The sequence below is a fragment of the Mastigoproctus giganteus genome, chromosome 12, assembly GCF_048544385.1.
Source record: "Mastigoproctus giganteus isolate SK-2022 chromosome 12, ASM4854438v1, whole genome shotgun sequence".
In the NCBI taxonomy this organism is placed as follows: domain Eukaryota; kingdom Metazoa; phylum Arthropoda; class Arachnida; order Uropygi; family Thelyphonidae; genus Mastigoproctus; species Mastigoproctus giganteus.
The window spans coordinates 43,371,552-43,512,410 of NC_143586.1; the positions used below are offsets into that span (position 1 = coordinate 43,371,552).

The 140,859-nt window shown below is 36.9% G+C and overlaps 1 protein-coding gene across 1 annotated transcript; it reads right to left on the reverse strand.

Annotated features, from left to right (window-relative positions):
- Positions 1 to 6,217: 6,217 nt before the first annotated feature.
- On the reverse strand, positions 6,218 to 120,488 carry LOC150076975 (dynein regulatory complex protein 1). The gene is made up of 20 exons (XM_090385746.1): positions 120,329 to 120,488; positions 103,164 to 103,290; positions 100,580 to 100,667; positions 93,202 to 93,314; positions 85,529 to 85,580; positions 78,465 to 78,521; positions 71,766 to 71,840; positions 70,878 to 71,015; positions 68,999 to 69,085; positions 62,481 to 62,603; positions 56,433 to 56,707; positions 44,403 to 44,549; positions 34,567 to 34,670; positions 30,204 to 30,340; positions 24,879 to 24,968; positions 22,378 to 22,529; positions 17,669 to 17,689; positions 17,529 to 17,546; positions 13,095 to 13,235; positions 6,218 to 6,335 (listed from the first exon to the last, which is right to left on the reverse strand). The coding sequence occupies exons 1-20, from the start codon at positions 120,486 to 120,488 to the stop codon at positions 6,218 to 6,220; spliced, it is 2,223 nt and encodes a 740-aa protein (XP_090241872.1).
- Between the last annotated feature and the right edge of the window lie 20,371 nt (positions 120,489 to 140,859).

The following is a 140,859-nucleotide window of genomic DNA, read 5'->3' on the forward strand; positions in this document are numbered from 1 at the left end:
GCAAGGATGCTGAAATAACGGTATTTGGAAACACTGCAGCTGCTCCAACGTTTGAATTAGATTTAGAGCCGTCTGTATAAATTGGAGAGAAGTCAAAGTATCTTTGAATGTGAGCTTCGTGAAGTTGTTTGATATTTGATGTTTGTAAAATGTTCTTACCCCATTGAGAGAGGTAGGTGTCACAGGTCGGTATAGGTGGTGGAAACCATGGTGGTTGAGGACAAGTTGTTGTCTGTTGTACGGAAAGGATGGAAACATTCCAAATTTGCATCAGTTCAAGAAGGCGAAGACCAGCTGGCTTTACTACGCTTGGTTTATTTCTGAAAAGGTTTTCTAATGGTGGATTGAACAGGTATGACTGAGTCGGATGCATGGCACAGCTTTGTATCTTGACAGCATAGTTCAATAACAGTGTTTTCCTACGTAAAGTTAGTGGCGGTTCATGGGCATCAATGTAGAGACTATGTGCTGGTGATGTTCTGAAAGCACCGAGTGAAAGTCTCAAGGCACTGTGTTGAATTGGATCAAGCCAACGCAATGCACTCAATCTGGCTGAATCATAGATGGGAGCTCCATAATCAAGACGGGATCTTATTAATGCCCGGTATAGCCGAAGCAGAGATGTACGATCTGCGCCCCATGTTTGGGAGGATAAAGCTCTGAGTATATTTAACTTTTTTAGACAGGAAGTACGTACATTTTTAATGTGGTCTATAAAATTTAACTTATTATCAAATGTTAATCCTAGAAATCTGATGCTATTAGTGACCGGGATGGAGACATTATAAATTTGAAGTTCAGGATTCAGATGAAGTTTGCGCTGTCTACAAAAATGGATGGCAACTGTTTTCTGCTGCGAGAGTCGATATCCATTGAGGCTGGCCCACTGTTGGATTTTATTAAGTGATATCTGGAGCTGCCGTTCAATAGACCTCATATTTTGGGAATGGCAGGAGATGGAAAGATCATCTGCATAAAGGTAGGTCTCAACTGTATTTGGAAGCTGATTGGTGATGGAATCTATTCTAAGAGCAAACAAAGTGGCACTCAGTACTGATCCCTGTGGTACTCCTTCTTCCTGTATAAACATTTTGGAGAGGGCATCTTGGTACTGAACTTGAAACGATCTAGTACGTAGGAAGTTCTGAACAAAAATAGGAAGGTTGCCTCGCAGACCAAGAGAGTAAAGATCACTAAGTATGCCATGCCGCCAGGTAGTGTCAAAAGCCTTCTCGATATCTATTGAAACCATTACAAGATGTTCCCGTTTAACAAAGGCATTTCGAATGGCAAATTCAGCCTTGACCATAAGATCTAAGCATGACCTATTTTTACGAAAGCCATATTGGCTATGGCTCATTAGATGTTGTGACTCAATGATCCATACGAGTCTTCTGTGGACAATTTTTTCAAGGATTTTGCTCAGGCAGCTTGATAGAGAGATCGGTCTATAGCTATAGGGGTTAGTTGGATCTTTCCCAGGTTTTAGGAATGCCAAAACAGTAGAGTGGTGCCAAGAAGTTGGAAAAACGTTTTCTAAAAATATACGATTGTAAAAAACCAGAAGCAGGCTTAAAGCTTTGTCATCGAGATGTTGAAGCATGACATAATAAATCCCATCTGGCCCGGCTGCCCCATTGTGGGCTGTTCTAATGGCATGCAGAAGTTCAAAGTATTGCAGAGGTTTGTTATATGGAAGAGTACATGCGGTTTGAAATTTTATGGCATGCTTTTCTCTAGTGTTTTTAATTCGTTGGAATGATGTAGGATATGCTGATGCCGCTGATATTTCAGCAAAAGTATCGCCCAAAGCATTAGCAATGTCTAAGGAACTGGATAGATCTTGCCCTTTCCAGGAGAGGATTGGAGAAGGTATAGTAGGAAACTTACCAGATAACTGTCTAATTTTTTTCCATATAGTTTTCGGATCAGTGTTTCTGTTAAAGGTCGATGCAAAACGGGTCCAGGATTCTTTCTTAGCTTGCTTTTGTACAAATCGTGCTTTTGCTCTTAGCTTCTTATAATTAATGAGATTGGTTGGTTGGACATCGCCGAAATAAATTCCAGGCTTTGATTTTTGCTTTCTTTGCTTTTGTGCACTCATCATTCCACCAATAATTATAATGCTTGCGATCAGGGGGGTTTGATAATGGTATTGTGTCCTTGGCCACTTTTAGGAGATGTGATGTGATGTAGTCTGTTACATTATCGATATTTTGGAGCTGGATTTTTTCCTCGTCAAGAGAGATTGATGATCGAAATTTTGCCCAGTTTGCCCGAACAAATTTCCATTTCCTGCGGAGCTTGTTTGATGGAGTCTGTGACATTAAAACATTGCATATGATTGGAAGATGGTCACTGCCCATTGGATCATTTAAAACATACCACTCTATGGTTGGAAAGAGTATTGGAGAACAAATTGAGAGATCTATTGCTGAGGTGTGTCCAGTTGGGAGTTGTATGTGAGTGTGCGTACCAGTATTGAGTAAGGTGAGGTTTTGTGACTCTAGAAAGCTTTCAACGAGTCGACCACGTGTGTCTAGTTTAGGATCGCCCCATAAGGGGTGGTGCCCATTAAAATCCCCTAATATACAGAGAGGTGGAGGTATCTGTATGAATAGATCTTCAAGATCTTTTAAACAATAAGTATGGTTTGGTGGTAGGTATATTGAAACAACTGTTATTGAAATATTCAGAGTTATATGAACAGCAACAGCTTCTATTTCTGTTTGAAGTGGAATATGTTTAGTTGGGATCTTTGAGTTTATCAGGATTGCTACACCACCATGGGCAGCATTTGCTGTGTTACAATCTCTTCGATAAAGACAATAGTTTTTTATTGAAGGAGAAATTTGCGAGGTTAGGTAAGTTTCCTGAAGACAAAGGGCAACTGGAGAATATCATCTGTGTTGCAACGAAAGCCTCTGCAGTTCCATTGTAAAATACAAGGCATTATTTGTGTTTTATTGAAGGAGCTGTATCTGACTGTTTTTTGAAGGTTACTGGCTTATGACGCTCTAATTTAGTTTTATCTTTTTTGGAGAAAACTGGTCGACCTGTGTCCATTTCTTCTTCTTCATGGATTTCTAGAGGGGGATCATCCTGTATGGATGTGCCATCTGTGTCCATGGTTGTGTCCTGAAAATTTTTTACTACATTTGCGTTTGAACTATGAGATATGGTATCTATGACTGGAGTAGGTGATGCCGCTGGTATTGTCAGAGGAGTATTATTGGCTTGGTCAGAGAACTTGGATTGTTGCTTAGAAAGAACATTTCTAGCCCAATCAGAAATTGATTTGTTAGTGGGAACTGTTACATCAGTTTGAGTGGAGACTGTCTGATATTTTTTCACAGCATTGGCATAGGTCATATTTTTGGTTATAGTTGGAGCAACTAATTTTCTCGCTTCTGGGTAACTTACTTTGTTCTCAACCTTGTATTTTACTATTTTTTTCTCGGTTTTCCACTTTTCGCATGTCTTGGAATATGCAGGATGGTCACCTTTGCAATTTGGGCAGTTCATTTTTGTAGCTGTACAGTTACTTTGTATGTGATCTGCAGATCCACAATTAGGGCAGACAGGAACTCCTCTGCATACAGTTTGTGAGTGGCCATACTTTTGACATTTGTAACACCTTAAAGGGTTTGGAATGTAAGGCCGGATTCGGCAAAGTAAATAACCTGCTTTTACAGAGGAGGGTAAGTTGGGTGTATTGAAGGTGAGAATAATGTTTCTTGTAGGTGTAAGTACATTATCTTTTTTGATCATTATTCGTCTTGCTTCAATTACGTGTTGTCCCTGCAGCTCTTGGGTTATTTCTTCCTCAGTAACGTTTAATAAGTCCCAACTGGATATCACACCCTTAGATGAATTTAAGGTTGTGTGCGGGGATATTTTAACTGGAATTCCAGCAAAACTTGTAAGCTGTAACAGCTTCTCAGAATGTCTGTGGTTGGTGGTTTCTACTAGTAAGTCTCCTGATTGCAGTCTCTTCACCATCTTGGGAGATCCTGCAATACCCTCCAGATGTTTTTGTATGACAAACGGAGACAATTTATTAATGGGCCGACTAGTAAGAGAGTGGATGATTAAGAACGATGGGCAAGGTTGCTCCATCCGATCAGTCTTTTGTCTCTTTGGATTTTCGTTCTCAATATCCTAATGGTCAGTGTTTGCCATGTTTGCTCCTTTTAGCCCTTGGCAAGTGGTCTTACTTGCCAAGATTTCCGGCCCCGCCACGGGGAGGCAGGAGCAGTGCCACTAGGAGGCCAAGCGGTTAAAGTGTTAGTTAGTTAGTGGAAATAGAGATATATGGAAAAATAAAGAAAGGTGAGTTTCCTTTCTCTGTTCTAACTTGTGGCTTTTAAGTGTAGAACAATATAGAAATAAAGCTGCTAATAGAAACGTACAAAATTAGAAAAAACTTTAATCGCTTTTGATGAGCACTCTATATATCGCAGAGGAATCGCTTGACCTCGAATTCGCTTGGCACCCGGGGCCCCAACAGCAAAGGAATGTATTCTTGTATAGAAACATGGGTATTTGTTAGTGCAGTCAGGGCCATACAAAAGGAGAGAGTGCACTGGGTATGTTGTACCACCCAAGCACAGCCACAGAAAGGGTTCCCTAAATCACAGAGTTTAACAGAGGAAGCAGGGGGGTTGCTCTAAATCCAACCATGTCATGAGATGAGAACAGATGACATGGTCCTGAGCAAAACTGGTCAAACTTGAAAGTGGAATGCAGTATACTATCTCATCCGTGAAAGAATGGGCAGACTTTCTGATGGAAAGTCACTGATATAGAAGAGAAAAAGGGTACGTGAAAGAACAGAACCCTGAGACATTCCAACACTACTACTCCAGAATTTCAAAGACAGAGAGCCACCTACACAGTGAGAAAAGGAAATTTGCCACTCACTGTTAAAAAAGACAGGTCATAGGATGGAAAATTGATTAGAAGGAACTGATTCCCAAGGAAAAAGAAACAGTACAAAGAGGAGATGAAAGCCAGTTACCATCAATCTCACCAAAAGATAACTGCTATTTGGCTTAAGCTGCTTGCTAAAACTGACAGTGAAGGTTGTGCCTCTGTAGTCACAGAAACATGTGTATCAACTGAGATTATAGGAAATTGTCTTTACAAAAGTTGATTTTATGCCTGCTAGCCAATGATTTGCATTCCATTTGATGTACACAACCATAGGACATGAAGAAACTCAACTCAAGAATACAGTGATTCAGATCAATGAAATTAGAAATTTTGAGAGAGGTAAATTCTAAATTATTTGTGAATTGCAGTGCTTCCAAAAACTAAGTGCCATGCTACTAAATTACTAATTTTTACTTCAGAAAAATTATCAATAATGTGATATCAAACATAAAATTATATCAAATTAATACTCATCGGCATCACAAAATTCCTCTTCCAAATTATTAAAGTTGACTATCATGGAGCATTTTTTCCAGGATTACAGAGAGAAACTAATAACTGTAATAGGCTCCCTAGAATCACTGCAATGTAACTGTGTAACATGTCTGCAATGCATATGTTCATGAAAAAAATAAAATAAAATCCATCCTGGATGAAACTCAACACACCTGCCTGAGGCTGGTTAAACTCAGCTGCAAGCAAAAATGCTATCAAAGTAATAACAGAACAAAGTGCATACTATATATTAAGTACTAATAAATTAAAGACAGGCCTCCGTAGTTGAGTGGTCAGGAGCAAGGGGTACAAAAGCACATTCTCTTTGAGTAGACTGGAGTTCAAGTCTCTGACTGCTAAATATAGTCAATCTGCCAATCCACACTGCACCAGTGTGTCAGATTATGGTCTTTCCCTCAACATGACTTGTTGAGGAGGCCGCTCTGTCCTGCAGTGGATTGACAAGGGCTGCAGATTTATTATTATTATATTTAATTAAATAAAGACATACAAAAAGAGTAATAGGTATAACGAAGTACATTATTCAATTTAATGGATACCTGTGTAAAATATAAAAAAATAGTAGCTTTTTATACAGAACCATTATTGCCTTATACAAATTATTAGAGGTCAACCTGAAAAAAAAAATTAAATAATAAAAATAGAGGACAAAAATATATAAATAAATAAATAAATTTATTATCACTGTATCCTCTAAATAAATTTCTACCAATAAATATAATAAAACATATTAACCAAAAAAAACTGAACTGGATATAACAAAAAATTAAAGAATTGTTCCAAGAGGGAGAACAGTGTCGGTCAGAATAGTAGCCAGCTCTTCGTTTTGTCTCTTTACATTTGCTATCTTTGATGCATAATGATACCTCTTTTTCAAGACATTGCTGAAAAAAAAAAAAACATGCAATAAGGAAAAGGTATCAGAAATAAGTATGATCACTAACTTTATACAGAATACATCTTAAACCATAAACTCAAACTGTAAGCCAATATTACTTCATAATTGCTACTCATGGGCAACAAAAATAACATCTGCATAACAACTATAAATAAGTTTGTTTGTCTGTCTGTGTTAATATACTTTGGATAAATTCATAATGATCCAACTGACTTCTGAATTTCCTCAAGCTCATCTACCCATGAACACAAGTTATTCCAGTAATTAATAACTTGTTTACTAATATGTCTAACGAAAGATTATGAAAGTAAAGGATACCTATTGTTTATACCAGGTACCACTTTCATTTCCATTCAAATTGCTTCATTTGTAGCCTCCATGTCTACCAAATATGAATGCTTTCTGTCAATTAGTTTTCTCTGCTGATGCATCAGTGTAGGTGAATGTTACCTATTACTGCCCTGTATACAGGAAAAGTGATACGACTACATGTGAGAAAGGCATTATTTTTGACCAAATGTACATTAAACAACTTAGGTAATGTATGCATTGCATTATATTACATTTCAGGCACATCCAATTATCAAAATACCTCAGGGGTTAAAAAACCTCCTATGATATAATGAAGAAATGATAGGTAGTCAAGAGGTGGGTTCTGTATAGCCTTGTAAGGGATGGGAAAGGCAAACTGGAAATTGGTTAACCAGCAATATGGAATTTGGTCCAAAAAACTTGAACTATAAGAATAATCTAAATAAATCCTGAAATTTTGAAAAAGATAGAGCTGTTATTCCAAATTTATAACTACAAAGGGTACTAGGAAAGTTTTGCAATACAGCTTTGTTTATTTAATTTTTTCAAAGTAATTTCCTCTACATTCAATACACCTCTCCATCCTCCGATACCAATCTTTAAACCAGTTCTGCCAAGTTTCACTAGGGAGTAAAGCACACTCATTGTCCCAAGTCCGTAGAAGGTCCTCATCACTGGAAAACCGCCTCCCTTTTAGCTTCATTTTCACATGCGGGAACAGTGCAAAGTCGCAGGGAGCAAGGTCTGGTCTGTAGGGAGGGAGCTCGAGAAGTTTCAGTCCTGTCGTGGTCAAATATTCGGTGCAGGCTTTGGCGCGGTGAGCTGCAGCATTATCGTGATGGAGGTACCAGGTGTCCATTCTTGACTTTGGCCGCAGGTTCTTCATAGATCCAATGACTTTAGGCAGGCATTGTTCAGTATACCACTTAGCTGTGACTGTCTTCTGCGTGTCCAAAACGACACGTTCCACAATTCCACTCGATTTGAAAAATACAGCTATCATTTTCTTCTTTACAGATCGGGATTTTCTGACAATTACGGGTGTGTCGTCATCATCAAAGACCCAAACTTTGTTTTGAGCCTTGGTCGGCAGATCGTAATAGTACAGCCAAGTCTTGTCACCTGTCACGATGTTGTTCACATACCGAGATTGTCCCTTATCAAACTTTTTTAACATCTCCCGGCACCAAGTCACACGTCGTGTCATCTGCTCTTCAGTCAGTTGATGCGGCACCCAGAGAGAACAAAGTTTCTTCACGTGCAAATGATCTTGCAGAATCGAACGAATTGCTGGTGCATTTAGGCCCAAAGTATCCTCTATCTGTTGGTAGGTCACTCGCCTGTTTTCGTCAAGCATTTTCCTCACAGCAGTAACGTTTTCCTCCGTAACTGACGTTTGTGGCCTTCCCGGCCTCTCAGAATCCTCCAGAGTGAAATTTCCCCTTTGGAATTCTTTATACCACCTGAATATCGTTGTAGGATGTGGACAATCATCATCTAGTGTAAGAGTCATTTCTTCTAAGCACTGGTCTATGGTTAAACCACGAACGAAATTATACCGCAAAACTGTCCTTATCTCATTTCGTGACCATGATGCCATCGCAAGCACTTTACACTCTCACTACTAATGAATAACTGAGCCCATCGACTTGGCGCGGCGGCTACTATGCACGTATGAACATGTCTCAACATGCAGCAACAAGCAGCTTCCTGTGATTCATTGTTGCGTCATATTGCAAAACTTTCCTAGTATCCTTTGTACTTCTGTGGGGGAGGAATTGGGGACTACAAAATTGAGCCTTAAACCTACCCAATGTCCAAATACTTTGGAAATTTTGTGTTGTTGTTTGGTTTTTGGAGCATTAGCAACAAAGGCCATATTGCTCCGGGGATATGCGGTGGTCATTCCCTGACCTTTCTGCATCCTCCGTATTTGTTGGTCACGGGCTCGAACACCAGTCTAATCAAGAAGCATGTACTACACACTGCTGCTCCTGCCCACCTGGCTACGGATGCGCTGAAATTTTGTGTTGATTCAACTTTTCCTTCTCGGGTAGTGGTCAAATGGCAAGAGCATACTTTCATTTATATATATGTACAGGTTTCTTGAGGGAAGCATGAGGGGGCTTGTGGTATTATGCAATCAGAATTGGATCCAAAACTTTCCAAGAACATGCAGTGAAAATTTGATGTCAGTGTAATGTTTTCCTTCACTAGCAATATCTTGTGAAGGAAACATCATCACAAACAATATCTTGTGGGAAGGGAAACAACCACAACATACTTTCACTGATATACAGTATATAACTTGCAGTAGAACAACTGGGGGGGGGGGGGAACTGTCACAGTCATCATGAGAAAATATATTCAAAAGTGGGCTAATCTAACTTTACCTTATCGAATAAGGCCAAAACATACTTTTATTTACACACTACATATACAGGGTGTCTCAAAAATATTGGTACAAACGTTTAGGGGAGGTAGGTAACATCTAAAGGAATGTGAATCGCATAGGAACCCATAACCAGAAACGTCACCGTAAGTCGGTACACGGCGCTGTTCATCAGTTCGCGAGAGGGAAAATTTCTGGTTTACTCATTCAAGCAATAGTTGCCGCATGAAGAGCATGCATCAATATACGAACTGTGAGCTGGCAGACATGAACCTAGTGTATGGATTAGCAGAGGGCCCACACGGTGTGTGCCCCCATGCTGCACAACATTGCTTCGCAATAAATGTGTGGGCAGGTATGGTCGGTGACTGCTTAGTCGGCCCATACCTGTTACCATCTCGCACGAACTCCGCTAAATATCAGATCTTTTTTGAACAAGTTCTACCAGGGTTACTTGACGATGTTCCAGCAAATGTGAGATGCAACATTTGGTTTCAACATGACGGAACACCTGCCCATTATGGAAGGTGTGTTCGTGACCATTTGAACAGGCGTTTTGGGCGTCGATGGATTGGCCGTGGTGGACCCATTGCCTGGAACCCACGCTCACCTGATTTATCGAGCCTTGATTTATTTCTGTGGGGAGCCCTCAAATCTATCGTGTATGAATCGCCTGTGGAGACGGAAATGGATCTCATGGCGAGACTCGTCTGCACTGCTACTACTGTCAAAGGAACTCCAGGTGTGTTCGACCGTGTCCGCCAATCCATGCTGCATCGGTGTCATGCATGCATCGCGTCTCATGGTGGAACCTTCGAGCATCTGTTGTAACATCATGAAATGCATCCATCTCGTACTCCATTGTTAATATTATGTCAAATAAATGTTTGCCACTAATTACTGTCTTGTGTCATTTCTGCTTCTTGTGCCTCTGCTACTACCTTCCCGTGACGTTTCTGGTTATGGGTTCCTATGCGATTCACATTCCTTTAGATGTTACCTGCCTCCTTTAAATGTTTGTACCAATATTTTTGAGACACCCTGTAAGAAAAAATGGTCAGATATTTATTTCTGTACTGTAATTAAATTTCTGGAGGCTTGACAAATCTTTCTGAAATAGCTAAATGTAAAATTCAGTGAAAATCTGTTCAATGGGAATGAAGTTATTAACATATGGATGGAAGGACATGTTGTGGTTAGCAGATGCTTTACACGTTTATAAACATACCTCAAAATCAATTACAAAACCAGTAAAAAACATATAAGAAATATATTACTTATTATATTATCCACCCACCAAAGAGTAAGCCAACAAGCTTCGAAACGTTGCCATCTGGGTGGTGGTATCTGCTGAGAATAAGTAACATTTGTCTTCTCCACTGGTGAAATGTTACTTATACCCTGGAATTTACTACCGTGAAGGGAATTTGTCACTCACCATTGTAACACTTTATTTAGTATGGTAGGACAAATAAAGATTATTTATTGAAAGCAGTGTAATACCTTGGCAACTCATTGTGAAGGTATTCACAATATGAGATATAATTAAACAATACCCTGGGTAGTAGAAATGATGGGAATGCATTACTCATGAATAAACAATCTTTTCATATTACTTAATAAGAATTTACAAGAGTAGCTCATGGTGTCTTGTCAATGATATACAGGAATTTTTCTAGCAGAGATAAGGAGGTGATTATTCCCTTGTATAAGGCAATGGTCAGGCCACACCTTGAGTACTGTATACAGGTCTGGAGGCCTCTTTTCAAGAAGGATGTAGAGCTGCTGGAACGAGTACAGAGAAGGGCAACAAGATTAGTGAATGGAACAAAGGGTTGCTCTTATGAAGAAAGGCTTAAGTTTTGCAAATTACAGTGTCTGGTGACTACGCACCGGCGAGGTGATCTGATAGAGGTGTATAAAGCCTTGAATGGTTTGAGCATGCTCAATACTGATGGGATTCTTCCTCTTGCTCAGAATAATCACCTGAGAGGGCATAAATTCAAATTGAGGAAAGACAGATGTAGGATAGATGTGCAGAAATTTGCCATTAGCCAGCGGGTAGTTGGTTGGTGGAACAGACTTCCATCCCTTGTTATGGAAGTTGATAGCCTAAATAAATTTAAGGCTCAGCTGGACAGGTATTTCGAACGAACGGAGAGGTGAAATGGGAGTGTTTTTTTTTTTTTTTTTTTTTTGGTTGATGCTGCATAAGCCTGCTTCCTTGCATAATATGCCTCTACTAATGCTAATGCTTAATGTTTTTAAAAGCTTCTTAATATATTTTGTTAACTGCATATTTTTGGGGGTTGAACTTCCAACCCTCAAATTACTGGTCATTACCATTGTCTTTACTTCATATAATTAAAATTACCAAATTGATAAAATAATGGTGGTTTACTGTAATTGTAATTTTCTGATCCAGAAGTTCAACACCTTGTTCTGGTATAACTTCTCAAAATGCCTTAGACAGCCATCATCAAGCACTTTCTTGTTAATTTAGCCATGGAAGAGCTGGAGTTTAGAATTTTTAATGGGTCAATTTTGTCTCCCCCATGCATGGATGAAAGTGCAACATCAATGATATGTCTAATATGGAAGGCGAGGATAGGATGAAGTTTTCAATTTTCTTAATAGTGGCTTACTGAATATTGGGTATCCAGTAAACCACCATTAAGGGTATCCGCCTTTTTCTTGACACATTGGTACGTAGGGATGGCCCTAGAGTGTAGACAAAAGTTTACAGGAAGTCTATGTGTTGGGGGCAATACATGCATTACAGTATGGCACAAGCCAACACTCATTAAAATAGCATCATTAGGGCCCTACTGTACAGGGCTTGTTCTCACTGCAGCACCCCTGATGATAGGCTGGAACAAGTTAGACATGTGACAGCAGCTCTTCGAAAATGTGGTAACCACCTGAAGATTTTGGAAAAGTATATTCAGGATGAGGAACAAAAGCAGAGAGAGCTGTTCACACATCTTGCCCACATATATTCCTTACAACTCAGGCTTAAGAGAATGGACCTCGAGAATATATTATTGACCTGTCAGACACACTGTGCGCAGCAGCCTAGGCAGAGGTTCTATGCAGTTGTGTTAAAGGTAAAAAACTCTGTACCTATGAGGGTGCAAGTGTAATTGTATATGACAACAAATGTCTAGATTGTGTACACAGGGAAGTCAGCACGTAGATTTAGAGATCATATGGGAAAGCATTAAAAACAACAGAGTCCACTAATTATGTGAAATGTGAAATTTGCTGTGGTTGAACACTTTTGGAAGATCATCAAATTCCTCCAGACAATGTAATTATTGTTAATCATTCACATAAGTAGTTGCACTGTAAATGGCTCAAGAGCTTTTAAATTTATTCTTTGGAACATAATACCATTAATAGAGTTAAGAGAGTCCATATTCAACTGCCCCCTTTGAGACCATAGTTCCTTGGATGGATGAATGGTTCTGCCTACCACATTCCTGGGATTGGAAAAGATTTCCATGCACATATAGAGGATAATTCCCATGTTCCTCTAGTAACACATACTGAGAGCTATGGTCTTGCTAGTGTTATTTAATAATGTACTGTAAGTGCAAAAATTCCACTACTGACAAAGGAGGTGATTGTCTTTGAAAGCTTCAGTGTTTTTTTTTTATAATTTTTACCACTTTTAATTTGGTAATATTTATGTATTTTTATTGCTTTTAACTTCAGAGTTTTTATGATTTTATCAGTATATTTTATCTTATGTTAAACATACAGTCTTTGCAGTTATGAGAGAACCATGATACACACTACCCTTTTCCTATGGTTCCATCATTTTGATTTTCTGGGTATTGAGGTTGCTCAGTCACCTGGAATAGAAAAATGACTCAGCTGCAATGAATGTTTTCAGCTTTCAATGTGAAAGAAACCATATTAACTTATATGCTTCTATGTGGAAGTTATATTTATTCCAAATTGAAAAAGGTTTTGTGTGGAAAAAGGTTTTGTGTGGACACTGTATTTACAAAATTAATAAAGCATAAAAATGCTTACTGATATTTGTCCAGTCCAAAAATAAGTGCATCCCAGATATTTTCTCTAGTTTTTGGAATAATTGTTTGATATTTTCTCCAATAACTAGCTTCCTGCCTGGGATCATCTTTTAGCGATGATGGATAAACAAATGGTGGTTTACTGTAAAATTGTACAAAGAAATAGATAAATAATAAAGAAATCAAGAAGTGAAAAAAATCTTAAAATCATAATTGTAATCCTAAAAAAAGTTTAAAATTAAATAAAGAAGTGTTTCTACTGAAAGAACTTTTATTTTTTTAATTCAGTCACTCCCATTAAATCATGATATATGGAAAAAGAGAGAGATTGTTATATCACTAATTTTGCAACAGATTGATTCCTCTTTCTTCTTCCCTCCTCGTTCAAATGCACTTTCGATTGTAAAGAACATTGCAGATTTCAACTCATCTCCTACATTGTTTCAGTTATCTATCACTGCTACCATCTTTTAAGGGAATTATCTAATGCATTCCCTTGTTTCTTATTTTTACATATGAGTAGAACTCCTTTTCCATGTTCTTGGCTCTTCTTTCACTTGTCTTACTCCCATCAGTGGTTTTGTATGCTTATAATTGTCATACAAAATAGGGTCTTGTAACAATCTGGAACTATCCCATGCTTTTTAATTTTCTTCAATTAAATTGTTCAGTTCTATTTTCACCCATTTTTGGTGCCTATCTTTTGTGGCACTTCATCAGAATGAATGTGTTAATTGCTTTCAGGATAAATCCCTTAAACACTTTCCATAATGCACTTGTGTCCAAATTCCTTATTTGAAAGAGAAACAGCTTCATAATTTAAGTGATGAAAAATGATATTACAGACTGTGATAAAATAACATCATGAAAAGTACATTAAAAAATACCTTAATGAGACTGGCTAGTCTTCTTATTGTGAATGCTTAAAAGGGGACAACTGTGTTCTTAAGATAGCATATGACATCACAGGTATAGGTATGCATGACAGGGATTTGAATCTGCATGTCATTGCAAAAAATGCATGGGTCATTGTTAACTAAGCACAATTGCATTGATTGTATAATCAATGCAATTGTAAATCCCTCTAACCACTGAATGGCTAAATATGGGCATATGATAAAAAAACAAATTACTATATTTATTTAGTCAATATCTTCAGCATCATATCTTTTCTGACTACTTAAAGAGATATACACAAGCCTCCTAATACCAAAGGTCCAACTCTAATCTTGCAATGGTGTGCAATTGCAATCTTGTCTCATTCTGGAAATTTCTGACCTTCAAGGTCACAACGTATACTCTTCTAAAAATAAACTTCATATTTGTAATCTTAGATGGCTTCGCAGGATCAGAAAAGTTAAATTAACAAAGACTGCAAAATTATTAGTATTTTGTAGTAGGACATGGATTTGAGCATGGGGCACATATAACTCTGTACTTTTAGACCAAGTGATTTGGCTATGATCATACCTCTGATTCAATTCAAAGGAGACTAATCTATTACTTAAGAAAATTAAAGTACAAATTTAAAAAAAGTTCTGTTTATACTTCAACATAATCAGGTCACAGGAGTTTATACAATTATTTTTACAATGAATACACTCTTTTAACTGTATTTAGCAGGCATGCAAGTTTGAACCACAGTCCACTCAAATGCATGCATATTATTGCACTCTCACATTTGCCACCACTCAGCTATGTCAGGCATTGAGCCCAGACCTCTCCAAAAGATTGGCAAATGGTAACATATCTTGCCAACTAAGTGATATATTATAAAATAAAATTTAATTAATTTACAATTTGATCAAATTAATAAAAAATTCTGAAGCTACAGGAATAGGTACACAATTACAACATGCATAAAATATATTAAAACAATATAATAAAATGATACACATGCAAATTCCAGCATGTACCTATTTCAAGCAATAAAAATTTAATAGTGCATTTGAAATAATAAATTCTAAATCATGTTTTAAAGAAACAAACCAATATAGAATTCAAGTCATGCAATAGAAACTTAATGCTGGTTAAGTTTACAGATTGATTTGATTGATTGATTTGGTAGTTGTTGGCGCATCGGCTTCTGTGGCCATATTGCACCTCCCAAGGTTTTTGCAGTACTTTGATCCAAGCCCGAGGCGGGAATCGAACCCGCGACCTTTGGGTTGCCGGGCAGGTACTTTACCCACTCGGCTAGCCCGGTCGGCTAAGTTTACAGCAAGATATTATTAGAAGAAACACATTTCCCATAAAATTATTAATACTATTGTGAAATTTTCATTTTAAATCTTAATATTTGAATATTTCTCCCTTATATCTCTGATTTCTTCTTCAGGTCACTGGCTTTTTGAACATTAAAAGACATCTGAAAAGGCATTAGTTTCGTGACAATATATGAGTGATGAAAGTGGTGCAAACCTAACTTGATATTCAGGATAAAGAGTTCTTGAAGAGAATAAAAATGCATGTGTATTGAAAAATACGAGGATTACATTAAAAGTAATTACATTACTAATATTTTTAATAACAAAATTGCCATTACTTTTATAATTACTCTTGTATAAGGCCAGTTATGCACATAAAAGATGTCAAGGTCCAAATCTCAAGTCAAAAAAAATCTAAACTATGCACCTTTACATATTCATATGAACTTGCTTCAAGATTAATTTATGTACCATGTTGACTGGAAGGTAGAGAACCTTGAAAAAATGGTTCAAACCTTGAAAAAAAAATGGTAAAAGTAGATTTAGGCTACAGCCTAAATCTACTTTTATTTTTGCTATGCAGAGCTGGAAGTGTCTGGTTACCCAGGTGACTAAAAAATTTATACTGTAACCTAAAACACAAACTACATCTGGGAGAACTAAGAAATTACAATTTTTTTAGTGCTAACCAAAATTTTATTTTTGTCAATAGTATAGGGTGTACTTTAATATCATATACAGTAAACCCTTAGTTTTATAGGGTAAAGGGGTGTCTATTATTGCCAAACGTCTTAAATTGAAAAAAAAAAAAATTTTTCCACAACCATCTTTACTCCATACAACAGACAATTTAAACAATTATTCTGTATATGTGTGTTTCAGAAACACTGAAATAAATGTAAATAATAAAAAAGTTTTTATTTACCTTGACTTTATTGGTTAATACACAGTACATAATTATAAGAAGATAACTGATTGTGAATAATAATAATTTACCATGACTGTATAGTAGAGGTTGAAAATATTTATTCGAAGTCAAGAAGCTAAAGTGGAGATTGTGGTGAATTTGCAGAGTCAGATTCCTTAAAAACTCCTTAGGCTTATCCTTGCTTTTGATAACAACTGATATAGTTTGCTTTTTTTCCCCGACAGATTGCTCACAGGTGTCTAAAATGGCCACACTAGAGTCTAACTTCTCTAACAGCTTTAATTATACAAAATTCAAATACACATTCTAGTTTTTCCCTTTCTCATGAGAGCACTCAGAATAAAAGTCTGGTACCATTCAAATATTTCTGTCTATTAAATCTAAAGTCTGTTAAATGGAGGTCTGTAAAATTGAGGGTTTACTGTACTATTTATTTTATGAGAGAAATACATATTTAAATTGATTTCATATGTAAAATAATTTAAAGCCAAGGCACTATCAGTGTTTGAAACGAACACTGATTTTAAGATGCGACTCCATCAGCAGCAGCTGAATTGGATCTTAATTTAAGTTGAGTTATCAATGTGAGCAGATCACAATGTGCACTCTATATCATATCACTGATCTATATGGCTAATATCCTGATGGGCTAAGAAGTGGCAACTGAAGTTTAACCTTGACAAATGCAAAGTACTGCATATGGGTAGAAGTAACCCCAGAGAAACATACCAACTGTGTGGTACTACACTTAAGGTGGTAGAAAATGAAAAAGACCTGGGAGTAATTGTGCAGTCAGATATGAAGTTTTCTGAGCAATGCAGACAGGCTGCCAGAGCAGGTCACGGGGTTTTGTCAATGATATATAGGAATTTTGCTAGCAGGGAAAAGGAGGTGATTGTCCCTCTGTATAAGGCAATGGTCAGACCATGCCTTGAGTACTGCGTACAGGTCTGGAGGCCTCATTTTAGGAAGGATGTAGATTTGCTTGAGCGTGTACAGAGAAGGATGTAGATTTGCTTGAGCGTGTACCAAACAGAGAAGGGCAACAAGATTAGTGAGGGGAATGAAGGGATCCTCTTACCAAGAGAGGCTTAAGTTCTGCAAATTGCAGCCATGCCACTACTACTACTACTACTACTATAACATGTATTAAGTACAAATCACAAATTGTATATAATATAAAATTATTATATATCAGTATGATGCAATTTTTTCCTCAAACACAGAAACATAAGGCTTTATAATTCTTAAATATATCAAGTCTTAAAAATAAAATAAGACCTAAGACCTGAAAATTTACCTGGGCTGTTTTTCTTTCCTAATTGTTAGAAGCAGCATGTAGAGAACAAATAAGGATGATATTTTTAAAATGGTTTAATAGGAATATCCAAAACAAAAAAGTCACCTGAATTGATTTGCATAAAAATGATTCATACTAACCTGGTCTTTTTCTTTTGCTTCCTAAAAGGTAGCATGCATACAAAATTAACTATTAATAATACACTGGACAGTTATTGCATTATATCCAACAATTTCTTGAAATTAATTTATGTAATTTTTATAAAATTCTACAACATTATAGTTTCCGTAGTTATAACATGCAAATTAGATGAAATGATAATATGGATAATTTGTTGTTGGTACATTTACAATGTAGAAAGCCTGTCCCAGAATGACTGAAAGTAATTTTTTTACAGGTAGGGAATGATAATAAAAGAAAAGCACTTAGTAGTATTATTATTATTAAGGATGAGAACAGAGCAGTAGTAAGCAGTACCAACCAGACCATTTTAACCGACCTTAGCGTTTTAGCAGTATGACTAGAAAAATTCCCCGATCTGCCATATGTTTTAACTTGATATATCTTGAAACCGTTTTGTGCTCAGTGCAGTGCTCAACATATTATACTTTGAGACATTTCCAAGCTATGCTAAAGCATTTTAAAGTGATTCTTATTATTGCTGAAAGATGGCAGCACACAGAATGTAATCACTGCATTAGTTTTTTTTTTTTTTTCACTCTTAGATACATTACTGAGCTGCAGGAGGTTTGCTGGATTCAGTAGAACCAGCTGATAAGAAATCCTGAGTTCAGCAAACCCACTGATCCAATGTTGGATTTAATCATTTTTGTTTGGAGGAGAAATACAAAAATACAAATTTTTTTTTTTTTTTGCTTGCCAAGTTATTTTTTTCTCAAAATTCCCTAACTGTATAGCAATGATTACCAGAAAGGCACTATTAAGTAGCATACTACTAACATGGTTAACAGAATAGCAAAAAATATTATGCATGGAGTAAATGTGTGAATAGTTTGGTGTGGACATTTAAACTTGTGGCTTATTGCAACTTGTGGCTTATTTACTCATACAGTTAAAAAAAATTTCTGGATTTACTGTTTGTTTGTTTGTTTGTTTGTTATTTGGTTTTTAGGGGCATTAGCAACTAAGACCATATTGCTCCGTGGGGATGTGCAATGGTCATTCCCTGACCTTTCTGCATCCACAGTATTTGGTGGGCACAGGCTCGAACCCCAGTCTAATAAAGAAGCTCCTGACCACCTGGCTATGGAGGCACCAACTCTGGATTTACTAAATGACTGTTTTCTACAGCATCATGTTAGAGAGGTAACAAGAGAAAGCAATACTCTCGATTTGATTATCAACAATGACTCTTCATGCATTAAGAATCTCCAGATAAAGGAACCACTAGGTAGCAGTGTTCATACCATATTGATGTGGAATCTACTTAAAGATATAACCAATATCAAGGGAAAAGAGAAGGGATGGATTTTGGTTTCATAAAAGGTGATTACAATGGTCTTAGACAGTTTTTAAATTATTTTCAGTGAGGCCAACTGATGATGTTACCAATGACAAATTTTAAATAGGAAGCAGTTAGAGAAGTAATGATATATGATACTATGCTTTTTATATCAAATAAGAGATATTGTTCAAGGTTTAGACATAAATGTGTCAGATGAAATGATGAGGCTAGTGTCAGAGAAAAAAAATGCACATGATGATTATAAATTATCAGAGGATAGAAAAACCTACCATAAATATAAACCAGTCAATTCAATCAAGTCAATTAAAGGATTAGGCAAGCCATGACAGATTATGAGAAGTCTTTTGCTGGGAAATGCTAGGAAAAGCAGCAAATAATTCTTTGTGTATAAACACTAAATGAAAAGGGGTGATTCTCATTGGTCCACTAGACATGAAAGGCATGACTATTAATGGTCCTGTTCAGGTTTCTGACACACTGAATAGATATTTTGCATCTAGATTCATGCATGAGGAATTTTTTAGTGATGGGGATACCAGAAGTATATCATATTACAGGGAGCTAAATTATTTTGTGATAACTGATAAGAAAGTGGAGGAGAAACTGCTGAAGTTAAATGTAAATAAGGCACCTAGGGTGGGTAGTATCTATCCAGTTATATTATTAAAGGAGATAGAAAAAGAAGTAAGCAAACTTTAACCATAATTGTGAGAGCATCCTTAGATTCAGAGGAGGTCCCCATGGACTGGAGTTATGCAAATGCATCCCCAGTTCACAAAGGAGCAGATTAAAGGGTAAAATGAGTAATTACAGACCTTTAAGCACTTCTGTTCTTCAAGGGAAAATAATGGAGTCAGTGATTAAAGAAGTATTGCAATATCATCTTGAGAGGAATGAAGTTATAGAGAAATCACAGAATGGATTTGTTAAAGGGAAGGGACCTTGTCTGACCAATCTGATTAGCTGCTATGGTGTAAAAACAAAAGAACTGGACAAACTAATTCTGACATCATATAGTCAGACTTCTGTAAAGTTTCTGACATTGTTCCACATCAAATATAACTGTACAAACTGGAGCAGTGGGACATAAAGAGAAAGTTATTGCTATGGTCAAAGATAAGGTGGAGTGGCAGAAAACATAGGGTGGTTATAAATGGTGCAGGCAGATATGAAGTTTTCTGAGCAGTGCAGACAGTCTGCAAGAGTAGCTCATGGTGTCTTGTCAATGATATACAGGAATTTTTCTAGAAGGAATCAGGAAGTGATTATCCCCTTGTACAAGGCAATGGTCAGGCCACACCTCGAGTATTGTACACAATGTCTGGAGGCCTCATTTTAAGAAAGATGCAGAGTTGCTGAAATGACTACAGAGAAGGGCAACAAGATTAGTGAATGGAACAAAGGGTTGTTCTTACGAAGAAAGGCTTAAGTTTTGCAAATTACAGTGTCTGGAGACTAGGCACCTGCGAGGTGATCTGATTGAGGTGTATAAAGCCTTGAATGGTTTGAGCATGCTCAATACTGATGGGAATCTTCCTCTTGCTCAGAATAATCACCTGAGAGGGCATAAATTCAAACTGAGGAAAGACAGCTGTAGGATAGATGTGCAGAAGTTTGCCTTTAGCCAGTGGGTGGTTGATTGCTGGAACAAACTTCCATCTGTTGTTGTAGAAGTTGATAGCTTAAATAGATTCAAGGCAGAACTAGAAAAAAATTTGGAGTGAGTGGATGGATGAAATGAGAAGGGGTTTTTTTTGTTATTTTTTTTTTTGTTTTTTTTGGCTGATTCTAAATAACCTTGCTTTCTTGCATTGTGTGCCTTTACTAATGCTAATGGGCAATGCTTTTTGTGGATTAATGTTTTTAGTAGAATCCCTCAAGGTTCTGTGCTAGGCCCCTTGCTGTTTTCAATATTTATTAACAATACTGATGAAGTTACTTTGAAATGAAAGTTACTTTCATTTCAAAGCATATGAAAGTTACTTTCTAAGTTTGCATGTGATAGAAAGGTTCCGGGGTGGTTAATGCCATGAATTAATGCCTACTACTGCAACATGATCTAGAAAAATTAGGCAGATGGGCTGAGAAGTGGAAATTGAGGTTTAACATATAAATGCAAGGTACTGTATATAGGCAGTAGTGATCCCAGAATAACATACTAATTGTGTAGTAATACATTCAAGGTGTTGAAGATCAAAAGAGACCTAGGGCCAACCACAGTCTGACATGAAGTTCTCTGAACAGCATACAGGCTGCCAGGACAGCTCATGGGATTCTGATAATGATATACAGGAATTTTACTAGCAGAGACAAGGAAGTGATTATCCTGTTGTATAAGGCACTGATTAGGTCACATTTTGAATACTGCATACAGGTCTTGAAGTCTCATTTTAAGAAGGACATGCCTACAAAACTACACCACTTGCCTACATTTTTGTAGGCAAGTGGTAGATCTGGTGGAATGGGTGCAGAGAAGAATAACAAGATTCATCAAGGACACAAAAGTGTAATGTTACCAAGAAAGACTTCAATTCTACAGTGCTTGAAAGCCAGATACCTGTGAGGAGACCTGATTGAATTGTTTAAGGTCAGTGGATTAAGTTAGATCTGAACTGTGCTTATATTATGTCTGTGCAAGTATGTGTGTTGAAAGGCCAATTATATATAGAGATAACTCACTAGGAGAACCTAGTCCTTCTATCTGAAATCAGTTAAATACAGCCTTAATTGTAAAGGCTTTAAAGAATTCTCAGCTGGGATCCAAATCCAAACTACTCAAATAAGTAAAAAATGGGAAACCCCTATACTGTCACAGAGGACAGTTCTAGTAAGTAAACTGAACAAGTTATATGGCCATTATTAATAGCAAAAGCATTAGCATTTCTATTAGTTGGGTCAGCGCAACTATAAAACTGAAACTAGCAGAAGTTACAAACATTAAAATCATGAATCATATTAAAGACTCTGAGATTCTGAACTACAAACCCAGGGAAGGAGAGATAGAGGCAGACCCTGCAAAGATGGAGAGAAACCGTAACAGGTGACTAAGCCTAATACCAGACAGGAAGAAGAAGGTATTAAAGACTCCTGTGAAATTTGAATTTAGGTAAAATGTGTTTAAAATTAAAACATAAATTTGTTTTAGTATTCTACCTTGTGAAACACAAAAATTCAAATTAAAATCTATAAGAAGGTAAAGCTGTGTTCATGTTATGATTTACAATTATCTCAAACACATTAAAAAATGACTATAATAATGCTATTTTGTTGCTATATTTATTAATGCTTCTTTGTTTAGCAATAAAAATTCCATGTGCAATATTAAATTAGTTCCCACAGAATTATTTTAATAAACGTTCTTACTCAATTTTATGTGCTTCTAGATAGTCCTTAAAAGCATTAATTACATCTTTGGTTGAGAGTAGGACTTCTCCTGAAGCATCTCCCTGCTGGGAATACTTCAACATATATGCTGTCAGTTCAGCAATATCATCACTGCTCTCAATGCCTAATACCTGAAGTAAAAAATGGGCAAACCTTTAAAATTTAACAAAAGGTAGCAAGTAAAAGATAATTAGGATAAATTATCTATTTCTTTAAATACCTTAGTGAGTAAGCACTAAACATATAAAAAAAAGATAAACTGCATTATCAACCCACTGTAGGATGGAAGCCTCCTCAACAATTTATGTTGAGGGAAATGGACCGTAATCTGTCAAGCTGGTCCAGTGCAGGTTGTCAGATTGAATGTATTTAGCAGTCAGAGGCTTGAACCACAGTATACTCAAAAAGCATGTGCTACTGTACTTCTATTCATGACCACTCGGCTATGGAGGCCACCATAACTTGCCTTAAACATATGTTTTCACAGTTTTTATCATTTTAAATTCAACAAAACAAACTGATTTGTGTACCATAAGGATTTTATTTTCAATAACGATAAAGAATAAGTTTAGAGATAACAAAGAAATTTTGGTAAAAGAACGCTGCATTTCTTATTTTATGTTAATGGAACGGAAATTTTATGGTTTATGCTTACCCTATTATTTTATTTTAATTAGTCTTTTTTTTCATGGCAACAGTTAATATTTTATAAAAAATATAATTGCTGTTATACTAATTAATATATTGTTATTACAGAGCACAGTTTGTTTCGGGACACCCTACATTTGTTTAAACTACATTATAATTTTTAATACATCCATGAGTGATTTTCCTGAACATGTATGTGCACCCTTTAGTGAGTTTATTGACAGTGGCACATTACAAGGAGTGAATTCTTTTGTGAATTTTGAAATTTTTTAAAAATTAAAATTTTATATATAAATACTTTTAAATAATTCTTTATATCTATTTATGTATTGTTTGATTCAATTTTATCAACTTTGAGGTTTAAATTCCAAAGAATTTCTTCATTTTGGCTATTATAAGCATAAACTGGACAAGTGAGGTTAATAAGTGCAATCTTCTCCTCAAATTTTCAAAGGTATTTTCATGCTGCCACAATTATAAACTGTTTCTACAATCAGTTGGAAAAACAGATAAGAGACGGCAGAACACTTTGCCCTGGAAAATTTTAAGACAATTCATACATATTAATAACTGCATTATTTGAAACAACCCTCATGAATGGGTTAAACAAATGTTCTGGCTATCCCTATCCAGGGATGTGCACCAATTTACTGACAAGAGGCTCTCTCTTTCTTGAGAATTTTAGCTCAGGGTCATAATCAGTTAAAATATTCTATAAAATTTTATCAAACTAATTTTTTAACAACGATCTCAGATAACCATCCCAAAAATTTAACAAGGGACTAACATGAGTCCCGATCCTACCATGAGCACCCCCCTCCAACACATCCCTGCAAGTATTTCCATCCATACCTGCTGCACTGCTGTCCATAATTCCTTTGCATTCCTGGGTGGAGGATCCAAAGCTAGAACGGACCTCTTCACAACATCCAAAGATGCTCTGCTCCACAGGGTTCATGTCCAGTGAATGGGGAGGCCATTCCATGGTAAAATCTCCAGAATACTCTTCAAACCATATTCTAGTCACCACGGCTCTGTGGAGAGATGCATTGTCCTGCTGGAAGGGCCCATTGCCCTGTGGGTGCACGATGACCACAAAGGGATGCAGATGGTCTCCAAAGATGGACACGTAACCTGGACCGTTCAGAGATGTGCGTAGACGTACCACAGGTCCTAATGCGTACCAGTTGAACATGTCCCAGACCATTATCAACCAATCCACCTGCCTGAACAGTTCCTTGTTGACATGACTGGTGCATAGCTTTGTGTGGTTTCCACCAGATAAGCACCCTCCCATCCACTCGAAATAACTGGAAACAGGATTTATCAAACCAGGAGACCCATTTCCAATCATCCAAGGTCCAGTGCCAATGTTCCTTTGCCCAGTTGAAGCATAGAGTCCTGTGTCGTGATGTTCACAATGGGCCTATGCTGAGTCAGCAGCTCCCATAGCCTATTGAGGCCAATACACTTTTGATACTGTTGAATGGGGATATTACAACTTTTGTACCACCTCCACGATAGTGACCCATGCATCGGGCGCCCATTATCATCCCTCTTTCAAAGTCAATTAACTCATGAAGTTTATCCATACTGGCATCAAATTACCATCTACGTGAATGCAGCGATGCAGTGTACCTATATACCTGCCAAGTGGTGGGTTTGTCCACTAATGAGAGGGGGTGACAGCGTCACTTTGTCCAGGAACCAGGTATCCCATGAATTCTGTGCTTTCAGTGTATTTGGTTAAACAAACCACCTTGAAAAATGTAATTATAATTATCACATAAACAATTGAACTAATACAAAAATAAAGGGAAAAAATTCCTTACATTAAATATAGAATTCAAGGTTAGCAACTGGCGCTGTTTATCTTCTAATGGAGCCATGAGATTCACTAGCCTTTCTTCAATTATGAATCCCTGTATAAATTTAATAAGAGTTTAGAACAAATGAAAAAACAAAACTGTAAATTTGGCAACTAACTTCAAGAGTTCAAAAGAATTTTCATACAAATATGGTGCATCTCAGAATAATACATAATACTTGCAAAAACAAAGCAAATAAATTAGAGGTTTCTACAAAAAAATGTTTATGTTTTAATGTAATTTATATGTTTAAATTTTTAAGCTTTTATTAGAGGCTTCTAGAATAAATGTTTGATATACAGTAGGGTCTCAAAGTACGTGAACTCAACAGTACCCAACTCCACTCACATGCGATTGATCCCCTGATTCATACTTATGTTTGTGACTTGTAGCTATACTTTTCCATTTTATGAAGGCAATTAGTGACACATGGGATGGGAAGGTAAAAAACGAAAGGGGGAAGTTTGATATCACAGCAGATGTGCAGTATCAGCATTTCATTTATGCAAGTAAGAATACTATTTTGCACTAGATGATACTGTATGAATTAATAAGGACAATAATGCGTCTTTAGCCTAAATGTGGCCTACCATAAAAGCACACCCTTTAAGAGTATGGACTCATTTGACTGTACTTTATTTAATTTTTGTGGTTATTATGTTTAAATAAAGTATACAGTCAGGATGCAAACACATACTTATATACATGAAACTCCAACTTATGAAAATTCTCACTTACTCTGAATAGGTTCCAGGAACCTAACCCTCATTGAGCTGTAGTGTGAAATTCAATTTAAAATTCAACTTTAGGCTTTACAAGAAGTTTTTCTTGTTTTAAAGTTTTGGATTTTTAAAGATTTTTGGAGCTTACTTACTTTAACATTACTAATAGTTTGGCAGAAATGTTCACTTTGACTTTTTATAGTTCAACAAAAATTAGGTCAATAAGGAACTTATCAGTTTAATCTATCTTTATTAGCACTTTAATTTCTAGCGGGTGAATTTGATATATGAATTTAAATAGATTCCTCCCAAAATATATTTAAAATCATATATCAGACATATTATTTTAAATTTATCTTTATTAGCACTTTAATTTCTAGTGGGTGAATTTGATATATGAATTTAAATAGATTCCTCCCAAAATATATTTAAAATCATATATCAGACATATGATTTTAAATTTGTGGATGTGAAATAAGGCTGTTCCTTGACAATTACTCAAAATGAGTAAAAGTATGCAGATATGTCATTGTCTTCTCTCTATATAGTTGTATTATAAGTGAATACACTGACAACAAAATAGAAAAAGAGGATTAAAGACTGATTAACTGTTCAGCTGAATGTGATGACCAAATCATAGCATACAGCAGAACAGGTATCTCCATAAATCAAAGGGCTTTCAAACAGAAGCCAGGGTCAGATAACTTTTAAATCTTATGTGTTGTTGTTATTTATATCGCACATTAGCATCTAAGGTCATACTGCACTGTGTGTGTATTATCACATAACATAACACAACACAACACAATATGGCCTTGTAGTTATTAATCTATGGAATTAGGCAAAGTCTTTATATCATGATCATATTGATACAATTTAATCTGTTGCTTATGCATAAATTCTTCACCCAAGTAAGAAAATTTTCACTTACATCATCAGATAACTGTAAATAATAACTTTACTAGAAATTTAAAACAATAAGATATAAAATTGAAATAAATTTTGAGCAATAAAAAGTCTATTTAGCAGAGCGCAGAAGTCATGACCATGGTTGTATCATATTATAGTACTGAAGAAGAATCAGATGAATTTACTATTTTACTATTTTCAAGAACGTAAAAGTTTCTAGAAAATGTAATTATTGTTTCTGTATTATCATATAACAAACCTGACTGATAATGGATGTTAAAAAAAATTTCTGTTTGGTGTAAATCAAATAGAAATCGTTTTTCATAAATGATAATAACTTTGATAAGATATCAAAAATTTCATTATTCTGTTTTTTTTTTAATCAGTTGTCTAGGATAGATTTTGCTAATTTCTATGCCAAGAAGTCATTTTGTTGTTTTGTGGCAAGCTAAAAATACAGTTTACCCAGATCTATGAATTTAATGCAGAGTTTTCAAGCTTTATAATACTGTTACCTCTCCCCAAAGAATGCAATAAATGAATTTGTGTAACCCCCTAATATGATAAATGAATTTATCATAACTTCCACATTCCCATAAATAAAACTAATGATTTCATTTGAGTCATAACTAGGCAAGAAATAAATATACCATTTACTTTTAATAATTAAATTTTAATATGTATATTAAATAAAACAATGATATAAACTTACAATATTATTATTAGCCATATGGTGCAAGGAAGCCTGAGGCTTATGCTGCACCAGCCAAAAAAATTCCCGGGTTACCCTGTGTGTGTGTGTGTGTGTGTGTGTGTGTGTGTGTGTGTGTGTGTGTGTGTGTGTGTGTGTGTGTGTGTGTGTGTGTGTGTGTGTGTGAGAGAGAGAGAGAGAGAGGAATCACCAAGAAACAGAATAATGATGATATCCAGCTCAGGACCCTGGGTGTACCAAGCCCATACTCACCAGATGTGAGCCCCTGGATATATAAAATAAAACTGTTTCAAAAAAAATGCATTTTGTCTGAGGTGAAATTAAAAAAACTTTGTAACCTCACTGCTCATGACCCTCCCCCAAGGGGAGGATCTCAAGGAGTAAGGTTTTGAAGTCCTTTGGACTTCAAAAAGGAATCAGTGAACAGTTACTTGTGAATTTTTTATATGTAGGATATTTCTGATTATTTTCTGTGGCTTGGAGCACTATTTAGAGATTTTTAAATAAATTGCACTTAAGGTAGCAAACAGATTTTCACAGTACATAGGAAAGATATTCTTCTGTAAAAACATTGCAGAGATAATATGTTAGTAAGGCTTCATTTTTCAGTATAAATCTTTAAGAACATTTATAAGAACAGCCTTTTTAGAATTGCAAACAAACGTATAGTATCTGCTAGAAAATGCTAAATAATGTAATGAAATTCATTCAAATTTTACAGGACTAAATATTAACATTATTTAATTAATTCTGAAACTAAAATACTTAAATTTGATTTTAAAAAATCAGTGCTTATTGATACACTTAATACTAATTCTAAAGAGAACAATTTTACTAATCTTCTGCTCTAAAAAGTAAGTTAACACATCTGCTGCATTGACTGCATAAGCATTCAACAGTAGTCTGAGTGCTGTGCTGTAACACATATAAGCATCATGACACAGCACCCAATATGCCATAAGCGGTCAATATACAAGTGACATAAAAGTAAAGGCACATGAAATGAACTGCTTGATTCTGGAAACACAATGATTAAAAAAACTTTGGGCTACTAGCATCAACAATTTTATAATATTTTGTTTAAAGCTAAGTACAGTACACATTTTTATTTGTTTTTTGCTTGTGTTGAGGTTCAACCCAAAAACGTATGTTCGCTTTTATCTAAAAATGCATCATTTATGAATTTTTTGAGTGATGAAGATTTTGGAATATTGTTATTTCTCAACATTCCAAAAATTTTAGCATATTGACTGTAGACTGTACATAGATTCAGTGATTTAACAGTAAATGAGCACAAGGAAAATGTGACCAATTGCTCTATCATCTGACAAAAAACATTTGCATATAAAAGCCAGCTTTCAAACAGAGTTAAAAGTGCAGAAGAAAAAGTGACATGGGAAAAATATTTCTTCTCTTTATTTGTTTATTTATTTTACAAGTACATGAATAATGTTTTTATGCTAACCAATGAGAGAGAACTACTTTTGAATGATAAAACCAGCAGACGATTAAGTGAAATTTGAAGTTATAAAATAGAAAAATCTGTCTTTTTAACATGATTTAGTTCCCCTTTCTCAGAGCTAATTTATCTTTTCAATTAGTTGCCTGCTACTGCACTACTTTCAAATAAATAACACTTCCCAAAAGAAAAGTATTTAAACTAGTGCAATTCACTAAAACAGGGGTAGGAAATCTTTTTAAATGGTGGGCCAAATAAAATGTCTATGACGTACACACTGGCTAAATTTTTTTTTAGCTTTCCACAATTTTTAGGATCATTAAAATGATGTATGATGAAAAAATTGTCATAAGCAGTTTTATGTTATTTATTGTAATATTTAAAGAAGCTCGTACACATAATTGATTTTATTAATAAGAAAAATGAAATATAAATTCAAGATAAAATTGCAAAAATTATTATCATTATCATCATTAGCCATAGGGTACAAGGAAGCCCGAGGCTTTTGCTGCACTAGCAAAAAAAAAAAATTTAACTTACCCTGACAATTATAACACATTGTAATAGGTTTCAATAAATACCTTCATAAAAATAAAATGGTAAATCCTTTCCAAATTACTTACTTTTATCCATCGATTATTCACTGACATTTGCAGTTGAAATGCATGATACACCTGCACTGCAATGACATTCTGCAGAGCCAAAAGTTCAGGAACCACTACTGACTGCATGCAAGTCTATGCCTGCTTACTAGTGTTGCCAGAAGCTTGCTTACTCAAGTTGCTTGCTTACTCGAATCAGATATATGGCACAAAATATAAGCAAGTATAGCTTACTCAAGTCGGATATATGGTATAAATTCAAATGACTCATTAGACGCGGTGCAATCAAAATGTTAAAAACAATTTAATAAATAAAAATTACAATAAACGTAATTTCATGATATATATCCTTCAGCAGGTCATTTATTATACATAGTTTGAAAATGACCGCAGGTCGGATTACACACGCTTGCGGGCTGAAGGTTGCCTTCCCCTGCACTAAAAGATGAATTGGTATTGAGTGAGAGAACTAAGGCCTTGTTAAAATGACACTTATCTTTATTAAAGACTAGAACAGCAATAAAAAATGGAAATATTCACCTCGCCTGCCTTTATTTTTCAATTGCAAACTAAACACCACTTAGCTACAACAATCTTGTAAAGTTGCTACGTCTTACAAATTTGCATTTTCTGGTGTCTACCCATTCTCTTATGAGACGACAATACTGACAAAACAGATATTAAAAAAAGTGATACCTTCTTTTAACTGTCAATTTTATGCAGGTAATATGATTGGCTCAAAAAAAACAAAAAAAAAAAAAACTCATGTCTATTTCAAGATATCTTGCCTAAAATACTAAAAATTCAAGACCTCTAGCTAGACATACTTTTAAAAAATTGTAATTATTATCAATAAGCAACATTTTAAAACAAAAATTCTCCTACCATTTCATCACTGACAAATTCCAAAAGTTTTCTCAGTTCAGATGGTTTCATTACTTGTACTTCTAAGGCTACACCAGCCATATCTTCTATGCTAAAACTTGTTGCAGCCGATGGTTCAGGTGAAGGGGCAATGTCTTCTGAGAAAAACAACTATATTACAAACTTACATAATGCAGTTATCATAGCAGTCAATTCTACATACAAAATGAAAAAACGCTGTATAATATGACTTTTGTCTATGTATCTATCATGCTACAAGAAGATACTGTGATTGATAAACAAAATATTAAAATAATTTATATGTATGTATTTCAGATGTAAAATACTAAATTCATTGTTATGAAGAAACTTTTCTGAACTTTCCTCATAAACCTTCTGATATCTAGAATGTTCTACCTAGGAAAAATGCAAAGACAATTTTTGCAAATAAAGTTTGAAGCTGATCAAGTCCAAAGGGAAAAGTAAATGAAAAATAAATACCAAAAAAGTTTTACTTTTCAGTGTTGCTTAGAGGTACTCTGAATAACAAATATGATAAAATATGATGTATAGTTCAAATAAAATATAATAAAGTTTTGGTTTCTTAAAATTTCAATCCAAGGGCAAGGAGAAAGTTTCATCATGTTGCTTTCTGTTTTTTCATATAGAGCTGGATTATACAGTGGCATTTTCCAATAATTTCATCAATATATAAAAGGGGAAATAAAGCTTTCAAAAGAACTATAAAGGAATTTTTACTCTTATAGTACTAGGTAAAATTTATGCAAATAATTTAAGAGAAGAGGACCAGATATATTGCTGAATGTAATCAGCCAGATTTAAGTTCAAACATACGATGTGAGGATCAAATATTTGCATTAAGACAAATTATAAACAAGTTAGTTAATGTACACAGTGCATTACATTTCAGGCACATTAGCAAATAATAATAATTCATGATTTATAACAAAATAAGTCAACCCATTAATCTGAAAATTTGCTAAAAAGATTCCTAAAATATTCTAAGTAAGCATTTAAATTTTGAAATGGATCACAGCTCCTTTTCCAAATTTACAGTAATATTTCTATATTTTTATATAATATTTCTGTGGAGGAACTGGGGAGGGAATGCTACAAAATCAGAATCAAACTTAGAACCTTCTCAGAGGCCAACAGAATATATGTTGAAGATTTGGTACCAATCTGCATTTTTCTTGTCCATTAATGCAAAAAGATACTTTCATTTATGCCAATTTTTTTGGTGGATGGGAGGGGAAAAAAGGCTGTGAAATTGTAAAGCTTTTCACAGACCAATAATACTGCTGAACATAATGCTGAAAATATGACATCTTTTTCTTCTTATTAAGTAATGTCTAAACATCTGATAAAATTCTTCTATTACAAGTTAGGTAATGTATGCAGCATGTTACATTTCAAGAGCATTCAATTTTTTGTTTAAAATTAACTGATTTTTTTTTTTTTTTTTTTACTTTTCTTTTCTGTGATTAACTGAAGTCAAACGTAAAAAGTCCTGCATTACTTCTTCATGCACTGACTCCATTATTTATGCTGTTTATTACTTCAGAGTTAAAATATACAGAATTCTATTCTATTCTAGTCTATATGCACAAAGAGCATAAGGTTTCATAAGGTAGGTGATCCACAGCACCAAAAAAGTTGAAAAATATTGCTGTAACACAGGATTTATTGCAAAATAAACAATATTCATAATGTATATGTCTGCAGTTCTGTTCAGGCACAATAAGAAGGAAAAATTACAGATACATATACTGAAATGTACTATATGCTGGAATCCTTGTGGATTAACTCAAGCCTTAAAGGAATCTGTAAGGAAGGAATCTTAAAGGAAGGCATTTGGAGAGAAATTTTAACAGCATGGCCTACCCTATTAGGCAGAAAGAATTTATTTTGTAAAGATCAAATACATTTGAACAAAAGTGCCACAAGAGTTTTGTCAACATCATTGAGGACTTAAAGGTTTGGGGGAACTGTTAGTTGTGGGGCCAGGAGTTAAGATGTGCATTTTTCTCATATTGGCCTAAGTAATGCTTGCACACAAGAGATTTTGTTTGTGGCTGCACACCAACACCGGTATAGTAATGTTTCAAATGAATGGGAAGTTAATGTTAGGGAAATAAACTTAAAAAACTTCAAGGGGTGTGTGTGTCAGAGCAGCAAGCTACACAAGAACACTTAGCCTTAACTGTTTATAGTAACATCAGGAGTGTTGCCAATAAAATGAGTGAATCTGAATTTTTAGTGAGGACAGCTAGCAGAAACATGGCATCACCCAGAAAGAGGGTATAATGAATTTCATTATGGTATGTATAACATATTTAGGTAGAATAGGTAACATGGAAAGAAGTGGGGGGGAATCACACTTCTTATCAAAAGCAGCAGTCTGAGCACAATAAAATATTTCCCAGGTTCTGAACTTAATATGCCAGCACAGAATCTGTGTAAGGTAGTTGAAGCAAAGATAGTAGAAATGGTAGGGTACAGACCAGAAATCTGTGATGCGTGTGATGACAGTCTCTAAATGAGATGAAATGGGCAAGAAGGTGTGAATGTCTTATCATAGATGATTTCAATTTTCTCCTTACTGATTGGAGTAAGTGAGAGGGGAACTCACTAGGGGGAAAAATTTTTAAATAAACTATATTATTATCATTTGTATCTTCATATTAGAGAACATACTAGGGGCAAGAATATTCTAGATTGATCATCACCTACCAACCAGATAAAATTATGCGAATAACAGTATAGATACCATTAGCAGGAAGTGATCACACAGTTCTAAGTTAGAAGATAAAGGAAATGCAGCAATTAAATACATGAGTTTTAATATCAGAAAAGGGGACTATGGCAGTTTAAGATGGTACATGGCCTCTATAAAGTGTGAATACTTCAGAATAATGAAATATATTTAAAAAAATGGTCACAGAAGCTGTGAAAGCATATATATCATTAAGAAATTACAGCATGAGCAGGATGAATGTGAATGAATAGAGAGCTGGCCAGGCTAATGCAGCAGAAAAAGACTAAATGAGAAAGTTACAAAGTTATGAAAAGTACTGCAGCTTATAACAGCTACAAGCTGATCTGTAATGGTAACACAGGAAAGGTGCAGCTGGCAAAGACTGACTATGATAAAATAAATCACTGGCTAAGATAGCAAAGAAAAAAGACAAGAAGTTTTTCATATATATGAACACAAAGAAGAAAACAAATTGGACTGGATTCTTGCATAACGGGTGTGGAAAAGGCTTAGATAATGGACCTGATGTTGCTGATGAACTGAGCAGGCACTTTGCATCAATTTTTACAGATGGAAGGCCCTTCACAGTAAGAAGAGACTGTGTAAGCATGAAATCAGTGATACTGAAATTACAGAAGACTGTTTATTTGAAAAACTTTCCAATCTAAAAGCAAATAAGGTTCCCAGAGTTGACAGCAAATACCCAGTAATTTTAAGTGAGGCAATAAGAGTCCATTAAACTATTAAGTAAAGTATGAGGGCATCACTCAACTTGGGAGAAATTCCTTCGGATTGAATAAGTACCAGTGTGTAGGCAATTCATGCAGGCAGTTATAAGTGAAATGGATAACTACGAACCAGTCACTCTGACATCAGTGGTAGGGAACATTATAGAGGTAATGATAACAATGAAATACAGAGACATTTAGATAGAAATTAAATTTTGAAGAATATACAATTTTGTTTTGTTAAGAGAAATCATGTTTAAATTATGTTTGACTAGTTTGTTTTGTCCAAAATCTCTGCAATCAGTGAAGAATATCTATAGTTAAAAAAAAAATCGAGGATCCTCAAAACATTTCCTGATCCCTTTGTAACTACCAATCAGCTGCTGGCTGTAACCAACTTTCTGTCCACAAGTTCTGTAAGAAAATGGTATTTAAAAATGCAAATTGGAAAGTAATAAGGAAAAGAAGAAAAAATGAAAAGTAAATTAAAAATATATAGCAAAAATTAAGAAGTATAAATGAAGTATAACAGAAAAAAAATAAAATTCTAATAAAATTCTGCTTTGCTATATCAGAAGTGAGCATCTTTAAGGTAGACTGGATGGCAAGCAAGAATTTTTGACTGCTTTGTTTTGATTAGCAATGTCTACATCTTATTCATTTAGTCAAATGCAAAAACAAAACAAAATGCAATAAAATGAAAACTTTGGAAATATAAATAAAATAGGACACTTTATCCACAGAATATCACTGATTCTAAATTAAAGAAGTTCCACTTCTTACACAGAGACTTACATCTTATTTTATTATTATTTCCTTATATAAGTTGCCCTGTAAGTCAAAACTACAAAATAAATTAACATGGTATGTGCTTTACCAGGCGTTAATGATTCAAATGCATGCTGAACTAATTGCATTGCAGAAGATTCTCTTCTTGTTGTAGAATCAAAGCTCTCTTCATCTGGTTCACCAAATGGAGCACTAAAAAAGTTGGAAATAAAATCAGTTATAAAAGACGTTGCAAGCTTTATTCAAATGTGCATAAAAATATAAATATAACCATGTATAATCAAATATATAGGACTTTCAATATCAAGTAACTACAGTGAAATATCAGTATAATGAATTCATAAGGGCAAACAAAGTATATTTGCCATAATGAAATTTTGTTACAGTGAAATGCAGCAAGAAAAAGATATGTCAAGAACACTAAGCTACATGTTATAGATTTTATTTACACCTTTGATGTCTAAGTCTTTATAAACTTTCTCATTTTATAATAAGCTCTCATTTTATATGCTATGTTCAACAGGTATATAAGTTTTAACAAGACTTAGGCATCAAAGATGTAAATAATATCATTTATAGCAGTGTTTCTCGACTGGTGTTCCATGAGTACTCGTAACTTGGATTCCATGCTGAAGAATAAATCTTTACACAATTCATTTACAAGTATTGTCTGTGTAAATATGAGTGAAATCTTAGTTCATTTTCTTATCATTTTTTAACTAATGTAAAAAACCATGCACAAATATGCTCCGGTATTCCACAGTCTACTAAAGGGTGAGGAACATTGGTTTACAGAATATCTTGTCAAGAATACTGTGACACTATTTATATCAGGAATACATAATCTAAATTTGGAATGGAGACCACCTCAGGAATGCAAACTTATTACCATAAAAACAGTATTAAAAACAACTTGTTATAGAAGGAGCTTTCAACTCACAAAATATAATCCAGAAATTAATAGATTAGATATCATATTGATCACACATTCAGATTTAAAATTAAGCTTTTTTGAATCACTAGTTATTTCATGGCTTAGACAAAAGTAAAAATCCAATTACTGATCAATTTTTCAAAAATACAGAAATTAGAATGAATCTCTTTTAGTCACAGAATTAAATAATGATGTCTATAAAAATAAGCAATTATCCAACATTCATTATGTAATTTAAATTAACCTCTACAATTATTTAGGTATAGTCAGCATAAGGACAGGAATCAGAAAGTGCTTTATTCAAGCTTCTGATTTTTTTATTTTTATTTTTAGTGTTTTGATCATTTTTAGAAGAATATATCCATCCACCATGTAATGGTGCACCTTCATTGAGGAGAGTATGTTTTTAGTTCTTAATTTTAAGTTCTTTACTTTCCTGCATCAAACAAAGAGAAACTGTTGGTGAATTTTGTAAAGCATATAAAGTGTTGGCCTCTATTAAGATTATATTCAAATAAATAAATAAACCCACAAAAGACTGGCAGACAGATAAGGCTGGGGAGGAAAGTTGTTGTTGTTTGGTTTTTAGGAGCACTAGCAACTAAGGCCATATTGCTCTGGGGATATGCAGTGGTCATTCCCTGACCTTTCTGCACCTCCGTATTTGGTGGTCACGGGCTCGAACCCCAGTCTAATCAAGAAGCGTGTGCTTTGCACTGCCGCTCCTGCCCACCTGGCTATGGAGGTGCCTGGGGAGGAAGGGATCAAATAACCATACATTATAGCACTATACCATGGCCTTCAACAGCAGATATGAAGAGGCTTTAAACCTAGGAGACGAGGGCAAAGAACAAAACACCTTATGTGAGCAAACTGATGTGACAGCAGAGGCTTATTTGAAATCATTTGATTGTTCTCTGTTTTCTGGACTTCATGGAAAGTTGTATGCCAAGGAAGTTTCCAGGTTCAATTTCCTGGCTGTGAGAGGAAACAGACAGAGATTGATTGGTTGATTGTGGCTTGATTTTAGAAGCTTGTTTTGCATTCACTGAGACCTTCTTGAACCAACAGTGGAAGGGCTGGTGCCACTGGATGTCTGGTAAGCTGTTGCTGTCATGGAAAATCTATCTCAATTCTAGATAGACTGAGACAGTCTATTTAGAATTCCACCTGATTGCAGTAGGAAATCACTGCAATCTCTTAGTGCAAGCAGAAGGAATTCTAGATATAGGAGGAAGTGATGAGGGAAGGAGAAAAAGAGAACAGGACAGACTGCCAAATTCCCCCTACTGACCATAATCACAGCAAATTCAAGAAAACAACAGCCAACCAGATATCCACTGGTACTGACTCTTCTGATGTTGGTCTGAAATCAAATACAAAATAAGCTTTCAAGACAATCCAAAATTGGTCAATCTCTATCAAAAGCTGTCATAATTTCCTTCCCTAAAATTAAAGCCCATCATTTTTTTTGGATGGTATTTTATTTCATTTATTTTATTAATTAATCTCCATCAACATTCTCTTTTATTTGGCCTTTCTTGTATTGATTTCAGAAGTGGTACTCACCATGCAATAAATTCAGCTTCATACATCATGCAGAGTGGTACTTTATTTTAAAACATTCAGTTTCATGTAACCTGCATATAGAAGAATGCTCTTCAATATTATATTCTTTGTTTCTATCAAGGTAATATTTAGTTTGGAAGTGTAACACCACCCTGAAATTCTTATTGAATAAACCATGCCAGGGAAGCAGCTACATAATCACATGAAGAAAATTATAATGAATGTTTAAGGCAAATTAGTAGAACTATCTTGAGAAGTGATTTCATGAAATTGTTGAATTAACCAAATTTAGTGACATCTCAATAGCTTCAGTGTACAGTGAGGAAAGAACTCAAAGCAAACTGACTTATTAACAACATCAGGGAATCTGTCAAAACAAGTTATCATTATTGATCAGCTAACAAGGCAGACTACTGTATGATTACACAAAATCAACAATAGGTAAAAAAAATCCATGCCCTTTAGTAATAAATATCCTATTATAAATTGCTTGTTGAAAATGATTATTGTTTGTCATTTCACTAGAAAGTCAGGCATTATAAGAGAAGTATGCAATTTTGAAACTGTCAACTCATTAAGGTAAACTATACAATTTTTATTGTTATTTTTTAACTTAAGTATGAGTTAAATGCTAAGTTTTCATTATTTCTGCAGTCACTATAACCAAGTATTATAATAGTTAAATGACTTATGCATCTGCAAATGTTTCCGAGTCTCAGTACATAAAACAACTATAGCAAAACAATAAAACATTGCTCTGCTTTAAATAACCATATAAAAGTAAACACTTAAACAAGCAATCAATATTTAGGGGATCACTGATGTGTAATAAAGATAATGTTAACAGGAGAGACTGCTTCTACAGGGATGGGATACACTTAAATGAAAGGGTGCAAGAATATTTGCTGATGCTATTGAGGCAGTGTTAGGTGGGTTGGAAAACTGCTAGCTTGGGGGGATACAAGGATAAATAGATTAACAGTAGCCACTGGTAGAGGTGAAAGTGATTCTTGCACTGCTTCTATTGGAATGACCAGCAGCCTGGAAAACAAGATGCAGGGTATATCAGAGACTGCTGGGAGTCATTGCGGTACAAGTAAACACATGGGTTGTGTTAGCATTACCATTAGCATTAGTAGAGGCATTTGATGCAAGAAAGCAAGCTTATGCAGCATCAGCCAAAAAAAAAAAAAAAAAAAAAAACCCACTTCCACTTCACCCCTCTGTTCGTTCAAAATACCTGTCCAGCTGAGCCTTAAACTTATTTAGGCTATCAACCTCCACCACAAGGGATGGCAGTCTGTTCCACCAACCAACCACCCGCTGGCTAAAGGCAAATTTCCGCACGTCTATCCTACATCTGTCTTTCCTCAATTTGAATTTATGCCCTCTCAGGTGATTTTTCTGAGCTAGAGGAAGAATCCCATCAGCATTGAGCATGCTTAAACCATTCAAGGCTTTATACACCTCTATCAGATCACCTCGCTGGTGCCTAGTCTCCAGACACTGTAATTTGCAAAACGTAAGCCTTTCTTCGTAAGAGCAACCCTTTGTTCTATTCACTAATCTTGTTGCCCTTCTCTGTACTCGTTCCAGCAGCTCTAAAACAAGCATCCTTCTTGAAATGAGGCCTCCAGACCTGTATACAGTACTCTAGGTGTGGCCTGACCATTGCCTTATACAATGGAATAATCACCTCCTTATCCCTGCTGGAAACATTCCTGTATATCATTGACAATACTCCATGAGCTACTCTTGCAGCCCGTCTGCACTGCTCAGAGAACTTCATATCTGCCTGCACAATCACCCCCAAGTCCCTTTCATTCTCTACCACTGTCAGTGTAGTACCACAGAGTTGATACGTTGCTCTGGGGTTGCTTTTTCCCATGTGTAGTACTTTGCATTTGTCAATGTTAAACTTCATTTGCCACCTCTCAGCCCATCTGCTCAACCTTTCCAGATCCTGTTGCAGCAGCATAGTGTCAGTAGTGTCCTTGACAACCCTGCCAACCTTTGTATCATCTGCAAACTTGGACATTAAGCTTGATATACCATCATCAATATCAATTATAAATACAGAAAACAATAATGGACCCAACACTGAGCCCTGAGGGACTCCACTAATAACATTAGTCCACGATGAGCAGTGTCCATTGATTACCACTCTCTTGTCTTCTCCCCCTCAACCACCCCTTTATCCATAGCAGCAATTTGCCTCCAATGTCACACTGCTCCAATTTGTGTAGCAGTCTTCCATGTGCAACAGTATCAAAAGCCTTTCTAAGATCCAAGTATATAATATCAAAGTTATTCCCTGCATCCAGTTCTTTTGTGACTGCATCATAGTATCCAATCAAGTTGGTCAGGCAAGACTTCCCCTTAACAAAACCATGCTGTGTTTGAGCTATAACTGAAGTCTTGCCTAAATGATCCTGCAGTGCTTCTTTAACCAGTGCCTCCATTAATTTTCCTGGAACAGAAGTTAAGCTCACAGGTCTATAATTACTTGTGTCAGCCTTTGATCCTCCTTTGTGAATTGGGGTCACATTTGCACATTTCCAGTCTGAGTCCAAGGAAACTCTCATAATTATGGCTAAGGGTTTGCTTACTTCCTTTGCTGCCTCCTTTAATATAACTGGATAGATCCCATCCACCCTGGGTGCCTTTCTTGTGTTTATCTTCAACAGTTTCTCCTCCACTTTACTCCCAGTTATTTCAAGATTCTGTAGCTTACTGCTAGAGTTGAATACACCTCTGGCATTCCCCTTGCTGAATAACTCCTCATGTGTGAATGTCGATGCAAAATATTCATTTAGTTTGTTAGCTACCTGAGCAGGATCATCAACAGTTGACCCATCAATATCAAGTGGACCAATCTGATTCATCCCCTTCCTTCTAGAGTTTACATAAGTAAAGAACTCTTTGCTGTTTTTCTTTGCATCCCTTGCCAAGGATTTCTCGTAATCTGCCTTCGCCTGCCTAACCTCCTTTGTAACTTGGTTGCATATCAACTTGTATCTATCATAGGCTTCTGTGTCATGTGTTAATTTGTAAGTATCCCATGCATTTTTCTTCTCTGCCATATGCCTCATTAGTTCATCTGACATCCATTTTGGCCTAAACCTTGAACAATATTTCTTAGTTGGTATGTAAAGCCTAGAAGCTTCCAAGATAAGTTCTTTGAATGCTTCCCATTTTGAATTTGCTGTTGGTAACATCATCAGTTGGTCCCACTGTATAGAATTTAAATACTGTCTCAGTCCATCGTAGTCGCCTTTACGGAAGCAATAACCCTTCCCTTTACCCCTAATGGTAGTTACCTCTTTCAGTAAATCCCACTTCAGCACACTGTGATCACTGCCACCTAGTGGTTCATTTATCTGCAGATTCTTAATGCATGAAGAATCACTGCTGATAATCAAATCAAGAGTATTACTCCCTCTAGTTGCCTCCCGAACATGCTGATGTAGAAAACAATCATCCAATAAATCCACAAAAGCCCTGCTAGTGTGTGAGTAACCAGCCCCCAAATTCCAGTCAATATCTGGGAAATTAAAATCTCCCATTATAAGACTCTCTGATTTACTGGCCCACTCTATTTCCCTGTACAGTTCCTTATTATACTCATCAGAGTCATTAGGCCTATAGCACACTCCTACTCTCAATTTTGATCTCCCAATGCTTATGTCACACCAAACTGACTCAACACTGCACTGTCCAGCGATGTCGACTGGCTTCACTTCCTTGGTTTTTATGTGTTTCTTAACTAATAGCATAACCCCTCCCCCCTTCCTATCCTGTCTATCCTTTCTGTAGACGTTGTACTCCCCAAATTGCATTTCTGCATCCCTTATATCTGTGTGACACCACGTCTCTGATATCCCAACAATATCTGCCTTTGATGTTTTGAGCAATACCTCAAATTCATCAAATTTATTTACTAAACTCCTAGCATTGGTGTACACGCAAGTATACCTGCACCTGTTTCTATTCTTAGCTACCCTAACACAACCCATGTGTTTACTTGTACCGCAATGGCTCCCAGCAGTCTCTGAAATACCATGCATCTTGTTTTTCAGGCTTCTGCTCATTCTAATAGAAGCAGTGCAAAAATCTCTTTCACCTCTGCCAGTGGCTACTGTCAATCTATTGGTCTTTGTCTCCCCCCAAGCTAGCAGTTTTCCGACCCACCTAACACTGCCTCGATAGCATCAGCAAATATTCTTGCACCCTTTCTATTTAAGTGTATCCCATCCCTGTAGAAGCAATCTCTCCTGTTAACAAGTACAGTCCAGGCTGAAAAAAATTCTACCCCTTGAGCCTTGCACAATCTTTCCAGGGCCGAATTGATCGACAAGGCTCTCATCATATACTCCCTCCTATCGTGTCTGGGCAGAATTGCAGACACTTTCAAATTCAACCCTAATTCTCGGCTTTTGTTCAACAGTGATATGTAGGTAAGAATAGGAACAGGTGCATGTATACTTGCATGTACACCAATGCTAGGAATTTGGTAAATAAATTTGATGAATATGAGGTATTGCTCAAAACATCAAAGACAGATATTGTTGGGATATCAGAGACATGGTGTAACACAGATATAAGGAATGCAGAACTGCAATTTGGGGAGTACAATGTGTACAGAAAGGATAGATGGGATAGGAAGGGAGGAGGGGTTATGCTATTAGTTAAGAAACACATAAAATCAAAGGAAGTGAAGCCTGTCAGCATCGCTGGATAGTGCAGTGTCGAGTCAGTTTGGTATGACATAAGCATTGGGAGATCAAAATTGAGAGTAGGAGTGTGCTATAGGCCTAATGACTCTGAGGAGTATAATAAGAAACTGTATAGGGAAATAGAGTGGGCCAGTAAATCAGAGAGTCTTATAATGGGGGATTTTAATTTCCCAGATATTGATTGGAATTTGTGGGTTGGTCACTCACATACCAGCAAGGCTTTTGTGGATTTATTGGATGATTGGTTTCTACATCAGCATGTTAGGGAGGCAATTAGAGGGAGTAATACTCTTGATCTGATTATCAGTAGCGATTCTTTATGCATTAAGAATCTGGAGATAAAGGAACCACTAGGTGGCAATGATCACAGTGTGCTGAAGTGGGATTTACTCAAAGAGGTAACTACCATCAGGGATAAAGGGAAGAATTTTTGCTTTCATAAAGGCAACTACAATGGTCTGAGACAGTATTTAAATTCTATACAGTGGGACCAACTGATTATGTTACCAACGGCAAATTCAAAATGGGAAGCATTCAAAGAACTTATCTTGGAAGCTACTAGGCTTTACATACCAACTAAGAAATATTGTTCAAGGTTTAGGCCTAAATGGATGTCAGATGAACTAATGAGACATATGGCAGAGAAGAAAAATGCATGGGATACATATAAATTAATGGGTGACATGGAAGTCTATGATAGATATAAGCTGGTCTGTAACCAAGTCACAGAGGAGATTAGGCAGGCAAAGGCATATGAGAAATCCTTGACAAAGAATGCAAAGAAAAACAGCAAAGAGTTCTCACTTATGTGAACTCTAGAAGGAAGGGGATGAATCAGGTTGGTCCACTGAATATTGATGGTTCAACAGTTGATGATCCTGTTCAGATGGCTAACAAACTAAATGAGTATTTTGCATCTACATTCACACATGAGGAGTTAATCAGGAAGGGGAATGCCAGAGGTAAAGTAAACTCTAGCAGTGAGCTAGATAATTTTGTAATAACTGAGAGGAAAGTGGAGGAGAAACATAAAAAAGGCACCTGGGGTGGATGGGATCTATCCAGTTATATTAAAGGAGGCAGCAAAGGAAGTAAGAAAACCCTTAGCCATAATTGTGAGAGCTTCTTTGGACTCAGGGGAGGTATCCATAGACAGGAGATGTGCAAATGTGACCCCAATTCACAAAGGAGGATCAAAGGCTGACACAAGTAATTATAGACGTGTGAGTTTAACTTCAGTTCCAGGAAAATTAATGGAGGCACTGGTTAAAGAAGCACTGCAGGATCATCTAGACAAGACTTCAGTTATAGCTTGGACACAGCATGGTTTTGTTAAGGGAAAGTCTTGCCTCATCAATTTGATTGGATACTATGATGCAGTCACAACAGAACTGGATGCAGGGAATAACTTTGATATTATATATTTGAATCTTAGAAAGGCTTTTGATACTGTTGCACATGGAAGACTGCTGCACAAATTGGAGCAGTGTGGCATTGGAGGCAAATTGTGCTATGGATAAATGGGTGGTTGAAGGGGAGAAAACAGAGATTGGTAATCAATGGACACTGCTCATCGTGGACTAATGTTATTAGTGGAGTCCCTCAGGGTTCAGTGTTGGGTCCAGTGTTGTTTTCTGTAATTATAAATGATATTGATGATGGTATATCAAGCTTAATGTCCAAGTTTGCAGACGATACAAAGGTTGGCAGGGTAGTTAAGGACACTACTGACGCTATGCTGCTGCAATAGGATCTGGAAAGGTTGAGCAGATGGCCTGAGAGGTGGCAAATGAAGTTTAACATTGACAAATGTAAAGTACTGCACATGGGAAACAGTAACCCCAGAGCAATGTATCAACCCTGTGGTACTACACTGACAGTGGTAGAGAATGAAAAGGACCTGGAGGTAATTGTGCAGGCAGATATGAAGTTTTCTGAGCAGTGCAGTGCAGAAGTTTTCTGAGCATTCACAAGACACCATGAGCTACTCTGCAAGAGTAGCTCATGGTGTCTTGTGAATGATATACAGGAATTTTTCTAGCAGGGATAAAGAGGTGATTATTCCCTTGTATAAGGCAATGGTCAGGACACACCTTGAGTACTGTATACAGGTCTGGAGGCCTCATTTCATGAAGGATGTAGAGCTGCTGGAACGAGTACAGAGAAGGGCAACAAGATTAGTGAATGAAACAAAGGGTTGCTCTTTCAAAGAAAGGCTTAAGTTTTGCAAATTACAGTGTCTGGAGACTAGGCACCGGCGAGGTGATCTGATAGAGTTGTATAAAGCCTTGAATGGTTTGAGCATGCTCAATGCCGATGGGATTCTTCCTCTTGCTCAGAATAATCACCTGAGAGGGCATAAATTCAAATTGAGGAAAGATAGATGTAGGATAGATGTGCAGAAATTTGCCTTCAGCCAGCGGGTAGTTGGTTGGTGGAACAGACTTCCATCCCTTGTTGTGGAAGTTGATAGCATAAATAAATTTAAGGTTCAGCTGGACAGGTATTTCGAACGAACAGAGGGTTGAAATGGGAGTTTGGTTTTTTTTTTTTTTTTTTGGCTGATGCTGCATAAGCTTGCTTTCTTGCATCATAAGCCTCTACTAATGCTAATGCTAATGTAAATCAACAAAGGCATCGACACATAGTATACATTCATTTAAAGACTGAACATTTTCAACATACAGACTTGCAGGTTCCCAAAGGTGATTTAAAATTTCTTCAAAAATCATTTTATCCATATCCATTATTTTCTGTACCATCTCTTTAACTTCATTTTCCTTTAGCTTCCAAACAGAATTATATTTCTCTGCACCTACTACATGGAATTGGCTGAAAAAAAAATAATAATAAAATTTTAAAAAAATAATAAAATAATAATAATAATAATGATAATGAAGGATTACTTTGAGAAAAACACAGCACCATTCCACCAGGCCATAAGGAAGATAGATAAGTAGTATACCCCACTCAACCTAAGCGAGGCGCCCCCTCCCGCCCAGACAGCACAAGAAACGAAGCTAGAAAGATGGGCAAAGAAGACACTCCATGGCAGACACTACAATGACCTCCATCAAGATCACATCAATAACATTGCTTCCAATGCATGGAAGCAATGTTGTCGATCTTCCCTGAGACAGAAGGATTCAGGCTGGCCATCTCAAACCAGTTAATCAACATAAGAAACTATAGAAAATACATCACAAGGGAGCCAGGAATATCAGATGACACATGTCGACGATACCATCTGGCCACAGAAACGATCCAACATATCACCGCGGGGTGCAAGGTGATCACCCAGACTGAGTACACTTATATACACAACCAAGTAGACAGGATAATACAGCAGAATCTAGTGAGGAAATGCCAGTTGACCAAAGAAAGTGTACCATACTATTAGTACGAACCCCAGGCAGTACTAGAGACCCAACTCACAAGCTGTACTAGGACCATGCCATAACAGTGGATAAGACAATCCCTGACACAACAGGCTGGACATAACCCTTGTGGACAAGATGGAAAAGGCTACCTAGCTGATTGACATAGAGATGCCCAACACTAGCAATGTCCAGAAAACCCATGAGAAAAAAATTAGGAAGTACACGAACCTGAGACATAAGGTCAAGGAGATGTGGCATATGCAAGAGGTTACGACCATCCCGATCATTGTGTGCACCACCGGTATGGTGCCAAAGACCCTACCTAGCAGCCTAGCAGTAAAAGGTCTTCCAGAGAACATCTAAAAGGAAGTCCAGAAAGTCGCAATCCTGAACATCTGTAGGATAGCCAGAGAGTTCCTCGACCAACAGTAACACCAGACATTACAAGCACCCTGTGTACTTGGTAGCAGTACCCATCATGGAGTGTAATCTCCCAATCAGGGAGAGATAATATAAGAGCAATAATAATAATAATGGCCGAACAGCAGAAAGGATGCAAGCGGAGGAACAATTAACCATAACTGCCACAGTTATGGATCAAGGCTACAAGAAGCACTGCAACCTATACACGGCCTACATCAATTACTGCAAGGCCTTTGACTCCATATCTCATAGCTGGCTAATAGAGACCCTGAAGATCTACAAGGTCAATCTGATAGTGACAAACTTCCTAGGAGTAAGAATGTCGAAATTGAGTACCACCATTAAGGTCGAGAACATCACAAACAGACCAATCCCCATCATAAGTGTAATCTCTAGGGGATAAACTCTGAGCCCACTGTGGTTCTGTCTAGCACTCAACCCGCTATCCACCATGCTTAACGGAAGCAAGTATGGATATAATCTCAAAGAAGGAAGGAAGAACCTGTACACAATCACCCACCTGATGTACATGGATGACATCAAGCTCTACACAGCAACCGAGAATCAACTCCAGCAACTACTCCGGATTACCAAAGAATTCAGCAAGGACATCAGAATGGAATTGGTCTAGAAAATGCAAGACTCAGACACTGCACCAGGGAAAATTAGTCGGCCAAAACTACCAGCTGCTGACTGGTAAAGAGATCAAAGCTATGACAGAAGGAGAGACCTACAAACACCTAGGGATGATGCAGGCTCAGCAGTTAGAGCACATGGAAATCAAGTAGTGCCTGACCGAAAAATATCATTAGAGACTCAGAAGCCTGCTTTTTTTTTTTTTTTTTTTTGTAGTTCTTGGTGCATAGGCTTCTGTGGCCATAATGCAACTCCCAAGGTTTTTTGCAGTACTTTGATCCAAGCCTGAGGCGGGAATCGAACCTGCGACCTTTGTGTTGCCAGGCAGGCACTTTACCCACCCAGCTAGCCCGGTCGGCAGAAGCCTGCTGAAAGCAAAATTGAATGGAGGGAACACAGTTAAAGCCATAAACACCTTTGCAGCTCCAGTACTAACATACTCCTTTGGGGTCATAGATTGGACTAACACCGAGCTAGAGAATATCATGCGAAAAATGAGAACAATGATGACCAAGAGCCACCAACACCACCAGATGTCAGCAGTGGACAGACTAACAATAGCTTGGAAAGAGGAAGCAAGGGGCCTGTTAGACCTGATTGAGCAACAGAAAACAGCGATAGTTAACCTGAAAGATTATTCGAGAACAACACAGCACCACTCCACCAGGCCATAGGGAAGTTAGATAAGCGGTATACCCCCACTCAACCTAAGCACGGAGCCCCCTTCTGCCCAGACAGCACAAGAAACAAAGCTAGAAAGATGGGCAAAGAAGACACTCCATGGCAGATACTATAATTTGACCTCCAACAAGATCACATTGATAACATTGCTTCCAATGCATGTCTCGCAAGTGGGATGCTCTTCCCTGAGACTGCAGGATTCATGCCGGCCATTAAAAACCAGGTAATCAACACCAGAAACTATAGAAAATACATTGCAAAGGAGCCCAGAATGTCAGATGACACATGTCGACGATGCCAACTGGTCTCAGAAACGATCCAACACATCACAGGGGAATGCAAGGTGATCACTCAGACTGAGTACGCTTGTAGATACGATTATAGCCAGGATAATACATCAGAAGCTAGCGAGGAAATACCAGCTGACCAAAGTGTACCATACTACAAATACGAACCCCGGGCAGTACTAGAGACCCAAACTCACAAGCTGTACTGGGACTGCGCCATAATAACGGATAAGACCATCCCGTACAACAGAATGGATATAACCCTTGTGGACAAGATGGAAAAGGCTACCTACATGATTGACATAGCAGTGCCCAACACTAGCAATGTCCAGAAAACCCATGAGGAAAAAATTAGGAAGTACACGAATCTGAGACATGAAGTCGAGGAGATGTGGCATATGCAGGAAGTATCGACCATCCCGATCATTGTGTCAACCACCAGTATGGTGCCAAAGACTCTACATAGCAGCCTAGCAGCAATATGTCTCCCAGAGAACACCTACAAGGAACTCCAGAAAGTCGCAATCCTGAACACCTGTAGGATAGTCAGAGATTTCCTCAATCAACAGTAACACCAGACATTACAACCACCCTGTGTACTTGGCAGCAGTACCTGTCACGGAGTGGAATCCCCCAATCAGGGAGAAATAATATAACAGCAACAACAACAACAATAATAATAATAATAATAAAAGGACATGATAGCCCAGTGGTTACGACACTGGACTACCAGCCCAATGGACATGGGCTCGAGTCCTGCTTTGTCGGAAGCTAAGGTGGCCCCATCATGCTGCGAGATCAGTATAATAATAATAGTAATAAATTAGAATAATAATAATAATAATAATAAAATGAAAAAGGTCAAGAACATCACAACCACACCAATCTCCATCAGGAGATAAATCTTTCAAGGAGATGCCCTGTGGTTCTGTCTAGCACTCAACCTGCTATCCACCATGCTCAACAGCAGAAAGCATGTATATAACCTCAAAGAAGGAAAGAAAAACCTGTACACCCTCACCCACCCGATGTACATGGATGAAATCGAGCTCTATGCTGCAACCGAGAAACAGCTCCTGCAACTAAATCGGATCACCAAAGAGTTCAGCAATGATATCAGGATGAAATTTGGACTAGACAAATGCAAGATCCACAGACTGCATCAAGGGAAATTAGTCAGCCAAAACTAAGAACTGCAGACCGGTAAAGATATCAAAGTCATGACAGAGGGAGAGACTTAAAATTCCCTGGGAATGATGCAGGCTCAGCAGTTACAGCACAAGGAAATCAAAGATGTCTGACTGAAAAACACTACCAGAGACTCAGAAGTCTGTTGAAAGCAAAGCTGAATGGAGGGAACACAGTTAAAGCCATAAACACCTATGCGGTCCCAGTGCTAACATACTCTTTCAGGATTATAGATTGGACTAACATTGAGCTGGAGGATATCATGAGAAAGACAAGAACAATGATGACCAAGAGCCACCAACACCACCTGAAGTCAACTGTGGAGAGACTGACAATAGCTTGGAAAATGGGAGGAAGTGGCCTAATAGAGCCCATCAAGCAACAGAAAACAGAGATAGCTAACCTGAGGAATTTCTTCCAGAAAAACACAGCAGCACTCTACAAGGCCATAAAGATAGACAAGTGGGGGCATACCACACTCAACCAAAGCAAGGAGTCCCTCCCACCCAGATGGCACAAACGAAGCTAGAAATATGACCACATAGATAAAACTGCTTCCAATGCAAGGCTCAAGAGTGGATGCTCTTCCCAGAGACTGAAGGATTTATGCTTGCCATCCAAGACAAAGTAATCAACACCAGAAACTATAGAAAATACATCACCAAGGAGCTCGGAGTGTCAGATGACACATGTCGATGATGCCCACCTTGGCCTCAGAAACAATCCAACACATCACTGCAGAATGCAAGGTGATCACCCAGACAGAGTACACTCGTAGACACGACCAGGTAGCCAGGATAATGCACATCAGAAGCTAGGAAGGAAATGCCAATTGATCAAAGAAAGTGTACTATATTACAAGTACAAACCCCAAGCAGTACTAGAAATCCCAACCCACAAGTTGTACTGGGACTGCGCCATAATAATGGACAAGAAATAAAGCACAAAAGACAAGACATAACCCTTGTCAACAAGAAGAGAAAGGGCACCTATGTGATTGAGATAGTGGTGCCTGCTACTGGCAACCTCCAGAAAACACATGAGAAAAAAATCAGGAAATACACGAACCTAAGCCAGGAAATCAATGATATGTGGCATATGCAACAAGTAACGACCATCCTGATCATCATGTCAACCACCAGTATGGTGTCAAAGACCCTACATAACAGCCTAGCAGCAATAGGTCTCCCAGAGAACACCTACAAGGAACTCCAGAAAGTCACAATCCTGAACACCTGTAGGATAGTTAGAGTTCCTCAACCAAAAGTAACACCAGACATAACAACCACCCTGTGTAATCAGCAGCAATATCCATCACACATTGGAACCCCCTAGTCAGGGAGAAATAATATAAGAGCAATAATAATAATAATAAAAGCATATGTATAGGAAATTTAATTGTTTAAAACTTAATATATTAAAACTTGTCATCTCGTTTTTACTACATACATTATACCACTAAAAGACATGAAATCACAATTTTTTTTGTGATTTTTACAGATGTAAAAAGCATAATGATGAACAAAAATGAATTCTTAATATCACGTTGGCCCTTTTTTGCTTCAATTTTAGCCTACAACTCATAAACTTATGTAATTAACTAGTCAGTATATGAATTATAAGTAAGCTAATCCATAATTAGCTAGCACTTAGTACCAGGAAGAATTCAATTAACAGATGATTTATTGATATTTACAGATAAGGCAACATGTATACATAATAAATTAGCTTTCAGTGCTAAATATCGTTGGCATTCCTACAGAAAATTCCAGAATTAAATGGCCAGGAATGATATATCCTCCCTTAACTTCGAACATCAGTGCTAAATACTAATTTCTAACATACTAACCAAAAAATATAAGTTGAAAGTTAATTAAAGAACTACAGGTTATTATATATACAGATATCAGATAGAATATAAAAAAAAAAGTCACACTGCCATTATGAAAACATTTTCAAGAGAACAGAATCACACGTTAGTGATAGATACAGGAGATGACAATTAAGAACTTTCATGTTGTATGTATATTATATAAAGCCTGGTTAAAAATTCAAGCTTAATTTTCAATTACTGTCAATCATATACATTATTATCATCATTATATCACCCACCCCTTGAAATATATCATCATTATATTGCCCGACTCTTAGAAAAACAGTGTGTATTTTTATTTCACGCAGTGAAATAAGAAATGGCAGATTATATAAAAAATGATAAGCAGAATATATAAAAGCTGATAAGCAAAATATATAAAAGACGATTAGTCAGTGTTCAGATGCAAATGATGTTGCATATAATTTACTGTACATATGGGCCAAATCTGTCCTGCAACAGAATTGTGATTTTCAGAAAACTGAAAATGATTTAATTTTAGTGTCAACCCTATTTTCATTTACTGTTGGAAGTGCTGAATGAAACTATACGAAGTGCTGCAATTAAAGAATTTGATTTGATTTGAAGAATTTGTAATTGAAGAATGAAGAATTTGAAGTGCTGGTCAAGTCATCACATGTGGACATTGTTGGAATATCAGAGACATGATGTCACACAGATATAAGGAATGTAGAATTTGAATATGGGGAGTACAATGTGTATAGAAAGGACAGACAGGAGAGGGAGGAGGGGTTATGCTATTAGTTAAGAAACACATAAAATCCAAGGAAGTACAGCCAGTTGACATGGCCAGTGCAATATTAAGTCAGTTTACTGTGACGTGTTTAGTGTAGCACTAAAAAAAGAAAAAATGAGAAGTGTGTTACAGGCCTAATGAGTACAACAAACAACTGCACAGAGAAATTGAGTGGACCAATAAATAAGAATGTCTTATAATGGGAGATTTTAACTATCCAGATATTGATTGGAACTTGTGTTTTGGTCACTTGCACACTAGCCAGACTTTTATGGATTTATTGGATGACTGTTTTCTACAGCAGCGGGTTTGAGAGGCAACCAGAGGGACTAATGCTCTTGATCTGATTATCAGCAGTAATTATTCAAGCATTAAGAATCTGCAGATAAAGGAACCACTAGAAGGAGTGATCACAGTGTACTGGTGTGGGATTTACTTAAAGATGTAACTACCATCAAGGCTAAAGGGAGGTGTTTTTTGCTTTTGTAAAGGTTTTTTTTTGATTTTTTTTGATTTGGTAGTTGTTGGCGCATCGGCTTCTGTGGCCATATTGCACCTCCCAAGGTTTTTGCAGTACTTTGATCCAAGCCCGAGGCGGGAATCAAACCCGTGACCTTTGGGTTGCCGGGCAGGTACTTTACCCACTCGGCTAGCCCGGTCGGCCTTTTGTAAAGGTAACTACAATAGTTTCAGACAGCTTTTAAATTCTATACAGTAGGACCAACTGGTTATGTTACCAACGGTAAATTCTAAATGGGAAGCATTCAAGGAATTAACCATGGAAGCTACTAGGCTTTTAATACCAACTGAGAAATACTCTTCAAGGTTTAGGCCTAAATGCATGTCAGATGAACTAATGAGACTCATGGCAGAAAATAAAAATGCATGGGATGCACATAAATTATCAGACACCACAGAAGTCTATAGTAGATATAATCTAGTCAATAATCAAGTCACAAAGGAGGTTAGGCAAGCAAAGGCAGATTACAAAAAATCTTTGGAAAGATGCAAAAAAGATGCAAAGGAAAACAACAAAGACTTCTTTACTTATATAAATTATAGAAAGAAGGGGATGAATCAAATTGGTCCACTTGATATTAATGGTTCAACTGTTGATGACGCTGCTCAGATAACTGACAAACTGAATGAGTATTTTGCATCTACATTCACACATGAATTGAGAAATTCCTCATTTTTAATTTACACTTAAGCTAAAATCATGCTTCAGACTAGAGCAGCAAACCAAAAAGTTCAGAGCTGTAGTAATGCTTTAGCTGGGATGTGGGGAAAACTGTCCTTGGAAGTTCTCTTACAAATCAGTTTTATAGTTTACACTACTTGTTGCACATTTGTGAAGCTATCTGTAGTAGGACATTACAGCCAAAAGGGATGGATTTGTATGTTTTTTTTATAAAGAATATGAGGAGATTGTGCCAATTCAGTATTCTGAAAAGAGATTATGGGAACTTGAAGCACTCATCAAGCCCTCAGATGCCAGCTCAATGCTTAACCCTATGCTCATGTATAAGACAACAGAGAGGCGCCTCCAAGAGCAGAAAAACATTGGTCTAATGATATTAAGAATAGTAGATCTGAGGAGTTACTTACAGGTACAGGACAATGTTAAGAAAAAGTCCAGGGTTAGTGGTTAGTAATTATCATTAGTAACACAACCCAGACACTCAGGGTGTGTTACTCACTGCAGGAAAAATAGTATTAAATTCATATTTAACACAGTGAAGTATCTTCATTATTTAATATACTTAAAGAATACATGAAAATTATGCATAATAATTCAAATTTATCACGAATGTAGTACCAGTTCATTTTTATGTGAAATTTTAATATTTCTTAATTTTATGAATATAAAATAAATTAAAAATTTAAGTATCTAGAAAGATGTACTTAAATAACACATGCACAAGGGATAAACAGATTAATGGAAATATCTATTCTTTACACAGCAATCCAGCTGTTCTGCATACTTTACTTCCATAATTCTAGAAAAAACTAAAGGAATGAAAATAGTACACATGTAGATTCGAGGAGAGGGAGAGAGAAGAAGAGGTGGGATGATACTAATCAGGCCAATGAAATCCATGGCTCAAGACAACTGCTGTGGTGTTACTAATAAGGAAAAAAAATGTAAAAAATACAAAAATCCCAATGCTCTATAATTGATATGTCCTGAACAGCAATAACCTGCTATATCTACAAGAACTGCTTGTGAATAGCTCCATATTGTTTTAGAAGTACATGGTGTAATACAAGTTTTCCTAGTTGAACTCTGGCACAGTAACAAAATATCATCAGATGAGTGTTTTTTTTATTATGTGCTTTCACAAAAAATGTCTAATGTCTTTACCATGTTCATCTACATATAACAGATCAACCTCAAGTGGTTGAATTTTCAAGAAATATATTGAATTTTTTTATATAAATATTTTTAAAGCCATCCAAAATTTCAACAAAATTGGACAAATGAATGTATATAATAAGCCTCATAGACCATAAACATGGTCCCTAAGGCCTGGCACACAAATTCTTTTGGGTATGATAGGCTAATATCTGAGAGTCTAAAATGCTGATGGAACTGATATTCAGATCCCATTTGTGAACAGAGTGAACCAAATTTTGGCAAAGTCCATTCATTTTGTGACCAAATCTCCTGCTTGCACTTTCATGATAGTGGAATTGTTAGTAGTAGTAGTAATCAAGGAATGTGATGCAAGAAAGCAAGCTTATGTAGCATCAGCCAAAAAAAAAAAAAAATTTCACACATCCATTCCCTCTAAACGTTTGTCCATTAACATTATCATTAGTAAAGGCATATGATGCAAGAAAGCAGCTTATTTGGCATCAGCCAAAAAAAAAAACTTTCTCATTTCACCCATCCAATTACTCCAAATGTTTGTCTAGTTCTGCCATGAATCTATTTAAGCTATCAACTTCTACAACGACAGCTGGAAGTTTATTCCAGTAATCAACCACCCGCTGGCTAAAGGCAAACTTCTGCACATCTATCCTACAACTGTCTTTCCTCAATTTGAATTTATGCCCTCTCAGGCAATTAGCAAGAGGAAGAATCCCATCAGCATTGAGCATGCTCAAACCATTCAATGCCTTATACATCTCAATCAGATCACCCACAGGTGCGGCGACTCCGTAGCCAGGTGGGCAGGGGCAGAAGTGCATAGCACACGCTTCTTGATTAGACCAGGGTTCGAGCCTGTGACCACCAAATACGGAGGATGTGGAAAGGTCAGAGAATGATCACTGCATATCCCTAGAGCAATATGTAGCCTTAGTTGATAATGCTCCTAAAAACCAAATAACAAACAAACAACCCACAGGTGCCTAATCTCCAGACACTGTAATTTGCAAAACTTAAGCCTTTCTTTGTAAGAGCAACCCTTTGTTCCATTCACTAATTTTGTTGCCCTTCTCTGCACTCATTCCAGCAGCTCTACATCCTTCTTAAAATAAGGCCTCCAGACCTGTATACAGTTCTAGTCCAGTTCCTCCTTGAATTTATTTAAGGTATCAACTTCCACAACAACAGATGTGGAAGTTGATATTAACCTTGGGTATACCCCCATATGCAAAGTGAGTAACACTGCACATAGTATACTGGAGGTGACCACCCAGGTGTGAACCAATGTAACCAGTGGTCAAGGTGTGGTGTACATATCATAAAGAATCTAGCCTTCCTGCAGAATATAAATGAAAGTACATTTCAGATGCTTCAGCATACACTGTTTTGGTCACTGGGAACGTTTTATGCCCACTCCCAATTCTCCCTACAGAAATACTGTCTTAAATTTTGGCAGCAGACCTAATCCTTTTCAAAATTTCAGGATTTAGAATATACCAAACTTCATGTGAATAGAAAAATCCATTTCTCCCTTAAGAATTAATGCCATACAAATCTCCCCTTAAGAATTAATGCATACAAATCTCTCCTTAAGAATTAATGCCATACAAATCTCTCCTTATGGCTATCCACAGCTTGAACATCATGTGGTGAAATGTGGTAAATACTTTTTAATTATAATACAAAAGGTCTTAACCCATGAGCTATTTTGATAATCATACATTACCTAACCATATTATTATTATTATTATTATTATTATTATTATTAGCTATATGGGGCAAGGATGCCTGAGGCTTATGCTGCAACAGCAAAAAAAAAAAAAAAAATTCTCTGGTTATCCTGAGAGAGAGAAGGGAATCACCAAGAAAGAGAAGAATGATGATATCCAGCTCAGGACCCTGGATGTGCCAAGCCCATACTCACCAGATGTGAGCCCCCGGGATTCTAAGTAGGGACAGTGTCTGGTTCCAATCTAAGCATCTAAGGATAAATTATCCACACCAATGTAAGATGAGTAGCTTATCATGTATGGATGGGTCTAATTTTGTCTAATATTCATATTCTCTGGAGGGAAATTGCATAATGGTAAATAATTATTTCATTTGGACTGATTATAACCATCTACTGATATAGCATTTTTTTCCAAATGAAAACAATTTCTTTTAGAATGATGATATCCTGCTCAGACTATTCACATTATCTAGAATGAAAATGTTCTCTAAGAAGCACTTTTTCATCTGTTATTCACTAACTATTAAGTGAAGATTTGGCAGCCTTAGTGACTGTATCATTATCAACCTTGTGGAATCTAATGCTATAATTCAGATGAGAAGGGTGTGTGTGTGTTATGGAGGTTTAATGGCGCATAAGCTTCTGGGGCTATAGTGTGCCTCAGATGAGAAGGGATGAAGTAATAATGGCCCAAGGTGACCCCACAATAAGAACAAATTTCCAAACTATGTATAAGCAAAGTGCGAAAGCATCAATAATACATAGCCAAATCTGAATGAACAGAATATTAGCAAAGCGACATCGTTTTAAGTTATATCTCATATTGTGAATACCTTCATAACGAGTTGCCATGATATTGCACTACTTCGAATAAGTAACGCTTCACCTGAGGAGAAGACTAATATTACTTATTCTCAGATGGATACCACCACCACCCAGACGGCACCGTTTCAGGGCTATTTGGCCCTTCTTCGGTGGGTGGTTGCATCACTCGGGTACCTACCCACTCACCGACCAAAGAAGGGCCCTGAAATAGCCCTGAAAAGGTGCCGTCTGAGTGGTGGTATCCATCTGAGAATAAGTAACATTAGTCTTCTCCTCAGGTGAAGCATTACTTATTCGAAGTAGTGCAATATCATGGCAACTCGTTATGAAGGTATTCACAATATGAGATATAACTTAAAACAATGCCGCTTTGCCAATATTCTGTTCACTCAGATTTGGCTATGTATTATTGATGCTTTCACACTATATTTATACATAGTCTAGACTTTTCCATAGCTTGAGGCTTATGCTCTAAACGCTTTATAGAACAAATTTCCATTATTTTTTTATCCTTCATACACATTATGACTAAAAAAATAAATAAACTTATATGAATTACTTTAATTTCTTGCACATGTCAGGAATCTGGGCAGCAATGTGCTTATAATCTGCAGCAATTCGAAGATTTTCCTCTTTCCCTTTCTTATCTTCCATTTCATATTGTGTCCGTAAATCCTTTAATTTATCATAAAGCATGGTGAGTTTCCTTTTTAATTCTGCCTTCATTTGTAAATTTTCCTGTTCTCGTTTTTTTAAAACTTGAAAATTGTATTCTAGCTTTTCTTGATTTAAAAGATAAACAGCTTTCATCTGTTGTAAGTAGAGCTCTAAAGACTAAGGGAGAAAAAAAGATTTTATATTAAATGGCCCACCTTTATTTTATTTATTTGTTTATTTATTTTATTTTATTTATTTGTTTATTTATTTTATTTTATTTTACTCTTAAGAATTATCACTTGAAAAATCTAAACTAAATATACCAAAATCACCATGCAATTATACATCTGAATATAGGAAAGTTACTTTTTTGGTTCAAACAATAAAACAGGGTACACCAAATGCAACAAAACTTTAATTATTTCAAAAGAAACTTCATAGTTCTTTAGAAAAAAAGTTTGTATATTTAAAGCTATGGAAAAAGTAGTGGTAACATAATAGTTAAGATTATTTATCAACCTATCTGTGATTCCTCCAACGTAATTCCTTTTGCATCTATATAACACCTTCACACACATTAGAGATAAAGAATACTAACCTATATCCTGCTCCTTCTAGTTGATCATAAATGTGATGGATGCCAAAGTGTTTTCCAATCCCCTAAATTAGAAAATTCCTATGTGGCACCTGCGTGCCAATCGCAATTTTGTGCCGGGTGCTAATTGAAATTTGGCATCCCCTTTAAAATTTTCTTAATATGTGTATGTAAGTTCAGGTTTTCAGATGCCCCTTGAACGTTGGTGCCCGGGTGCAGTGCACCCCTTGCACCCTCAGGACAGCTAACCTCTGGTGGCAGCCATGCATTACAGTGCAATAAATATAGCAGAATATCATGAAATGCCTCCATCTTCATTAATGTACTGACTAGAAACAATGTTCAATTCAGTAAGTCTGCAGTATTATTATGCATTTACAATTCTGCTATGTGAAACAGCACAACAAGGTATGACACCACTGCAATTACACGCAATTATTGGACAGAGAGACTTGCAGTGGCACCACTTTTTATTCAATGCAATGTAAGTGATGCAGCGAAGAAATTCATCTCCTTGTCTATAGTACCATTTGAGTAACACTGGAAATGTGTACTTATTGCACTTCACACTAAGGGAAGGTGAAGAACCAAGTGTGAAATGATTTGGCTTAACCTGAATAAAAAAGGCATTCACCAATGACAGTTTGATATAGCAATACATCTGCACGTTTTCTGCTAAGCACAAAATGAAATTCATGCTAGGATCACTGTCCATGCTTTGTTAACTTTCTGCAGAGCACTTGCTAATGGCACTTCTACTTCACTAAACCACTATATTGCTTTCTACTAATTGTACTGGCATGCAATATGTCTAGTATGCAAAACAGTAGTGTCACCATTACATTTTCCACAGCTACTGTGTACTAGATAAGACTGTTTGAACCAAAACAACCTATAAAATGTAGGTGTTCATTATATTATATTATTGCAGATATCAATAATTCATTTAGCAATTGCGTTATTCATTGCTCATAAATTGAACATATTATTACAGCAATTCTAGTATTCTACAATACCTCATGAATCAGATCAGTACTTGTCCTTTATGGTTATGCAATGTTATTATATGAGTGATTCTACGTGATTATAGTTTGTATTTGGATATAACAATGGCACCAATAAGAGGATGTTAGAAAAACCAAAAGAAATCAAGCACAGCTTACTGATGGAAAGAAACAGCTTCCTCACTGAACAGACCATTTGGCACTTCCGTACTGAGTGAATGGATTGTCAAACTCACCACCCATCAGGTGGTGTGACAAATAAAATTGGCTGTGTACTTCTGAAGCTCTTCATAACAGGTTAGTTTTTGAAATAATTTTGAAGGTTTTTTATTTTAATATACTAAACTGTAGTTAATATATAGTTTGAAGTCCTAGTCGTGTAGATTAGTTAATTTTTGTATTTAGATAAATATTTGGAAAGCTACAGCTTAATATTCAGATAGCCTTTGCTATCGATATTTTGGCGGGAATGTCATAACTTTCATTCAGTAACTTAAATTTAACTTCTTCAGTAGGCACCTCCATAGCCAGGTGGGAAGGAGCAGCAGTGCATAGCACATGCTTCTTGATTAGACCAGGGTTCGAGCCTGTGACCACCAAATACGGAGGATGCGGAAAGGTCAGGGAATGACCAACGCATATCCCTGGAGCAATATGGTCTTAGCTGCTAATGCTCCTAAAACCAAATAACAAAAAAACTTCTTCATTGTTTAAAGTTTTGTGAGCAGTTTAATTTCTGCAATATTTTGTTAATATAAATTCTGTATTATATTGTAAATTTAAATTTTGTAAGTTTTGTAAAGTTTAAATTTACTTCAAATTTTTTTTAAAAATTTAATTTTAACTTTTCTTTTGTAAAACTAAATCAATTTAAAATAATATAAACTTTAATGCACCTCCTTTTCTTATTCAATCGCCTCAATTTAAAAATAAAGCTTATTAATTTATTTCAGTACAGCTTATTTTTACTTTTAGGAATGAAATTATTATTTTCTCAATTATCCATTTTCCTCAAATTAACATTAAGCTCCTTCAAAAATGTAAATTCAGTTTCATTGTATATTGTATATATAGTGTTTCTTAATTAAGAATACTCCTCCGAGGGATGTTGTCATTTAAGAGGTTCTTGGTGCACCAAGTACACTGGTTATAATGTGCCAAATACATAATATAAATACTAATATTGTGTATATTATGTCTGCCAACTGAGTTCTTGTGGGCCTACTTGAATGTTGTGTGGATGATAATTTTAGAGGTAAAATCTAAATTGAATCTAATCAACATGTCATAAAACAACACTTTATTTTGTTATAAAATAACACACAATTGTAAATGATCTCTAGCATATGCCACAAGCAAAAAAAAACAATAATCCTATTATTTAATTTACTCCTGATCAAACCTTTCATACACTGGTCAGATTCCCATGTAGATGTATGGTCTCAGGACTTTAAAACTAAATCTCTCTCTCTCTCTCTCTCTCTCTCTCTCTCTCTCTCTCTGTGTGTAGAATGCTATATTTCTTTATACAAACAATGTAAAGAAAGAACAAATCCAACAGATCTACATCATTGTGACATAACTATTACTTTAGGTGGAACAATTATCTCTTTGTCCATACTACAAAAATTCCCGTGCATCATAGATTAAACATTAAGTGCTGTTCTAGTAGCCTGTCTACACAGCTGAGACAACCTATAGTCAGATTGTACAATTACTCCAAGTCTTTTTCAGTGAAAATTGCCTCAAGTTTGCAGCATTCCAATAATCAGATAAACTGAGATTACCATTACTCAAATGTGTAACCTTACTTTACATTTCCCAATATTAACTGCCATTTTTCAGATAAACTAAATATTTTATCTGGATCTTGTTGAAGTAGCATTTATTGCAAGGAGACCAAGCTTATTTGGAAATGGCAGCAGAAACAGTTGACTTTTCTGGATCTTGTTGAAGCCTACATTACCACTGAAGCCTATTATTGTATCATCAGAAAATTTCAATGCTAAACCTGTTATGACTTCATAATGTCATTAACAAATATCAGAAACAACAAGGGGCCAAGTAGTGAACTCTATGGAACATCACTTGTGACTCTGCTCCACTCAGAGTAATAGTCATTTATTTGTAATTACTCTATTGTTTAATCAAGATTATATCAAAGGCCTTACTAAACATTATATATAGTACGTAAAAACTTTTCCTTCATCTACTTCTTTTTAATTATCTCATAATAATTTATCAGATTACTTAAATAATGCTTCCTTGAACAAGATGATGCTGTATTTCTTACATAATTTGATTTTTGTTCAAATGCTACTGCAACATATCTTTAATTGTGGATTCCATAATATTCCATGACAAAAAAAAAAATAATAAGAAATAAAAAAAATTTTTTTAAATAAAATAATCGCTTCTCTTACTGAATATAATTGATAGTGAAAAGTTATATAAATAATTATATAACATTTGGTGAGCCTTACTGAAATAATAATATTCAGTTGAATTGATAAAAAACAGAGCTACAGGGCTCGATAACTTCTATGTTGTAACAATATATTTAAAAAGAATAAGTGATTACCTCAATCTTTTGTGTAGAATGCTTCTAGTCAATGCTCTCCAAATGTAAATGAATAAGATAAACAAATTAAATAATTTAATAAATCATCTTGTTCACAGGTTGTTATTTCCAACCTGTGAACAAGACAATTAGCCGAAAATCTTAGTCTGCTAGGAAGGAAAGTACAGTAAAATTTTGTTTAATGTGTTCATCCAAATTTCATAGTCTTGATTCTAATTATTTATCTCTGTAATCAATTTTCCATTTTTTAACTGTTTTAATTTTCTGACACAATGTCTTCTCGCACTCATAGTTTCGTTGGGTTGGTTTGACGTGTTTTGGGATCGTGTTGAGTCCTCGGCTTTCGGTTCCATGGTGCATTGGATCATTCATGGCTCTGTGAGTGAAAGAATTCATTAAATTATTTTATTTGTTTATCTTATTCATTTACATTTGGAGAGCACTGACTAGAATCATATTAATTGGAAATATTGGACATTAATTAGACATCGAAGAAGGAAAAAGAGGGATAATAGTGCCACCTTATGAATAAATTCATTGACTGAAGATATAATAACTACTTTTGCGAATCTAATGAATAATATATATCTGTTTATATACATAGACGACCTCTGGAAACCAAGCTAAAACCAGTTATAATCAGCCTTCTGCACTAAGCGCGGCTCTGCTGTAGTCACCTTTCCTCTTCAAGCGCATCTTGTGGGATACATGATGACCCTTCCTATGATTAAAGCCAGCCTCTTTCAAAATTAGCCATGTGGCGGGCAATGGCATACCACCACATTATCTGATGCCACAGAAACCATAACAAAACCAATTCCAAAAACTGCTATTAAAGGAAGACCTGCAACTAGGTGGAAGGATGGGATCAGTGAAATTTTGGGCATGACATTTTGCGATACCACTAGTATAGCACATGACTGATGCAGTTGGAGGAATTTTTTGGTGGCCACAACAGCTCCTCATGGAACTATGTGACTGGAAGAAGAAGACTAGAAGCATTCTATGCAAACGATTGAGGTAATCTCTTATTCTTTTTAAATTATAGTTGAATATTTTTAAAGCAATCATTTATTCCAAGAAAACCTTTAAAACTATTTAATGGATAAACTTTTGATAACAGTATTATTATTTTATTTAATTAAGCTCCATCGTGTGATTCAGATTATCAATTTTATTTAAATTGAAAAACTGCTCTTGATATCACTAATTTAAATGCAGTAATTGTTAATATCTAAATTTTATATTAATAATGTTGGTAGAGAGTGAGGAATAAGTAATTTATCATTATAAAAAAATACAGGTAATCAATTATTTCTGGGTACATAAAGTCAAAACCATTGTGAAAACTACTTGAAGTGCTTTATGACATTTTCTGAATCTCAAAAAAAAATAAAATAAAATATTGCATTGTTGCAATTTACTTACTTAATTTGTTATATAATAAAAACAGTTTCAGATTAAAAAATAAATAATTTTTACTGTATGAACAACAGCAAACACAATATTTTAAGGGAATAAAGAAATTACACCTCTTTGTCCTAGGAAATAGGACAAAGAGGCACTCTAATGACTCACTACAATTATTACTCTGAGTTCAAGATGAATTCTCACAACTATCAAGTAGCATGGAATTATGGTATTTCATTCAAATATGCTGAATTCTAATAGCATATAATGGAAATAAAACAAATTTATTTTACTAAAATGAAATATACCATCTAGCCAGCAGAAATAATAAAACTGAGGTTGCAAGTAAATGATACATACATGGAGATCATTTTCTAGTTTTCGTCTCAAAATAATATATTCTTCTGTGTCCAAAATTTGAGCTCGATGGAGGCATTCCTCATGCTGATTTCTTTGTTTTTCAACTGCCTTTAAATATCCAATCTAGAAAGAATAATAGATACAAGTGATCCTAAGATAATAAAAAATTTAGTTTGAAATGTGATGTCTTTCTTCATGATTTAACTTGACTAATTTGGTTAATGAATTAGATAGTGTTTTATATTATGTAATGAAAAACCTATTTTTTTTTAAAAATTGCATCAATACAAAACTAAATGTACAAAACACACATACACTCACACATGTGTACACCTGCACTTGTGCACAATAATTCTTTTGTGTTAACTGAGGGTGAAACAGGGTACAAGACCTGGGCCTCTGTCTTGTGAAGCCTTTAGCTTGACAATGCAACAATTGCATAGTACATGTCAAACTCAGTCTTCTTGAAGTTATTCAGTTGAGAAGTTCTGTGCCAGTGTCATACAGTTGGATCCCTAATCTCCTCCAACCATTACTTTTTTCAATCCACTGAAACTCAAGATTTCAGAAATTTTGATCAAATGATGGGGGGAAATGCAGTTTGTTTATGCTTGATCAACAATAGTCTGATTTTCACAGATGTGGAATACATAAATGCATGTCACATTGGAATGTATAAGCACTTTAACAGCTATAGAGAAATAGTACTCACGATGTACAATTTATCATATAGTTTCAAAAATGCAAATACGTGCTTGTAAAAAATTGTATGGCCCAGAGATTCTTATTTTTTATCATGCTTTTAAACGATTTAGACTTTATCCTCAAGGATGTTAATGCAAAAGACTAATTTAATCCCCCCTACTGCGGTTGCTCCCAATATTTTTCTCTTTGTGAGCCAACTGAATAAATTTCTGCAGCCAGCCCCCTCAAGCAATAATAGTAACAATTTATGCCACTGAGGAAATAACTGTCATAAATTTAAACATTTTGTAAAATTGATTAAAAAAAGGACATGATTAAAATAATTCTAATTTAATTATTATATTTAATTACTGTTGTAATTAATTAATATAATAAAACAATGATATAATAAAATGTCAATTTAAAGTGTTAAAATGTACAAAGGGATAATCACCTCCTTATCCCTGCTAGCAAAATATCTGTATATCATTGACAAAATCCCATGAACTGTCCTGGAAGCATGTCTGCAATGCTCAGAGAATTTCATGTGTGACTGCACATTTACCCACAGGCCTTTTTCATTCTTCACTACTTTGAGTGTAGTACCACAAAGTTGATAAGTTACTCTGGGGTTACTGCTACCCATGTGCAGTACCTTGCATTTGTCAATGTTAAACTTCAACCGTCATTTCTCAGCTCATCGATCCAATTTTCTTCAATCTTGTTGCAGTGGCTCACCCTGATGACTGTCGTTAATCACCCTGCCAACTTTTGTATCATCTGCAAATTTATACATTAAGACTGATATACCTTCATCAATATATCTTCATCAGTATCAATAATAAATATTTAAAACAACAATGAACCCTGGGGAACTCCACTAATAACATAAGTCCACGAAGAGCAGTGGCCATTGATAACCACTCTCTGTCTTCTTTCACTTAACCATCCCTTTATCCATAGCAGTACTTGCCCTTAATGCCACATTGCCCCAGTTTGTACAGCAATCTTTTATGTGCAACAGTATCAAAAGGCTTTCTGAAATCCAAGTATATAATATCAAAATAATTTTTTGCATCCAGTTCCTTGGTCCATGCATCATAGTAACCTATCAGACTGGTCAGACAAGACCTCTCCCTTTGGTAAATCCATGCTGTGATTGCAGTATAATTGCATGCCTGTCCAAATGGTCCTGAATTACTTCTTTATCCAGTGATTTCATTATTTTCCCTGGAACAGCCATTAAGCTAATAGGTCTGTAATTACTCATGTCACCTTTTGATCCCCCTTTATGAATTATGGGTAAGGGTTTGCTTAATATAACCTCCCTTAATATAACTGGATAGATATCATCTGCTCCAGGTGCCTTTTTTATGTCCATCCTAAACAATTTCTCCTCCACTTTTCTTTCAGTTATCACAAAGTCATTTAGCTCCTCCTTAGAGTTTGATAAACTTCTGCAAAATCCCTTCCCTAAAGAATTCCTCATGTGTGAATGTAGATGAAAAATGCCTATTCAATTTGTCTGTGACCTGAGTAGGGTCATCAACAGTTAACTCATAGACACCAAGTTGCCCAATGTGATTCAATCCCTTCCTTCTACTGCTAACATATGCATAGAAGTCTTCTGCCTAAGTACTTTTTCTTTCCATTCTTTGTGAGACTTCTCACAATGTGCCTTAGCTTGCATAACCTCCTTTGTGACTTGATTACAGACTAATTTATATCTACCTTAGGCTTCTGTACCACCTGACAATTTATACGCACCCCATGCACTTTTCTCCTCTGCCAAGTGTGTCAATAGTTCATCTGACATCCATTTAGGTCTAAGCCTTGAACAATATTTCTTTGTTGGTATGAAAAGCCTAACAGCTTCTTTGATTACTTCCCATTTAGAATTTGCTGTTGGTAACATCATCAGTTGGTCCCACTGCATACAATTTAAAAACTGTCTGAGACATCTATAGTCACCCTTTACAAAAGCAAAAGCTTTTTCCTTTACCCTTGGCAGGGTCACATTCAGGGATATTCATGTGTTGTTGTGGCAGACCCCAGGGTTTCCCCCATAAGCCACTATTGTACTTCTTGTGTTGAAGCTTACGCCAAAACTGGCCATTTGTGTGTGTAGTGTGATGGGCGTGTAAGTGTTATGATGTGTTCTGTTGTTATGTTATTGACCAGTGCCTGGCTCTTAGCAGGTGAGAAGCAGTAACACCTGATCACTACATACCACAATCCCCACCATGTGGAGGCGGCCAGGATCAACTATCTCCTGTTGGGCAAGCCCAGGGCATAAAACCTAAGAGTGCCCGAAAAAGAAAATGAAGTGGAAAAGGAGGAATACAGAGGGAAAAGTCTGGGAGCTGGGGAGGTAAATGGATAGAAAAGAGGAGAATCAACAGAGGGACTCTCCAATAATTAGAAGTGAGAAGAAGTAAAGCAAGAATAAAGTAGGAAGAAGTGGAGAAGTGGACTAACTTCTCTAACCATGGGAACCTATCCCATGGAAAATCCCATCCTAGGAACTAGGATCAGTAAAACTTCTTAATTTACAGTTTGCCTAACCCTTTGTAGGCAGAACTTCTTCAGTTGTTGAAGAAATAATTGATTTTCTAACAAAAAACACAGTGAAAGCAAATTCCACGAATTCTGAAAAGCTCCACAGAAAGGCAATATGTGCAATATCCTCTTCAGGAACACAGCAGAATATACACTATGTACAAATACGTCCAATGTAATGCCAGGGTAATGCCATAACCTGGCCCAATAAATAAAAGGTTTCAGGGTTAACACAAAAGTAATGTACATGTCCAAATCCTAGATGAGATCACATTAGGCAGGGTTCTAAATTATGATATTTTAAAAAGTTCTTGTCTAAATACGAGTTCTAAGAGAGCCAAAAAAGTCTAAGATAATCATCCAAGACAGTTAATAACAGAGTTACTAGGAAATGTCTCTAATATGAAATGTCACAGTGATATTCACTCGCAAAGAAATATTAATTCCAAAAATTCTAAAACGCTAAAGGCCAAACACTATCTCGATGAGTAGATCAAAATTCCTTATACAGTAAATACCTATTCTGCTGAAAACAATTCCACACCAAGAACAAGTCTATTATAAAATCCAGGAAAGTGTAGCACTTAATGATGCTAATCAGTTGCAACTATAGAATCCAATCAAAGATGAGAGATATTTCTTTCCTAATCCAATAAAGGATCCAAGAAATCACAGGAACAGCAAAACTAGGACCTAATTTTGTTTCTTCTTTTAAATGCACAAGAAGCAAACACATTCAAAACGTTAAAAGCTGTCTGAGATTCAACCAGAATTTTATTGTTGCTGGAGTCTAAGTTAGAAACTACACTAAGTAGGTCACGTCAAAGATTGTTATAATAATGACATTGATGAAGAATATGGTTAACAGTTTCTTCCTGGCCACACAAACAAGATGTTGTTGGTGAAGGTCCCAGTTTGTGAAGTTTAGTATTTATACTTCCGTGTCCAGTTAATATAAACATACTATATAAGCCTGGCAAAAACCACTTTAACTCCTCCTTTTTAATTTCCCTTGCTACAGGCAGAAAGTCCCTTGTGACTGCACCAATATCAGATGAAGACCACTCCTGCTGCCATTTTGCAATAAAAATTTGCCTTAATCTTGTCTTCTCTGTCTTAATGGGAGCACTTAGATCTAATTGGATGTCATCATAGGTCAATGGTATTTTCTTCATAAGGTGATACTTAAGGTAGCAGTACTGAACTTCAAAATGGACAGGTAGTTTCCCAAGAAAAACCTAAAGAGCCATGGTGGAGGTAGTTTGACAAGCACTTAACATGGTCAGGAGGGCAGCCCTCTGTGCTTGTAACAGTTGTTTTACTACAGCAACTTTATTGGCTCTAAAGCCCCATGCGCCAGCTCCATAAAAAATTATCGACAAAAACACACAATTATAAGGAAGTCATAAGGTTTGATCTCTAAGATCCCAATCTTGTCTTGTTATCTGTTTAATTTGGTTCAGGAACAATTTAGCCTTTTCTTTAACATACTGAACATGTGGTAGAAAACTGAGAGCATCGTCAATATAAATGCCTAAGTATTTGGTCTTCGATAAGTACTTAATGGCTTGTTCCCTATATTTAATAATTGGAGGTCTTCCATGGTCAAGCTTTCTCTTAAGCAACATCTGAAATGTTTTTGCAATAGAAACCTGCAATTTATGTGTTGAAGGCCAGTTGGAGAGTTCCAACAGCACAGCATTTGCTGATTCTTCAAGGTTTTTCCTAGAAATTACCCTGGATTAATATTGTAAGATTGTCAGCGTATGCGATCATATGAATAGCTGGAAAACTTTTAACCAACCAGGAATCGAAAACCAGATTCCAGCACAAGGGACCAAGAATTAACCCTTGTGGACATCCCTTTACCCTTGACAATAATTATGTATTTAATTAATTCCACATTAAATTCCACACTTTAATTAATTCCACATTAAATTCCACACTTTAATTAATTCCACAATAAATTTCACACTGTGAACGCTGCCACCCAGTGGGTCTTTTACCAGGAGATTCTTAAAGATGCCGCTGTAGAAAAGTCATACCAGTCATCCAAGAAATCCACAAAAGTGCTTGCTAGTGTGTGTGAGTGACAAGTCAACTGGATGCAGTGCCTTAGATTTAATATTCTTCATAACTAAGAGCATAACCCCTTCACCTCTCCTATCTGGCTTTCCTGTATACACTGTATTCCCCATATTAAAATACAGCATCACTTATGTCTGAGTGACACCATGACTCTGCTATTCCTATAATGTCTACAATTGATAACTTAATCAGTATTTGAAATTTGTCAAATTTATTTACAATGCTCCTAGCATTAGTGTACATGCAAGTAAACATGCACGTGTTCTTACTCTTAGTTACCCTAACACAGCCCATATATTCATTTGTATCATGATGACCCAAAGCAGGGCCTGAAATCACAGACACCTTGCTTTCCAGGCTGCTGCATGTACCAATAGTAGTAATGCAAGAATCAACTACACCTCTGCCTGTGGCTCTAGTTAAACTATTAGTTTCTGTATCCCCCAAGCTAGCAGTTTTCCAACTCACTTATCACTGCCTCAATAGCATCAGCAAATATTCTTGCATCCCTTCTATTCAAATGTATTCCATCCCTGTAAAAGCAGTCTTTCCTGTTAATAAGCACAGACCATGCTGAAAAAAATTCTATCCCATGAGCCTTACACATTCTTCCCAGGGCCAAACTGATAGACAAGGCTCTCAACATACACACCCTCCTATTGTGTCTAGGCAGAATTGCAGACACTTTCGATATAGGCGCCTCCATAGCCAGGTGGGAAGGAGCAGCAGTGCGTAGCACACGCTTCTTGATTAGACCGGGGTTCGAGCCCGTCACCACCAAATACGAAGGATGGAGAAAGGTCACGAAATGACCACCGCATATCCCGGAGCAATATGGCCTTAGTTGCTAATGCTCCTAAAAATCAAATAACAAACAGACACTTTCAAATTCAATCCTAACTCATGACATTTTGCCAACATCACCCTGTACTTATTAAGTATGTCCTCAGATATCCTATTCTTAATATTATTAGTGCCAACATGTACAACAATATCATATCATCTTTTGTGCCCTGCAAACATTTCACAAGTTGAAATTTGAAATTTTTTTTGATCTGTAATGCACTGGAGAGATTATACAACTTAATTAATCTGACTTCTATAATTGAATTTTAAAATTAAATTAGTTTTAATTAACTTTAGTATTAATTTATATTGATTAAACATAAAAAGTGTATTTTCCCTGCCTCATTTTTCTCCATTTTCTGTAGACTCTTTTGCCAACCGCCCAGTGCTGATTTCAGAAAAAGTTCACGTTCTTCGTCATAAACTGCCTGAAAAAAAGTAATAAAAATATTGGTTAAGTAGAAATTTATTCACAGATATAACTCTTTAAAACAACTACAGATATGAGTACAATTTTCATATCTATAGCTGTTTTTAAATAATTATAAATTGTGATAACTGTTGCAATCTGCAAATATTATAACTATATAACATCAATTACTATATACATTTATCATTCTTCATCTCAAATATTACATTAGCAAATATTTCTGATAATCATCTAATAACAATAATATAACACAGTACAATGCATTTTTAACAAAACTGGCAGAATAAAAAATATTCAGATGTAATTTGTTCACAATACATTGAAACCACCTTCAATATTTATGTTCTCCTTACAGCTCACACAAAAAAACACTTACGATGTAGTATTAGTATTAATAGTGGAAAATGACACAAGAAAGCTAGCTTATACAACATTAGACAAAAAAAATTCCTGTTTCATATATCCATCCCCTCCAATAGTTTGTCTAGTTCTTCCTTGAATTTATTCAAACTATCCACTTCCACAACAACAAATGGTAGCTTATTACAGCAATAAACAACCCGTTAGCTGAAGGCAAACTTCCACACATCTATTCTGCAACTATCCTTCCTCTATTTGAATTTATGCCCCTTCATGTGCATATTCTGAGCAAAAGGATGAATCCCATCAGCACTGAGTTTGCTCAAGCCATTCAAAGCCTTAATCATATCACCTTGAAGGTTCCTAGTATCCAGACACTGCAATTTGCAGAACTGCATACTTGTGAAATGGTTAACAAAATTTTGAACACCAGACTTCAGTCATCAAAATTTTTAACTGCATTAAAAATTTTGATGACAGAAGAATACAAAATATTGAACTAGTTCCTGAACACTGGGTATGGTTGCTATTGAAACTGAAAAATACTCCATTAAGATTGTTTTACTGCAACTTTTAATTAAGAGTTCAGTTGAAACTGCTAATGTTTTTTTAATCAGTTTATCGCAATTTTTTTGAGCAACTATTTTGCTTATTATAGTTTCTGAAAATATATACAGTATAACCCAGATAAGAAGTTTTCCAAGGGAGTGGAGGCTTAGAACTTCTTACAAGGGAAAACTTCTTAGAAGGGTAAATGACCTTATGGGTATGAAATATTAATTACAGAAATAAAAGTAAAAAGATACACATACATAAGTTAAAGATCATTTTTAAGTAATATGTCAGATTTATAAATATTTTATTCTGCCTATGGGAAACATTTTTAAACTGAGCAACAATCCACTAAGTAATTCAGAACTGTTCACAACCATCAAAACTTAACAGTTAATGTGGTTGGCATATTCAATTATGGATATCGATGATAACAATTGCAATATGTCATTCCCATTATATCAAAATATTTATACTAAAAAGGTTTTATGCCTCTTACTATGGAAAATTCACTAATCGAACAATTTAGTGTGTAAAATCATTTTAGTTCATAGTAAATAACCGAAGTAGGTGAAATGGCATCGTTTTTGCTATATCTCATATTTTGAATGTCTTCATGATGAATTGCCCTGATATTGAACTACCTTCGACAGTGGATTCTCGAATAGGCAACACTTCACCAGTGGATTCTCAGCAGATACCACCACCCCTAGGTGGTTTAAATTTCTTAGGCTTTGTATATGTGTATACAAAGCCTAAGAAATTTAATTTATATATTAGTAATCTTAATCTACAACACTATGAAAATTTTCTCTTCAGAAAGTATTTAAACACAATTTAAATTAATTAAAAATTTTTATAGTGTACTAGTATTCTACCTCAATTTGATGCAATTCTTCATTGCATGCTGAACTTAGATCTCTTATCAGACTGTCTATTCTTCCAGAAATTACTGACATATTTTCTTGTTGCTTCTTCAAATTTTGGACAAATTCACCTTCTTTTCTTCTTAGCTCCTAAAATTTTTAGACAGACAAAATTATTCTTATATAAACACTGCTTTTAAAATATCAGCTTTTAAAATATTTAAACTATTAAACAATAAATTTGCTTTTAAAATATCCGTTCAACTCATTTCCACAAAGAAATTTCTGGAAAAAAATTTGTAAATAAAACACTAATAAATTATGTGAATAACTTTTAAGTTGAATTTATTGTAATTGTGCTAAATATTTAGTTACAGATATTTCAATAGAATGCATTTAAGTATCCCTAAACCAATACAAAAATCTTACTTAAAATTCCATTTATTGGGAATTGAATTGTACATATGGATGAAGTGGCATGCTGAAGCTAATAAGTGCTTACATATTATTATATTATTATTAGCTATATGGTCAAGGAAATCTGAGGCTTATGCTGCACCAGCCAAAAAAAAAAAAAATTTCTGAATTACCCTGAGAGAGAGAGAGAGAGAGAGAGAGAGAGAGAAGTAGAAGGGAATCATCAAGAAAGAGAAGAATGATGATATTTGGGACGAGTTAAATCAAACAAGTAGAGTTAAATTAAATAGCCATTACTGTAAAAATATGCTAAATAGTACAGGAATTTTACATTTTCAGTAATATAGCTATGATTCATCATTATGAAACTGTATTAAGTATAAGTGCTCATAAAAATATGCCCAAAATCTTATTTATCATACATTACCAATTATAATCAAATGAAAAATCTTCCTCTGAGTGTATTATTTTTCCTAATCATACCTCTTTCATTTCTGAAATTACACGGTCTTTATCTTTAATAACTTCATTACAAGCATTCTTCTGTTCTTTCACCATCTGCAGAGAGGGAAAAAAAATAACTTTCTGTAGCTAATATAAAATTATTGTATATCATTTACAACAGAGTTTTTAAAATAAAGTGATAATATACATATTTTATTTCTTTAACAAGATAAATTTTGTGACTCTACATAGAGTATTAAGTGCTTTTACCAAATAAAAATTAATAATAAACTAAATGGTGTGTATTTATCATTTTAAAGTAATATAATTTTAAACATAGAAAATTTAGGCCATATTTGAGATTCAACTATACCTGTGTATACCAATATCTGCAAAATAACAGGAGGTGATTCCTCATGAAACAGAATACTGATTTCAAAAATTCCCTGCTGGCAATGAGAGATCCCAAACCAGAGTGATTCCAGCACTAGATTTTGATTTGATTTGATTTGATTTTTTATGGCGCATCGGCAGCTAAGACCATAATGCGCCAAGTCACATTCCAGCACTAGAGAACCCATACCAGAATGAACTCGGTATAATTCCCCACCCCCATAAAAAAGATTGCTATTTCTCTGCAACTCCAATACCGATCAGTACTAATGCTGCTCTACCAAGTCAGTTTACTTTCTGTCACTGTATCAAAATCTAATGCTCCTCAAAAATCAGTACTAATGCTGCTCTACCAAGTCAGTTTACTTTCTGTCACTGTGTCAAAATTATGAATGCAGTGTTTTATTTTTGCAAGTTTTGCTGTGATAAAAGTTAATAATGGCCAACAAAGGTTAAAAACAATAGTGCAAAAACAATAGTGTAAAAACAATTTAAGTGAAGGTTTCTATTTCTGAAAAATGAAGAAAAATTATGATGGAGCAGAAAAGTGGACACATTGGAAATAAATAATGCTGCTTCTGGTGAAAGCATTCCCATACCGGACACACTTTTGCATGAGATCAAAAGTATGTCCAGTGTGTCCCATACTGGACACACTTTTGATCTCATGCAGATAATAATAATAACTATTATTATGGATAAAGATGAGAATTAAAGACAAAGCAATAATTGCTGAAAAATAATTAAAATGCTTCCCTCTATTTACACATTACATTATCTATATCACACAATATAGTACTGAATTTTCCAATTATTATTATGCTTTCTTTGTAGTTGTCATGTTACTTCCAAGCATTTTCAGTTCAGTTATAATTCAAATTACAATTTCTGGCTATATGTTGTCCCATTAAACATGATATCAGGATCTTTTTTTTTCTTTTTTTTTATTACTATTAAATTTTCTTATGATGAAGGATTTGTGCATTTATCACCATCATTAAGAAAAAAATAACTCCATAACATTCATGATAGTTTGTGTGTCAGTTATACACAATATGTCATCAAGATGTCCACCATAGTATGTGATTTTCAGGATGAAAGACCATATATATATATATATGTTTATTCAATTTTGGATAAATATAATTCCGATAAGAAACCACTTAAACTAAGACCATTGGGTAATCTCAAAATTTGTCTATACACTTTATTTTCAAAGGCTATGTAATTAGCCTTTGAAATAAAAATTTGTCTATACACTTTATTTTCAAAGGCTATGTAATTAGCCTTTGAAATAAATGTGCATTCTAGGTTGAAATATTCTGTGGAAGAATCTAATTCTCCTATTAATGTTCCCAACCTTACACTAAACTTAAAACATAAACTTACAAATACATACATGTTTCTTCACTATAACAGTAACCATCTATTTGCTCACAAAGATTTTTTATGGTATGCAATCAGCTTTTGACTTCTTATAAATATTGTACTTCAATCAGATTTCAATAATGAAATCAATATTTTGATAGATAGGTTATAACATGATTAATTTTAAGAATTAATAATTACATAAAATTTAATTATTAATTTTAATTCATAAAGAATCATAAAAAATCATAATCCACAAAAGAAAAATTAACAACATTATTCAATGATTAATCAATCTAACAGATCGCAGGAAAAACACTTTATCTGCATTGCTTACACTAAATAGTAGTTTTCAGCTCTCATTAAATTATTTAAAAATACAAAATACATGACAGTAGTGAAACTAATTTGTAAACTTGAGTCCTTATTTAAATCTCAGTCATTTCATCAACCGGCCAGGTCTCTTCAGAAACATAATCTTGTTTATAGTATTTCTTGTACTGCCTGCAATACTCCATATCAAGGATTTGACTAGGTGTAGCTTGGAATGAAGACTCAACCATCATGTTGCTTCAGTTGTGGCTAATCGTCCAGGAGCATCTAACCTCTTTTATCACTCTGTTATTTGTACACATTTATTCACTTTTGAAAATGACAAAGAAATGGACATCCAAAATAATTTCACTAAATTATTAATCTCCAAGACGCTTAGAAATGAAGCTGCATAGTAATTCCATAAATGTGAGACACCTGTATCTTTTATCTGTACATTGGATGTATGAACATATGCTAAAAAACTCCCCTGATGCCAAAGTGTATTTGTGGGTTTGGGTGTTGGCATAGTTTTTAACTTGTTTCTTTAGCACAATTCATGTGCATAATAATTTTAGTGATTTAGCAAAAATATCTTGAAAAAATAAAATAAAAGTAGGTGACTACTTATACCCACAGTTATCTAAAAGGTATACTGGACCTTTTAGGTAGCTTTTAGACCTTTTTGGTCAAACATTAATGACTACTTTTTATTTGCATACTTGGTAATAATAATGATCTAATAAAATTTAATAAAGATTTTATTAGATCATTATTTGTGTTATTTGTACTACTTAATGTGTTATCCTTTTGCCAAGGATAACACATACAAAGTTTTATTAGCAACCTTCAGATTGATCCCAATAAATCACCAATTATTTGGTTATTTCAGGATCACATTTATATTTTTCACTTTATTATATTAAGGCAGCCTTACCACCCACTTACAAGTACAACAGTGCTCATATTTAATCTTTCACATCTCAACTTCCACCTCTACTTTATTCTACAGCTAAAGAAAAATGTTCCTATAAACATATGTTTCAAAAGTCTTTATTTACAAGATATCAAACATTAATCATAAATTAGCAAACTGTGTAAAATGACAAAAACATTCTTATTTTCAAATTTATGTCATAAAAATATGATTATATAAAATTGGCTTTAAACTGTACAAAATTTACATATTAACAATGACATGAATAGTACTGCTCTATTACATGAATATTGCCAATTACTCAGTTGTGAATAACCATTACAACAGAGTATATACAACTACTTAAGCCAACCAGGCTAGCTGGGTGGGTAAAGTGCCTGCCTGGCAACCCAAAGGTCGCGGGTTCGAATCCCGCCTCGGGCTTGGATCAAAGTACTGCAAAAACCTTGGGAGGTGCATTATGGCCACAGAAGCCAATGCGGCAACAACTACAAAAAACAAAAAAAAACAAAAAAAACTTAAGTTTCAGATTCCAATGTAGTTGCATCGCTGTTTACAGTATGACATTTGTTAAACTGATATTATGCAAGACACAACAACTTTGTTTATGTTTGCAGAGTTAACTGATATAATTTTAATTTATGGTGAGGTTCATAATTCCCTAGCTGCTGTTCACAGATAAAAAATTTCCAACTCAGTGATAACCAAATCATAAAACATTTGCTGTTGTGGAGTGATGACTAAGAGAAACAAGTATGCTAAAACTATTATGAGTAAATGCTGGTATAGAGTGATTTCAAGAGCAAATACTTTGTGCTATGCAAGTAGCCCCTTACCACAAATATTAGAAAGTATTTGTGGTAGAAGATACAGGCTCAGATTCAGATCGCATAACTGTTTCAGATTCAGATACAAATTCAGGTTGCATAAATGTTTAATTTGCATGCATATAGAGAGTACTGCATGAACAGCAATTGTATCCCATTCACAGTATGTTGGTACAAGAATAGTTACTGCAAGATAATAATAAATGCCAAAACGTCTGTCAGTGACACATTTTACAATGTACACACATAAGCCTCAATTTTGCAGCTATATTCTAGTTATAGATGAATCAGGTTTACAAGAAAAATGAATTCTTAACTCTCAAAACACTTATACTTGGACCAAAGAAAACTTGAATATAATTGTAACTGCTTGTTATCAATGCACTTTTTCCATTAATTTTGGTGGGATATTCTTTGGGACAATCTCATGGGCCTTTATATTTTAGTAGCAAGACTTTTGAAAATGGCATATCTACATTTTCTGCAGAACTATCTGTGGGAGCTATTGGAAGATACACCCCTCAAAAACTAGGCAGGGTTTATGCACAATGATGAACCAGCCCACTTTTTCTATTATATTTCTGATTATTTAAATAAGGAACAGAATAGCTGATAGAGTGTTCAAAATGGCTTTGTACAATGGCCACCATGATCACCAGACCTCATACTACCCTTGAATTACTTTGTGTGGGAACCCATGGAATCCACTGTTTACATGTCTTTTACCATGCATAAAAGACAAACTGAGAAATCATATTTTGGAAGCCACTGACATCATTAAGAATAGTGCTGAATAGTTCTGAAATGACAAGACATACCAGGAATCGTGGATTCATTATGCTGAATGCTACATTGAACAATATGGACAAAACAAAGCTGCTGCTCAAAGTGAACATCTCAAGCAGCTGTTCAAAGTTAACTGTTGCTTTCCTTTTAGAGGTTCATTTCAGTTTATTTTTGTTTTGTATTCATAATTAATGATTAATATCTCAAAAATAAAGACTTTTGAAATGTTTGTTTACAGGAACTTTTCTTCTTATTTTTAGTTGTAGGATATGCTCCCTACATTTTTTTCTGTACAATTCTGAAACACCTGTATATCTGGTAATAACTTTTATCTATATAAAATAATTTTATATTGAAATAAAAGACAGCAAAGAATGAAGACAAGGAATTTTTCATGTATGTGAATACAACAAAGAAGAAAGCTAATCAGATTGAACCCTTGTACACTGCACGTGGGAAAGTCTTAGATAACCCAGCTGATGTTGCAGATGAATTGAATAGTTACTTTTGCATCATATGAATTGAATAGGCACTTTCCGCATTGAATAAATTGAATAAGTACTTTTGCATCAAATGAATTGAATATGTACTTTTCCATTGAATAAATTGAATAGGTACTTTTGCATTGAATGAATTGAATAGGTACTTTTCCATTGAATGAATTGAATAGGTACTTTTGCATCATGTGAATTGAATAAGTACTTTTGCATTATGTGAATTGAATAGGTACTTTGCATCAATGTATAGCCAATACATAAAAGTGGTTCTAAGAGTGAAGTTGGTAACTACAGATGGTTAACTTGACTTCAGTGGTAGGAAAAATCTTAGAGGCAATGATCAAGAAGAGTGCAATTCAGGGACCTTTAGATAGATATGGCATTCTGAAGGGCACACATCGTGGCTTTGTTAAGGGTAAATCACACTTAACTGACTTAGCAGACTATTTTGACATAGTTACTCATGAGCTGGATTTAGGTAAAAATTGTGACACAGTTTATTTGGATTTTGGCAGAGCATTTGACTTGGTCCCTCATGAGTGGTTATTGTATAAGCTTGAACAGGTTGGGATTACTAGTAACATTCTAGGATGGATTGCTGGGTGGCTGCAGGGGAGAAAGCAGGGGGTGTGATTAATGGATATTCTTCAGATTGGGGTAACATCAGGAGTAGGGTCTCTCAAGGATCAGTTCTTGGACCACTGTTGTTTCTTATTTTCATAAATGACATCGACAAAGGGATAGAAGGCGTGATGTCAAAATTTGCAGATAATGAAAAGACTGGCAGAGTCGTTAATGATCAGTGCCAAGCAGCTCTCCTTCAGGATGACTTGAAGAGACTTCAAAGATGGTCAGAGAAGTGGCAGCTATGTTTTAATGCTGCTAAATGCAAAGTCTTACACTTGGGAAACAACAGCCCACAAATAAATAATACACTTGGTGGGGTTGAATAAAAAACAGTAAAGAAGGGAAGGGGTCTGGGAGTTATAATGTGGATATGAAGTTTTCTGAACAGTTTAAACAGGCAACCAGGAAAGCCCATGGTGTCCTATCGATGATTTATTGAACGTTATCGTGTAGAGATAGGGAGGTTATAATTCCACTGTATAGGGTAATTGTAAGACCACATTTTGAATACTGTGTTCAGGTATGGAGACCTCATCTGAAAAAAGACACTGAGCTTTCTGAAAGGGTCCAAAGATGAGCAACTTGAATGGTAAGACTGACAAAAGTTTAGGTCTAAAAGTTTTTTAACAATTGATGGTACAATCCTTTAACTAAATTGCATGAAAACATGCATGCTTTCATCCAATTTAGTTTCATCCATTAAGTATATGCATATGTATTGCATATTAATGGAAAATGACAATACAAATTGAAATAGAATGAAGGTCAGATGTCACCTATTCTATCCTAAAATGAAGAAAACTGTACATTTTAGAAAGAAAATAAATTGTATATTTTTGAATTATGCATTAATCTGAATAAAATAAGAAATTCCATAAGGAAAATTCATAAATAAATAAATAAATATATCTGATTGCATAATGTAAATTATTATAATCAAATTATTAAAAACAATGCAATTAAATATTAACAATGCTGAAGCATTACTTACATCATGAAGTTTTTGTGGTACTTTTATTTTTTTAACTAATTCCCATTGTGACACTATCTGAAAATGAAAATAAAAATAGAGAAATGTATTATACAAAACATAAGTTATTGTCTTTAATGTGAAGAGAGAGACAACAGTATAATTTAGTGTAATGAGTGGAGGACATCACATGGGTTATTTAATTCTTAAAATGTTTTAAGAATTAAATATCTTATGTGAGTATAGTGTGCTTTATATAATTTAAGAATAATTTAATTCCTAAATTCAAACATGATTAAAGAGGCCTGTGCATTCTGGATTCATTATTATTATTATTAAATTACAGTTGCTTAGAGCAAAACAGATACAAAAATATAGATTGTGACAAGTTTAATAATAGGAAATATACATATATTAGATTAGATACATACAAATAAAAGCTTTCGGTTGTTTAGTCAACCTTCTTCAGTTAAACTGACAATTAGAATGGAGCATGAGGGCGTGTATTGCCAATCTTGTACGTGAAGTGCGTGATTAATTGTTGGATGTTGAATCCTGTGGCTGTGATGTATGTGGACATGGCCAGCGTTTGTCAATGGACAGGATTGCTGTTTCGGTGATAAGGTGGACTTGACAACCACTGTTCTCGTTCACTGAAGTATTGGAGCATTTGATGTTTAATTACTCCAACCAGGCGCGTCGCCAATAATGGCGGGACTTATCCACAATCACGACATCGTGGTGTGGGTCAATGTCGTGGTGGGTGGCCCAAACGTGTTCGGCAATAGCTGAGTGCTCCACATCCACTAAGTGGATTGCTCTTTTGTGTTCAGAAAGGCGTTTTTCGAGCCGTCTCCCAGTTTCCCTGATGTAACAGCTAGTGCAGTCACGGCAAGAGATGCGGTAGACCAATCCGCTTTGTAGTAGGGTGGGGACAGGTGTTTTTACCTTAGAGATGAGGGATCATAATTTTCTGCCTGGGAGTTGTACGCATTTTATCCCATGTGATTTTAAGATTCTACAAATCTGTTGTGATAGGTTTGGGTAGTATAAGATAAAGGCGCTCATGGCTGAGTCATCACCTTGGATGTTTCTGTTGGTCGCTTCGTGGTCGTGTGTCTGTAGGTCACACCTGTCAAGGGTATTGATGGGATAGCCACACCTCGTAAGATCTGCCTTGACTTTAGCGATTTTGGTGCGCCTCTTATTTACAGAGCTAGAGTGTGTCCAGGCACTGGACACACTCTAGCTCTGTAAATGAGGAACTGGACACACTCTAGTGTTAAGGACACACTGGATAAAGGCACTGGACACTAGCTCTGTAGGCACTGGACACACTCTAGTGTCCAGGACACACTGGATAAAGGCACTGGACACACTCTAGCTCTGTAAATGAGAGGCACTGGGCACACTCTAGTGTCCAGGACACACTGGATAAAGGTATACTACCCAAACCTATCACAGCAGGTTTGTAGAATCTTAAAATCACATGGGATAAAATGCATACAACTCCCAGGCAGAAAATTACAATCCCTCATCTCTAAGGTAAAAACACCTGTCCCCACCCTACTACAAAGCAGATTGGTCTAACGCATCTCTTGCCGTGACTGCACTAGCTGCTGCATCGGGGAAACTGGGAGATGGCTCGAAAAATGCCTTTCTGAACACAAAAGAGCAATCCACTTAGCGGATGTGGAGCACTCAGCTATTGCCGAACACGTTTGGGCCACCCACCACGACATTGACCCACACCGCGATGTCGTGATTGTGGATAAGTCCCGCCTTTTTGGCGACGCGCCTGGTTGGAGTAATTAAACATCAAATGCTCCAATACTTCAGTGAACAAGAACAGTGGTTGTCAAGTCCACCTTATCACCGAAACAGCAATCCTGTCCATTGACAAACGCTGGCCACGTCCACATACATCACAGCCACAGGATTCAACATCCAACAATTAATCACGCACTTCACGTACAAGATTGGCAGTACATGCCCTCATGCTCCATTCTAACTATCAGTTTAACTGAAGAAGGTTGACTAAACAACCGAAAGCTTTTATTTGCATGTATCTAATCTAATATATGTATATTTCCTATTATTAAACTTGTCACAATCTATATTTTTGTATCCGTTTCGCTCTGAGCAACTGTAATTTAATAATAATAAATTCAAACAATAAATTACTTCTCAGGGCTATCTATTCAAGTAATGATCAAATATTTAAATCACAGGCACTGCTACTTACAAATGGCTGACTTGGATATGAAGTTTTGCTGTATGGTTCACATGATATCACTGTAAAATAATTTCATGTGTGAAATTTTTTTAGCGTTTACCGTTCAGGTAAGTTTTAGGTTAATAGGAAATAAATATTGCCTAAATTTCAAAATATTGATTAAAACAACTTGCTATAATCAGCAATTTTAATTTTTTAAAATTTTATTAGAGTTATAATTGGGCAGATTTATTATCAGTGAATGGTTGGGGAAAAAAAGTAAGCGATTTTTAACTTTTGAAACAGTGAACTTTTATCTGCCATGAAGCATGACAGATAAAAATACACTCGTAATCAAGAAGTAAACTTGTACCAGTTCATATAAATTGAACTGTAAAGTCTGCTCTTGTTTCATAAATGTGAGACACCTGTATCTTTTTGTTCCAGCATGTTCCTTTTCAAGGACCAAACACACTTAGATGCATTCTTCAAATTTGTCAGTCTGCCAAAATTGTCATATTTTTATCCCTGCTATAGTTATTTATGTGTTAAACATTAGAAGAAATTATTAGATAATCTATAAGATAATATAACCTTTTTTCCACCTCTGAATAAAATACTGTAAAAGTCAAAGATTTTTTTTACATCCTTCTATTGGCAACAGATGTATTTATTATACTTTTATGGTTTGAACAAATTACTGCAAAATTTAAAATTATTTTTCATGTCTCATTATCTTTGAATTAACTGTGATTTTTGGTCTGTCCAGTAGAACAAACTGCAATGAGATCAGTACCAAGGTCATTGCTTCCGTACTGCATGGTACAATCCGTGGGAAACATCAATTTCTGCAGAAAGGAAATTTGCTACTTCTAAGGATGGTACATTAAAACCAAGATTTATGACCATTTAGATCAAAAAATTTATATTAAAAAAATGCAGGAGGCATTCTAAAAAATTTAATGTTAAGGTGGGGCATATGTCCCTTCTGCCCACCCATGAATATGCCCCTGCTGTAACCCAAGACTTGATTTTCACACTGTGAGATTCAGAAGCTAATTAGTTTCCAAAAGAACTTTTAATTCAAACACCTAATAAATAGTAGGCTGGCTTTGGCTTGTTAGACAGCTCTCCTAGATTGAAGCTGTCATATAGGTGAGCTGAAAGTAAAATGATCCGCTGAAAGTAGATTTTTATATTTACTGGCATGCTGCCAATTTTTACAAAATATCCTCACAATAATGTTGTTATTATTATTATTAGCCATATAAGGCAAGAAAGCCTGAAGCTTATGCTGCATCAGCAAAAAAAATTCCCAAATGACCATGAGACAGACAGAGAGAGAGAGAGAGAGAATCCAAAGTAGAAAGGAATCACCAAGAAAGAGAAGAATGATGATATCCAGCTCAGGACCCAGGGTGTGCCAAGCCCACACTCACCTGATATGATGTTGTTGCAATTGCAAAGATATTATTAAATTTTTGATGCCAATATAAATAAAAGAAGACAACATAGAATTCCACAATAATAATATTAACTGGATCTTCGATGAGGACGAAAGAGGCTTCTACAGAAATCAGGAATCTCGAAGATGATGGGAAACGAGGGAATGGACCACCCGAGAAGAAGATGACGATTGAGGATTTCTGGGGAAACATATGGAGCACAGAAGTAAAACATAACAGCTGAACCAACTTGGATAGAACTAGAACACAAGAAAACCAAGGACATACAAGAAATGAGAGGGTGGGAGATTCAGGAAGATGTAAAACAGACGATCAAGAACTCGCACAATTGGCAAACTCCAGGAATAGATAAGGTCCACAACTTCTGGTACAAGAAGCTCACTCGCACACACAAGCACCTGGCAGAGCAGTTCACCCAAATGATAAGGCACCCAGAGCCAATCCCAAAGTTTCTCACTCAAGGAATCATATATCTGAAGCCTAAAGATGAAGATACAAGGAACCCGGCAAAATATAGGCCAATCACCTGCCTCCCAACAATGTACAAGATCCTGACCAGCTGCATAACCAGGAAGGTATCAGACCACTCGGAGAGCCAGAAAATAATGTCCGAACAGCAGAAAGGATGCAGCAGCTCAGCAAAGGATGCAAGGAGCAATTAACCATAGATGCTGCGGTTATGGAGCAAGCCTACAAGAAGCGCCGCAACATGTACACAGCCTACATCGATTACCGCAAGGCCTTTGACTGCGTGCCTCATAGCTGGCTAATAAAGGCGCTGAAGATCTACAAAGTAAATCTGATACTGACAAACTTCCTATGAGAAACGATGGCGAAATGGAGTACCACCATTAGGGTGGAAAATATCACAACCAGGCCAATCCCCATCAGGAGCGGAATCTTTCAGGGAGATGCCCTGAGCCTATTATGGTTCTGTCTAGCAGTTAACCTGGTATCCACCATTCTCAACAGTAGCAAGTATGGATATAACCTCAAAGAAGGAAGGAAGAACCTGTAAACCCTCACCCACCTAATGTACATGGATGACATCAAGCTCTACGCAGGAACCAAGAAGCATCTCTAGCAACTACTCCATATCATCAAAGAATTCAGCAATGATATTAGGATGGAATTTGGTCTAGACAAATGCAAGACCCATGGATTGCACCAGGGAAAATTAGTGAAGCGAAACTACCAGCTGAAGACTGGTAAAGAGATCGAAGCCATGGCAGAGGGAGAGGCCTACAAATACTTGGGGATGATGCAGGCTCAGCAGTTACAGCACAAGGAAATTAAGGCCTGCCTGACCAAAAAACACCATCAGAGGCTCAGAAACCTGCTGAAAGCAAAGCTGAATGGAGGAACACAGTTAAAGCCATAAACACCTATGCAGTCCCAGTATTAACATACTCCTTCGGGGTCGTAAATAGGACTAACACCGAGCTGGAGGATATCATGAGAAAGACAAGGACAATGATGACCAAGAGCTGCCAACACCACCTGACATCTGCCATGGAGAGACTGACAATTGCCCGAGAAGAAGGAGGAAGGAGCCTGATAGACCTCATTGAGCAACAGAAGACAGCGATAGTTAACCTGAAGGATTACTTCCAGAAACACACAGCAGCACTCCACCAGGTCATAAGGAAGATAGACCAGCAGTATATGCCATTCAACCTAAGCGAGGAGTCCCCTCCCAACCAGGAGGCACAAACAAAGCTAGAAAGATGGGCAGAGAAGACATTCCATGGCAGACACTACAATGATCTCCATCAAGATCACATAGATAAAACTGCTTCCAGTGCATGGCTCACGAGCAGGATGCTCTTCCCCGAGACTGAAGGATTCATGCTTGCAATCCAAGACCAGGTAATCAACACCAGAAATTATAGAAAATACATCACCAAGGAGCCCGGAGTGTCTGATGATACATGTGGACGATGCCACCTGGCCTCAGAAACAATCCAACCATCACTGCAGGGTGCAAGGCGAGCACCCAGACTGAGTACACTCATAGACACGACCAGGTAGCAAGGATAATACATCAGAAGCTAGTGAGGAAATACCAGTTGACCAAAGAAAGTGTACCATACTACAAGTACGAACCACAGGCATTACTAGAGACCCCAACCCACAAGCTGTACTGGGACCATGCCGTAATAACGGATAGAACAATCCCGCACAACAGACAGAACATAACCCTTGTGGACAAGAAGGAAAAAACTACCTATCTGATTGACATAGCGGTACCCAACACTGGCAACCTGCAGAAAACCCATGGGGAAAAAATCAGGAAATACATGAACCTGAGACATGAGGTCAAGGAGATGTGGCATATGCAAGAAATATCGATCATCGTGGCACCTCCGTAGCCAGGTGGGAAGGAGCAGCAGTGCGTAGCACACGCTTCTTGATTAGACCAGGGTTCGAGCCCGTGACCACCAAATACGGAGGATGCGGAAAGGTCAGGGAATGACCCCTGCATATCCCCGGAGCAATATGCAGGGGTCATTTTTAGCTAATGCTCCTAAAAACCAAACAACAACAACCGATCATTGTGTCAACCACCGGTACAGTGCCAAAGACCCTAAATCACAGCCTAGCAGCAATAGGTCTCCCAGCGAACACCTACAAGGAACTCCCAGCGAACACCTACAAGGAACTCCAGAAAGTCGCAATCTTGAACACCTGTAGGATAGTCAGAGAGTTCCTTGACCAACAGTAACACCAGACATAACAACAACCCTGTGTACTTGGTAGCAATACCTGTCACAAGGTGGAACTCCCAATCAGGGAGAAATAATATATATAATAATAATAAATAAAATACATTTTAAAAATATTATTTTAAAAAAATTTATCATGCTGAACATTTTATTGGAAATAATCTGAAATATTTTTACCCGTATGCTGTACTGGCACAAAATGTTTTACCAGTACTCGTTACTAATCTGTACCGGCTTCTTTCAATACTGGACCTATTCATAATTGAGATTTGAGCTGATTTTGCCTTACATAGAACTTTCTTGTCTGAATTCACCTTTTCAGCTTACCCTAAATGAATGCAAACAAAAAAAATGCTTCCAAATTCAATACATGAAAAGGTTCCAGTAATATTCACTTTGCCCTGGAGGACTAGTACCTGGATGCAGGCTTCAGTGTTAATATGGCCCCCTGCCTTCAAGTAAATAAGCAATGTAAAAAAATTATTTCATAATTATATATATTTTGACATTAGATATTAAGAATATGTGAATTTCTCTACTAGTTGCAAAATATTCATTCTGGGTAAGCTAATTCATATTGCTATGGTTTCAGCAATTAATCAACAATAATGCCCCAATCACAGAATACATTATTTTATAGAAAATGCATTATGGATTACTTGCATCAATATAACTCACCTCATCAAATTTTTGCAGTACTATTTCAGCTTCTTCTTCTAATTTTTTCTTTCTAAGACATAGGAAAAAAATTATTATTATTTTAATAATAATCCTGAACATGAAAGGTTGTTGATTCCTAAAGGGCTCTAATACGATGGAATGGGTTGAAGGCCGAAAAGAAATACAGGGTGATTCTAAATTATTGTTGGAATTTCCATGGCCTATAATTTCTAACCGGAAACAACAAAATAAAATTGCTTATGAAATATGAAAGTGTAACTCAAAAAGTTTTATTACCTATAGAATCAATACTGCAGAATGCTAAAGAACTTCAACATGCGTGCCTATAGTAGCAAGTAAGATGTCCAAGCGATATTCAATTTCCCTCCAAGTGTTCTCCAGCATTTGCGGTGTAACTGTTTCGATCACAGCAACATTCTGAGCTTCAGTTCATCGAGGGAGGTCACAGGGGTCTTGAACATAATGCCCTTCACGTATCCCCACAGGAAGAAAGCAAGCGGCGTAAGATCGGGTGAGTGTGGAGGCCATGGAATCGGTCCACCAGGCCCAACCCAGCACCCAGGAAAATGCATGTCAAGAAATTCCCAGACAATAAGAGCCTAATTTGGCAGTGCACCAACTTGCTGGAACACCACATTTGACTGGTGATTTTCCAAATGAGGTAACAGATACAGCTATAGCATGTCCAGATAGGTCACCGCTGTCACTGTTTTTTCCGCAAAGAAAAAGGGCCCCAAAACTTCCGAACATGACTTCCCAAAACTTCCTTTTCGGTGCAGAACACGACCAGTCTCTTGAAATTGCTTTAACCAATGTCAGATAGCATTATCTGAAGGTGGATATTTTTCATACTGAGTTCTGTAACATCACTGGTTGTGATAACAGACTTTGTTTCGAAAAACCAAAGTATGCACACTGCCTTTTCTTGAACAGTCGCCATTTTGAAGTAATGCAGTCAATATCTCCCAGACATCAATGCGTTGAGTACAGCATTGCCAAATAAAACATTTTGAGTTACACTTTCATATTTCATAAGCAGTTTTATTTTGTTGTTTCCAGTTTAAAAATTATAGGCCATGGAAACCCCAACAATAATTTAGAATCACCCTGTATGTTAACATTAGACTGGAACAATAGTATAGCCAGGATATGGAATGGGTAGGTAAAAAGGAGGGTTTCAGCCCATTTTTAAAAAATTAAATTACAAAGCCATTAAAAATATGTAAGAAATATTATTTGGCTTAAACATTTCTTTATTGGCATGGCAATACATTCAAAACAATACATTTTAGGGGAGCTGAACAACATCCCCCCCCATCCCAAGCTATGCCAATGCACGAGAATATCTGCAAATTATAATTTTCAGGAAATATGTTATGAAGGTTATTACAAAATGATGTAACTCCAGGTAGAGACTATAGTCCTCCCCACCCTTTATGATAAAAATAAAGTAGGTTTTTTTATTGCCACATGATGATTGGTGATTCTTCAGACCACCACTTTAGCTTTCCCCTCTAAAAAATCCTGAAATACTATATATAGACCTCACATTTCTACTAATGATGATTCTCAGTCATACACAAAAAATTAAAATATTAAGATGTGAGGGACATCACAAAATGAATACTGGTAGTAATTTTCATGTGTTATTATAACAAAATGTCTGCTGATGAGGCTAGTGGGAGTCAGACGTGTTCAAAACTGCTAAGTGGATTTTCTTATTTATTGATTTGAAATTATTGTTTTTCTAAAACTTTTGATTTAAATTTAATAGTATAGCATTATTTCGTGATTTTCTGATTAATCTGGTGTATTTATTCTTTACTCAGCCTTGTATGCATAAAAGTATCAGTAAGGGTATCAAATCCATTTGTTACAGGTTGCAACTCTGCTGAACGAGATGTTTTTTAGCCATATTTAGCCGCTTTATTGACTAATTGTTACATCAAATTATTTTCTATAATTAGCTTAGACCTAGTCAGGATCCTTAGTTTATTCTGAATTGAGACAGCGAGATTTGGAAGTTAATTAATACTTAAGTGTTCGTAGATTTACCGTTTGTAACTTGCCGCCATTGTTATACGACACAACGTTATATCCCGAACTAGATAGCTTAAGCTTAGTATAGTACAGTATATAATATAATATTGTCAATTAATCAGTAAAATCTATTAATTTTGTTAAACTTCGTTGTCAATTAAATTGTACTTTTAACTAAATACATATAACGACTTAGATTACAAACGTAACATACATAACTTGATTCGGAAGTTATATAAATGGAACTCGTAGATAATACTTAATAGTGAAAAATATATATAGCATTATAACTGTGTTGGGATACAAGTTTAGGGTTATAATTTTATGCTGAAATTGAAATTTTATTGAAATTAAATCGAAATCATCACTCACAGCAGCAAAGAAAAAGGCTCAAGCTAATGGGAGTGCTGTGGCTCAGGGGAGAACTGAGGGGGGGGCAGTTTCCTTCTGAATCACAGCCTTTTAAAATGCACTGCTTGCATGATGTTTGTGGAGCAATCAGGTACAGGACATGATATTATATTGCCATGGAGGATGTCTTTGTGTGCGCGTGATGCAAGAAGTGTAACGAAATCAGGCGACAGCTCAGCATTGTTATGGGCCTATATGAGAGCTTGAAGGACAGGGTGGATGCCCTTGAAGGATCTAAATTGAGTGGCCTATCAAGCTCTCAGCTGCCCACATCAATGCCAGAGCTTGCACTTGGTCATCATGTAACACAGCGGCAACCCCCGAGGCAGAATGCGCTGGTCCCACAGTAACTAGTAGTTGTTGGTGACTCTATTGTCAGGGAAACGTGGAACGTGCTTTGTAAAAAGGATAGGTGGAACAGGACCAGGTCTGCCAGCGGCAAAGGTTGATGACATTGTAGAGCGGATATCATCTTTTAAGGGCACAAAAGGTGATATAGCTGTACATGTTGGCACTAATGATATTAAGAGTACGAGACCAGCAGATTTACTTAACAAGTACAGGTCACTGTTGAAAAAAAGCCGTGAATTAGGGTTGAATTTGAAAGTGACTGAAATTCTTCCCAGACACGATAGGAGGGAGTATATGATGAGAGCCTTGTCGATCAATTCTGCCCTGGAAATATTGTGCAAGGCTCGAGGGGTAGAATTTTTTTCAGCCTGGTCTGTACTTGTTAACAGGAGAGACTGCTTCTACGGGGATGGGATACACTTAAATAGAAAGGGTGCAAGAATAATTGCTGATGCTATCAAGGCAGTGTTAGGTGGGTTGGAAAACTGCTAGCTTGGGGGGATACAGGGACTAATAGATTAACAGTAGCTACTGGCAGAGGTGAAAGTGATTCTTGCCCTGCTTCTATTGGAATGAGCAGAAGCCTGGAAAACAAGTTGCAGGATATTTCAGACACTGCTGGGAGTCATTGCAGTACAAGAAAACACATGGGTTGTGTTAGGGTAGCTAAGAATAGGAACAGGTGCATGTATATTTGCGTGTACACCAATGCTAGGAGTTTGGTAAATAAATTTGATGAATTTGAGGTATTGCTCAAAGCATTAAAGGCGGATATTGTTGGGATATCAGAGAAGTGGTGTCACACAGATATAAGGAATGCAGAACTGAAATTTGGGGAGTACAACGTCTACAGAAAGGATAGACTGGATAGGAAGGGAGGAGGGGTTATGTTATTAGTTAAGAAACACATAAAATCTGTGGCCATAATGCACCTCCCAAGGTTTTTGCAGTACGTTGATCCAAGCCCGAGGCAGGATTCGAACCCGTGACCTTTGGGTTGCCAGGAAGGCACTTTACCACCCGGCTAACCCGGTCGGCCTAGAGGGAGTAATACTCTTGATTTGATTATCAGTAGTGATTCTTCATGCATTAAGAATCTGCAGATAAAGGAACCACTAGGTGGCAGTGATCACAGTGTGTAGGAGTGGGATTTACACAAAGAGGTAACTACCATCAGGGGTAAAGGGAAGGGTTTTTGCTTTTGTAAAGGCGACTACGATGGTCTGAGACAGTATTTAAATTCTATACAGTGGGACCAACTGATGATATTACCAACGGCAAATTCAAAATGGGAAGCATTCAAAGAACTTATCTTGGAAGCTACTAGGCTTTACATACCAACTAAGAAATATTGTTCAAGGTTTAGGCCTAAATGGATGTCAGATGAACTAATGAGGCATATGGCAGAGAAGAAAAATGCATGGGATACATATAAATTAACATGTGACACAGAAGCCTATGATAGATATAAATTGATCTGAAACCAAGTTACAAAGGAGGTCAGGCAGGCGAAGGCAGATTACGAGAAATCTTTGGCAAAGGATGCAAAGAAAAACAGCAAAGAGTTTTTTACTTATGTAAACTCTAGAAGGAAGGGGATGAATCAGATTGGTCCACTTGATATCGATGGTTCAACTGTTGATGATCCTGCTCAGGTAGCTAATAAACTAAATGAATATTTTGCATTAACATTCACACATGAGGAGGTATTCAGCGAGGGGAATGCCAGAGGTGTATTCAACTCTGGCAGTAAGCTAGATAATCTTGTAATAACTGAGAGTAAAGTGGAGAAGGGAGAAATTGTTGAAGATAAACACATGAAAGGCACCTGGGGTGGATGGGATCTGTGGGATGGGATGCGGTGCAACATCTCCAGTCTATGGGTATCTCCATAGACTGGAGATGTGCAAATGTGACCCCAATTCCAAAGGAGGATCAAAGGCTGACACAAGTAATTATAGACCTGTGAGTTTAACTTCTGTTCCAGGAAAATTAATGGAGGCACTGGTTAAAGAAGCACTGCAAGATCATCTAGACAAGACTTCAGTTATAGCTCGGATACAGCATGGTTTTGTTAAGGGAAAGTCTTGCCTGACCAATTTGATTGGATACTATGATGCAGGGAATAACTTTGATATTATATACTTGGATCTTAGAAAGGCTTTTGATACTGTTGCACATGGAAGACTGCTGCACAAATTGGAGCAGTGTGGCATTGGAGGTAAATTGCTGCTATGATAAAGGGGTGGTTGAGGGGGAGAAGACAGAGAGTGGTAATCAATGGACACTGTTCATCGTTGACTAATGTTATTAGTGGAGTCCCTCAGGATTCAGTGTTGGGTCCATTATTGTTTTCTGTATTTATAAATGATATTGATGATGGTATATCAAGCTTAATGTCCAAGTTTGCAGACGATACGAAGGTTGGCAGGTTGACACTACTGACGCTATGCTACTGCAACAGGATCTAGAAAGGTTGAGCAGATGGGCTGACAGGTCTCAAATGAAGTTTAACGTTGATAAATGTAAAGTAATACATGTGGGAAACAGCAACCCCAGAGCAATGTATCAACTTTGTGGTACTACACTGACAGTGGTAGAGAAATAAAAGGACCTGTGGGTAATTGTGCAGGCAGATATGAAGTTCTTTGAGCAGTGCAGACAGGCTGCAAGAGTAGCTCATGGTGTCTTGTCAATGATATACAGGAATTTTTCTAGCAGGGATAAAGAGGTGATTATTCCCTTGTATAAGGCAATGGTCAGGACACACCTTGAGTACTGTATACAGGTCTGGAGGCCTCATTTCAAGAAGGATGCTGGTTTTAGAGCTGCTGGAACGAGTACAGAGAAGGGCAACAAGATTAGTGAATAGAACAAAGGGTTGCTCTTATGAAGAAAGGCTTACATTTTGCAAATTACAGTGTCTGGAGACTAGGCACCGGCGAGGTGATCTGATAGAGGTGTATAAAGCCTTGAATGGTTTGAGCATGCTCAATGCTGATGGGATTCTTCCTCTTGCTCAGAATAATCACCTGAGAGGGCATAAATTCAAATTGAGGAAAGACAGATGTAGGATAGATGCGTAGAAATTTGCCTTTAGCCAGCGGGTAGTTGGTTGGTGGAACAGACTTCCATCCCTTGTTGTGGAAGTTGATAGCCTAAATAAATTTAAGGCCCAGCTGGACAGGTATTTCGAACGAACAGAGGGGTGAAGTAGAAGTGTTTTTTTTGTTTTTTTTTTGGATATGCTGCATAATCTTGCTTTCTTGCATCATATGCCTCTACTAATGCTAATGCTAAATGCTAAAATATTATTAAGCAAATTACTACCTATAGCTTTGAGAATGAGCGTAGGAATTTCAGAAAATGGTGTCACTTTACACACTGGGAAAGTAAGATTTTCTGTTTCCATATAGTCACCAAAAAAGAACTGTAATTCAAATTCTCATGCAAATATTATTATACTGTGCCTCACCTGGAATGTATTTGTGTTCCACCACTGAAATCACAAACTTTTGAGAACCACTGATGTAGAGGAAACTAAGGAAATTTAGTGAGTTTGAGGTGATAAACCATGACAATTACCCATCATCCATGATATGGCTGCTTGTCATACATTCTACCAGATTAAGCTTGGTTTGGTTTTTTTTTTTTAGGAGCATTAGCAACTAAGGCTCCGGGGATGCGGTGTCATTCCCTGACCTTTCCGCATCCTCCGTATTTGGTGGTCACGGGCTCAAACCCCGGTCTAATCAAGAAGCGTGTGCTACGCACTGCTGCTACTACACACCTGGCTACGGAGGCGCCCCAGATTAAGCTGATGATCATGTTGCAGTCTCTGCATGATCCTCGATCATGCAGACTGCAACGTGAATGTGAGTATAGTATGTAATATGCTACTAAACACTTACTGTTGCAGTAGAAGAGGACTTTTCATGTCAGTTTTCCAGGCAGTTTTTCAATAATGACATTTTGCAACTTTATTATCAGCTCCATATAATAAACCATTACAGTTGGACTCTTTATCAAGCAGTCAATCAGAATGATACCTGTATGGGAAACTGAATACCCCTGAATTCAAAATGGTAGTCACTGGGAATTATATGGAACATGGTATAAAACATTTTATCCTTTGTATATTAAAACAATCAGGGAGGAGAGCTGTCTACATTCAAAAATTAGGAGTTTTAAGAATTTCCATTGAATGAGTATCAAACAAGCAAGTTTTCTCCTTTATTAATATATATATATAAATATATATGGCTGCTTCATTGCCAAACTTGGCAGGATCAATTCATTACTGGGGATTTTTTTTTTTTTTTGGAAAATAGTTTGAAATAATTTAATACAGTAAGCTATTATTAATATAGATAATTTTTTAGTCTTGAAGCTTTTTAAGCTCTTATATTTAAATATCATAGGTCTACTCATAAATTCCATATGAACTTCTTTCATATAGCACATTTTTAGTGCCACTGTTTTTCTAAATTTACATAGTTGGGATACCTACCTACACTGATGAAATTATAAAATCAAAATTGCCTGTCAGGATGGTAGCATTATATTATGAATCCAAAGTAATGAATATCAAAGGCTATTTATTTGTATCATGGCTAACTCATAGTGATATTACTTACTAGATAATTATGATTTTATAGAAAACACTTTAGTTTGCATGTGAGATGTCCTCAATAGGCACTTGCCTAATCTACTAATGTCCTACTACAACTCACAAGTCTCGCTAATATTATCATATTCTGGCTTTCTCAGAGCTCCTTTTGCTCTTTTATTTAAATAATTTAAATATTTTACTTAATTTTCTAAAGAAGAAATTTTTTATTTTAAAATTTTAGAGGTTCATTTATTACCTTGCTTTTTCAATCTCTTCTTCTTCAAGCCTCCTAAAGCTCTCTTGTCCTTCTACAGCTATGATAATATTACTAACCAGCTCAGTGCCATCTCTGAAAAGTTTTCTCAATCTCTACAAGAGGAAACAAAGATACAATTTTAGTTTACGAAATGAAAACTATAATTTGTTGTTCTAATTTATATTTATTTAAAAATTATAAAATTTAATCATAAAGTTTCATAGCACTTAGCATTTCAAATAATACTGATAATACTGAGGAAGCTGCTCTTTTTTTAACTTATTTGAAATTATTCTTAAAAATGTAAAAGTATTTTTTACTTTTACTTTTTACTGCATAAACAACCCACTACTTGCTTAGAAATGAGGTGCATCATATCCAAATTCAATTGCTTTTAATGTTCATACAGCTTCATAGATTTCTCTTGAATGATGCTTATGCTTAGAGGAATAAATCTTTGATTTTGATCCATGTTACCATAAGATTTTCATTTTTTCAAAAACAACACTTCTTTTCATAATTACTGTAGACTACATGTATCATGTTCCAAAATTCTTTCTTCATCTTTAATAACTGTTCCAATAGCAGAATGATTAAGGCCAGAAGCACTGGCAATGGAAGGAGTTTCACCTTTTTCACGTCTTATTATGACATTCATTTCATTCCAAAACTTATGGGCCTTCTTTTTCTGGTTGACACATCTTCATCGCTTTTCTCTTAGCCATTTTTAGGAATATTAACACTTGCAATAAACAAAAATGCACAGTGAAAGTTGGATGATGATAACATAAACAAACTCACTGAACTGAGCAAGAGAATCATCTCTGTACACCAAACACCAAGAGTCACTATGTTTATTCTCTGCAATCCAAGTGTGTTTAGCATTAGCATTAGCATTAGTAGAGGCATATGATGCAAGAAAGCAAGCTTATTCAGCATCAGCCAAAAAAAAAAAAAAACACACCACTCCCATTTCACCCCTCCGTTCGCTCGAAATATCTGTCCAGTTGAGCCTTAAATTTGTTTAGGCTATAAACTTCAACAACAAGTGATGGAAGTCGGTTCTACCAACCAACCACCCGCTGGCTAAAGGCAAATTTCCGCACATCTATCCGACATCCGTCCTTCCTCAATTTGAATTTATGCCCTCTGAGCTGATTATTCTGAGCAAGATGAAGAATCCCATTGGCATTGAGCATGTTCAAACCATTCAAAGCCTTATACACCTCTATCAGATCACCTCGCCGGTGTCTAGTCTCCAGACTTTGTAATTTGCAAAACTTAAGCCTTTCTTCGTAAGAGCAACCCTTTGTTCCATTCACTAATCTTGTTGCCCTTCTCTGTACCCGTTCCAGCAGCTCTACATCCTTCTTGAAATGAGGCCTTCAGCCCTGTATACAGTACTCAAGATGTGGCCTAACCATTGCCTTATACAAGGGAATATTCACCTCCTTATCCCTGCTAGAAAAATTCCTGTATATCATTGACAAGACACCATGAGCTACTCTTGCAGCTCGTCTGCACTGCTCAGAGAACTTCATATCTGCCTGCACAATTACCCCCAGGTCCTTTTCATTCTCCACCACTGTCAGTGTAGTACCGCAGAGTTGATACGTTGCTCTGGGGTTACTATTTCCCATATGTAGTACTTTACATTTGTAAATGTTAAACTTCATTTGCCACCTCTCAGCCCATCTGTTCAACCTTTCCAGATCCTGTTGCAGCAGCATAGCATCAGTGGTGTCCTTAACAACCCTGCCAACCTTTGTATCATCTGCAAACTTGGACATTAAACTTGATATCCCATCATCAATATCATTCATAAACACCGAAAACAACAACGGACCCAACACTGAACCCTGAGGAACTCCACTAATAATATTAGTCCACGTTGAGCAGTGTCCATTGATTACCACTCTCTGTCTTCTGCCACTCAACCATCCCCTTATCCATAGCAGCAATTTGCCTCCAATGCCACACTGCTCCAATTTGTGCAGCAGTCTTCCATGTGCAACAGTATCAAAAGCCTTTCTAAGATCCAAATATATAATATCAAAGTTATTCCCTGCATCTAGTTCTTTTGTGACTACATCATAGTATCCAATCAAATTGGTCAGGCAAGACCTGCCCTTAACGAAACCATGCTGCGTCTGAGCTATAACTGAATTTTTGTCTAGATGATCTTGCAGTGCTTCTTTAACCAGTGCCTCCATTAATTTATCTGGAACAGAAGTTAAACTAACAGGTCTATAATTGCTTGTGTCAGCCTTTGATCCTCCTTTGTGAATTGGAGTTACATTTGCACGTCTCCAGTCTATAGGTACCTCCCCTGAGTCCAAAGAAGCTCTCATAATTATGGCTAGGGGTTTGCTTACTTGCTTTGCTGCCTCCTTTAATATAACTGGATAGATCCCATCCACCCCAGGTGCCTTTTTTATGTTTATCCTCAACAATCTCTCCTCCACTTTCCTCTCAGTTATTACAAACTCATCCAGCTCACTGCCAATGTTTACTTTACCTACATCATTCTCCTTCCTGAATAACTCCTCATGCGTGAATGCAGATGCAAAATACTCGTTTAGATTGTTAGCCACTTGAGCAGGATCCTCAACTGTTGAACCATCAATATCCAGTGGACCAATCTGATTCATCCCTTTCCTTCTTGAGTTTAAATAGGTAAAGAACTCTTTTCTGTTTTTCTTTGCATCCTTTGCCAAGGATTTTTCGTAGTCTGCCTTTGCCTAATCTCCTTTGTGACTTGGTTACAGACCAACTTATATCTATCATAGGCTTCCATGTCACCCATTAATTTGTATGTATCCCATGCATTTTTCTTCTCTGCCACATGTCTCATTAGTTCATCTGACAACCATTTAGGCCTAAACCTTGAACAATATTTCTTAGTTGGTATGTAAAGCCTGGTAGCCTCCAAGATTAGTTCCTTGAATGCTTCCCATTTTGAGTTTGCTGTTGGTAACATCATCAGTTGGTCCCACTGTATAGAATTTAAATACTGTCTCAGACCATCATAGTCGCCTTTACAAAAACAAAAACCCTTCCCTTTACCTCTGATGGTAGTTACCTCCTTGAGTAAATTCCACTACAACACACTGTGATCACTGCCACCTAGTGGTTCATTTATCTGCAGATTCTTAATGCATGAAGAATCACTACTGATAATCAGATCAAGAGTATTGCTCCCTCTTGTTGCCTCACGAACATGCTGATGTAGAAAACAATCATCCAATAAATCCACAAAAGCCTTGCTAGTGTGCGAGTGACCAACCCACAAATTCCAGTCAATATCTGGGAAATTAAAATCCTCCATTATAAGACTCTCTGATTTACTGGCCCACTCTATTTCCCTGTACAATATCTTATTATACTCATCAGAGTCGTTTGGCCTATAGCACACTCCTACTCTCAATTTTGATTTCCCTATGCTTATGTCACACCAAACTGACTCGACACTGCCCTGTCCATCGATGTTGACTGGCTTCACTTCCTTGGACTTTATGTGTTTCTTAACTAATAGCATAACCCCTCCTCCCCTCCTGTCCTGTCTATCCTTTCTATACACATTGTATTCCCCAAATTCCAGTTCCGCATTCCTTATATCTGTGTGACACCACGTCTCTGATATCCCAACAATATCTGCCTTTGATGTTTTGAGCAATACCTCAAATTCATCAAATTTATTTACCAAACTCCTAGCATTGGTGTACACACAGGTATACATGCACCTGTTTCTATTCCTAGCTACCCTAACACAACCCATGTGTTTACTTGTACCGCAATGACTCCCAGCAGTCTCTGAAATATCCTGCATCTTGTTTTTCAGGCTTCTGCTCATTTCAATAGAAGCAGTGCAAGAATCACTTCCACCTCTGCCAGTGGCTACTGTTAATCTATTAGTCCTTGTATCCCCCCCCCCCAACTAGCAGTTTTCCGACCCACCTAACTCTGCCTCGACAGCATCAACAAAAATTCTTGCACCCTTTCTATTTAAGTGTATCCCATCCTGTAGAAGCAATCTCTCCTGTTAACAAGTACAGTCCAGGCTGAAAAAAATTCTACCCCTTGAGCCTTGCACAATCCCTCCAGGGCCGAATTGATCGACAAGGCTCTCATCATATACTCCCTCCTATCGTGTCTGGGCAGAATTGCAAACACTTTCAAATTCAACCCTAATTCACGGCTTTTTTTCAACAGTGACCTGTACTTGCTAAGTAATTCCGCTGGTCTCCTACTCTTAATATCATTTGTGCCAACGTGTACAACTATATCACCTTTTGTGCCCTTAAAAGATGATATCCGCTCTACAACGTCATCAACCTTTGCCCCTGGCAGACATACCCTGGTCCTATTCCACCTATCCTTTTTACAAAGCATGTTCCCTGCTTCCCTGACAATAGAGTCACCAACAACTACTATTTCCTGTGGGAACAGTGCATTCTGCCTAGGGGGCTGCCTCTGTGTTGCCTGATGACCAAGTGCAAGCTCTGGCGTTGATGTGGGCGGCTGAGAGCTTGATGGGCCCCTCAATTTATTTCCTTCGAGGGCATCCACCCTGTCCTTCAAGTTCTCATAAAGGCCCATAACAACGCTGAGTTGTCGCCTGATTTCCTTGCACTCCTTACATCGTGCACACACAAAGACATCCCCCTTTGCAGTATCATGTCCCGTACCCGACTGCTCCGCAAACATCAAGCAAACAGTGCATTTTAAAAGACTGTGATTCAGAGGGCAACTGACCCCCTCAGTTCTCCCCTGAACCACAGCACTCCCATTAGCTTGAGCCTTTTGCTTTGCTGCTCTGGTCTGAGTCATGATTCCGATTTAATTCAATAAAATTTCAAAACAAAATTAAAATCCTTAAGTTATATCCCAAAACAGTTATAACGCTATATTTATTTTTTCGGTATCTAGCGTTTTCTATGAGTTCCCTTTATATAACTTCCGTATCACGTGTACCACTATAGTTATGTATTAATTATTTGTTACGATTAAGTCGTTATATATATACATATATATATAGAGTTAAAAGTACAATTTAATTGGCAGTAAAGTTTATCAAGATTAATAGATTTACTGATTAATTGACAATATTATATTATGCACTATACTACACTAAGCTTATGCTATCGTGTAAAAATGGCGGGAATTCACGAACAGTACTTCTACGGACTCGTAAGTATTGATTAGCTTCCAAATCTCGCTATCTCAATTTAGAATAAACTAAGGATCCTGACTAGGTCGATAATCTACTTATAGAAGATAATTTAATATAACAATTGATTAATAAATCGACTAAATTTGGTTAAAAAAAAGACCTCTCGTTCAATTTGTAACACGTGGATTTGATACCGTTACTGATACTAAGTAATACCTACAAAATCTCTGTCTAAGTTAAACCTTAAACTAAGTATCGTAACTAGGAATATAAAGCTACTCTAGAAATAAGTTAATATGACAATTTAAGCTAATAAATCAGAAAATAAATCAGGAAAAACTTCTCTGTTCCAAGAGCGTAAAAGAGCTTCGTCCGCACAGGCTACTCTCGTACAAGTTTGCCACAGTTTGTTCATATCTTCAAAGGGCACTCATTATTGATACGAAGAATTCTAATTATTTCTTATGAGAACCATTCTGTATGCATGTCTGCATGCCCATTAACCAGACATTTATAACTAGAGGACTGATAGAAGAATTTATAAATATCAAAAATATTAAAAAGCATGAGGGCATACATAGCTGTACACTAATTTTGTATATGTAAAATATAAAATAAAAAATGACAGAAAAAAAAAAGAAAGATTTTTTCTTTCTTTCTTTGTGTTAGCAATGTGTAATGCACCTATTGTTCTTGTCATGGCCATCTATTTGCCCATCTATCCAAATGTAATAACTCAGCTCCTAGTGGATGGTTTCTCACGATATTTTATATTTCACTCTTTTAGAATGATTTGCTTGAGCCTTGCCAAATTTCTAAACATTTCAGAAAGATTTTTTTTGTGCCATCCCAAATTTCAATGAAATTGGAAAAACAGAAATCTGACAATTATTATTCCTTTGACTGTTTGTCCACACATAATAACTTGACTCCCAGTGGAATGGATTTTCAAGGAATTTTAAATTTTGCTCTTTTAGAATGATTTGTTATATATCTTGCCAAATTTCATTAAAATCAAATTTCATCAATTTCACTAGACAAATAGAAACAGAAATTAAAATCAAAATTTCATTAATTTCATCAAATAAATAGAAATCTAGCAATTATTATTTATGTTTTTCATATCTCACATAGGCTATCCATATATACTGTATATTGTAAATGAAGCACTGGACATTATGAAATGTTTGTTGCCATGCAGTGATTGGAGGAAGGAATGGGCAATGTGGTAGATTCAATCTGCTGCTTATCTCAAATTGGAATTGACCTTGAAAGGATAACAGAAGATCCAATGTACAGAAAAAAAAATCGTGAACAAGTGTCTGTAGTGTTTTCAGTTGTCCATAGTTGTTGTTATACTGAGCAACTTGCACATTAACTGTCAGGACTGTAGTCAGAAATGAAGTGTAAATTTAATGAATCTATATTTTCTATTTGTTTATGTTGTATTATATGTGAATCCCCTGGCATTTACGGCCATGAAGGGAATTTACCACTCACTATTGTAACACTTTATTTAGTATGGTAGGACAAATAAAGATTATTTATTTAGATGTGCAGAAATGAAATGTTCTTAGTTTGTATATAAAACTCATTGCTTTTTGTTCATTTTTTTTGTTATAAATCATAAACTATTACTATTTATTAACATGCCTGAAATGTGCTGCACCATACATTAATCAACTTCTTTAAAATTAATTAATGAATTTTTATTTTCTCCAAATAGTAATCAGGGATCACAGTGAATGGGAATGACGTAAAGCGGTTTTCTCATTACCAAATTTTTCCTTATACTGTTACCTTGCTCTTTTTGGAAATTGCTTTAACATTTCAATACTGTAGTACTGTATTCACATTTCAAATGCCAAAACTACTTTTCATTATTTTAGCATACTAGCTGAATTATGGATTATCATAATGGAAATTCCAACAAAAAAATTTATAAGAGGATAATAACATTTTCTCATAAAAATTTATTTCGATTGTCCTATACTTTTATATGTGCCATTAAGATAATTTCTGTATTAAAAATATTAAAAAGAGAAATTGTTTAAAAGGGGGATGTTATGTGGTTGGCCCTTATTGAAAATTAAATGAAAATAAAAAGATGCTATTAAACCAAGTGAGAATATGTTTTAGATTTTTATTATGAAGTATTACCACAATGATCTACACTTAATATGGTGGGTTAGCTATGTTTCATACCTGACGACTGTCCTCAATTTGTTTCTCACTACCTATGATTTCTACTTCATCTGATAGAGCCAGAGAAAGTCCAATTTCTGATGCTGTCCTAAAAATAATTTAGATATTGTATATTGCTTTTGAACCTGATTAAAATTTAAAACAAATGAAAATAAATAAACAAACACACATATAAAATAAAACATAAATCAGCAAGAACTATAAAAATATATTAACTCAGTTACAAATCGAAAACAATGTGTTTTTTCTTTTTTTTTTTTGTAATTTATACCTTTCATTTAAAGATCAATAAAAGCAAGAAACTGAAACTCATTGGTGACATCAGAGCTGGTTCTAAGGTGGCACAAAGATTTCAAGGAAAATGTTCAAAATAATTGTGTGGCTGCAAGTAGCATTCTCAAAACTGGTCAGAGTCAGGTGGTATTAAGAATACATGGCTTAGACCCAGCAAAGAGTGAAACTGATAATATGCCATAAAATTCATTGTAGACTGATTATAATTTTCTTGTTCAGCAGTATTAAAAACTGCTGAAGAACCTAATTATGGTACTGTGGTCAATAAAAATTTAAATATTTCACTACTATGTTAGTGAAATGTGGCTACTTGAATACTTGTTCTCCCTTAAAAAGAATCTCTTGTTCTACTATTATAGAAGCAATTCAGTTTTTCCCAAAAATTATTTAAAAAGTTACTATTCATTATGAATTATTATGATCTAAAATGCTATATTAAAAAAATAATAAATTTCATATGAACTGGGTTGGCCATATAGGATCAGAGGTGTTTACAAGATAGATAATCTGAGAACAATACTGTAATTTTTTATTATTATTATTATTATTGCTCTTATATTATTTCTCCTTGATTGGGGGTTCCACCACGTGACAGGTATTGCTACCAAGTACACAGGGTGGTTGTTATTATGTCTGGTGTTACTGTTGGTCAAGGAACTTTCAGACTATCCTACAGGTGTTCAGGATTGCGATTTTCTGGAGTTCCTTGTAGGTGTTCGCTGGGAGACCTATTGCTGCTAGGCGGTTATGTAGGGTCTTTGGCACCATACCTGTGGTTGACACGATGATCAGGATGGTCGTTACTTGTTGCATATGCCACATCTCAATATTAGCATTAGCATTAATAGAGGCATATGATGCAAGAAAGCAAGCTTATTCAGCATCAGCCAAAAAAAAAAAAAAAAAAAAAAAAAAACAACCACTACTCCCATTTCACCCCTCCGTTCGTTCGAAATACCTGTCCAGCTGAGAAAAAATTAGTACCGTGCATGGGTTGAAGGAAAAGTATGGGGGGAGGGGGATGCCGGAAACTTTGCTCTGTGGTATTTGCTTAGGAACTGACTCCACTAGACATCTGGAGATGCTCATAGGGATCTGCAGCCATGCTGCCCACAAGGCTTTCCAAGTATTGGAATATATGATGCTTATGTGTCCATATGACTCACTTCCCATTTCAAAACATTCCACAAGTGTTCAACTGGATTGAAGTCAGGCAAATTTGGAGGCCAATATGGGTGATATCTTCACTGAGTTCCTCGAACCACTCGGGAGCAGTGCAGGGCTGATGACACGGTGCACTATCATCTTGAAGGATCCCATTTCTGTCTATGAAAAAAATGCAACATAGCAGCATGCACATGGTCTCTTAAGAGCTGCCGGTAAACCTCACCAGTGAAATGTTGGTCCATACACACCACAGGTACTAGTTCTTGCCAGCAAATCATACCTCATATTAAGCAATCACTGCCACTTGTCTGGATAGTAGGCACCATGTACAATGTGTCCATGGACTTGTGTTGCTTGCACTACACACAAAAGCACCTGTCGGCATTTGGACTCATCCGACCAGCACACTCATTTACAGTCCTCCAGTGTCCAACCAGTGTGTTGTTAACACCACAGCATTCACCGTTCCCGATGATCAGCAGTGAGGAGAGGGGTGTCTCTTGGGTCACCTGCTGTGGAAACCCCTTATGTCTGAGTGTGTGGTGCATTGTCATTTGGGATATATTGTTCTTGTATTTCCCATATTGTATTAGGATGTCAACTGTTGCACAGTGATCTGCTGACCCATACGTAGCACCCTTCACTCACCGTGAACATCCACCTTGAGTAATCTGCTACAGTTCTGTTAGCAGGATTTGGTGTAACCCGTTTATCAATCTTTGTACACCTTAACCACAGTGAGTCATGAGCAGCTGACAAGACATAACATTTCTGATATGGAAGCACCTGACACGAGCTCCCACAATCATGCCCGTTTGAAATTGTGTGATATCTTTACTATGTTCCATAACTGCTACTTTATCACTTTGGCTTGCATGATCACCTTGAAATTATCAATTTACTTGCAATTACCACTGTGCTAGCATACAAAGCTGTTTGGTATTTTATACTGCAAGCTACGCAACATAGTCCATTACAGATGAGGTGGTCATAATTCAGTGATCTCTGAGTACATATATATTTTAATTTTCTGTCTGTTATTATCAGGTATACTAATGACTGTACACATATCCTTAAAAATTTTTATATCTTGCTTTAAAAAAAATTCCACTTATCAACTTACTTTCCTTCAGCTAAGAGTTTTCTTTGTCTCTCTGCACGCAAACGTCGAGCAAGAATACGTTCTTCCTTATTTTCAGAATCAACAGACGGTTCGACTTTCTTTTCAGCAGACATTATAAAATAATAACCTAAATATTCATATAACATGAATGTTATTTCTATATTTTTGAATATAAAAACATACATTTTCTAATTATTAATTAATCACCATAATGTAAAATATGAATTTTAATTTAATTCTATGGAAATTTATGAAATTCATGGAAAGTCATAAAAATATTTTATTTATTGTTCAGATGATGTTTTCTTATTAAATTCTGAAACACAGCATATTCAAACTGAAAGAACACAGAAAATCAGAATGGAAAATACATATCTGGTCTCTCGATATACAAACAGGAACAGCAAAACCTATGTAAATAAAAAAAACATTTACTTATGTAAATGAAATATGAAAAAAAGAGTAGAATGTGTTTAGAAATATGATGGTTTATGGGATAACAGAAATTCTTTGGAATTTTATTTCTCATCTGCTGTATTCATTTTAGCAATTCCATATTCTTGAAACACACTGCAGCTCCCCCCTCCTCTCCAAACTGATGTTTATGCCCATTACAACTGATAGCCCATCCACTACACAAACATATTAGGAAAATACTATTCTTAAATTAACATTTATGACCTTTGCCCAATGAAATAAATTGAAAAGATAAGCATATTTTCCCCTTGACTTAGACCTCTCATACCAAAGCCTAATCCACTTTTATGTAGCATCTAATATTGCACTATTTGAAAATAACTAGCATCTCAAGGTGTTAAAACAGTGTAACTTGTTTGTTGTTTGTTATTTTGTTTTTAGGAGCATTAGCAACTAAAGCCATATTGCTCCGGGAATATGTGGTGGTCATTCCCTGACCTTTCCGCATCCTCCATATTTGGTGGTGACGGGCTCGAACCCCGATTTAATCATGAAGCGTGTGCTACGCACTGCTGCTCCTTCCCACCTGAGCAGTGTAACGTTGAGGCAACTAGTAGTAAAAATGGTGCCGATTTCAGTACAAAAAAGACACTGAAAGAGTTTTTCTTCTCAATTCCTTCTGCTAACACAGGCCTAATATTTTTTTTCTAAAGTGTAACCAGAATTGAGCACAAAGGCCCTTTGAGACCAGGAACGATTTCAGAAATTTCATGCTCTTCATCTGTTCAGTCCATACAGCCGAAACTTCCAAATACCGTTCAACAAAAATGTTTTCTTTGATTTCTCCAGTGAAAATTCCAGAAATCATTGTTAGTTATTGCCCAAACAGCAAAAATTAAGGACCAAGTTAAGCCTATTCTTGATAATTACATGCATATGTTGAAGAATTTAAAATTAGAGGCATCTGTCACATACAATTAGTGAGGTGTATGCTTTTGTAATTTTAATTTTTTGATGCAAATTTATATAGCATCAGCCAAAAAAAAAAAACAAAAAAAAAACACCCTTATTTCACCCGTCCACTCACTCCAAATGTTTGTCAAGTTCTGCCTTGAATCTATTTAAGCTATCAACTTCTACAACGACAGATGGAAGTTTGTTCCAGCCATCAACCACCTGCTTGCTAAAGGCAAACTTCCGCACATCTATCCCATCTATCCTACAACCGTCTTTCTTCAATTTGAATTTATGCCCTCTCGGGTGATTATTCTGAGCAAGAGGAACAATCCCATCAGCATTGAGCATGCTCAAACCATTCAAGGCTTTATACACCTCAATCAGATCACCTCGCAGGTGCCTAGTCTCCAGACACTGTAATTTGCAAAACTTAAGCCTTTCTTCATAAGAGCAACCCTTTGTTCCAATTCACTAATCTTGTTGCCCTTCTCTGTACTCGTTCCAACAGCTCTACATCCTTCTTAAAATGAGGCCTCCAGACCTGTATACAACACTCAAGGTGTGGCCTGACCATTGCCTTATACAAGGGGATAATCACCTCCTTATCCCTACTAGAAAAATTCCTGTATATCATTGACAAGACACCATGAGCTACCCTTGCAGACCATCTGCACTGCTCAGAAAACTTCATATCTGCCTGCACAATTACCTCCAGGTCCTTTTCATTCTCTACCACTGTCAGTGTGGTACCACAGAGTTGATACGTTACTCTGGGATTACTGCTTCCCATATGTAGTACTTTACGTTTGTCAATGTTAAACTTCATTTCCCACCTCTCAGCCCATCTGCTCAACTTTTCTAGATCCTGTTGCAGCAGTGTACTGTCATTAGTGTCATTAACAACCCTGCCAACCTTCGTATCAACTGAAAACTTGGACATTAAGCCTGATATACCATCATCAATATCATTTATAAATACAGAAAACAACAATGGACCCAACACTGAACCCTGAGGGACTCCACTAATAACATTAGCCCACAAAGAGCAGTGTCCATTGATTACCACTCTCTGTCTTCTCCCACCTAACCATCCCTTTATCCATAGCAGCAATTTGCCTGAAATGCCACACTGCTCCAATTTGTGCAGCAGTCTTCCATGTCAATAGAAGAAGCTGGCTGCCATTCAACAGTTAAAGCTTTAGGTTTTTCGATTGGCATTGTACTCACTGTCAATCAAGATAATAACAGAGATAATATTCAAAAATACCAAATAAAAGAGGATAAAAACATGTCTTAAGGGCTGCAGAGGCATATGCAGTACTTTAGACACATTTTAACTATTTTTTGAAAATAAAGTTCTGCTTTATTTTCAAAAATAATTAAAAATATATGTTTTTAATATAGAAAATGAATTTTGTTCAAGTTGTATCCATAATAGATGAAAATAGAGGCGGCATAAAAAAGTGAATGACTGAATTATTTCTTGCCAATTTTTAAGGTTATAAAATGGGATAACTTTTTAACCCATTGACCAAATGTGGTCCTAAGGAATAGAAAAATATTGGTGCACCTGGTTACAGGTGAGCTATTGTTATCAGTTTGTTGGCAAAGTTATCACTACAAGTGCCAAGACTGGACTGACTAAACATCCTGGTTTTCAGTGTTTTTCCTGGTGTCCTGAAAGTTTTATTCTGGGATTCAAAAACATTTTGGTTTTCTGTAATTTTAAACATAATGATTTGTCCAGCAGCTTTTATTATCTGCCCTTGCAGGAATTCATTATCAATATCAAACAAGATCTACCAAATATGACTTTAAAAAGGCGTTCACAAATCTAGTGCTGGATTTTTCCAAACCACTTATGTGCATAAGTTCACTAGAGTTAATTCTATGTAAATAAGGATGAGTCAGACATATACTTCTCTTCCTTCTCTTCTATCTATAAATGGTCTTAGTGGCAAAGATTTTGAGTGCATCAGTTGTGGCATCCTGCGGGTTAAATGGCAGAATTCCATGTAGCCAGTGGACAGGCAATTTGCACTATGTGGTGAAAAAATCTGCCTCGCAACCTCCACTGATTTTGCTCAAGGGTGCAATATTATTTTCATTACTAGTTTTGTTTAACTTTGTAATTTTGTTCATTAGCAGATGTAATGTACAGTATAACAAGTTCGAAACACATTCAAAGACTTACCAGATAAATTTATACCAAGAAATTAATCAAGTATTAAAAATTTTCAAAGTATTGAAAGCATTGTTCCTTGTGGAAGAAAAGCCAACGAAATTTGTTGTAATATTTTTTGAATCTATTAAATAAAGCATACTTTATTATTATTATTATTATTATTAGCAGCTATATTGTGCAAGGAAGCCTGAGGCTAATGCTGCACCAGCCAAAAAAAAAAATTCTGAATTACCCTGAGAGAGAGAGAGAGAGAGAGAAATCAAGAAGCAGAAGTAAAGAGAAGAATGATGATATCCAGCTGATGCACCCTGAGTGTGCCAAGCCCATACTCACCAGATGTAAGCCCCTGGGGTTAATTTTCAGGTTATGCATAGTGCCCTTGGAATATTAAATAAGCAATTACTACAAATTAAATGTTCCTAAAACTGTTTAATTGTAAAATGAGCTGAATGCAATTAATATAATTATTTAATAGTGGCTGTGGGTAACATGCATCAAACAATTGAAATGCTTAAATATATATATGTACATTGAATATACAGTACATTGAAGAAAATTTTTTCCCCAAGTGCTTGCAAAATTTTAACTGATAACAAATTCAGGGTGAATAAAACAATATCATTTGAAGAAGAAATGATGAAATTTTACATTTATAAAAGGACTTTTGAATACCTAGAAAAATAGGCTGCAACCTTTAATAAACTCAAATTTATGGAATGGATGCTTTTAAAAAGTACACCAGTTTAAGAGAAAGCTATTCTTGTTGTTATTATTGTTGTTGGATTTTTAGGTACATAGTGACTTAAGCCACACTGTGTGTGTCATTGTGTATCATATCTGTACTAGTGTATGTTCATAGGGGAATCTGCATGTTACTGTGTATCATATCTGTACTAGTGTATGTTCATAGGGGAATTTGCATGTTATGCATTCTGAAAAACCCTACTCCCTCTGCCTAATATCAGCTAACTACAGCTCTGAGGAGGCTTTAGAAATTCCTTCAGTCTATGATGGAACTGAAAACCAAATCTGTCCAAATGAGTGAAAAGTAACAAAACCAATATACTGTCACAGAGAACCAAATACGTGTAATAATATTATTGATATGGAATTTCAAATTGGCAAAAACTTATTATTTAGTCAGTTTTGTTTACTTAAAAAATTTATCTTGGAAGAGCCAAAAGACAGGAAGTAAGAATTTTTTAAGAGATCTTGTTTTGGCCACTGGTCTTTTTTTTTTTTTTTTTTTTTTTTCCTGAAGGTTGTATTTCAAGAGCAGACTTCAGAAATTTAAAACTTATCTAGCTTTTTGTTTGCTGTTCCAGCAAATGATGGAACTGTCAAAAGAACGTTTCCAGTAAATCATGAATCATAATTCGAAATTATTATAACTGGCCACACCAGTATCAAGCTCTCAAAATTTATCTGAGAAAATTCTACAATTCATTTAAAAGATTTTGTAATTTATAATTGAATACCAATTCAATTATAAGATGTGTATCATATCTGTACACTAGTATAGATATGATACACAATGACACACACACACACAGTGTGGCTTAAGTCACTACGTACCTAAAAATCCAACAACAATAATAACAACAAGAACAGCTGTCTCTTAAACTGGTGTACTTTTTAAAAGCATCCATGCTAAAAACTACATGTTTTTAGTATGATTGGTTCATGTTTTTTTGGAAAATTTATTTACCCGGAATATAATTTTAACACACCACATTAATTAAAGTATGTGTTTAGAATGCTACCTCGTCCAGTTAACTTTCATTGATGAGATGAACGTTGACAGGACAAGGGCATTAATGTCGACCTTAACAAAAATTTTAACATATATGTAAAGAGGCATGATTATAGCAGAAAGAAGTTCAATAAAAAATATGATGTAGTAATGCCTTTGGTTCCTGATTTATTTTATTCCAATGGTCATTATTTTGTGATATATTAAACTATATTTTCTCATTTGAAAATATTTCTGTTTCATTTTTAGTCATTGACAGTGTATAAAAACATTATGGGAATCTTGTTGTCTTGAAACTTTACTGGACATGTTGGACAGACAACTTATGTGATCGAGACCCACTAATATTAGCGGGTCTCGACCACATAAGTTGTCTGTTCATTTTCATTTTTAGTGCGCATATTATCTAAACATAGTGAAGTTCTCATTTATCCAGTTTTTAATATTTTCAGTTCTCATTAATCCAGTTTTTAATCTTTTTTTTTTAAACTCTCCCAGAAAATTTATTTTCCTGGAATTTCAGGTTTAAAACTTTGCCCCAGTTGTTGAGACTGCCAGCATCTAGTTATAAACTCTCTCTCGGATTTAAAAGGCTTTAAAATTTTGTCTCAGTTGTGGCTGCCAGCATGCAGTAATCCAGCCAAGACACATGCAATGATGGCAACAGCTCTATATTAGTTTTTATTAATATAAGTAGAGGGGGGATTACAGAAGTTATACACCTAAGGTTCTGAGAACACTAAAATATGATTATATTTTATTGTTCTCAGACTTGTGATTTTAGTGTTGTCAGTAAACTTGTGTCTGGTTGTGAATGGTTATAGAGCTAATACTGTTTGAATTTTAAAGAATGGCTATGGAGTTTTCAATAGTAAAAAATAATAAAATAATAAATAAATAAATAAGCAAACATGTATGCAGTATGAATAAACATTTTACTAAGTATGGAGCACTGCTTATTCTTATTTCATACTTTATCATTTTTTCCCATTGCACTTCAATAATGTCTATTCTGCGTTATTGAAAATTCCATAAATTTTTTTTTGAAATTCAAACAGCCATAACTCATAGCTATATATATGTGTCAGAATCTGACACATATATAAACATTTCCCAAACTAGAGCAGAAAAGCAAAGGGCACAAAGTGGCAGGAGTGCTGTGACTCAGGGGAGAACTGAGGGGGCAATTCTCCAACGCATCACAGCCTAAAAAAATGTGCGACTTGTGAAATGTTTGCCGAACTCTCTGGAACGGAACATGATATTGCCATGGGGGATGTCTTTGTGTGTGTGTGTGTGTGCTATGTAAGGAGTATAAGGAAATCAGGTGACAACTCAGCGTTGTTATGGGCCTATATCAGAGCTTGAAGGACAGGGTGGATGCCCTCGAAGGATCTCCAAGGCAGAATGCGCTGGTCCCACAGGAACTAGTAGTTGTTGGTGACTATTGTCAGGGAAACGAGGAACATGCTTTGTAAAAAGGATAGGTGGAACAGGACCAGGGTATGTCTGCCAGGGACAAGGGTTGATGACGTTGTGCGGATATCATCTTTTAAGGGCACAAAAGGTGATATAGTTGTACACGTTGGCACTAATGATATTAAGAGTAGGAGACCGGCAGAATTACTTAACAAGTACAGGTCTCACTGTTGAAAAAAAGCCGGGAATTAGGGTTGAATTTGAAAGTGTCTGCAATTCTGCCCAGACGCGATAGAAGGGAGTATATGATGAGAGCCTTGTCGATCAATTCGGCCCTGGAAAGACTGTGCAAGGCTCAAGGGATAGAATTTTTTTCAGCCTGGTCTGTACTTGTTAACAGGAGAGACTGCTTCTACAGGGATGGGATACATTTAAATAGAAAGGGTGCAAGAATATTTGCTGATGCTATCGAGGCAGTGTTAGGTGAATCGGAAAACTGATAGCCTGGGGGGGGGGACACAAGGACTAATAGTTTAACAGTAGCTGCAGGCAGAGGTGAAGGTGATTCTTGCACAACTTCTATTAGAATAAGTAGTGACCTGGAGCGAGGGGTGTTGGGGGTTTCAGGGACGGATGGCAGTCATCGTGAAATAGGTGGGTATATGGGATGTGTTAAGGTAACTAGGAATAGGAGCATGTATACCAATGCTAGAAGTATAGTAAATAAATTTGATGAATTTGAAGTGTTGGTCAAGACATCAAAGGCAGATATTGTTGGGATAGCAGAGACGTGGTGTCACACAGATATAAGGAATGCAGAACTGGAATTTGGGGAGTACAATGTGTACAGAAAGAATAGACAGGATAGAAAGGGAGGAGGTGTTATACTGTTAATTAAGAAAAACATAAAATCAAAAGAAGTACACCCAGTTGATATACATGAACAGTGCACTGCTGAGTCAGTTTGGTGTGACATAAGCACTGCAAAAGCAAAAATACGAGTAGGAGTGTGTTATAGGCCTAATGACTCGAATGAGTACAATGAACAATTGTACAGAGAAATAGAGTGGGCTAGTAAATCAGAATGTCTTCTAATAGGGGATTTTAACTTCCCAGATATTGACTGGAACTTGTGGGTTGGTCACTCACACACTAGTCAGATTTTGTGGATTTATTGGATGATTGTTTTCTGCACCAGAGAAAGTAATACTCTTGATCTGGTTATCAGCAGTGATCATTTGTGTATTAAAAATTTGCAGATAAAGGAACCACTAGGTGGCAGTGATCACAGTGTACTGATGTGGGATTTACTTAAAGATTTAATTACCATCAGGGGTAAAGGAAAGGGTTTTTCCTTCCTTAAGGTGAGTACAGTGGTCTCAGAAAGTTTTTAAATTCTGTACAGTGGGACCAACTGACGATGATACCAACAGTAAATTCTAAGTGGGAAGCATTCAAGGAATTAATCGTGGATGCTACTAAAAGTTTTATACCTATTAAGAAACACTGTTCAAGGTTTAGGCCTAAATGGTTATCAAATGAACTAATGAGACTCGTAACACAGAAAAAAATGCATGGGATGCATATAAATTATCAAGCGACTCAGAAGCCTATGGCAGATATAAGCTAGTCCGTAATCAGGTCACAAAGGAGGTTAGGCAGGCAAAGGCAGATTACGAGAAATCCTTGGCAAAAGATGCTAAGAAAAACAGCAAGGATTTCTTTACTTATATAAACTCTAAAAGGAAGGGGATGAATCTGATTGGTCCACTTGACATTGATGGTTCGACTGTTGATGATCCTGCTCATATAGCAAACAAACTGAATGAGTATTTTGCATCTACATTCACACATGAAGAATTATTAAGGTTTGAAAATGGCAGAAGGTTTTCAAATTGTAGCAGGATACTTAATGATTTTGTAATAACTGAGAGCAAAGTAGAGGAGAAATTTTTGAAGTTAAACATAAGAAAAGCACCTGGGGTGGATGGGATCTATCCAGTTATATTAAAGGAGGTGGCAAAGCAATTAAGCAAACCCCTTAGCCATAATTATGAGAGCATCCTTGGACTCAGGGGATGTTCCCATGGACTGGATGTGTGCAAATTTATCCCCAATTCACAAAGAAGGATCGAAGGGTTACACGAGTAATTACAGACCAGTTAGTTTAACTTCTGTTCCGGGTAAAATAATGGAGTCACTGGTTAAAGATGCATTGCAGGATCATCTAGACAAGACTGCAGCAATAATCCAGACATAGCATGGGTTTGTTAAGGGAAAGTCTTGTCTGACAAATTTGATAGGATATTATGATGTGGTTACAAAGGAACTGGATGCAAAAAATAATTTTGATATCATATATTTGGATTTCAGGAAAGCTTTTAACACTGTTGCGCATGGAAGACTATTGTACAAATTGGAGCAGAATGGTATTAAGGGTAAGTTGCTACAATGGATAAAAGGATGGTTAAGTTGGAGAAGACAGAGGGTGGTAATCAATGGGTGCTGCTCTTCGTGGACTAATGTTATTAGTGGAGTCCCACAGGGTTCGGTGTTGGGTTCATGTTGTTTTGTATATTTATCAATGATATTGATGAAGGTATATCAGGCTTAATGTTGAAGTTTGCAGATGATACAAAGGTTGGCAGGGTTGTTAATGACAGCAATGGCAGTGTGCTACTGCAACAGGATCTAGATAATTTGGGCAGATGGGCTAAGAAGTGGCAACTGAAGTTTAACCTTGACAAATGCAAAGTACTGCATATGGGTAAAAGTAACCCCAGAGAAACGTACTAACTGTGTGGTACTACACTTAACGTGGTAGAAAATGAAAAAAGACCTGGGAGTAATTGTGCAGTCAGATATGAAGTTTTCTGAGCAATGCAGACAGGCTGCCAGGGCAGGTCATGGGGTTTTGTCAATGATATATAGGAATTTTGCTGGCAGGGAGAAGGAGGTGATTGCCCCTCTGTATAAGGCAATGGTCAGGCCACACCTTGAGTACTGCGTACAGGTCTGGAGGCCTCGTTTTAGGAAGGATGTAGATTTACTTGAGCGTGTACAGAGAAGGGCAACAAGATTGGTGAGGGGAATGAAGGGATCCTCTTACCAAGAGAGGCTTAAGTTCTGCAAATTGCAGTGGCTGGAGACTAGGCACCTGCGCGGTGATCTGATTGAGGTGTATAAGGCCTTGAATGGGTTGAGCACACTGAATTCTGATGGGATCCTTCCACTTGTTCAGATTACAAACCTAAAGGGGCATAAATTCAAATTAAGAAAAGACAGATGTAGAATAGATGTGCAGAAATTTGCCTTTAGCCAGCGGGTGGTTAATTGTTGGAACAAACTTCCATCTGTCGTTGTGGAAGTTGATAGGTTAAATAAATTTAAGGAGGAACTGGACAGGCATTTGGAGGGAATGGTGTGATTTTTTTTTTTTTTGGCTGATGCTGCATAAGCTCATACACTTGCTTTCTTGCATCACATGCCATTACTACTACTACATTTAAGAAATCTGTTTTAAAATTAAATCAAATTAGAATGCAATACACCTATCCATATTACAGCTATTTATATTACAATTCCTGTAATAACAGCATATCAGATTAATCAAATAAAATCATAAAATGTTTCCCTTGACATGCATGGCATAAATTATTAATCCCCTTCTTTACTATACTCTTAAATATATTTTAATGAACTTTTTTTTTATGAAACCCCCCAAACATGAAAGGTATCAAAACCTATAGTACTAAGTACCGCTCATGGAGTGAAGGACATGGGTGGGGGGAGAAGGAGGATGCCACAAACTTTGCTCTAGAGACTAAACATGGGTTTCACCACTTCAAACAAAGTGGTGGTATTGCACTGGTTGATGAGAGTCATCTAACTCCAACAACTGTGAGGTAGGTTTGACAACCTAAATGCAAAATAAAGGCATCTATGCATTTTAGAAGAGCCGAGGAACTAAGGAAGTACATAGATATGAGTAGAACCAGAGAGAAATAGAATGATACAATATGTTTCACTACATGCAATACTACAATAAGTTTCATTTCATGCTGTGAATTTCGAGAATGCTACTTTAATGGAGCACACCATGCCATCAATGGGAAGAAGGAAGTTTTGTGGTATCGTGGTTGCTTCTTATAGTTTGGACTGAGGCCATTGCTCAGTTGTGCCTAGAATTCTTATGGCAATAAAAAGGTAAAGTGCAGCCATTATCAACCCACTGCAGGATGGAAGCCTCCTCAACAATTCATGCTGAGGGAAATGGACCTTAGTCTGCCACGCTGGTCCAGTGCGGGTTGGCAGATCGACCGTATTCAGCAGTCAGAGGCTTGAACCCCGGTCTACTCAAAGAGCGTGTGCTACTGCACTCCCGCTCCTGACCACTCGGCTACGGAGGCAATATCTTATGTTAACACCTTATATAATTCTGTACTCCCTGCATTGTGAAAATTTTATAGAAATGGATCAAATATATACCAGTGTAATTTTCTGAACCATAAAGCCAGGCCATTGGCAACTTTAGTAAGAAGAAAACAGAATTGGCCTAGTCAGCAAAGAATCTTGACTAAATCCAATGAAACATCTTTAGGATGAGCCAGAATACCAAATCAGGGTATGACTAACCCCCTCACTCCATCTGTGCAGTTGATGAGGCATGTTTTAAAAATAAAAGCAAAGCAAAAAAGCTGCTGTCTATTGTCATTATAGTCAAAAATATTTCTACAAGAATGACAGCTATTACTATTGCCAAACCTTGGCTGTACACAACAGATTTCTTGAATAAACATCTATTTCCTTATTAAAGACAAGAAAACTATCATTTAAAAGAAAATAAGACTATTCAAAAGCCTCATATTTTTCCAATTAATGGTACATTAAATTTCAACAAAAGACATTAACATTTTAACTCTAAGGTTCAGAATGAGATTTAACTGGCTGCTCTGCATAGCAGCCAGTTAAGTCTTATTCTGTTTCAGCATCTTTTTGGCTCCATTTAGATCCCTGATGAGGATCCAGTAGAAGCTGAAACATGTCAACAAGCTCAAAGGTAAATGATGTAAACGATGATCTAATGATGTAATGCAATAAACTAGTTAAAACCTACAGGCAATTCCAAGTTTAATAAGCTTGGCAATGCTATTTTTAAAAAAAACAGTAGAGTAAAGTCAAAAAATAAGTAAACTGGATAAAAATAATAGTTTCGGTTCACAGTTTTATAATTTAATGTATGTCTGATTTTGGTCCTTTAATGTCCGTTCTGTATGTCTGATTTTGTTATGTTTTATTAAAATCTTTTAATGCAGATTAATGCAAAAACTCATATGGCATACTGAATGTAATTAAATACTTTTTGTATGTAAGAAAATATTGTAGACAATAAAAGGAATTCATTCATTCCACATGACACTACAACTTAAATAAAGGTGCATTTCGAAACTCAAGGTGCTGTGCATAATTTAAAAGACTGTTTGGACTTTACCTTGGGCAACTGCGGTAAAAGTGTGTGATGACATAGTTGATTTTTTATTCTGAATATTTATTAACTATATACTCACTTTATGAAGAATGGGAAAAGCAAAATAAGTTTTCTAATTATGTCACAAATTAATTTCAAAAGAGGAATAATGTTGATTGTGCTACCTAATGAAAAAAAAATTATGTATACAATAAATTCAAAATAAGAACAGTGTACAAAATAAATTCAGAATATGAATTAAAAAGGAAATCGGTACGTAAATTACTACTCTAATTCTAGCAACGCAAAGTCTTCCATGTTAATCAAAGTTGGTTGCTGTGTTACCATAGCAACGTACTCTGGTAATGTAAACAATATTCTGCTATGCACCAAAAATCTAAATTTTGATACAGTACATAACTTATGTTCCATTCTACAAAAGAGAAATGAGCTTGCCCGTATTTATGCAATTTATAGAGAATTACACAGATTCTTATTTTTTTTCTTTTATTATTATTTTTTTTGTTTGTTTGTTTGTTTTTTTTTTTTAGCAGATCCAATGCAGTCATAAGCCTGTGCTCCTTTATAGAACAATTCAATTCACTGGGTAAAAAATGAAAATATAAGTTCAGAAAAAGCAAGACTTAAAAGAAACATTTGTAATATATCGTAATAAATATCATTTAGCATTAGAATTCAATGAAATGTGATGGGGCCAAAGCCCCTAAATTCTGATTTATTTACGCAATCGCAAATTTGCAAATCGTGGAAATGATAATGGGACCGACTTCTTAATTGAGAAAGGTGAATTCTTTCACTTTCACCCTCCCTTTTTTTTTTTAAGTAAAGAGCTTACTTTTAACAATTACATTAACAAAAATAGCGGTTTTTAGTTATTTCTTTATTATTTAAGACATTTACAGAACGATTAGAAAAAAAAAAAAAGCAAACCGATTTATATTAATTTATATTACTATAATTAAAATAGCATTAATAGCATGAGTTATATAACTTACCCCTGAATATTTGTCCAACTCGGATGGATTCTCTAACACGAAAGAAAACTATACAATCAGTGGAATGAGAAGGAAATAACAGAAACCTATAAATCAAGTTAAGTATCGATTTGAAACGAAGAGCAGACGACAAAGCGAGAAATGTTAGGTCATTTTTTTTTATTCTATTTATTATTTTTTAAAGATCCTCAACAATAATTTATAGACAAAATGATTGACACAACCTCTTCATGTTAACCAATGTTGTATATTTTGCTTCTTCAAGTTGTTTGGGTTAGGACGTTTTTGTGAATTGTTGATTTATTCTGTGGACGACTGACTTTTAAACGACTGGCTCTATTTTAAAATAAGAGCAATCATATAAAGAAGGAAAGAAAATGGTTCAAGAACTTCCTTATTAATTTCCGCCCGCCTGTCCCACAAGACACTACACGCGACCTCGTCATCTCTGTCAAGGCGCTGACGCTAGTGTTTTATAGCATTAGCATTAGCAAGGGCACATGATACAAGAAACCAAGCTTATATCGCATCACACACACACACACACACACACACACACACACACACACCCTTCTCATTTCACCTATGCACTCGCTCCAAATGTTTGTCCAGTTCTTCCTTGAATCTCTTTAGGCTATCAACTTCCACAAGGACAGATGTAAGTTTGTTCCAGCAATCAACCACCCGCGGGATAAGGACAAATTCCGCACATCTATCCTACAACTGTCTTTCCTCAATTTGAATTTATGCCCTCTCAAGCGATTATTCTGAGCAAAAGGAAGAATCCCAACGACATTGAGCATACTCAAACAATTCAAAGCTTTATACAATTCAATCAGATCACCTAGCAGGTGCATAGTCTCCAGACACTGCAATTTTTCAAAATTTAAGGCTTTCTTCGTAAAAGCAACCCTTTGTTCCATTCACTAATCTTGTTGCCCTTCTCTGTACTCGATTCAGCAACTCTACATCCTTCTTAAAATGAGGCCTCCAGACAGTGTGTACAGTATTTCTTTACTTATATAAACTCTAAAAGGAAGGGGCTGAATATGATTGGTCCACTTGACATCGATGGTTCGACTGTTGATGATCCTGCTCAGATAGCAAACAAACTGAATGAGTATTTTGCATCTACATTCACACGTGAGGAATCATTACAGTTTGAAAATGGAAGAAGGTTATCAAATTGTAGCAGTGTACTTAATGATTTTGTAATAACTGAGAGCAAAGTGGAGGAGAAATTGTTGAAGTTAAACATAAGAGAGGCACCTGGGGCGGATGGGATCTATCCAGTTATATTAAAGGAGGCGGCAAAGCAACTAAGCAAACCCTTAGCCATAATTATGAGAGCATCCGTGGATTCAGGGGAGGTTCCCACGGACTGGAGATGTGCAAATGTATCCCCAATTCACAAAGGAGGTTCGAAGGGTGACACGAATAATTACAGACCAGTTAGTTTAACTTCTGTTCCGGGTAAAATAATGGAGTCACTGGTTAAAGATGCATTGCAGGATCATCTAGACAAGACTGCAGCAATAATTCAGACACAGCATGGGTTTGTTAAGGGAAAGTCTTGTCTGACAAATTTGATTGGTTATTATGATGTGGTCACAAAGGAACTGGATGCAAAAAATAATTTTGATATCATATACTTGGATTTCAGGAAAGCTTTTGACACTGTTGCGCATGGAAGACTATTGTACAAATTGGAGCAGAATGGTATTAAGGGTAAGTTGCTACAATGGATAAAAGGATGGTTAAGTGGGAGAAGACAGAGGGTGGTAATCAATGGGTGCTGCTCTTCGTGGACTAATGTTATTAGTGGAGTCCCACAGGGTTCGGTGTTGGGTCCACTGTTGTTTTGTATATTTATCAATGATATTGATGAAGGTATATCAGGCTTAATGTCGAAGTTTGCAGATGACACGAAGGTTGGCAGGGTTGTTAATGACCGTAATGGCAGTGTGCTACTGCAACAGGATCTAGATAATTTGGGCAGATGGGCTAAGAAGTGGCAACTGAAGTTTAACCTTGACAAATGCAAAGTACTGCATATGGGTAGAAGTAACCCCAGAGAAACGTACCAACTGTGTGGTACTACACTTAAGGTGGTAGAAAATGAAAAAGACCTGGGAGTAATTGTGCAGTCAGATATGAAGTTTTCTGAGCAATGTAGACAGGCTGCTAGGGCAGGTCATGGGGTTTTGTCAATGATATATAGGAATTTTGCTAGCAGAGAAAAGGAGGTGATTGTCCCTCTGTATAAGGCAATGGTCAGGCCACGCCTTGAGTACTGCGTACAGGTCTGGAGGCCTCATTTTAGGAAGGATGTAGATTTGCTTGAGCGTGTACAGAGAAGAGCAACACGATTGGTGAGGGGAATGAAGGGATCCTCTTACCAAGAGAGGCTTAAGTTCTGCAAATTGCAGTGGCTGGAGACTAGGCACCTGCGCGGTGATCTGATTGAGGTCTATAAGGCCTTGAATGGGTTGAGCACGCTGAATTCTGATGGGATCCTCCCACTTGTTCAGAATACGAACCTACAGGGACATAAGTTCAAATTAAGAAAGGATAGATGTAGAATAGATGTGCGGAAATTTGCCTTTAGCCAGCGGGTGGTTAATTGCTGGAACAAACTTCCATCTGTCGTTGTGGAAGTTGATAGATTAAATAAATTTAAGGAGGAACTGGACAGGCATTTGGAGGGAATGGTGTGATTTTTTTTTTTTTTTTTTTTTTGGCTGATGCTGCATAAGCTCCTACACTTGCTTTCTTGCATCAAGTGCCACTACTACTATTACTACTACTACTCAGGGAGAGGCCTGAACATTGCCTTATAGAAGGGGATAATCACTTCCTTATCCCTGCTAGAAAAAGTCCTGTATATCATTAACAAGACACCATATGCTACTCTTGCAGACCATCTGCACTGCTCAGAAAACTTCATATCTTCCTGCACAATTACCCCCAGGTCCTTCTCATTCTCTACCACTGTCAGTGTGGTACCACACAGTTGATACGTTACTCTGGGGTTACTGCTTCCCGTATGCAGTACTTTTCATTTGTCAGTGTTAAACTTCAGTTGCCACCTCAAAGCCATGACTTTCATCAACCGGTGAAATACCACCACTTTGCTTATTGGAGGCTTGAAGTGGTGAAACCCACGTTTAGTCTCTAGAGCAAAGTTTCCGGCACCCCCCTCCCCCAATAGTTCTCCTTCAACCCATGCACGGTACTAAGTACTATAGGTTTTGATACCTTTCGTGTTTGGGGTTTTCATAAAAAAAAAAAAAAAAATCTGCTCAACTTTCCTCGATCCTGTTACAGCAGCGTACTCTCATTAGTGTCATTTAACTACCATGCTTCATATACCATCATTAATATCATTTATAAATACAGAAAACAACAATGGACCCAACACTGAACCCTGAGAGACTCAACTCATATCATTAGTCGGGAAAAGAGCAGTGTCCGTTGACTACCATTCTCTGTCCTCTCCCACTCAACCATCCCTTATCCATATCAGCAATTTGCCTCCAACGCCACACTGCTCCAATTTGTGCAGTAGTCTTTCATATGCAACAGTGTCGAAAGCCTTTCTAAGATCCAAAATATATGATAACAAAATTATTCTTTGCATCCAGTTCCTGTGCGACTACATCATAGTATCCAATCAAATTGGGCAGACAAGACTGCCCCTTAAAAAAACCCATGCTGTGTCCGAACTATAACTGCAGTCTTGTCTAGATGATCCTACAGTGCTTCTTTAAAACCAGTGCCTCCATTAATTTCCTCGGAACAGAAGTTAAACTAAATGTCTGTAATTACCTGTGTCTCCCCTTGATCCTCCTTTGTGGATTGGGGTCACATTTGTACATCTCCAGTCCATAGCTACGTCCTCTGAGTCCAAGGATGTTCTTATCATTATGGTGTAAAATAGCTTTATTTTACCTCTTGGACTTATCTGAATAAGTAATCTTGGAAACGCGAATACTTTTCCACGGCCTGTAGAAGTAAAAGCTTCCTCCCTCCCCAACGGAGAAGGCTGCGTCGCTGCCCCCTGTGGTGTGCAGGTGACGCCGCGCAAGTGAAACAGTATCGCCCCCGTCATGTGCCGCCAGCTAGTGGAGAGTGGTCATCTTCCCCCAGGCAGTGGGCTGACGCATGTTTTCAAAAGAGAGGATGTGAGATATGACACTCTGAAGTGAGAAAAGTCGCCCCTGTAAGAGTCATACTACTGAGGCCGACTGAATCATGTATCAGCGGAATGTTTGGTAGTGGGGAGGCTAAAAAAGGGAGAGGTGAATGTCACATAAATTTCTCCAAAGCAGCCCTGCACGAATATGCAAGCCCCTTAATAAATATCGTCCCTGGGTGAGTCAGGTCCTAAAAGTGTCAAGCAAAAACCCTTTTTGCCTGACCGTCCAGATGAACACCTGCATCTCAGAGGGGACGGCAGAAAGGGGACAAACTTATATATAGAGATTGAGAACAAAGGAGAATTGGTCTAGTCGTCGTCGAGGGAGTGGTCCAGTTCGTTGATCAGAAAGTTGTCCAGTTGCCGTGGTCCAGTGGTCGCAGTCGAGTTGATTCGAGAGCAGTAAGGAGAAAAGAGGCAGAGAGCGGTATTACCCCGAGTAGAAGCGAGAAAAGATGATACCAGAGGTAGTGAAGTCCTCGCTCCGACGTGGCTCGGAACTTTGCGGTAAGTTCACCCCATTTTAATCAATAGAATTGTATATGATAGTATGTCATATTATACCCACCTTTCTTCTCATTGAAGTAAGCTTCAAGATGTGTTTGATGTGATTGTAACAGTAAAGTAATATTATCCAATGATACCATACTGTGTTCTATTATTTACCCAGCAATTACCTTTGCTACTCATTTAACACTAAGATAGGAGAATATCTATGTCATCATCTAGAGGAAAGGAATCGTTGTTTGCCGAACTACAAGAAGATACACAGATTTAATATACCAACCAAACGTCCCTTAAACTAACTTAACAATTATCTTGATACTAGATACGGTTATATTATGTTTATTGTATGTTTATATGTAATGTTGTTATGTAATGTTGTTGTTTAATAAACCATGTTTGTTTGCTAATTTTGCCTCATGACATTCTCTGGTTACACACGGACCACGGAATCCGAATTAAGATAGAACCTTTATTTGCGGCCACTCTTGAGGCTCTATTAAGTCAATAGAGAATCGGGGTGGAGAACACAGCGCCCTCCGATGTTGCCAATCTTATTCCACGAATAAGATTGAAGAACACGTGAGGTTTATGTCCTAATATAAACTGGTAGACGAGCACATTAAAACCCGACTCTCTGGATGTTCATTTTAGTGTTGAGCATGCTTGAAGGTTGTATGGATATTGGTGAAAGTTACAGTAGCATGCCCGCGCTATAACGGAGAGAAAAGGCGGCGTTACACTGGTGCCGTGACCAGGATTACACTGGCGCTAATCGCGACCAGGATTGAATGTGTCATTTCGGGATGAAAAACTGTTTTACGAGTACTTATTGGTAACTAGGATTGCTGTAGACTGAAGTGTGAAACAGCAGTAGAACGAACGAAAATAGAGAAGAAGAATAGAAGAAAATTACTACTGTAGAAGGGAAGACACTTGTACCGTGGATGTGTTTGCAGAGAATGGTAGAGGCAGTTTGTTTTTCAGCACATCAGCACAAGTAACATGGTCCTCTTCAGGAACACCCACATTGAACAACAGTTAGCAACTAGTAACTAGTACTATTTTTACACCTAAGAGAGAAGGGAAAACCAATAAAATAAATAGTTGCTATATGTTGTAACACTTTTGTTTAAGAGTATTGATTACTAACGTTATATAATTATGTTTTCAGCGACGTAAAGGTAGGTCACACTATTTTGGAAAACGGGATCCCACAGTACATAGATAGGCTTACCCCAACATTTTATCTGAAAACTAATAGGGCCATCTAATTTCACTCACACAGGAATAAGTTTAAAATGGAGGGACAGTCCCCACAAACCACACAGGTCGGAATAGATCCTTCAGCTCCATTATTCGTAACAGAACAGACTCAGTCTCCTCCCGATGCAGCTAGACCGCAGTTGGCTAATATTGCAGGTTACTTGGGTCTTGTTCCAGTTTTTTCAGGCAGCCCTGATGAAGGCCCATCTGTTCAATATTTTTTCGAAATGCTAGAAAGTGTAGGAGAATTAGCTCTTTGGGGAAATTCAGAACTTCTGGCAGTCTGTAAAGCTAAGTTTCGCTCTCTTGCAGCAGAATTCTTAGCACAGTCATTAGAATTACGTAGAGAAAAAGACTATACCGTGTTCAAGAATGCTTTCTTAGCCCAGTTCGAAAAAACGGAACCAATAGTGACATGCTTGAGTCAATTCTCAAATGCTGTTCAGGGGCCCACCGAAAATGTGGCGAACTTTAGCGCCCGCGTTAGAAATTTGGGACGTCTAGCGTTTAAAACCCAGAGTGAGTCGCCTGAGGCATTATCAATTTTAGACCAGGCAATGTTGGCTCAATTTCTCAGGGGAGTATCAAATAAAATTAGAAGGATGGTGCTCTCCCAAAATCCGTTAACTTTCTCACAAGCGATAAACATAGCGAAGCGTGAGGAAACAAATGACCTCATATCGGATTCAAAACATAGATCCGTTAACACTCTTTGTGGGCAAACTAATAGTGATGGAGAAATGCTCAATCAACAAGTAAGCTATTTTAAAGAATTTTTAAAGCCGTTACAAGAACAGATACGAGACCTACAACAATCGTTATATACTCTATCGGTAAATAATGTTATGCAAAATAAATTAGAAACGCAAGGCACTACAAACAATGGAAATAATTCTTATCAAAAATGGAGCACTGGAGCTTATGCATCTTCCCCTGCGTGCGACCGCGAAGCGTTCCCTGTAAGGCACTTACAGTCGAACAGGGCGTTGCCAAGAGACGCTAGCGATACTCGTTATCACAGGCGCTACGGAGAGCCGAGTTATGCTGGGAAGCAAGCATACTGTAACCAAGCTAAGACTACAGAAGGCAGGGGCCGTTGTTCTGAACGATGCGGCTGTCGGTGCAACTATTACCCGACGCCAGATTGTTCTCCTCCTCGGTGCGCGAGGTATACCGCGCGCGAGTACACTACCTTACCAAAAAATGGGACACCCCATGCTAACAGTCAGGGTTACAATTTTAACAGGAATAGAGACAAAATAGCAAATAGAACGTATTATAGTAATCGAAATAAGAGTAATATGAACTCGTATAATAGGGAAAGAAGAGAAATAAATAAAAGTGGGCGTATTTTAGAACAAACTCAACCTAAAGCTGTTTTGGGAAGGCAAATGAATCAAGTTAATTACAAAACAGATAGGGAGAGATATATGTGACAAAGATCAATTCCTGCACCAAACAGAAAGAGTTTTTCATGTTATAGAACCACCTCATTGAAAAAAAATGTAAACGGAGTCGCTAAATCGTATGCCCGTAGTAAAAACGTACAACAAGGGGTATATATATTAGATGATGATTCCAAATTGCCATTGATTAGTGGGTTTATTCAAGGTGTTCCGGCTAAATTTCTAGTGGACACAGGAGCTAGCATAACGCTTATGAATACAAATTTATATAATAAAATTAAGCATGATAAGTCATTAAATTCGAGAACACCAGACCTAACTATAACCGGAGTTTCTGGCTATATTGTTCCAATTTATACTGAGGTTACAGCGAATTTTAAGTTAGGTGATGCTACTTTCCAAGAAAGTGTTTTAGTAGCTTCAGGGAATTTTAAGGGTCGTTATGATTTAATATTAGGACTTAATGTCTTAAGACGTTTTTCATTTACCATAGATCTAGGTAACGGAATTATACACTCTGCCCCATTGAACATTTGCTTAAGGGAAGAGGGTAGCGAGGAGAAAGGCGTAAGAGACCAGTATTTGAATTTAAAACCGTCGGTAGCTAAATTAACAGGTAAACATTTGATCCCCGCCTCATCAGAAAAAGTAGTAACAGCTGTTTGTAACCAACTTGCTGTTTTTGCCGAACAGTTGGTTTTGACAGAACCTAACTCTAACTTAGGTCGTGACGACCTGGCAGTTAAATGCTCAATAGACAGAGTAGGTCCAGATGGCAAAGTGGCAGTTCTTGTTGCCAATCTGACAGACGAGCCGCTCCACCTTCCCAAAGGGATGAATATTGCTAGTCTTGAGGGTGTTAGGGATAATACAGTTGTTTTTACAGGTAAGAAAGCTAATGAGAAAGCTACATCTCCCGTGACTTTGCAAGACTTTGACCTCGATCACTTGACAGATGATCAAAGGCATAAACTGTCTGATTTGTTATACGAATATAGAGATATCTTCGCCAAGTCCCCAGCTCAGCTAGGAAATTCGAAGGTGCTAAAACATAGGATTAGATTGACTGATGATACACCGGTGAAGCAGACAGCCTATAGAGTTCCATATTTGCTAAAAAATGAAGTTCAAAGGCAGGTAAATGAACTATTGGAGTCCAACATCATACAACCAAGCCATTCCCCATACGCAGCGCCTATAGTTCTAGTCAAAAAGCCTGATTCGAGTTATAAAATGTGTGTGGACTTTCGAAAATTAAATTCAAAAATTCTTTCTGAAAATTATTCTCTCCCTAATGTTAACGAGGTACTCCAACATCTCAGGCAAGCGCGTTATTTTACTTCTCTCGATTTACGAAGTGCATTCCACCAAATCGAAGTGCACCAAGCTGATCGTCACAAAACCGCCTTCACTACTGGTGAATCTTTGTATGAATTCTCTCGAATGCCACATGGGTTAAAGAATAGTTTTACGTCGCTTTTAAAAGCCTTATCATTAGTGCTTCATGGACTCGGAGAAGAATCGGTTTTCCCTTACCTTGAACATATAATTATTGCTTCGCCCAACCTTGATTTACATCTCTTGAGGTTGCGAAAGGTTTTCCAGCGTTTGAGAGAATACGACCTTAAGTTAAAACCTAAGAAATGTGAGTTCCTAAAAGAACATTTAAAATACCTTGGGCATCTAATCAATTCTGAAGGTATTCGTCCTGATGCAGACCAGGTGGCTGCTGTTCGAAATGCATGTCCTCCTCGGAATGCAAAACAAGTGCGATCTTTTCTAGGAATGGCAGGGTTTTACAGGAAGTTTATTCCTAATTTTTCGGAGATTGCGAGACATCTAACAAATTTGACGAAGAAAGGAACACCATTCGTCTGGAACAGCTCAACGCAGCAGGCTTTCGATCAGTTAAAGGCTGTTTTGACTACACCACCTTTGCTGGTCTATCCTGACTTTTCCCGACCTTTCGTCCTATCTGCCGATGCATCTTCATATTGTGTCGCGGCATGCTTAGAAGTACAGATAGATGAGAATTCTAGACAGCCAGTAGCTTATGCGTCCAGATTGTTAAAAAAGTCGGAATTGAACTATAGTACTACAGAGAAAGAAGCCTTGGCTATAATCTTTGCAGTCATGCAATTCAGGCCTTATTTAGTGTCAAATCATTTTACCTTAATAACGGATCATCAACCATTGAGCTTTTTGCTTAATCTAAAGAATCCATCGCCCCGCTTAGCTAGATGGAGTATGATGTTGCAAGAATACGATTTTCAAATTATCTACCGTCCTGGTAAAGTGCATTCAAATGCAGACTTTCTTTCTAGACCGGTTTTAGAGGAAGATGAGACACAAAACAGGAATAGGAAACCAAGAAATACGAAGGTAGTCGCTCCGTTATCAACAGAGGCAAATCAGGAATCAGTGATTTTTCCTCAAAATCAAACCAGAACTTTGATCAAAACTCTACAGAGAGAAGATCCGATTTTGCAGAAATTAATTGAAGCGCTAGAAGGAACACCCCAGGCATCAACAAGAGTGCCAGATTCCTTTTATATGAGTAATGATGGATTATTATACCACTATACTCTGTCGGGCTCTGGAAACACCCGGGAAGACCCAAATGAACAGTTAGTTGTTCCAGAAGGTCTGAAGGGAGAAATTTTAAAATCATGCCACGACGATTTACTTTCTGGAGGCCATTTTGGGTTACAGAAGACACTGGAAAAAGTTAAGAGGGACTTTTTCTGGTCAGGCATGTACGCAGACATCCGTAATTATATTGAATCATGCCCATCTTGTTTAGAACGTAGAGGTTTTAACCCTAAAGCGAAAGCGGCTCTGATGAGAGTCCCAGTCGAAAACGCCCCTTGGGTGAGGGTGTCGTTAGATATTTTGGGACCTCTCCCAATGACGCTGAAAGGAAACAAGTATTTGCTGTTGGCAGTTGACAACTTTACGCGTTATGCCGAAGTGGTCCCACTGCAGACTCAAAAAGCGGATGAAGTTGCAACAGCTTTTATTAATAATGTGATCGCTAGGCATGGAATTCCTAAGTACATTCTTACAGACCAAGGCACAAATTTCATGTCTTCTTTGTTACGACAAGTGTGTGAGAGGTTAAATATTCATCAAATTCATACGTCTCGATATCATCCGCAAACAAATGCCAAGGTAGAACGTCTAAATCGCACCTTAGCAAATATTTTATCGCATGTCACAAATGAGGCTCAATCAGACTGGGATGAAATGACGCCATTGGCGATAGCTGTGTACCATGCAGCAACCCATAGTGCTACTCAGGAATCGCCTAACTTTTTAATTTATGGTAGAGACTTACTGTTGCCTTCTGATTTATGGCATGTGAAAGAAAAACAGTCTTATGCATCCTTGGAAAATTACTCTGAAAAGTTGTGTGCGCGTCTTAGAAGAACCTATGAGATTGTGGCCCAACATCTGGAAGAGGCAGTGCAAAAACAAGAAGAACGAAGAGCTACCGTAGCTGTAGACAAATATTCGTGTGGGAAGTCTTGTCTATCTTTTTACTCCTAAAATAAAAGTAGGCACAACAAAGAAACTGGCTCGATTGAGTACAGGTCCTTACCGTGTAACCAACCAAACTTCGCCAGTAAATTTTGAGATTCAGAATCTGTTCAACCCAAGAGACAAGCAATTAGTGCATGTAGACCGATTGACAAAGGTAGTTGATCGAAAAGTTTTCCCTGAACTGAGAGTTGAAGAGACAGCAGAAGCTGAAGATAATGAACCGCTGGAAGAAACGTGTACAGAGACAGTGCCTAAGGAAACTTGGATATTTGACGAACCTGTTGTGGAAGCTTGTGATTTAATCCCACCAATAAATCCCAGGCCGGCCATAACAAGACCAGTTCGGCCTACAACTGTGCCAGTATCCATTCCCTTAAGGAATCTCCCAAGTAGGAATAAAAATATTCTGGCTGATAAATCAGTTGAAGCTACCCAAGTGCCAACACAGACACATGGATACAACTTGCGTAGCCGAAATCGAGTGACTCATACTCCGCATGTAGTGACTATCACTTCCCCACCACAAAATGAAGTGTTAGTTCCCGAATCAGTTCCCAGTGAAAGAGAGGAAACAGGACAGAGTAATCCCATTCTTGAAGTAGAGATGCCGAGTGATGAAGCTCAAGAGCAAAATCTTGTAGACCTTAGTAGTCCTGAACAAAATGAACCACCAGGTGGTGCCGAAAGGACATTACAGTGGATGCTTGGACCACTTGCATCAAGGGTTGATTCACAGGACAGTGAAAAGAGTTTTAATTGGTCAAGTCTCCTCAGAGATGCTTGGAGGGATTGAAAAAAATAATAAAAAAAAAAATAATAAATAAAATAAATAAAACTTTTTCAGTTTTTGACTAATGAGAAGAGTATGCTAGAATGTATATTTTTTGAGGCATTGACTAAGGAATCCTTGAGTTGGCCAGGGATTACAAATTGCATTGCAGGAGATAGTGGTTCGAATTGTTTCATTATCGATAGCCAGCCCTGTTTACACTATCGAGTTTGGCTAGTTCCCGACTTCACACGTGTGTATGAAGTCCGAAAGATTGAAGGAGTTACTTGTAAATACATAGTGGAAGTTCAATCACACGCTAATGCAACTGTTGAGACGTTGTCATTAAAGAATTTCGCTATCACACGAAATAACATTGAAATTCAAGTTTTAGGAGCTTTTGATCAACCCACCGACATTCTCGAACACCATTTAATACTGAGAGTTGGTGATAGTACTGAAGCCTACCTAGACCAAGCAGCTTTGATATCTCGACCAAAATACGGAGAGATTGGTGACGTACAAGCGAATTATAGTGTGTCAAAACATTTTATTTTTGATGACAGAATGATACAGTGTCAATACTATGAAGAGAAAGTTCGTTGTCAAAAAAGCGAGTCTTATTTAGAACAAATGGTAGCCAGCGAAATAAATAAGCTCCCCAAAACGCAAGTTTCTCATCAGCTAGAAGTTGAGCCTTCTGGTAGGCTCACATCAAAAATGCTGCAATCAGCTCCATTAACCTTAGACTTGTCGTTTCTCGGATTCGAATTTTACTTGGAAACACACACAGTTTGTCCAAAGTTTGTTGATGAGGTTACCAAACCGATTGGTTGCTTTACATGTGATACACTGGCTACACTTACTTTTCAAGCATTTTCGACATGTCTTTCTGGAACAGTTTCTGTAAACTTTCAAAACATATTAGTGGCCACAAGATCAGTTAAGTTAACTCAAGAAACTAGTACATACACTATTCAATTCAAGACCGATATTAAATGCCATAATGAAAACTTGTGCCTAGTCGCACGAACTATTACAGCTTGTAAGGACATAGAATTCTGTTTAGAAGACCCAGCATTACAAGTAAACCACCCAAACTTTTCACAAGTTTCACACATAGCAAGTTACGCATCGGGACTGTCGCCATGGACAGTGTGGTTCCACCAATTAATGGATGGAGGCCTCATTTCTTGGATTAAAATACCTATTATACTCCTTTCTATGGCCTTATTAGGATCATTTATTGTCTCGACATGCTTAGCTTGTTTTCGCAAATAATAATAAATAATAAGGATAATATTAGTTAAAAAATTAAAATTCTATGTGTGAAGAGGAATGAAAGAAGGTTAAAAATGTGAACAGTAAATGGATAGTATGAATGTGAAGAGTAAGGACAGCAAATGTCCTCCTGCTTGATTCCAACATAAGAGGTGAACAGAAGTACAAATGAAGCAAATTGTTGTCTAAAAGGAAGGAGTGAGGAGAATAAATGAAAAACAAAACAGATTAATTTTACACCTATTTCTCTTTGTTTCTTCCCACTCACAGTTTCAGTAATAACCAAATTATGGGGGTATATGTTGGGTTGCCTGAGGATTTGCCTCGGCACTCATGTGAATTGGTTTTGGAGGGATGCAGCACCCTCTCCCCCCTCTCGGAGTACCTGCCAAGACCATACTAGGGCACACCTGATATTGACGCCGAAAAAACTTGCCAGGCACTGCCGAAGACATGAGGCAGCAAGAATGCGTGTGGTAAAAAGGAGACGTGAAGACGACAGCTCCTTTGAAGGTAGTCTTCCCCGTCACACCCCGGAGCAGCACGCTGAAGATGCCAGACCGACGTTTATCAAGCTTACCCCATCCCAGATTGCCACTACGAGTCGCCCTTACAAGACGCTCGAGGTGCCATTTAAAGATTGGGCATTTTTAGACGCTCGTTTTACGAGAGATATTCAGGAGTCAGGGCCAGTTGAAGAACTTGCCTTCATTACAGCAGATGGTCAGGATGGTGCTTTCCTTCTCCAACCAGGAACCCTCTTTTCCCCGGAGTTTGATTCTCAGCTAACCCAACTCCTAAGAAGCTATCATGTGATTCTCACAGATGGTTCGGAAAAGGCACGGCTTCTCCGTGAGTCTCTTGTTTTCAAGACCGTCCTGAACATTAAAGACTTCTCCTGCCCTGCTCAAGACCGTCTCCCTGCGGTTCGAAACCACCAATTTAGATGTCCTTGGGGTCACCAAGAGAAGTTTTGCGCGGTCCACTCGGTCGGTGTCCTCACTCAGTGGGCAGAATCTGAGGGCCTGATCCAGCTGCGTAGTGAGACCAGCTCGGCTGAATGGTGGGAGTGATCCTCTTTAGACTGATGAAAAGAAGTATCCCAGGAGGATCTTTTATGATTGAGAAAAAAATGGGGAGAAAACCTCTCTCCAAACAGAGTGTATTGATTATAACCATATCCTATTGTAACTAACATGTATTTTTGGCTATTTTATAACTAATAACTTACTGCTAATACTGCTTAAATTTAATTATTGACCAGCTATATATGAAATGGTCTTATATGTTTGTTTGCTAAAAAAAAAAAAAAAAAAAAAATATATATATATTGTTATAATGAAAAAAAAAAGAAATAATCATATGTATGCGGAAATTACTTTTTTTTTAGATAAATAAGTAGGTTTTAAGATAATTGTTTATGTTAATGATTGTATGGATAATTGGCAGCATTGTAGCACCTGTCATTATCAACTATGCACCTTCTAAAATTATTGCTTTATAAATGGGTCAAGTATGTTACCTATTTCCTTTATAATATTAACCTTCCTAAGCATTTATTGTGTGTTTTGCTATCAATCCTTGAGAATATATCTGAAGGTATTTTTAATCAATATGATATTTAATCAATATGATAGTTAATCAAAATACATAACTTTTCAAGTTATTAAATAGTAGGACGTATATAATGGATTGTTCTTAGATATTGATGGTAATGTGTTGTGTCTTTAATGACAAATATGTATGTGTTTGACAAATTATATTAGAAATAAGGGCAGATACTAATGTTGTGTTCCTTTGTTTCATGTTGTATCACCACTTTGTATGACAACGAATGACAAGTGTCACAAACCAACTACGTCTTCAGCATACCAGGAGAAGAAACTTTCAAAGAACTTCCGTTCCAGTGTTAAACAGTTTCAACCAGACTATGCTTATCCTGAATCAACTGTCACAAACAGAAGAAGGTGATGCAGTAAACATGTTAATGTATAAATAGTGAATTCAAGAGACATTCATACGTACATCTAAGAACATTTGGACTCCCAAAAAACATGTGAACATTTATTGTGTTAATTATTTATGTGAAAACAATATAACGGTATTGCTTTGATACTAATTATTCTTAGATAACCATCTTAATACATAACAAGTTATTATAAATTGAGTTTAGATATTACTTAGATTAGAATGAGTAACCCAATTATGTAAGAGTAGAAATGTGTGTTTTTTTTTTACCCTAGTCCAAGAACTCCATGCTCGATTCGACGAGTACGTACACCCCTTTAAAATTTTGAGCACGAGAAATTAACTTTTCACGTGCGCAAAATCTTCTGGTGGGGTAAAGGTGTGTAAAATAGCTTTATTTTACCTCTTGGACTTATCTGAATAAGTAATCTTGGAAACGCGAATACTTTTCCACGGCCTGTAGAAGTAAAAGCTTCCTCCCTCCCCAACGGAGAAGGCTGCGTCGCTGCCCCCTGTGGTGTGCAGGTGACGCCGCGCAAGTGAAACAGTATCGCCCCCGTCATGTGCCGCCAGCTAGTGGAGAGTGGTCATCTTCCCCCAGGCAGTGGGCTGACGCATGTTTTCAAAAGAGAGGATGTGAGATATGACACTCTGAAGTGAGAAAAGTCGCCCCTGTAAGAGTCATACTACTGAGGCCGACTGAATCATGTATCAGCGGAATGTTTGGTAGTGGGGAGGCTAAAAAAGGGAGAGGTGAATGTCACATAAATTTCTCCAAAGCAGCCCTGCACGAATATGCAAGCCCCTTAATAAATATCGTCCCTGGGTGAGTCAGGTCCTAAAAGTGTCAAGCAAAAACCCTTTTTGCCTGACCGTCCAGATGAACACCTGCATCTCAGAGGGGACGGCAGAAAGGGGACAAACTTATATATAGAGATTGAGAACAAAGGAGAATTGGTCTAGTCGTCGTCGAGGGAGTGGTCCAGTTCGTTGATCAGAAAGTTGTCCAGTTGCCGTGGTCCAGTGGTCGCAGTCGAGTTGATTCGAGAGCAGTAAGGAGAAAAGAGGCAGAGAGCGGTATTACCCCGAGTAGAAGCGAGAAAAGATGATACCAGAGGTAGTGAAGTCCTCGCTCCGACGTGGCTCGGAACTTTGCGGTAAGTTCACCCCATTTTAATCAATAGAATTGTATATGATAGTATGTCATATTATACCCACCTTTCTTCTCATTGAAGTAAGCTTCAAGATGTGTTTGATGTGATTGTAACAGTAAAGTAATATTATCCAATGATACCATACTGTGTTCTATTATTTACCCAGCAATTACCTTTGCTACTCATTTAACACTAAGATAGGAGAATATCTATGTCATCATCTAGAGGAAAGGAATCGTTGTTTGCCGAACTACAAGAAGATACACAGATTTAATATACCAACCAAACGTCCCTTAAACTAACTTAACAATTATCTTGATACTAGATACGGTTATATTATGTTTATTGTATGTTTATATGTAATGTTGTTATGTAATGTTGTTGTTTAATAAACCATGTTTGTTTGCTAATTTTGCCTCATGACATTCTCTGGTTACACACGGACCACGGAATCCGAATTAAGAAAGAACCTTTATTTGCGGCCACTCTTGAGGCTCTATTAAGTCAATAGAGAATCGGGGTGGAGAACACAGCGCCCTCCGATGTTGCCAATCTTATTCCACGAATAAGATTGAAGAACACGTGAGGTTTATGTCCTAATATAAACTGGTAGACGAGCACATTAAAACCCGACTCTCTGGATGTTCATTTTAGTGTTGAGCATGCTTGAAGGTTGTATGGATATTGGTGAAAGTTACAGTAGCATGCCCGCGCTATAACGGAGAGAAAAGGCGGCGTTACAATGGCTAGGATTTGCTTACTTCCTTTGCGGCCTCCTTTAATATAACTGAATAGATTCCGTCCACCAGAGGTGCCTTTCTTATGTTTATCTTCAACAATTTCTCTTCCACTTTGCTCTCAGTTATTACAAAACCATCTAGCTCACTGGCATTCCACTCCCTGAATAACTCCTCATGTGTGAATGTAGATGCAAAATTCTCATTTAGTTTGTCAGCTACGCGAGCAGGATCATCAACAGTTGAACCGTCGATATCAAGTGGACCAATCTGATTCATCCCCGTCCTTCTAGAGTTTACATAAGTAAAGAAGTATGCTGTTTTTCTTTAGCATTAGCATTAGCAGAGGCATATGATGCAAGAAAGCAAGCTTATTCAGCATCATCATAATCTTATTCAGCATTCATTTCATACTTTCCCAAAGATTTCTCGTAATCTGCCTTTGCCGACCTAACCTCCTTTGTGACTTGGTTAGAGACAACCTTATATCTATCATAGGCTTCTGTGTCACCTGTTAATTTATTTGTATCTCATGCATTTTTCTTCTCTGCCACGAGCCTCTTTAATTCATCTAACATACATTTAGGCCTAAACCTTGAACAATATTTCTTAGTTAGTATGTAAAGCCTAGTGGCTTCCAAGAGTAATTCTTTGAATGCTTCCCATTTTGAATTTGCCGTTGGTAACATTATCAGTTGGTCCCACCGTATAGAATTTAAATACTGTCTCAGACCATCGCAGTCACCTTAATGAAAGCAAAAATCCTTCCCTTTACCCTTAATGGAAGTTACCACTTTGAGTAAATCCCACTTATCACACTGTGATCACTGCCACCTAGTGGTTCCTTTATCTGCAGATTCTTAATGCATGAGGAATCACTACTGATAAACTGATCAAGAGTATTACTTCCTCTAGTTGCATCCCGAACATGTTGCTGTAGAAAACAATCATCCAATAAATCCACAAAACTTTGCTAGTGTGTGAGTGACCAACCAACAAATTCCAGTCAATCTGTGGCAAATTAAAATCCCCCATTATAAGACACTCTGATTTACTGGCCTATTCTATTTCTCTTCACAATTGCTCATTATACTCATCAGATCCATTAGGCCTAAAACACACACCTACTCTCATTTTTCCTTTCTCAGTGCTTATGTCACACCAAGCAGACTCAACATTGCATTGTCCCCCAACATCAATTGGAGGCACTTCCTTAGGTTTTATGTGTGTTTTAAATAAGAACATAACCCCTCCCGGTCTTCCTGTCCTATCTATCCTTTCTGTATACATTGTACTCCCCAAATTCCGATTCTGCACTGTTTATGTCTGTGTGACACCAAGTCTCTGATATCCCAACAATATCTGCCTTTGATGTCTTGCCTAGCACTTCAAGCTCATCAAATTTATTAACTATACTCCTAGCATTGGTGTACATGCAAGTATACATGCACCTGTTTCTACTCTTAGTTACCCTAACACAGCCCATGTATTTGCTTGTTCCACTATGACTCCCAGCAGTCCTGGAAATCCCCATTGCCTTGCTTTCCAGGCTGCTGCTCAATTGCATTTCAATAGAAGCAGTGCATGAATCATTTTCACCTCTGCCATGTAATGTATTATTCTGTGCTCTTATCCACTGGCGTAATTCATGAATTGGTCAACATCCTTTGGATTTGTATAAAACGTTTTCGTAGTGGGGGAACAAACCCATCTAACAAGGCCACTATCCTCGCATATCGCACAGCGGTAATAATCAATCATTGTACCCCCCCCCCTTATGCCGAAATCTGCTAATTTGTGGTGCTTTTTAGCATTTGGCAATTAGCGCCTTTTTTTTGTGAATGTACCTACTGTCAAAAAAGTCTGGCTACGCCACTGGTAATAATCATCTCCCTAACCACACCGGATGAAAAAGGCTGTTTCGATTCCCGCGAGGAACCTTTATTGGCCTTTTTCACTCTGTCACTGAGTTATTCGGTCTCAGGCGAAAAGAGCAAGATGATTTTTCTCCGGAAAACTCGATTTTTTTTTTTGTCTAGCAATACAGACAAACTGACCAGCGGACAAGCGCAATTTAACACATGAGTGGAAGAGGTTATTCTCAGGTAACCACAATCGTTTCTAAACCTTAACAGTAGTAGGGTTTAGAAACTATTAGGATTAGTTTTTTTTGTTGTTGTTTTTCTTTTTAAAGACCATTCAAAAAAAGTCAGGACGTTGTCCACTTCACCCTCGAAGGTAAATTGGTGATGGGTTGTTGTAGAGTTTTAGGCGCATCAAGAACTTAGGCCGTATTACGCCGTACATAATATGTCTGTACATTTCATGTGTTTTGTGATCAATTTGCTAACCTAACCAAAAATCCTGACTTTCCGAGAGAATAAACCACGTTACCCTCTGTTGAGACTGACTGACTAATTCATTCATTTGTGAAAAAGGTCCATAAAAATTTCTCGCGTGATTCCAACTCATATCTTTCCCAGCCGGTGTGGAACGACGATGATTATACCAACTGCGCTACCCATGAGGGCAAGGTAAATTGATTTTATAAAAAAAATAATAAAAACTCTAAAATTTTATAAACAGTTATGAACCCAAGATTGTTAGCATTTGGACTGGAGTCGTTTATTTCAAATTTAGGAGGATTAGAGATGAGAAATAACAGTTTCTACTATGGTATCTACCTTGTTTTCGGTTTAATTGTGCAGACATTAGAAACCAAAGCAGTTCGTGTTTCTGAGGCATATCGTCATTAGACAAGTTAGAAAATTGAAATTATCATTGCAGCTTATAACGGATACAAAAGTTGAGAAAAAAAATTCATAAATCACATTTCTGGGGGACTAGCAATCCTAGTTGCTTTTACTTTAAAGATCAGTATGTACCTAGTGCCAGTCTACAAATACAAACCGAGTTCATTTAGAACCAGTATAATAACCGGATAGTAAATTCTAGTCAACGCGTTCAAACTCACTAAACTCCCTTTCTTTTGGACAGCATATTTAATGACAAATATCTGCCTGATTATCCTTGCATATGGCTTTGCTCATGTCTCCTTTCAGGAGATATTGCCAGGAGCAATATGTATTGACTCCTGGAATTGTAACCCACAGATGGTTCAGAACCTAACCATTTGGTTAAGTAGCTATAAGTTACGAATTTATTCTCAGGCTTGATACTATGTGAAATGAACCACAGTCGATAACGCAGAAAAAACAGCCAGTTATTTTTAAATTTTGTTTTATTTTTTTGATAATATTGGAGGTGCGGATTACATTTTTGCCATTGGCCTCGCAAAAGTTTCCCAACTCTACTGTAATGGGCAACTTTATCTCAATTGCTCAACTCCAACCCCCACCCCATGTACTGTCGTCCATCATTTTCTCGTCATAAGTCATCGACTAAGGAATCATTAGTAGCAATCTCAATTTAGTAGCAGCTTAATTGAGATTGCTACTAATGATTCCTTAGTAGTAGCAATCTCAATTTAGTAGCAGCTACTAATGCAATTACTAAATAATAAGGTAAGGCATTATCAGTGAACTGTATGCATAGGGTGTAATGCGTTGCAGCAGAGACAATAAGGGATCGCAGATGTGTACAAGCAAGAGCAACACAGTTTATCTCTTATGCTGAAGGGAACCTCACATGTTGAAATTCAGTGGGTATATGATTCATTGACCTACGAATGCGCGAATGAGAAAATCGAATCGCTAGTTTAGGGTAGCACCAAAGTAGCTTTGTGTGTGTGTGTGTGTGTGTGTGTGTGTGTGTGTGTGTGTGTGTGTGTGTGTGTGTGTGTGTGGTGTGTGTCAGGCGTCAGTATATTCTTTTGTAATTACATGTATTGTTTGATTATTTTGTTATCCAGTGGACATAAAATCGGTGTTTCAGGAAGGAAACCCAGTAGCCCTCTACTGAGTTCGACTAATTCAACCACATTATAAAAAATTTCGCATCATTGATGGGATTGGAACGCAGGCCTTTTCTACTTGGTTGAAAGGATGGTGATTATAACCACAGCACTACCCGCGAGGACCAAAACTTTATCTTAGCATTATCAGGGGCATACGATACAAGAAAGCAAGCTTATAGAGCATCAGCCAAGAAAAAAAAAAAAAAACATTTCACACATCCATTCACTCTAAACGTTTGTCCAGTTTCCCCTTCAATTTATTCAAGCTATCAGCTTCCACAACGACAGATGAAAGTTTGTTCCAGCAATCAACTGTCCGCTGACTAAAGGCAAATTTCCGCTCATCTATTCTATAACAATCTTTCCTCAATTTAAATTTATGCCCCCTCAGTTTCGTAATCTGAGCAAGGGGAAGAATCCCATCAGAATTGAGCCTGCTCAGCCCATTCAAGGCCTTATACACCTCAATCAGATCACCTCGCAGGTACCTATTCTCCAGACACAGCAATTTGCAGAATTTAAGCATTTCTTGGTAAGAGGACCCGTTCGTTCCCCTCACCAATCTTGTTGCTCTTCTCTGTACTCATTCAAGCAACTCTACATCCTTCCTAAAATGAGGCCTCCAGAACTATACGCAGTACTCAAGGCGTGGCTTAGCCATTGCCTTATTCAAAGGGATAACATCTCATTTTCCCTACTAGAAAAATTCCTGTATATCATTGACAAAACCTAATGAGTTGCTCTGACAGCCTGTCTGCACTGATCAGAAAACTTCATATCTGACTGCAGAATTACTCCCAGGTCTTTTTCGTTTTCTAACACCCTAAGTGTAGTACCCCACAATTAGTACGTTACTCTGAGGTTACTTCTACCCATATGCAGTACTTTGCATTTATCAATGTTAAACTTCAGTTGCCACTTCTCAGCCCATCTGACCAACTCTCGTGTTGCAGTACTACACTGCCATTACTGTCATTAACAACCCTGCCATCCTTTGTATCATCTGAAAACTTCGACATTAAGTCTGATATACCTTCATCAGTATCAATGATAAATATACAAAACAACAGTGAGCCCAACACCGAACCTTTGTGGACTCCACTAATAACATTAGTCCATGAAAAGCAGCGTCCATTGATTACCACTCTCTGTCTTCTCCCACTCAACCAGCCTTTTATCTATTGTATCAACTTGGCCTTAATACCATAGGGCTCTAATTTGTACATTAATCTTCCATGCGTAATATCCTGAAGGAAGAAACACTCTAGATCATGATTTTCGTGTCGGACAAGCAAGCACAATTGTCACGGTAAAAAATGTTGTCATTGCATACAGCATGATAAGGACGAATCGATGTACGAAAGTTGAAGCGACCAGAAACAGAATACCATCATCGGTTTCCTACATAATCATTCATGATCTATTTCACTTTACTTTTTTTCAGATCGGAATTCAGGAATATCTACACGAAGTTGGGTCCACACGATGAAAGCAATCATCTTCAGAGCCCAAATTTTCGTAATATAATGTCAATATACTTGTTACTCTCCATTAAGTTTAATGATAAAAATTTGGGACCTTGGAATCCCTATTAACACAAACCCAAATTATTTAAAGGGTCAATAAAGAGGTTCAACATCATACAGGGTGGTTGTCAGTGTTGATAATATGAGCAAAAAACTGACACATGTACGAAAGTATTTTTTAACAGGCATACGTTAAAATAAAGTTAAAGCAAATATGTTTACTTGAAAATCAGTCGAAGCAACATATCTTCATTTGCATTTCGGAATCAGTCCTGGGCTTTGGTATTCCATCTCTTTTCCACATTGAAATTCGGTGTGCTGTTTTTTGATCGGTACAGACAACTGATCTCTACTGGTGAAAAAGGTCTGCGCAGTAGCACAATGGTTATAATTATCGTTCTTCTCACATCGGGTGGAAAAGACCTGGGTGTCGATTCCTATTAATGACACCAGGAACTTTTAGGGTTTTTTTTTTTTTACTCCGTGGCTGAGTTAATCGGTCTCGGACATATACAACAAGGTTCTCTCCACCATAAATCCAGGTTTTTTGTCCAGCAAAATAGGAAAATCAACCAAAAAATGTTATTACGGCCACTCAAGAACTAACCTATATGCCTGTTTATTATGTCCATAAATTGTGTGTGTGTGTGTGTGTGTGTGTTCCCTGGTCGATTTACTGGTGTCTGCTGGACGAAAAACCCGAGTTGCCGGGGGGAAACTTTTTATGTACAGCTGAGACCGACTAAGACGCGCGGAGTGAAAAAAGCCAATAAAAGTTCCTAGCGCCATTGGTGGGATTCTAAAATGGGCCTTTTCTAGCTAGTGTAAGGAGTACGGGGATTATGACCACTGTGTTACCGCACGGACTTATTTACCAGAATAGCTGCTGGCCCGTTTCTTTCCCTATGACGAGGAGGCGGGCCATCGGTTCAATTGCTATATCACTAATAAATCTATCTGAAAATGAGACAAGCAGGCGTTCTGCTTGAAAAATAGATTTTTTTACGTCCAGTTCGTCTGCGCATGAAGCACAACAGTATCGTCACCGTCCTTTCCACACCGGATGGGAAAGGGCCGGGTTCGAATTCCATCGATGACGCGCGAAGAACTTTTATGGTTTTTTTTTTCACTCCGTACCTGAGTTAATCGGTCTCAGGCGTAGATAGCAAAGTTTTTCTCGGCAAAGGTTGGGTTTTTCGTCCAGTAAAGCATGCAGATTGACCAAAGAACACATGAAAGGTACAAATACAATACACACGGATAGTTGAAAGTATCTTCCCAAGTGACCCCAATGTAATAGTTTAGTTGGTTTTTTTGTTTAATCCAGATTCTTCTTGGCAATCTCCTATAATTTAAGGAAAAGTCCTACCCTGGGAACCGTTCAAGCTTGTTAGCATTAGCATTAGCATTAGTAAAGGCATTTGATGCAAGAAAGCAAGCTGATGCAGCATCAGCCAAAAAAAAAAAAAAAAAAACCCACTTCCACTTCACCCCTCTGTTCGTTCAAAATACCTGTCCAGCTGAGCCTTAAACTTATTTAGGCTCTCAACCTCCACTACAAGGGATGGAAGTCTGTTCCACCAACCAACCACCCGCTGGCTAAAGGCAAATTTCCGCACGTCTATCCTACATCTGTCTTTCCTCAATTTGAATTTATGCCCTCTCAGGTGATTTTTCTGAGATAGAGGAAGAATCCCATCAGCATTGAACATGCTTAAACCATTCAAGGCTTTATACACCTCTATCAGATCACCTCGCTGGTGCCTAGTCTCCAGACACTGTAATTTGCAAAACTTAAGCCTTTCTTCGTAAGAGCACCCCTTTGTTCCATTCACTAATCTTGTTGCCCTTCTCTGTACTCGTTCCAGCAGCTCTACATCCTTCTTGAAATGAGGCCTCCAGACCTGTATACAGTACTCTAGGTGTGGCCTGACCATTGCCTTATACAAGGGAATAATCACTTCCTTATCCCTGCTGGAAAACTTCCTGTATATCATTGACAATATTCCATGAGCTGCTCTTGCAGTCCGTCTGCACTGCTCAGAGAACTTCATATCTGCCTGCACAACCACCCCCAAGTCCCTTTCATTCTCTACCACTGTCAGTGTAGTACCACAGAGTTGATACGTTGCTCTGGGGTTGCTGTTTCCCATGTGTAGTACTTTACACATTTAACAAATTTTTCAATGTTAAACTTCATTTGCCACCTCTCAG

Excerpts from the sequence above, each read along its gene's own strand:
- LOC150076975 (XM_090385746.1), bottom strand. The coding sequence starts at position 120,488 with ATGACGGGGGCGATACTGTTTCACTTGCGCGGCGTCACCTGCACACCA. Across the intron at positions 93,315-100,579 it reads AAATTGAGGACAGTCGTCAG|AGATTGAGAAAACTTTTCAG; the intron begins GTATGAAACATA and ends TTCCTCTTGTAG. Across the intron at positions 78,522-85,528 it reads TACTGCAAAAATTTGATGAG|ATAGTGTCACAATGGGAATT; the intron begins GTGAGTTATATT and ends TTTCATTTTCAG.